We start from the raw sequence: 120,636 nt of genomic DNA, 5'->3' as shown, positions 1-120,636 counted from the left end.
CAGTTCGGGATATACTTCGCCAAACTGGCCTGCCTTGTAACAGTTCGGGATACACCTCGCCGAACTGGCCTGCTTTATAACAGTTCGGGTACACCTCGCCGAACTGACCTGCCCTATAGCAATACAGGACATACCTCCGAACTCAAGACTTCGCCTCGCTCACCACTCCACCACATTGCCCTCAGGGCACCAAAACCAAATAAACCGTACTATGCCTGACACCAAGGAAGTCCGTACCCAAGGGCGGCGCACTTGACTAACTTGGGATCTGACTCTTGATGGCCGCACTCCAAACGACCACTTACTGCCACCGCCATCTCCAGTTAGAGAGACGGTTCCGACAAAAGGCAGTGACGGTTCTATCCCAGCAGAAAGGACGGCACCTGAACTGACAGATGCAAGGGTAATCATCCCGACCTAACAAGGGCTTCGGAGCGAGTGCGCGAAGTGATTATAAAAGGCCCCCTACGCCCAACAACAAGGTATGTGAACTTTGCACCATCTGGTCTATACTTTGCCTTTGAGAGATTACTAACTTGAGCTTCGGAGTTATCTCACCGGGTTCCCCCCGAAGTTCCCTCATCTTTCCCGTTTCAGGTTCCCCGTCGTTCCAGCTTAGAGGCGAAATCATTGACAGCTAAGACCGGCCGGATTGCGCTCCATCAATTGGCATCGTCTGTGAAAACGCTTCTAAAAGCCTCCCTCTAAATCTCTATTACCTACCCTTCTTTCAAAAACCCCAACACCCACTCCAACACCAAAATGGCCTCCTCCAACAGTGCTGGACGTGGAACAGAAACAGACACTACCGGAGAGCAACTCTATGTTCTAGCAGTGTGCATTGGACAGTTCACCATCCCCCTTTCAGTGGATGGGATCCCAAGTTTGAATGTGCCACAGGTAGTGGCACCTCTGAACACTCCTTCATTGAACATTCCTCTTCCACTCCCCATTGAAACGAACTTAGCGGAACCAACTGCTGTCCCACTGGCAGCCCGCCAAAACCAGCTAGATGATCTAATGCGATGCATGTGAGCAATGTAGACCCAAATGCAGCAATTCCAGCAGCACCAACTCCAGCAACACCACGTGTTGCACCACCTCTCCCAACACCATTATCAGCAACAGTTCCCTCAGCTACCCTTGAACCAACCACTGCTCTCCCCTGGCACCCTGTTTCAAAGCCAGTCAAGGCCTCCCCTCAAGGTGGATGACCCACCAAGGAGAAGCTTTCCGACCACAGAACCCCCCTAATAGTCAGGCCTCATCCCCGGGTCGAAAGCAAAGAAAGATCACCCCCGCCTCACAACTCGCGGGTGGGTCAGGAACCTCGCCAACGAAGTCACCCCGGCGCTCCAGGCCCGAGTTCCCACTCATGGAGAACTGGTTCAGCGCCTTAGCAGTAGGCCAGCATTCTAGGCCCATCGAGCTCAACAACATGGAGGCCATCAACGCCAGCACTAGGCCCACTCAAAGAAGGCGCCGACAAAGTCGCCTAACTACTACCCGTGTGCTACTCGAGCTCAGAGGCAAGGAAGAAACAAGCTCAGAGGAGGTAAAAACCGTCCCCATTCTCTCAGTTCCTTCCCCCCTTTCAGCAGAACTTCTGGCAGTCCCCTTGCCTAGAGATTTCAAACTCCCATCTCTGGACAAGTATGATGGGTCCTTTGACCCCAACGACCACGTCGACATGTTCCAGTCGCAAATGCACCTCGCTAGGGCCAGCGAGTCATGCATGTGCGTGGCCTTCGCCACCACCTTCAGAGGGGTGGTCTGCACCTGGTACCCGAACCTTGCTTCCGGGTCAATAAGAAGCTGGGCCCAGTTCGTGCAGATCTTCACCGCGCACTTTGTTACCACCAAGAGGTGCCCTCGAACCAAGGAAAGTATCTTTGGGGTAACCCAAAGAGAGGGAGAACCCATCCGGAGCTACATCAAGTGGTTCAATGAAGCATGCTTGCAGATCCCTCGGTTAAACCCCGCGGTACAGCTCACCGCGGCCAAAAGAGGGGTGACGCACAAACAATTCAAATGGCACATGGTGGCCAGTCAACCCACAACCATAGCCATCTTCCTCAAGCTCGTGGGCAAGTTTATGAGAACAGAGGAAGAGATCAACCAGAGAGCCGAAGGTGGGGTTGAAAAAAGAAAAAGAGAAAGCGAGCCCTCCAACCCCGACGACAGAAGAAGCCAGAACCGAGAGGCGAAGCCAAGCCAGCCGTCCCGAGCTCCCTTAGCAGTTTGGATCGATTACACGCCGTTGAACACAAGGCGGACCGAGATCCTGATGACGATCAAGGACGCCCCTACATAAAGTGGCCACCTCGCCTGAAGCGCAACCCAAACGAGAGGAACAAAAATTTATATTGTAGTTTCCATAAAGATCATGGTCATAGCACCAAGCAATGTAATAATCTCCGCGACGAGATAGAGAGACTCATCCATCGCGGGTACTTGAGAAATTTTGTACATTATGACAATAGTAATAAAGCAGGTCGGCAAGGGAAACACGGGAAAGATGTCCCCGAGCCGAGCAGCAGACCGACCGAAGCCTTGCAGCGACCTCCCCTAGAAGAGAGGCCAGTTCGGGGAACCATCCACATGATAGTGGGTGGTTTGGTGGTGGCAGGATGCACTTCGGTAGCAGCACGGATGTCAGTTCGCGAAGCAGCCCGAGAGGAGCAGAATCCTCCCAAGAGGCCGAAGACAGAAGATCTGATCTTTTTTACAGAAGACGACGCACGAGGAGTTCACTACCCCCACGACGACGCGCTCATCATAAAGCTAAGGATCAGCGACTTCGAAGTCCGGCGCGTACTGCTGGACTCAGGCAGTTCAGCGGACATTCTATTCAAATCGGCGTTCAACCAATTACAGTTGCAGAAAAGCGAGTTGAAACCCGCTCACACTCCTTTAGTAGGCTTCAACGGAGAGGAAGTCAGGCCCCTGGGGAAAATAACAGTACCTGTGGAAGTCGGCACATGGCTGTGCGCGGTAAGACTCAACCACGATTTCCTGGTGGTCGCGACCCCCTCCCCATACAATGCCATAATAGGGCGACCAATTACGCATATTCTGCGTGCAATGGTCTCCACCTATTATCTGGCAATGAAGTTCCCCACGGACTTCGGTGTGGGGGTAGTGCGGGGCGACCAACTTGAGTCCCGCAAATGCTATGTTGCCGCCCTAAAGGGAAAAACCAAGGCAGCCGACGACCTCGAACTAGAACGACCTGCAGAGTAGGGCGAGGAACGAGCTTCGCCTACTAAGGAAACAGTCGCAGTCCCGACCTCGGCTACAAATCCGGCGCGAACACTACAGATCGGTGCTTCCATCAAGGAGTCTTTGCGAACTAAACTGGTGAGTTTCTTACTTCAAAATTTAGATATTTTTGCATGGTCCGTGGCAGATATGCCCGTTATTGACCCCGACCTTATAACTCAGGAACTTAACACTGATCCTGTAGTCAGACCCATTAGACAGAAGAAACGCAACTTAGCCTCGAAGCGCTGGAGGGCGGTCGACGAAGAAGTCGAAAAGCTCCTCGTAGCGGACTTCATAAGAGAAGTTCATTACCCGAGCTGGGTAGCCAACCCAGTGCTGGTGAAAAAAGCAAACGGCAAGTGGCGCATGTGCGTCAACTACACCAACCTGAACCGAGCTTGCCCAAAAGACTATTTCCCCTTGCCCCGAATTGACTGCCTAGTGAACGCGACCTCAGGACATGAGTTGCTAAGCTTTCTGGATGCCTACTTAGGCTACAACTAGATCAAGATGGACTAGTCCGACGAGGAAAAAACCAGCTTCATAACCGAGTTCGGCTTATACTGTTACAAGGTCATGCCCTTCGGACTAAAGAATGCTGGTGCAACCTTCCAAAAACTTGTAAATAAACTTTTTTGGCCTTTAATTGGCACGAAAATCGAATTTTATGTAGACGACATGGTCGTCAAAACACAGCTCTCCTAGGAATTAATAGATGACTTGAATTCTATTTTCCAAATTCTGCGTCAGTATAAAATGAGACTAAACCCAAACAAGTGTGTCTTCGGTGTCACCTCGGGCAAGTTTCTAGGATACATTGTCAGCCGGCACGGTATTGAGGCCAACCCGGACAAAATAAAGGCCATCCTAGATATGAGACCACCTCAGAAAGTAAAAGAAGTTCAAAGGCTAAATGGCCGCATAGCCTTTTTGAGCCGCTTCATGTCCAAGTCGGCAGACCGCTGCCTGCCTTTCTTCAAGGCAATCAAAGGCAAAGGGTTCGAATGGACCTGAGATTTCCAGCTCACGTTCGACAAGCTAAAGACCTACCTCGCCACTAAGCAAATCTTAGCCAGACCCGAGGAGAGCGAGGTCTTAGAACTGTACCTCTCGGCGAGCGACAAGGTAGTCAGTTCGGTACTAGTAAAGGAAGTAGATCGGGTCCGGCGGCCTGTCTATTATGTTAGTAAAATTCTGCAGGGAGCAGAGACGAGGAACCCGCAGATAGAAAAAATAGCGTACGCACTGGTGATATCAGCTCGAAAACTCCGCCCGTACTTCCAAGCTCACACCATCGTCGCCTTAACCGACAAACCCCTAAGACAAGTCTTGCTAAAGTCCGAGGTCTCCGGTAGGCTGACGAAGTGGGCCATCGAACTCAACAAGTACGATCTCCAGTACAAACCACGGACCGCAATTAAAGCCCAAGCTTTGGTAGATTTTATCGTTGAGTGCACTTTTAGCCACGAAGCCCCTCAACAGGTTGAGCCCGATGTCCCCAGTTCGGGTGAACCCGGAGCTCCCAAGCCAATAGAGTTTGAACCCCGTGAAGTAGCAGCCAGTGTGGCATCTCTCTTGGTCAGGTGGAACGCAAACTGGGATGAGGAGCCCTGGATCCTTCACGTAGATGGTTCCTCGAACCAGCAAGGCAACGGGGCTAGAATAGTCTTATGCGGCCCGGGCAGCACAAAATTGGAATACACACTATGCTTTGAGTTTGCGGCATCTAACAACGAAGCAGAATACGAAGCACTGATAGCCGGGCTGAACCTAGCGCAAAAGGTAAGAGTAAAGCACTTGGTCATCTGCAACGATTCCCAGCTCGTGGTCAACCAAGTTACGGGCGAGTACGAAGCACGTGAGCTCTCCATGATCACATACTTGGCGAAAGAAAAAGAGGCCCTGCTCAACTTCCATTCACACTTCATCAGGCAAATCCCGAGGTCAGAGAACACTGAGGCCGACGCTCTGTCCCGGTTAGCCAGCACAAGCCACAACAACATGAGAACCGTGTACATAGAGAACTTACCTCGGCCTAGTATTCACGGTGGGGCAGAGGAGGTCGCTCCCGTCCTCGAAGCAGAGCCGAGCTGGATCGACCCACTCGTAAGCTTCTTGCTAGACGGAACCCTCTCTGTAGAACGCAATGCGGCCAAGAGGGTGCAGTGCCAGGCAACCAAATACGTCATAATTGATGAACGGTTGTACTGACGGTCCTACACGCTCCCCTATTTGCGTTGCCTGCAACCTACCAAAGTCGAGTTCGTACTCCGCGACACTCATGAAGGTCTATGTGGTAGAAAATGCGACAAGTGTCAGAAGGACGCCAATATCCACAATCAGCCTATTTCCGACCTCAAATATCTTGCCAGCCCGTGGCCCTTTGCACAATGGGGCATCGACCTCCTAGGGCCATTCCTGCCAGCAATAGGTGGGAGAAAATTCCTAGTTGTGGTAGTGGATTACTTAACGAAGTGGATAGAAGCCGAACCTCTAGCAACAGTTACGAACCGAAACATACAAAACTTCTTTTGGAAGAACATAGTATGTCATTTTGGGTTACCTCGGGTACTAATCTTCGACAACGGCAAGCAGTTCGAGGATATCAAGTTCCAAGAGCGGTTCCAGAACATGGGGATTCGGCAAAACTTCACATCAATCGTGCACCCGCAGGCAAACGGTCAGACGGAAGTTATGAATAGATCCATCCTGTGCGGACTGAAAGCACGTCTAGATCGAGCTAAGGGATTATGGGCCGAAGAGCTACCAAGAGTTTTATGGGCTCACCGAACTACAGAAAAAACCACCACGAGAGAAACCCCCTTCAACCTCACCTACGACACTGAAGCAGTGATCCCAACGGAAATTGAAGTACCAACATTGCGACTAGAAACATATGACGATCGGACAAACGAAGATGAGTTACGTACCAACCTCGACCTACTGGACGAGGTAAGGGACCTAGCGCACATCCGGACAGTGGCCTACCAGCAGCAGGTAGCTCGCTACTACAATGCCAGAGTAAAGCAGCAAAGCTTCCGGGTCGGTGACTTGGTCCTTCGTAAGATTATGGTGCCCGAACCCGGCGTGGGCAAACTTGGACCAAACTGGGAAGGGCCCTATAAAGTAAAGAGAGCACTCAGGGGGGCATACGAGCTCGAAACCTTAGAAGGCAAACAAGTATCCCGAGTGTGGAACATTGTTAACTTAAGGATACTACCTATAAACCGCCAAGTGAAGTGGACGAAATCGCTACAAGGGCCTAAGGGCCATGATGCAGAGCCAACAAGAGGAACCTCGGCGTAAGCAAGCAAAGAAAAGTCGGGCATATTATTAGCTCGACAAAAAATCAGTTCGCTACAAGAGCCTTAGCGCCGAAACAGTTCACGCAAGTATAATAAACCGGACAAGAAACAGTGGCATATTATTAGTTCGACAAAAAATCAGTTCGGGAAAAAGAACACTTCAACCGAAAAAATTGTCTATTCCGTTGCAAGAAAAAGGAGAGTACATTGGCCATCAGAAGGCACTTCCAAAAAAAAATAACACTTTTACATGCCCGGAGCTACTTCTTCGCCATCAGAAGGCACTTCAACAACACCCGAAGGCCCTGCCTCTCCTTCAGAATCCGGCTCGCCATCGACAACATTGGCCATCTCCTGAGTTATACGCGAAGTGGATATGGCACTAAGTCGAGGTCGGGGTACGTGTTCCGGATCATCCACCGGCTCAGCTTGAATCCCCTTTTGTAAGAATCCACCATCAGGTCGTCAAAACGCGGAGAGGCAATATAGTCTTCAACGACCTTCTTCTTGGTGTCTTCAATACCTTGGGAAAAAATCTGCGTTTTCTCCCTGATGTCCTCTTGAAGATATTCGACTTGATGCTACAGGTCCAACCTCAAGTCCGCCATGTGCTTGACGACTACCCCCATGGCCTCGACATCCTGTTGAGACATCGCCTACCTGGCCATGGCGACGCGAGTAGCCTCTTCGGTAGCATAAGCGGCCGCCTCAGCAGCTCGGGTATTCACCTCGGTGGCACGAAAACCCTCTTCGGCAGCATGAACGACCGCCTCAGCAGCTCGCGCCTGTCGCGAGCTCCTCTCCACCTGGGTTGCTAAGGCGTGAATTGAAGAATTCACCTACCAAAAGAAACAAGTAAGCAACAACAAGGATAGAAAATGAAGAAGGCAGACGAAATTTGACTTACCACCATAGCATGTGTTACGGCACGACAGGCGACCTGATTCAAAGGAAGATCGATCCACGCCGCGATCTCCTCGGGGAAAGTAGCCTCCCTACTCTTCTGAAGAGCGTAGTTCGGCGTCAACACGCTCCTGAACTCCCCTTGATCTCCCGAACCCGAGGGCCTAGCCCGCGTATGAGCGGACCCAGAGTGAGCAAGAGCACTGGAGTATGCAGGAGAACCCGTGTGAGTGGTCTCAGCGTAAGGCGCCCCGGCCGCATCATGCATCGGTGGAGTCACCTAGGTCTCCCTAGGCAGATCCTCCAGCGTGTGGCCTAGAACTTGAGGCTCCTCATCCGGGGGCAACTCGGTATGAGTTCGCTTGGCGACCCGCTTCCTCCTCTTCATGCCTTGGAACAGGCGCCCCCCACGAGTCCTCTCTGCATCCATCACACCTGCAGAAAAGAGTTCGACATCAGAAAAAATGAAGGAACGAAGCAAACAAGAAACCTCTGAGCTAAAAACCTACCCGAACTCAGGGCGGCCGCAATAAGCTTGGCCTCCATTAAGTACTGATGGCACTTTAAACCTTGCCGTGCCCATTGTCGGAGGCCCTTCATCGTCTCTTTGTTGAGAGTGACACCAGAATCAGGAGCGGCCTCACCCCACCCGGTCTGAAAGGGCCATCCTTGTGCACTTTGCACACCGAAGTAGCCTCGCTTCCACGCCGGGATCTTATTGGGAAGTTCGTGCAGGAGCTTAAAGCTAGGGCGAGGAGACAGGTAATATGCCCGTCTTCCCCCAGGAAGAGAACCCGCTTGTTTCTTAAGCATTAAGATGGAGGAGAATATCTCCAAGTCTAAAGGGAAATTCTGCTCGCAAAAAAGGGAGATTGTCCCCACCAGGTTCCGAATAGAGTTCGGATGAAGCTGGCCAATGGTAACACCGAAGTGGTTTATGACTTCAACGAGAAGGGGGTGGAAAGGCAGTCGCAACCCCGTAGAGAGCTGCTCCCGAAAAATCACGATCTCATCAGGACCGTGTTCCCAAGGAAAGCTACCCGAAGGAATGAAATATGTATACCCCCTAGGCAGATTGTAAGACATTAGTATAGATTGGAGCCCCTCGGGCGTCATGGTCGATGGACCAAACCTGTCTAGCATCCGACCTCGGCAAGAGGTAGACGCCAAACTACCCGAAGCAGCTTGGCCTACGGGTTCATAGTCATCCTCAAGTTCCACCTCAGGATCACTAAGGCAATCGGGGGATACGACTCGGTTTGTAGAACCTACATTAGTCCTATTTGAAGAGTCGTCTTAGCTATCAAAGCTAGACATCAAGGAAAAGAGGTGGATTCAGGAAGGTACTCACCGGAAGAAAGTTTTGAAGGCTCCGGAGACAAGAACAAGTCAAAAACCTTGAAGGCTAAGTAACCAGCCTAGACGCGAACTGAAAAACCTGGATGCGAGCTGAAAAGTTGGACGCGAGCTCAAGAGGCAAACCGCAGAAGTGACAAATCAACTGGGGTCCCCTACTATTTATAGCTACAGTAACCAAGAACCGACAGTGCATATCAAAGACAATCCGACGGCCCGCATTTGCGTTGACCGCACGTCCCCTGAGATTGAGACGTGATTGGCGCACGTCTTTCCGAAAAGAGCAAACCGTCAGTGCACGTCTTTTTGAAACTGACGTCGTGCCGGCGCACGTATTTCTGAAACTGACAACGCGCCGCACGTCTCCCTGCAACTGACAACCGCCAGCGCACGTCCCTTCAAAACGGCAGTGGCGTGCTTTTTTCAAAATTGAAAGACCTGTTGTCACGTCCTAATGGCGCGAATTTTTGAAATTTAAAATAAACGTGCGCTTCCACGTCCGTCAACATTTATGAGCAGTAGGCACATCTCCCGTCTTCTCGGACGCTCCACTGGAAGAACATTGGCAAAAGCACCTCGCACAGTCAAGATTTGAAGAACAGGACAAATCCACCTACCACCTCGCAAAACTCCCCGCGCCAGGGCAAGACCCTTGGCGTGAGAAGTGGGGGGCAATTGACGAAGGAAGATTTGGCCCGACCTCACAGTTATGCGACACGTGGCAAAGGCAACAGCTCGACACAAAAGCAAGCCTAAGTCGCGAGCTCCAAGGGGAGAAACCAGCGGTTCGAACTCCCTACTAGGGGCCCGAACTCACCCTTGCCCCAAACCAGACGGTAATCCAAACTCACCCTTGCCCCAAACCAAACAGTAATCCGAACTGGCCTGCATGCAACAGTTCAGGACATACTTCGCCGAACTGGCCTGCTTTGTAACAATTTGGGATATACTTCGCCGAACTGGCCTGCCTTGTAACAGTTCAAGATACACCTCGCCGAACTGGCCTGCTTTATAACAGTTCGGGTACACCTCGCCGAACTGACCTACCCTATAGCAATACAGGACATACCTCCGAACTCAAGACTTCGCCTCGCTCACCACTCCACCACATCGCCCTCAGGGCATCAAAACCAAATAAACCGTACTATGCATGACACCAAGGAAGTCCGTACCCAAGGGCGGCGCACCTGACTGACTTGGGATCTGACGCTTGACGGCCGCACTCCAAACGGCCACTTGCTGCCGCCTCCTGACACCGCCATCTCCAGTTAGAGAGACGATTCCGACAAAAGGCAGTGACGGTTCTGTCCCAGCAGAAAGGACGGCACCCGAACTGACAGATGCAAGGATAATCATACCCAACCTGACAAGGGCTTCGGAGCGAGTGCGCAAAGTGATTATAAAAGGCCCCCTACCCCCAACAACAAGGTATGTGAACTTTGCGCCTCTTGGTCTATACTTTGCCTTTGAGAGATTACTAACTTGAGCTTCGGAGTTATCTCACCGGGTTCCCCCCAGAGTTCCCTCATCTTTCCCGTTTCAGGCTCCCCGTCACTCCAGTTTAGAGGCGAAATCATTGACAGCTAAGACCGGCCAAATTACGCTCCATCAGGAACCAGTCTAAATTAAAACTAATTTGAACAGATTGGACGGTCCAAATATTGAATTGGACTGGTCCAAAATTATCCAAAGTATTCATTGGATTGATTGGACTAGACCTGGTCCATCTATATCGGATGGGATCAGATTGGACCAAATCCGATCAAATTGACACCCCTATCACTATATCAGAAGATTGTTCCTGGACAAATCTTCCATGGCCATTAACAATTGAGTTCACCCCTCTAGGGAATTCATAGGCAGTTAGCATCCAAAGAAGAAAATGTCTTATCTAGGTCTTTATTCTCATGCACCCAAGTCATCTGCGAGCCTCTATGGCCTTTGGGCGCACATACCACTCCCATTGAGAAGGGGTAAAACCTATTTGCAATTTTAGAGTTCAGATTTACGCCCCACAACGTCCCACAGCACATCCCCTCCGTGTATCGGGAATATCTTCTGATAATAACAGAATCGATGATGTTATCATCAGAAAATGTTCCCAATATACAGCGGAGATGCTTGTAGGACGTTGTGGGGCGCCGATCTGAACTCGCAATCTGGCACTGGTGAGGGCTAACATTTGATACAGAGAATTAATTCACGTTCGCGCCCCACAAAGCACACCCCACGAGTGCTCCACAGCACATCCCAGCCATGTATTACACGCAAGATGTGCATGTGGGGCGCCCTGTGTGATCTCTGATATAGAGTAGATTGTACATCTCCAATATGGTCTTTGAAAGTCGAGATAAGCACTTTCGTTTGTGTACTCAAATACTCTACCCATCTTTGCTGGGCTGCTGGTATTGGACTCCCTGAGAAACTTCCAACAAACTATAATCTCAGTCATATCTCCAACCAAAGAAAGATGAACTCTATTTAGCACTTGGGTTCCTCAATGAGCTTTAAGGGACGTTTTATGATTGCCAGCATCTCACCCTGGCTTGGAAGTAGGGGTGGGATTGGATTTGGTCCAATTTAATGAACATTTTGGATTATTTTAGACTGGTCCAATTCAATATTTGGACTATCCGATTTGTCAAATTGGTTTTAATTTAGATTAGATTGATTCCAACCTAAACCAGGTCCATTGACACCTGTATTCTTAATGGATCAGATATTGATTCAATCTGACCCAATCCTATATAAATCCATTACAGATGGATTAGGTCCAGTTCAACCCAATAGAAACTTTGGACCATTAAGTCTGAACTGGTCCAATTAATATGTCCTATTGGTCCGTCCAATCCATTCAAATTGATTTTGATTTAGACGGATCACCTCAAAATTGGTCCACTGACACCCCTACTTGAAAAAACTCAGCCTTGTCAAATTATGGGTCACCACTCAGCTCCTACCATGAATGTGCCTCAGTCAAGTTAATCCCAAGGATATATAATTGGCTTCCGCTCCACCCTTCTTTTTGATCCATAACTCATTTTTACTTGAACCCATCAACTGGTTACCTCAATTTAGCTGGTTGTACAAATGACTAGACAATTTGACACTAGTGCAACTGAAACACAAGCTATGGCATGCTGAATGTCACACTTGGGTAGTAATGTGTTGGTTTATCAGCTTCTGAAGAAGCCATTTAGATTGATTAATCCAAAACATGAGACAGTTTAGGTAGCCTCTCAAGGTGGAGTAGCAAAGACTCTTTAGGCTGCGTTTGGAAGCGATGTAAAAGGTCATTAATGTAAAAATTCATTGATGAGGTTTTACACTGAACCATAAAAAATTTACCACTGAGTTTTGAAAAACGTGGAGTTTTTACATTGATTTTTATCGATGTAGTATTTACATCGATAATTGATGTAAAACTTTAGTTTAGATGAGGTTTTACATCAATTTACGATGTAAAACTACACTCCATCCAAATACCGACAAATCTAAATCAAAATTGTGTTTTACATCGATCTTGATTTACATTTCATTCAAACACCGACAAAACTCAATCAACGTAAACTTTTACATCGCTTCCAAACGCAGCCTTAGTCTTTCCAGCACTTGCTTTGCAAGAGGAAAACCTAATTCTTTGGTCCGACATCTTTCCTTTCGTCTTTGGTAAAACTCTTCAGTTGTAATGCATGTCAACATAGACTAGGGACATGATATTTAGCATTGAATAAGTTTTAATGAAAACTTTTTCCATCATATATAGCTGACAAATAGGGGTGTCAATTGGACCAGATTTGCTTCAATCCGATTCAATATGAGTCCATTAGAAAAGGACCAGGTCCAGCCCAATTCAATGTCTGAACCATTCAATTTGTTCAAGTTGGTTCCAACCCAAACCTGACCCATTGACACCTGTATTCTTATCTTCTTCCAATGGACTAGATATTAATCCAATCCAATATAAATTCATTACAGATTGGATATGGACCAGATCCAATCAAATTCAATAAATACCTTCGACAATGAAGTCTGAACTGGTCCAAATTATTGTTTTATTGATCCATCTAATCTGTCAAAATTGATTTTGATTTGAATGGGGTTCAATCCAAAACCGGTTCCTTGACACCACTACACTCATACCTGATATGTATGGCATTCCAGAACCAATTTTCCTTGATTAGAGTACTGCGAAATGACTTTACAGAACCAATTTTCCTTCACTTCCCTTGAAGGCCCTCTAACATGCATGCCACCACACAAAAGTTGGAACTATCCTGCTCTTCTTATAAATCAACAATGAACTCTTTCATCTACCGTTCTTTCACTTCTTCTCCTACGGCATTAAAACTCTAGCCATTTCCAATATTATAAGGTTCTTAAGTGGACAATGAAACAGATAATTATGACCCTTGCCACTACAATCCATAACAACTGGGGTAATTGCCTTCTTTTACAGTTGCTGACCTTGAAATTCTGATACGCATTTGCAACCTCCAGAATTAGAGGTATCAAGTGGACCGAATTTTGTCCAATCCAATCAATCCGATGAATTCATGAGAACACTAGGGAGGAATATTGGTCTATTTGTTTGGTTTGCTGGCCACTGCTCAATAAGCAGCCAGTCCTGAAAAATGACAATGTTTGGGCAGCCTCACAATCCATACAGAAACTTCATCACACACTCATATTTGTGATAAATCAAAACAATTATCGAATACCTATCGTGTTTCTATTTTAGTGGGCAGTTGGACACATGTAGGGGGTGTCAATTTAACCGGATTTGGTCCAATTGATCCAGTCCAATATGAATCCGTTACATATGTACCCGGCCAATCCAATCCGTTACATATGTATCGGCCTGTATCGAAACTTACCTTTATTTTTTTTTTCTTTAGTTTATTTTTCTCTCAAACTGGTTGAGGGGGGTCGACCTGAAATAGGTGACCCCAAAACACTAAGTATAGGGGCATATCGGAGGGTCCTTGGCCGATACATTGCAATATTTCAGTTCTTGATCTAGACCGTCCAATCTTTTAAAATTGGTTTTAATTTAGATTGGTTCCAACCCAAATCTGACCCATTTCAATACAATCCATCCAAATTAATTTTGAATTGAAGCGGATCGTATCCAAATTAATTTTGACACATGGAAGAGAACTTCTAACTTCATATGATTTCCATTTGGCATTTTCATCAATTAGCAAACACGAGGCACCAACTCAGCAAAGGAAAAACGACAAGGGAGACGAGGTCTGGGTCTGGGGGCAGAAAGAGAAGACCAGATTCGAGAGGCATGGACCGGTGGACCGGTAGCCTAATGTGATGGATATATCTCTGCTGCTGCAGAGCCAAGTGGGGACTAAGATCCCTGTAAACCCAGACTGCCCCGTCTCATGTCATGTGCCATCCCTACCACCCACCCACCTATCCTGATTCCTGACCCTGAACCGTCCACTCAACTACCTACCTACCTTTGCATTGTCACATGGTCCCTACTTGTACGTTTGGTCAAGACTCCAGACTGAACCACTGCTAGCTCTAGTGAAATTGGTAGGACAACTTTAGGATGAATAAAAACTGCCTAAAAGCTGTGCCAAGGTTGGACCAACTCTGAGAAGCCCCCCAGCTCCAATGGGCAATGGCAATAATTTTTCTTTTCTAGTCTAGCTGCTCTAGTCTCTGGCTATGGTGGTAGGGACACCGTCCTCTCACTGAGCCCGTCTCTGGTTCCTCCCTGCATTTGCAACCCGGATGGCCACACTAGTAGGGCTGTCAAATGAATTAAAAATCTGATACCTGACCTACACTTGTAGGGCTGGATTGGATGTGGATTTAACCCAATCGGATCTGATAAAAATCCATAAACCCGAGTCTGATTAAAAATCTGAAACATCGGGATTGGATCGGATTCAGATTTGGAATTTCAACAGGATTTAGTTATTTCTATGCTGGTGTCAGAGTTTCAACAGGAATCAGATTTGGAATCTGATAAAATTGAAAACTTAACCTCACAGTCCCTTCGTGGGTTGGTTTTATTTCAATAGGATTTAATTATTCAAGTACTTCCAGAGTAGTTCAACAACCTACGTCGTATATGGTCAGAGTTTGGACTCCATTTTAAATCCCCAACAATGAGAGACGACTATAAAGAAACCTAACCACTCATTGAATTACCACCATGATCGTGTGGATGGTTTGTTCTGCTCTCATAAAATTGATATTCGGACGAATTATTTAAGCCTCCTCTGTGTTTTCTGATTAATGTTTTAACCTCCCCCATACATCCCTTCCATTATATCATTCTTTTAAAAGCACTTCAAAATTTCTAATCTGCACAGTAGGATCTATTAAGCCCGTTTAAGTAACTGCTAAAAGTAGTTTTTAATCTTTTTCAAGGGTAGGTTAAGGATATTTTAAGGGACATGTATTAAAAAATTTTCTAAGTATTCATTGAACATGTTTAGAACATTATGCCTATTTGATCCGGATGTGAAATGTAGATGACAATATTGCAGCGTTTATTGATTGAAATACCCCCTGGAAGGCCTTTTTAAGGAAAAGAGGCAGGTGATGTCGTGCTGTGACCTACCAGCTAGGTGAGATGGTCATTTGGTGTCCCTCCTATATAAAGACATGGGATCAAATCCGTGTAACTCTAGGTTCTCTCTGGTAAGGTCAGTGGACTTCACATGCTCCCTGCTTTGTTTACCTAATGTTTTGGAAATGGACCCCTTTAAACATTTTAAAATTTTGTGTTTGCCTATAAAAGATGATATCCAAAAGGTTTTGATGATGGGCGAAATCCACACATCGGCCACTTGGCGCCATGTCACTTTGGAGATTTTGGGACTTGCATGAGCGATCTCGGAAAGTGTCTGCCATCAAGATGGGTCCGTGTATCCTCAAGTGACCTTCGTATATCATCCACAGCAATCAAATCAAAGCCGCCCAAGACATTGGTTCCACCTTGGGCTCCTCAAGATATTAGGTGACCCAGGCATAGATTAATGTTCCGGTAGAATGATCCCGACCTGCCACGTCTCCAAGATCCTCGGTAACATGTTGAGCAACCAATGGAAATGGCAAATGACTCATCCGGAGAATGCTCCCATGGGTCCTAAGAATCCGAACAGTAAGATCCATTACTTCCAAGAATCACGGGTGCGCCTTGATCATCCCCCAACTCTATAAAAGGGAGGTGCCTTCACCTTCATGTGGTAGGCTCTCTGATAAGGTATTATAGCTCTCTTTACTCTCTCTGCTTGGAATTATCCTTCAGCCCGTATAGCTCGGCACTAACTTGATCGTCGGAGCATCCTTGCCTAGGCTCACAACCTTGGCTCTCTAACATCCTCTCTTTTGTAGGGTTCGGCCTACTCACCGCTCTCATTCGAAGTTCTTCGAGTAAATCGAGCACTATCACTTGGCGCTGTCTATGGGAACGACTGAAAAACCATCATCATCTGTCACCGCTTTCAGTACCAATCCCCTTATTGATCAACATGACTACACACAACGGAAAGGGCGCTCAAACCAACACCGTTGGGGCTACACCCATTGAACCCTCGACAATCTCAATAGGTGTTGAACCCTAGTAGTTTCAGGAATTGATGAATTACATGTGGGGCATCGACCTTGGGATGTGGACATGGGAACAACGCATGGCTGCTTGCAACAACCCTCCATGTAAGCCCGGACACAGACCCCTTTGTTGAACACCACCAACAGGCAGAACCCCAATAGCAAGGACCAGCCCCAGAACCGAGATAGATAGGTCACCGACGTGAGGGACCGTGGCAAGTAGGTCACCTCGAGCGACAACTACCAACCTTCCTAAGCTCATTCCCTGAGAAGCCTTACCCAGACAGTGACGTCGAGGTAGCACGACCCCACATATGTCCCTAACAATGCGGACAACAAGACTTCCACCTAGCTCGGAATTGTGGCATCTTGCTCTGTGGCTAGTTTATGATGCGACTGACCTAGGAAACTTCCAAGTCGCAACTCGGTACTTGATCGTTCAGGACCTTGCGTTGAACCACATGCAACCGCTATTCAATTGGCAAGCCATGCGGAGACCTCCGGTGTCCCTAAACTTGTCTGCTCCTTTCCTTTGTCTGTCGAGATCATCATAGAGCCACACCTAAAGGACTTCAAGACACCGAACTTTGAAACATATTATGACACGACAGATCCTTTGGGCCACATTGAAAGCTTCCAAGTCCTCATGCTTCTTCAGGGGTCCTTAGAGGCCAATATGTGTTTAGCCTTCCCCACCACGTTCTACCAGACAACTCAGATGTGGTATTCCCGGCTCGCTCTAAGTTCCATCACAAGTTGGAAACAGTTCTCCAACTTGTTCATTTCTCACTTCATCACTAGCCAGAGATACACTAAGACTGCGACAAGCTTGATGTCCATTTGATAGTGTTTCATAGTAACTTAATGAGGTGTCATGTCCGCGTGTATATGCATGCGACCTTCTGGAAGTTTCCGCTCATGAAACATCATTTGAACTAAGGCTCGCTTGACCTCGATTCTGACCTAAAGAAAACAAGTAACCTCAGAAAGCATCTTCCATCAAGACAGGTCCGTGTGTCCTCAAGTGACCTCGGTAGGTCATCCACAATGGTCAAATCAAAGCCGCCCAAGACATTGGTTCCACCTCGGGCTCCTGGGGATATCAGGTGACCCAGGCACTGATTAATGTTCCAGTAGAATGACCCCAACCTACCACATCAGCATGGGGAACACGTTTCCAAGCAGTTAACGTCTCTGATATCCTTGGGAGCATGTCAAGCAACTAACAGAAACGGTAAGTGATTCATCCAAAGAACACCAAGATCCATTACTTTCGAGAATCTTAGGAGCTCATTGATCATTCCCTAACTCTATAAAAGGGGGGTTACTTCACCTTCATGTGGTAGGCTCTCTGATAAGATATTCGAACTCTCTTTGCTATCTTTGCTCAGAACTATCCTTCAGTCTGTTCAACTCGGCACTAACTTGACCATCGGAGCCTCTTGGTCTGGGCTTACAACTTAGGCTCTCTGACATCCTCTTTTTTGCAGGATTTGGGCCGCTCACCGCTCTCACTTGAAGCTCTTTGAGCAGATTGAGCACCATTAGGTTCTTTTACATGTTGAGGACTCCGGATCTCCTACCATGACAACTCTGCCCATGTCTACCCACAAAACACAACCCTCATGCATTGGGAACATCTCTCCATGCATTACACCATGTAAGGGCATGAAATGTTCTCCATGTATGATTGTGATTTCATGTGGGTAGACATGGGTAAGAGATCCGGACTCCAAATCAAGAGGGAGGGGCAGGTGCTGATGACCCCATAGCTGAAATGATCACTTTGGGTCCTCACGGGATCAAATCCATGTAATTGCAGGCTATCTGTGGTATAGTTGATGAACCTCATATGCACCGTGATGTGTCTCCACCTCTTAATTTAATTTCAATATTTCCATCAAGGTCAAGCTAGAGGGGGTTTATTTGGATAATTTCACGGAAATGTAAGGATGAGTTTGGGAGACGTGAAACGGTTAAAGTGGAGGAGAGGTTAAAGCATTTGTGAGAAAACACATGAGTCTTAGGCTGCATTTTGGCATTCCTCATTTTAAGGACTTGTCTCCTTTTTGCAGTTAAAAACTTTGTATTCATAGGGGCATTTTAACTATAAAGAGGAGATAAGTCCTGAATGCCAAATGAAGCCTTAAATAAATTCGCGCCCCTCACATTTTCACTTTATTTCAGTCATACTCTCAAATTTTACCTTACAACGACAATTTGTTAAACATTTTAAACTTCTTGTCATTGCCACTTTGGAACCAGTTATGAGCTTATTGCTGCTAAGGGTCCATTTGGTTCATGGAGAATTGAAATCAAAATCCCCTGAAATCCCTTGTCTGTTTGGTCACCAGAAATCGAAAAAGGATTCTATAAAATATGCACAACTTCCAAAGAGGGCTGTCTTGGCTAAAGGAAATTAGGATTTGAAGGGTTTTTAAGTCATTTACCTTTTTCTTTTGGCTGGATGACTCATTCCAGAGGGCGAAGCCAAAATGGCCATTCCCTCAAATGAGAAAATACCGTTCTGCTAAGAATTGAAATCCCATTCCATATACCAAATGGTTAAAATTTGATTCAGATTTCAGATCTCTATTCCCACAAACCAAACGGACCCTAAATACTATTACTTATTTTTCAAAATCAATAATGATATGCAATACATGGATGAATATACTTAGGGTTTCAAATATGATCTGTTTACTTTATCATGCTTATGCTGACAAAAATCTTTCAATTTGACAAAAATCTAACATCTATATCTATATAAATATATTAAGCTGAAATATGTATAAAGGAAAACCTGACTATCTCATATAAGAAGTCTTCCTATAATTACCTTTATGAAATTTGAAAATTATAAAATTATTACATATAACACAAATTTTATAATTTAATTGACTCTAAGAAAAATTACAGCAATGTCACGTATAAAACAAATTTATTGCCTTTACAACAAGGGGTTATATCATATAAGAGAAACTTTTGGACCCTAATATTAATAAAAATAATATTTTGAATAAAATATCAAAAACAAATTAACTTTTTTAAATTAATATTAAATAAGGACAAAACTACTATTCATCTTCTTCTTTCACGAGCGTTGCCGCCTCTATCAACGCCCAGACCGCTCTTGACCATTCTGACGTAGCCAACACGTGCGTTATGATTGTCGGAGGTTTCGATGAAGATCCAATGACTCATGTGAAGCGGTTCATTTATGTCGTCGATCATCGAATGATGCACGAGAAGGCCTTAGAGCTAGAGCCTAGAGGGGTGGGGGTGTAGAGAATTGTATATCTATGAAAGGGGGAGCTCAGGACTCAGGAGTCAGGAGGAGGAGGAAAAAGACAGAGAGGCCGTCGTGTAACGCATTGGAACGTCACTTTGTTTGTGCGAAAGCTTCGGCTTTTGCCTTCTTGAGCTTGAAAGACCTGTCTGTCTCTGGATGCTAATATTCTCATTTTTTTGTTAATGGGTCCTCGGTTTAAAGGTTGTTCCATCTCTTCTTTTCTGTTTTTTTTTTTTTTTTTTTTTGCACTATTTCTCTTTTCCTGTTTGCTGATTATAGTTCAGAGAAAGCTTGAATTCAAGTTGGTGGGTTTTGAGCGATGAGTTGAATGATCTTTGTTTTTGAAGTATTTTCTCGAAAAGATGGATCTCTTGTTCTCTCTTCTTCTGCGAAAAACTTGGTAGGCTTAAGCTATAAGACATGGAGATTCAAAAGTTTCGGAGATGTGGCTACTGTTTTTGGACAATTGTGGATTAATGGGTGTTCTTTATTCAACGAGATCCGGTTCATTCCTGAAGGATTTCTCATGGGTGTTTCGAGCTTTTTCTAAGCTTTTCCTTTTCCCCACTTATTTTTTCTCGTAAAACTTTTATCTATGCCATTTTCATCCATCTTTATCTCTTGGTGCTTTAGTTCGTGAGCAACGGAAAAAGATCCACGGATCTGAAATCATCTCTCTCTGCCTCTCTCTCCCATTGTTTTCTTACGCTACAGGGAGTGTTTTATTTGGGTATCTGAAATCATCTCTCTCTGCAAACCCAGAGAGAGAACTTCTGGAGGGTCCTAGGTGCTGGGTTTGCAAACCCTGATAGATAACTTCTGGAGCCTCCGACACGTAGAATGGACTGTCGGGACCCGTTGACCCGTTGAAATGGTTGGCATGAATACAAAGGAAGGCAGGAAGGCAGAGGAAGACGATGATCAGTGCCACTACCCTTTTTTTGATATTTTTTTGAAAAAAAGTTATTTCTTTTGATATTTTAGCTATTTTATAAAAATATTAATTTTTATTGATATTCAGCGAAAAAAGTTGCCCTAGTACAACATTGCCTCTATGATACTCGAAATTACAACAATGCCATATATAATTATTTACGATTATATCTTCCTACAAAATAAAATGTCATCCCTCTTCTCTCGCTTAATTCTCTCTCTCCTCCTATTCTTTATCTCAACTTTTATATATTTTTTATTATTATTTAAGCATTTATTTATTTAATAAAATTAAATAAATTATTTTAAATCAATAAAATAAAAGAGATTTGACATTGAGAGAAAGATTTTAATAAACATTTATTTATTTTATTATTATTATCTAAGCATTTATTTAATTAATAAAAGTAAATACATCATTTATAAATCAGTAAAATAAAGGAGATTTGATATTGAGAGAAAGATTTTAATAGCCATTTATTTATTTATTTTACTAAATTATTATTATTTTTATTATTATTTAAGCATTTATTTATTTAATAAGATTAATAAACTATTTATAAATCAATAACATAAAATAGATTTGACATTAAGAAAAAGATTTGAATGGACATTTATTTATTTATTATTATTATTGTTGTTGTTGTTGTTGTTGTTATCATCTAAGCATTTATTTAGTTAATAAAAGTAAATAAATTATTTATAAATTAGTAAAATAAAGGAGGTTTGACATTGTAAGTGGAATGGGGGGCCATGGCTTCCCTGGGTCCCCTTGGCTCCACCCCTAGGGTTGGGATTAAACCTATTCATAGGTCACATTGGGATGTGACCTTTGCCTTTATATGAAACAAACATATTCAACCTCAAGTTTGAGCATGAGCAGACCATCGGGCCTAAATCTTGAGCCCAAGCCCGACCCCATATAAAGCTCGAACCTCGACCAAGAAATTGAGGAAAAAATATTTGTATTCTTTATTTAACAACAAAATTGATTTAATATTTATATTAAATTGACTTCAAAAGTGAAAATTTTAATTATATATTTATTGTTTTATTTTATGAAATTAAATATATTATTATCTTAATTTATATTTATTTAATTCAACATGCACCCAATATTTAGGGTTGTTAATGGGTCGGGTTTGGTTCTAGATAACTTGGATCAGTCATGTCCCAATAATAAATGAATAATTACTTATTTATTTTATTACAATAAATAATTGATTTATTTATTTTACACAATTAAGTAAATTATTATCCATACATTTCTATTTATTTAATTTACTAAATTATTCAATTAGTTAATAATTTAATATTTTACCAACAAATTATTTCTCTTTCTCCTTGAACCTAATAATTTAGGGCTATCAATAAGTTTGGTCTGCATTGGGCAGGGGCGGAGCTAGGAATTTTTTATGAGGGGTCTAAAATCTAAGTGGATTGGGGGGGTGATTTAGGGCTATTAATAGGTTAGGTCTGGGTTGGGTAAGAACAGAGCTAGGAATTTTTTATGAGAAGTGCTGACATCTAAGTGGATTGCGGGGTATGGGGAATAAATATGGACGACTGGGGTGGAGAGTGAGGGAGTGGGAAAATATACATGAAGAGTGGGGATTTGTTGGGCCATAGGGGGGCCATGGCTCCTTGGGGTCCCCCTGTCTCTACCATGCACTTGGGATTAAGCCTATTCACAGGCCACACTAGGCTTTGTCTTTATTCAGGCCCAAGCCTGTGTATGATCGGACCATCAAAACTAGATCTTGAGCCCAAGCTTGATTCCCATATAAAATCCAAAGCCCAGCTAAGAAATTGAGAAAAAAAGATTTATATTCTTTACTTAACAACAACATTGATTTATACTAAATTGACTTCAAAACTGAAAATTTTATTTATTTATTTATGGATTTATTTTATTGAATTAAATATATTATTATCTATAAATTTTTACTTATTTTAAATAAATCATTTTTTTCTAAAAATTATTAATTAAAAAAATATCTTTTACAAATTCATTTTTTCCTTAGCTTTTGCATTTCCCTATATTGCAGGTTCCCTCCACTAGTACAAAATATTAAAATGTAAAATCTAAAAAGCAAGAATGATGTGATTGATTTTTTATTTTTTTTACCCAAATTGCCAATTTGCCGAAACAAGCTCACCAACCAAAATACTGTAACCACCACGTGCAATTCCGCCGAAGCATGAGGATATTCTTATATATATATATATATATATATATATATATATATATATATATATATATATATTCTTCTAATTGCAGATGTTATTATCAATAATTCTATCATCAAATTTCCTACTTTTTGGCTTCCTTTTACCTTTTCCATATCTGGATTTTGCACCCAATTCCATCCATGGCATATTTGTTATCAAATCCTGACATCACGATTCGTTTTAAAAATACTAATAATATATTCCATCAAACTAGACAGATATGGTGGGTCAACATTATTCAAAAATTTGGTTTTGAATTTGAGATTCAATATAATCGAATCTAATTTGGATGTGACATGATTTAATTTGATAAATATCTGAATTCAATTGATTATTTAATTTGTATATAATATATAAAATATTTAAGTGTTTTATATAATTTATATATATAATAATTAAATTATATAAATAATTTATATATTTGTATATTTTATATAAATAAAATATTTATTTTATATATTTATTTATTACCTAAAATAATTAATTGGTCAAATTCAAATTAAATTGAATATTTGAATATTAATTTTCAATATCGATTAGATACATATACACATAGAGAGAGACTTACTCTTTGAGGTGGAAAAACCTATCCTACCTTCAAGGTATCGTATTGATCATTCAAACTTTGTCAAGTAAAATAATTACTTTCTTTTAAAATTGTATTCTCTACTAGAAATTTAGACACATGCTTGCGTTTGGCAATTGGCACTCTTAAGAATTCGGCATTTTTTTCCTTTTACTAGTAAAAAAAAACAAAGGAGAAAATGCTGATTATTTACGTTTTTAAGAAGCAATTTAAAATTTTGGGATAAGATAAAGGAGGCGAGAGCTTCTTTTTCTTTTTTACTTTTCCAATCTCTGTTTTAACTTTAGGACTTTTTACCAACTTATCCCAATTATTTTTCTGAAAGACGAGAATATCCCTCCCCAACCACTAGTGGTAGCCCTCATCTCCGCTTCATTCGCCCTGGCTACTATCACGGTGCGAAGTCTTCTTCCTTACAAGAGAGGACAATGCGACTAAGAGTGTCAATGGACCGGTTTTGGACCATGCCTATCCAGTCCAAAATGAATTTGGACGAATTAATAAGACATATTGGATTGGATCAATTCGATCTAAAATATTTATTAAATTGGATTGGTCCTGACCCGTCCATAATAAATTTATATTGGATTGGATTGGATTAAGTTAATATCTAGTCCATTGAAATAAGATAAGAACATAGGTGTTAATGGATAGGGTTTTAGTTAAAACCAATCTAAATCAAAGTGAATTTGAACACATTAGACAGTTCATACATTGAATTGGACTGATTCAAAATGGTCCAAAGTATTCATTGGATTGGATTGGACCTGGTCAATTTATAATGGACTCACATTGGACTGGATTGGATTGGGCCAAATCCAGTTTAATTGACACCCCTATAAATATGTGACCTCAGGGAGAAAGAAGACCACGATCAACCAAACAAGTGTGCAAAAAATGGTGAACATCAAGGTGAAAATCAAAGGATCAGCCGAGAAAATTGCTGCGTTAAGAGTGTAAACACCATTGTGATTTTGTACCATTGCCATTTCTACACATTACATTAAATAATCACTTCCACTAAAAACAATATAAGCATAAGATCTTTTCTCTTTTTGGGGTATTTGGTGCCGTACACCATTAATAACCCCCTTTCCTCAAATCTGATTGTGGTAATTGATTTCGTGTCAATGTTGGAGTGAATCAGCTAACATACCAACAAGCCACCCCTGGTTGGCAATATAGGCATCAGTTGGGTGTTGGCATTTATAGTAGAAACATCAAATTTAACGTTTCTTCAACAAATTACATTAACGATACCAAATGTTGTATTGATAACTCAAAGCATTTGTAATAGAAAAAAAATACATTCTCATTGTAAGTTGAAGCGGCAATGATACCCAATATAACCGTAGTGTTCGAAAGTTTTATATACACGTTATGTTGTTATCATTCACAGAAATGTATATAATTGTTTGTTGAAATGTCTCAACAAGAAAAACATTCTCGTTCGTCAATATCTTAAATTTAAGAGCCAACCTACTCTTGCATGTTCAAACAAACCCTCCCATATAGGCCAAATGACTAAGAGATATAAATTTCAACCAAAGAAAAAGAAATCAAATGCGAAGCAGAGCATGTGAGCTGGGCAACAATAGACATTCAAAAGAAAATAAGAAGGCTTTTTATTAAGTTTATTGCTACACGCATAGGGTTCCTTAATTACTAGAGATATGGACACCCTTACCCTTAGCCATCTTTTCAAATTGGATATTTTTAAGTGTCCAACAAGTTACTGAATCTGAATTCCAAACGCAGCTAGCCTTAGAAAGAAAAGTTTTCTTAAGAGAATCTTTTGGAGGTTATAACATGAATGGAGTTCAGAGTAATGAAATAATATGTTAAATTGCTTGATTTATTTTTCAGAATTATTGTCTTCTTGGTTACACCACATCTTATTCTTATATACCAAAATTGAAATAATTGGAATAATAAAAATAAATAAAATATAGGCTGTGATCGATGATACATTCATTGGATAATTAATTAAATTGAACATGAAATAGCAACCAATTGCTATGTATAACACCTGCCTTATAAATTCCAGAATTAGATACCCTTTCAATGGACCAGATCCAGAAATGTTCTAGTCCACAGATATTATGTATGACCCCCTCAAGGAGCAAATTTACAATTGATACTTGTACGACACTACATAACATACATGGATTGATGAGAATACAAGGATTCACTAATAAAAGTTTTGCTTATAATAATTCCTTTGGGGTATAAATATATTATTGGAGTGAAGAAATTAGATTTATTATCTGCTTGTATTTTAGCGAATAAGCAATTAAGTAGGGTTTGAGCTCCTTGATTGTTGAATGTGATATGCTAAGCTGACTTCTTATCATCCACCAATAGTCCAATAGTCAAAACAATGAGCAATTAATTATTTTCAGCCAATTCAGTAACTAGCCAAATCCAGTACTGATATAGTTATAGCTGGGTAGGTATTGGATGGGCTCCATGGATCATGAATAGATTTGATGGTGCACGTGTGCCATTCGTGCAATAGGGTTATCCACGAAGAGCGAACGATGAATGATTATTTTTCATGTTTAAGCCATTACAATTGGTATCAGAATTTTATTTAGAGTTCAACTACATGTCTCAACCAATCATGTTAAAAACATCTTATTTTTCGTTGATTCATATTTTATAAAATATATTTTTATATTTAATAAAGTATACTTTAAGTTTAATAAAATGTGAATCAAGAATATCATTACGTTTTGTTGTTGAGTGCTAGGGTTGAAAAGTGAGAAGCATCGGGTCCAACATAAAAAGATTATCTTTAGAATCAAAACAAAATAAACGGAATTGGCCACAGGTCAGGTCAATCTAAGTTTAACATTTATTTGAGAAGGGTCCAACGCTAGACGGACTTGCCAGCTGGCCAGTTCCTAGGTTTACATCTTGGTCCAGCTAATAAGTTGGCGTGACCCTTTCAAGATTGCTTCATTATTCCCAAAGGGGTTTGGATGGAATCACGGTGATGCATATCGTCCCAGCTAAGGAGATTGGAAGTTTGCCTTTTGCCATGAACGCTGGATGCAGACCTTTGCTTTTGGGTCTATTCTATCATCACAATTCACATCAGATCATCGCAGCATCACATGCAACGGCCCATAACTCCCAAGTACGGTGCCCCAAGTTCCTAGTTCTGTTTTTTATCACTGTTTTGAAAATCAGACTGAATTGAATAGTTAGACCGTTTGACCCAAGAACCGATCATCATTTCGGGTTGATCAAATTAAGAACCGATGACTGAATGAGCCAACCTAAAATTTGGAGTGTTCACTAATTTGCTGAGCCATACATGTAAGCTTTCTAGAAGTTGGAAATTGAACTCCATCTGCTCGAGTTAATTTCACTTAAGTTTTCAAGGTTCTACTTCTAAACAATATGTTTTCAATGTCGGTGGTCGGATCGGTGAACTGACCAGCTGACTAGCTACTGCTTTTATTTCTCTCATCGGCAAATTAACCACTAGCTTGATTGAACCATCCGACTCCCAAGCCACCTGACCAACTTTCCTGCTTGAGCATGACCTTTGGGTTGGGCATTTGACTTCATCTCTAGACGACAGCAATTTTCACAAGTTAGGTTTGGTAAGAAATGCAGAACCGAAACGAATTTGCAATAAATGTTTGATATGAAATTTAAAATAGGTTGGTTCCAGCCTTAAAATTCACATTTGCACCTACTACAACCAAACAAGACATCATGAATTTCCCAGTACACAATCGAATCAAATTTGCATATAGTTGCAAACTCGCTAGCTAGAGAGCTAAAAGCCCGTTTGGGAGGATCCTGCGTTGTTTGAGCTGCATTGATCAATTCGTTCCAGAGAAGCTACATGAGATAACCTTACAGGAAAGCGGATTTTGCGACTTCTATAAATATAATTCCGACTCTCAGGACTTTTAACAAACACTTCACCATGATATTTTGGGTTTCTCAGTTCATAACATATGAATCCACCTATACGTTTCAGTGGGCAACAGCGGACCGGTGCTAGGCCCACTGGCCCAGCCCTAGGAAGTGGGAAACTGGGCTCCAAAATATGAAGTTGGGGGATGTTTGTCATGGGATGTGCCCCTCACTCACACATCATACATTCCTGTAATTCCGCAGACTTGTCCCAAACACTCCGTTATGTGTTCGACGAATGTGCAATTCTCGTCAGTGCACGCGTGTGTAGTAAGGCACCCTCAGAGCCCAGACGGCGACCACTCACTCACGACAATCATTGTCGCATCGCGGGGCCCATCAGCCCATCTCCCCAAAATCGTCGCGTTCTCAACTCATTCGCGGAACTTCCAAGCTGGCTTCTCTAGTTCTCGATGCTCCACGCTGGGCCCACAGTCTCCACCTCTTATCGGCGGTCGCGCCAATCACTCCGTGATTACGCTCGCTCATCACTCCATCTCTCCTCCACTTGTCGTCATTTCTTTATTATTCGGAGGCACGTCGCGAGGTGTTCACAGGACTATTGCACTTACAAGTTACAACAACCATTCAAGAGAACAACCTTCATGCCCCTGTTACATCGAATCTTTGACTAATTGGACGGTCTTGATCGATCCGTCTTATCTATGGTACATAGTACTGCGACCATGAAGAAGGTGAAACTTCGAAAACGGGCCATGGGGGCCGCGTTTTTGTCAGCATCGGTCTGAAAAGGAGAGGGTATTTTGGTAAATAAAATAAAAAGCTGATGTTCTTGGAGGAGGGACCCATCATTTATCTTAACTATACGAAACAAGTAAGAGGCAGAGGCCCCACTAATGATTCTGATGGAGACAGGAAAAGTTAATTCTGTCTTGTGATCTCCAATAAAATGCTTTACTTTTCGGTGCTAATCGATAAAACTCAATTTTGTTTTTTCTGATCCCGAAAATAACCCTCGCTTAAGCTGTAGCGAAAAGGAGCCGACCGGATGACCATGACGACGACGAACGATCAGACTTGTGGGGGCCCACATGACAGCTGGGTTTTTTTATCCACCTGTCCTCCAATACCCCTGAAATCAATGCCATGGCGCGCTTTTTCTCCAAAATTTAAAAAATAAATAAATAACAAGATTAATTGTAAAAAAAGAGAATGAAAAAAAAAATCCACTTCAAATCTATCTGTACACTAACTCAGAGGGTATTAATAGAAGTTTCAAATTTCTTCCACTAATCATGTGTCGTTTTTAATATATTAAAATTTATACTAAATTTTAAAATAAATAAAAAAACAGGATTTAAGAGTTTTTTTTTTCATTTTCGTTAAATAAAAAGGGATAATAGTATATAAGAGCAAATTTGGGTATTACTATCGGTAAAAGTAATATTTAAAAAAAAAATTAAAAAATAGTGCAACTTTTGAAAAATAATATTAAAAGTGGTAACATCACTGTTCATCTTTTTCTTCTTGCCGTCTATTCATCAGTGCCGCCGCTCGCTGCAGTCTCGCAACATGAGTAGAATGGAAGAGAAAGATGATGAATATTATTTTTCAAAAGTTATCTTATTTTTTAATTTTTTTTTTAAATAGGAACCAAAAATTACCCATGCTATTATCCCAATAAAAAACGGGTTCGCTCTCAATTAAAAGAATCGATTACGTTCGTCATCTATGGTGAGCCAACTAAGCTGCTAGCACTTCAGGAGTGGCTAACCAACCTTTCCGTTGAACGGAATATCTCTATACGACCAATTATAGCTCACATTTAGTCAATACAAATTCAATCCCATGACTTCCTTAGGGATACTCCCTCCGATCCTGTTATGGGATAAGTCCAAATTTTCTAAGCTCTTTCCAAGCTTCACCCTGCAAAGATCAAAGTCGAACTCATTCCATGATAAGTTTAGTCACGACAACATTTCGTTTGTTTTGAACAACGCTGACGCATCTCCTGTAAACTTGTTATTAGTAAGATAGATTGCTTCTTCCTTGAAATTACTTAGCGATTTGGGAATTTTACCAGAAAGCTGGTTGTGTGAAAGATCGAAATGAAGGAAGCGATTTTATGACATCCAAAGTGAGTCGGGAGTGTTTCTTATCAATTTATTACCTCCTAGGCCCAAAGGTTTCAGTTTGGGCAGATTTGCTATAGAAGCCTAATTGGACGAAAGAAATTGTTGTATGATAGATGAAGAAACCAATGATTTTAGGAATTCTGGAAGTCGGAATTTTTATTCACTGTTTTTCTTCTCACTAATATCATCTCCTTGGAGAGCAAACCTTTTTTTATATGACAAAGAGGTAGAAGAAACCCGCAACCCCTGTTTTTTTATTTGTTTTAAAATTTAGTATTTCACCCCTATTTTTTATTTATTTTAAAATTTAATATAAATTTCAATATATTAAAAATGAGATAGGAGGAGTGAAGATGTTTGAAACGTCTGTTCGTCTCATCCGCACGTATGAGATTCACACACATGAGTCTGATTTGATGTACAGGAAGATCTACTGGGAGGATGTACACGAGATCCGGACTCCCAAAACTCTGCTATATATATAACCGAGTAAAGAGAAAAGACCCACATTTTCCACTTTGGCTTCTATTTCGAATATGCCCAGAAACTGCATTCGCCGGTCTCCGGCGCCACATGTTCCGGTGTTTCTCGGACTAATAATATCGGCTACCATAGTCTATCTGTTCTCCTTTATCAGTCCGGTCGTCGGGTGGCGCCCATGGCCTCATGAACAAATTAGCAACACTACTGCTCTCGAGTTCGGAAGCTCGAAGAAGTACGAAGGCTCGTCCGAGTTCGTCCACCTGAGGTATCACATGGGCCCCGTCCTCACTGCCAATATCACCGTTCACACCGTCTGGTACGGAACGTGGCAGAAATCCCAGAAGCAAATCATCCGGGGTTTCCTCAAATCCATCTCCACCGTCGACGGAAAACACCCATCGGTGGCTGGGTGGTGGAAGACCGTGCAACTCTATACCGACCAAACCGGGGCAAACATCTCCAGAAACGTGGTTCTCGGCGAAGAGAAGAACGATCGTTTTTACTCGCACGGAAAGTCGCTCACCCGCCTCTCCATCCAGTCCGTGATAAAAAGCGCCGTGACGTCCCGTACGCGCCCCCTCCCCATCAACCCCAAGAGCGGGCTCTACCTCCTGCTCACTTCGGACGACGTATACGTACAAGATTTCTGCAGGCAGGTCTGTGGATTCCACTACTTCACCTTCCCTTCCATAGTGGGGTACACGCTACCGTACGCCTGGGTGGGCAACTCGGCCACCCAGTGTCCCGGCATCTGCGCGTACCCTTTCGCCGTACCGGTGTACATGCCGGGGCTGAAACCGGTGAAGTCACCGAACGGTGACGTTGGAGTGGACGGGATGATCAGTGTGATCGCGCACGAGATTGCCGAGCTGGCAACGAATCCATTGGTGAATGCGTGGTACGCGGGGCAGGACCCTTGTTTTCCGACGGAGATTGCCGATCTCTGTGAAGGGATCTACGGTACGGGTGGTGGTGGGTCGTATACGGGCCAACTCCTGGACGGAGAAGATGGAGCTACTTATAACATGAACGGAGTTGGGCGGAGGTTCCTGGTTCAGTGGGTCTGGAATCATGTCTTGAACTACTGCTCTGGTCCGAATGCCCTAGATCAGTAATAATTACACAAAAAAAAAAAGTGAAGAAGAAGAAGCTTAGAAAGATGGTAAAAAAAGATAGTTGTTTTTGTTAATTTCTTCCAGCATGTTTTATCCATTTATCATGGGGTTAGAGAGAGAAAGAAAGAGAGGGATTATCGTTACTTGGTTAGTTAATAGTTAGTCTTGTTAAGTTGTAATAAACGTCTTTTATAAAAACCATGTAGAGGGAGAACGGTGGCTTTTGGAGCGATGTTTGGAACCAATGCGGTTTCTTGAGAGGTGTTTTTCAAGTAAACGGTTCTGCATTAGCAGACCGTTTTCTTCGAAAACGTTTTTTCATTTTTTCCTGTTTGGAATCATTGCTGCAAACAATTGCATTTTAAATGCCATGTCAGCAAAATGTTGCTGGCACTAGTAAAAAGTGTTTTATTATAATACATATTTTCGATCTCTAAGTAGGTGTTTGCCATGGTGTGGAATTGTAAGGACCCTATTTTTTTTTTTTTTTTGGAATTGGTGCTGTAAACGCCCACGAAATAAATCGCATATATTCTGACCCTACCTTATTTAAGGTAGGTTGTAAAACATTTTCTCCTACATTCTAGATAGTGGGGCCACGGACGGGATTTTATTTTGGGTGAATAGGACATAGTTGAATTTGATCCTTAAATCTTTCCCTCTTTTTCTTTTAGGCCAAAGAAGACCAAAATTTATTCGATCAACTGCTCAAAACAGAGTCATTAGTTTTTGCAAACAAATTAAAAGAGCACATGACCAAGTAAAGTGACTAGAGAAAGAGTACTAGAGTGATTCTTCCAACAGAGCGTGAATGATATTAAGCGCATCTCCCTCCATCTAAATGGAGGAAAGCTTAAGACCCACAACAAGATTTAAGGATTCTAGCAGAGAAAAAGCTTCGCATTCACATTCAGTAGCTGAACAAGGCTTCAATCGAACCGCCCCAACTGTGATGAACTACCTCCATGATCTCTAATCACCAGCATTGGGAAGAACCACAGACATGTAGTCAGAATTATTCAAGAGATCCATCCCTAGCCTCTCTTAAAAAATTTATAAATTGGATGCGTTGACGTCTATTTTATTATTATTGTTATTGTTTGATGGTGGAACAGACAGACCAGAGTGACCACAGAGAAGTGAGGCAGCGGCGCACCAGAGACTAGAATAGCTTATTTTTGTACTCGTTTAGACAACTTTTAGCCGCTCAGGGGTTATAATAACAGAGGTTTGTTAAAATTTTGATTGACTTGGAGTTTCTTCGTCTCGTTGCTCGATCGTTGGTCTTCTGTTTCAGACTCACACGTAGTAGAGTATCTATTACTATTGCTACAGTAAAAACAACACATTGCAAAAGGGAAACATCCGACAACTCGTGTAATGGAAACAAACCAATCTCACTAATCTCAAGGAATCTTGCTACCCTACATGTGACACCCACCAACTGTTTGATTTTTGGACTTTCTCGTCTGTTTCTTACTTTCTTCCATCTCTCTGTGACTATGTACAAAATTCACCACCATTCTCGACTCTCGACTAATGGAATGGGAATCCGTTGTTGCACAGCTCCAATACCCTGTTTTAATTGTGCTACATCCGTCACTCAAGCATTTCACAGAGAGAGAGAGAGAGAGGTGTTTAAAACGACACATTCTCTAACATTAACCATTGCGATAAGCTTTGGCCTGTAAACAGAAGACAGGCCATCTGTCCTAAATTAAGATTATCAGGGCCTACCATTCAATGGTCTCACCTTCAAGATTAAATGGAGGGTCAAAATCTGCTTACAGTATTGTACGAAATGGTACACTGAGCATTTTGAAGGATCCGAAGACGATGCATGACCACTCCCAGTCTCAAAGGCATCTCTCCTCTCATCATGCTGCCTTTTTGATGTGGTCCCTCTGTAGTCTGTACAATGGGACCCGTCAAATGATGGTTTCTAATATATCTGCCAGACTGCCATCTGGTAAGTTATGTGGGTCTTGAGGCACTCGGCCCACTCACTTATTAAAAAGAATCAACTAATTAAGACGGTGGGTGTGGGTAGTAGACCGCCCTAAAGAAGTTATTAGAGCTATAAACGGGAGCAACCACCTCCACCAGCCACATACATGCTTGATGCTTCACCCGCTTCCCATTACTCTAAAGAACCGCCATTATTAATAAAGCTATCAATTGGCGGGTTGATTTGGGACACTGTCATAAAAGAATTATTGAATCTAAAAGCTTAAGCTGTTATAATGTTTAATTTTTATTCTATGAATAAGCATAAGATTATATATATCTTGTATTGAATCTTAATTAATTGACCATAATCAGAGCAGCTCATTTGATCAAACAGGTTTTTATATCATCTCAAAGAGATTCAACATGAAATCTTAGACTATTAGGTGAGGACCGTGTGGTTCTTGAATAGGTTTTTATTTTATTACAAAGGATCATTATCCTTATTATTTTTTGTTTTGTAAAATTCAATGTTTTTGAGCCATCGTTGATTTGGACAGACAGACTGTTTGGCTCAAAAATTGTCTAGACAACTAATTCTTTTCCACCCTTAACTCATTCCTGGGTCAAAAACCATTGACTTGGTTAAAGAATTATCGATTCAAGCGATTGAATCGTTGACTCGTTCGACCTAGACAATGGTTCACGGTTTGAGAAAGTTGTAGAGGATAGAGAGGGTAGAAACTGAGACAAACTCTGATACGAGATCTAGAGAGAGAGAGAGAAGAAGAAAAATATTGCAGAGGTTGGAGAGAAATCAATCTCAAATCTAAGATCTCAATTCTTAGGTCTTAGATTTGAGATTTGCGTCCGTTGCCGCCGCCTCACCGTCAGCATCACCATTATCATATCTGATGATCATCTAATCCTCCTCCTCCTCCTTCCTTCCTTCCCTCCTTCATTCCTTTCCTTTCTCTCCTTCCCTTCTTTCCTTTCTTTCATTCTTTCCTTCTTTCTTTATTTTTTATTTCTCAGTTGACAACTCCATAGTCTCTTTTCCTTTCTCATATTAACTTTTATATGAGAAAATATTTGCCCTAATAATGCAAACTGATCGTTTGGCTCAAATAGTCAAACCATTGACCTGAAAACTGGTAGCTAGAGCAGTTCCATTTTTAGGCCGATTTTTAAAACCTTGGTAAAATCAACAACAAACAAACCAATTTTAAATTGTGATATCAATTATACTTAAGTTGTAGAATTACCCATCATATAACAACTTGGAACTTTAAGGGGTCTTCAAGCAACATGGTTGATTTTGTTTTTGTTTTATTTTTGAAAACAAAAATAACTTCCACATCAGCAAAATTGCATTACTTTGCTATAATAGATATTTTTGTTTTCAAATATAAAACCAATTATATTGTCCAAACAACCCTTTAATTATATTGATGATATATCCTTAACAAAAATAAGAGCAAACAGAAAACTGTTTTTATGTTGATAAATAGGTGTTACATAATGCATTTATACAACAAAGTTCAGTCCGGTTCCATCAGTTAGATCAAGGTTTTTAAAACTGGACAGGACAGGAAACTGTTTTGGGACTGATTCCCGGGTCAGTCTAACCATCTGGTTTGAAAGAACAGTCCATTCTAACTTAAAAAATAAAAAGTGGTCAGAAACCATTGTCCAGGTTGATGATTTAATTGCCTGGGTCAGAAACCGATTATCTGGCTGATTCCAGATTTTCCGGTCCAACCATCTGATCCGGTCTGATTTTAAAAACCATGAATAAGATTTAGACCAGAGTCACTGGACCCACAGCTCTGGTTATTAAAAGGGCTGCTAGGTTACATATTAATCGTTAGTATCAACCGGCAAGTGGTAGTTGGACTGGAAGACTATTAACTGTATCGTTACCCACGTGCTCTACTCCATTTATCCATATAACTGCCGTTATGACTGTCATCGTGGTGGTGTGATAATTAAACAGTTAAGGACTTAGAATTCAAGGTCCCACCATTATCTCGTCCTCTGAGACCCTACCCCCCAAAAAGGTGGAAAACAATTATATAAAACGGGAATGAGTACATCCCGTCGCATTCTGGACAGTTTTGTCGTCCGAATTCGATGAAGATGAACACCGTAATTACAAAACTGAAGAACGGGTTTCAAGTTTCTACTCGATGCTTTTCGCTTCAGTAATAAAACGGAACCGGTTTTACACCTCAAATGTGGTATAGGGACGCAACCAGCATCATTAGGGACGATAATTTCTATCCTATTCGGTACGGGTGTTTAAGGGTTGGATTAGGTCGTTTTGAGTCATTTTCATTAATCGATTTATTCTATTTAGTTTACTTATTGACTAATTCGAAATCGACCGATTTAGTCGGTTTTTATATATGTTTTAAACTAAAATATCTATTTCTAAGTATCTATTTATATTTAAGTTTATTTCGATTTAATTTTTATGCAAAATCAAAATATATATTTAAATCGATTAGTTTTTTATGCAAAACTGTTTTTTTTGTCATAATATATTTAAATTTATACAAAACTGAATTAAATATTGTACCATTGTATTATATTTGTATTGGTTTTACATTTTTAGTTTTTATCATAAATAACCACTTTTTTTCAAAGTTCAAACAAAATACAAATAAAATATATCAACATTTAACATATAAGGTAGGGAATAATTAATAATTACTTAAACATATAGGATCGGTTCGATTTCGGTTTTCATACATGAAAACCAAAACATAACCAAGTTGTAGGTTTATTTTCTCATACAAACTGAAACCGGCTAGTGGTTTTAAAAAACCGACTTAACTCAGATTGGGTCGACCTAGTTTGATCGGTTTGACATTCAATATGAACACCCCTACTATTCGGTTAATTAATATGCATCTCCACTAGGCTAATAGAGATGTCATTAGGCTAATAGAAATCATATTGAAACTTAGAATTTTATGTAAAATATAATTAATAGTTTACATGTTTTAAATAAATAATTAAAAAATTTATTGTTTGTTTATATTATTTTACTTATTTATTATATATTTATATATAACAAGAAATAATATATCCACCCTATCTTTTAATGCGAGAAGAATAAGCTGAAAGCTTAAATTCTAAAAATCCGACCCACTATAAATTTTAACACAGATTGAAAGGTTGAGGGAGATGAATAGACTCCAAAATTTACAAAGCCCTTCCCCACCTCCATTGATCCACCCCATTGCCATCAATAAACTGATAAACATTGGTTTCTTCTATAAAACGATTCCAATCCAAAACATAATTGACATGGGTCCTACATAACCTCCCTTTTTTGTATGATATGGACCCTACAAATACGGTACGTGGCATCCAGCGCATTGTCTGTCCGGTCTCACACACATCATGTACATGGTGATGCACATGGACAAGTTAGTACCCTTTTTGCAGACTGATGACTCATGTCCTATTGTCATGTCCCTGACCCTGCATCTGCATGCATGTACCAGCAATACCAAGATAACAACCTACCCGGAGAAAGATATTTCACTTCACTTCAATAATTCAATACAGAAAGAAGAGAAAAAAGGGTACTACTGTTCAATGTCGTCTATGCGATGGAATGGAACTGTGTTTTCACTGGTAAATCACATGCGGGTGTGTAGATCAATGGAGGAGAGAGAGAGTCGGATTCAATTTGTGTAAATCCTTTGCAGGACCCGGCTTTGTCCTCACTATGAATTCTGAACATGCAATCGTGGCCCATCGAACAGGGCATTATAATTATCAATGTTTTAAAAACCGATTCAGAACCGGAACCGTTATGGTTACTGGTTATATATTATTATTAAAAAAATACTGTTGTTTGGATTGAATAAAATTACTGGTATATACTGTTGTTCGAAATGGAAACTATGTTTCAAATGAAAACAAAAAAAAAAATTATGGTTATATACTGTTGTTCGGGTTGAATCGATTGACAATTAAACCACCCAGATCAACGAGAGTCGCTAATCAATTCAATAGTTTTTGGTTAAATAATGAATTAAGAGTGAAGTGGAGCTGGCTGTTTGAACGGTTTTTGGGCCAAATGGTTTGACCGTCTAAGCCAATAATGATTCAAAAACATTGGTAATTACAGTACATGGTAATGGCTGGTTATCTTCTCTACCTTATCTTTATAGCTGAGTGTAATCTTCAAGTCTCTCTTGTAATCATCATCATAGTTTAAGCCATATCCCACCTTTATGGGGCTTGTTACATGAATCGTGTTTTACCTTTTGGTTCTATTGAGTGTCACGATCATTAAAAGACAAATTATATATCAATTACCCATCTCATTGAATCGTCTTTTATTCGGGTTTGGGGACTAGCGTGTAAGACAATCTTAGCAGAGTTAAGTTTTAAGCTCTTTATGGGACTAGTAGGTGTGCATATATTTTGCATGTGACAATTTTTTGATGATGGTGATGATGGTAAATAATATATTTCCAAAATTTTCTGTAATTTTATTCTTATATATCATACTTATTTTTGTTTAATATGATAAATATATGATATTAGAGATGTGCCCAAATATCTTCTACAATTTTTTTTTTGTATTTTCTATACTTTTGTTTGTTTTTCTTCTTTTTAATTTTTATTAATTTTTAATTATGACATCAAAGATTTACACATTTAACCTAAGAGGTTGAAATGTTGACTTGCTACCAAATAGGAAAGCAACTTCGTTTTGCGTTGATTTTAAATTTGTATTTTATTTTTATCATTAATAAAAACAATTATTCTTTGCCACAATTTTTTTAATATGGTCAATTAATATAACAATCAATGAAAAATGGGAATTAATATTCAAAATATGAGACTTAGTGAGAGGGAAGTGAATGAGGAGAAATGTAGTAGTTTAAATTATACTTTATGCCCTCATAATTGGAGAGACCAAATTCAAAATATGAGACTTAGTCAGAGGGAAGTGAATGAGGAGAAATGTAGTAGTTTAAATTATGTTTTATGCCCTCATAATTGGAGAGACCAAATTCAAAATATGAGACTTAGTCAGAGGGAAGTGAATGAGGAGAAATGTAGTAGTTTAAATTATACTTTATGCCCTCATAATTGGAGAGACCAAATTCAAAATATGAGACTTAGTCAGAGGTAAGTGAATGAGGAGAAATGTAGTAGTTTAAATTATGCTTTATGCCCTCATAATTGGAGAGACCAAATTCAAAAATAGGGGTATTCTTCAATGAATGTTACTTGGAGTTAATACCTTAAATATAAGACTTAATGAAAATGATTTGAATGAAGAGAAAAGTGGTTGTTTAAATTAAATTTTTGTTCTTACAATGAGAGAGTGACCAAATTACAAAATTGTGGTATTTTACTTAAATAAAAAATTCTACATACTTGTTCACACTTTTAATGGTAGTATACATGTGGTCTTAAATTTTTCATTCATAAATGTTGTTCATTTGGTTTAATATCTCAATTAAAGCTTTTTTATTAAAATACAAATTTGCCTCATGATAGGTCAAGATCATTATTACTATTATTATCTAGTAAGCATGCACATAGCAATTTTATGATGATAATGATGATGATGATAGTGAAGAATATGTTTCTAAAAATTTCTACAATTTTTTGTATTTTTATTTTTATAAAGTTCTTCTTATTTGTCACACTTTTTTTGTTTAGTATGATGAGTACATGATATTAATGATGTGCCCAAATTTTTTCTTGGACTTTTTTTTATATTTTGTATATGATTATGTATTTTCAAACTTTTAAATTTTTATTATTATTTAACAATGACATCTATAGTTGACACACTTTGACCTAAGAGGTTGAATTGTTGACTGACCACCAAGTAGGAAAACAATTCCATTTTTTGGATGGTATTATGTTGGTATTTTATTTATATCATCAATAAAAATAATTATTATTTGTCACACTTATTTTTCTTTAGTATTGTTAATTAATATAAGCTTTAATAAAAGAAATAGAGTTAATACCTAGATATAGACTTAATGAGAGAGAATTGAATGAGGAAAAATGTAGTAGTTCAAATTACATTTTGTAACCTCACAATTAGTGAGACCAAATTCAAAAATAGGGGCATTCTAGTTAAGAATATGATTTAACGAATGCTAATGAGAGTTATTGCCTTTAATATAAGACTTCATGAGAGGGATTTGAATAAGGAGACAAGTGGTTACTCAAATTACATTTCTATCCTTACAATAAGAGAGGAACCAATTAAAAATTTAGGGTATTGTAGTCAAATAAAAGTTTTACACTTTTATTCACACTTTGAATAGTAGTATCGAAAGATAGAAATGTTGTTCATTCATTTTACTATCTCAATTAGAGCTTTTTCATTTTTAAAAAGGAAAATTCTCGATTAGTACCTTGTACTTGGGGCTTAGTGTCACTTTGGTCTCCGAACTTTAAAATGTGACAATTCAATACACAAATTTTTAAAATGTGTCAATTCAGTACCTACCATTAAGTGGCATTTGAAACTTGACAAAAATTTTCTTTATTAACCATCCAAACATTGACAAAAATTAACAATCACAAATGCTTGCTTCTTTTATTCAAGAAAGTTGGGGTCTTGTCTTAGTGGGCATTCTAGACCCCAACTTTTACATTTCATCTAGATAAGATCGCTAAGGCCCCACTCATTTCCATTTATCTCCTAACGTTGAAGAGAGATACACGTACATAGGGGTGATCATGGGTCGAGTCGAGGCTGGGCTTTGCACTTATGATAAGGGTTATAGCTTAGGCCCGGGTTTCTGGGCCTATAACATAAGCCCTAGCCCAGGTCTACATGGGCCCAAGCCGGGCTGGGTCTGATTTCGGGCCAATGTCTTTATAATATTTTATATTAAATGACATAACATACATATAAACTTTTATTTTATATATTATATAATATAAAAAATTATATATAATATAAATTATACATGTCATGTTATAATATATAATATAATATTATATATAATATAAATATATAATATAATGTAAAGTAATATGTATACATATGTATACATTATACACAAAATGTGTACGTTTAAATATATGTGGGCCGGGTCGGACCCGAGCTGAGCTTGAAGTATTAATCCCAAGCCCGACTCTAAAATTTGCGGGCCTGATGTGGGCCCAAACCAGGATTGAACACAAAACCCAGACCCAAGCTCGGAATTTCTGGGCCGGGCTGAAATGATCACCCCTACACGTACGCTTTGGTTGCTCAAAATCTTCGCACCTATGAAATTGTACCAATACCCCATCAATCAATAGTATTATAAATTTATTTCCTGTTTGTCCCACTTTTTTATGTTCTACAACATATCCACAGTCCACACGAGTCACAAGGGTACCTATTTAGGGTGAGTCATGTAGACTACTTTCATTAACTTAACAAATAACCACAACTAGTGGTGCAATTGAATTGACCCAGGCCGAACTCTTGCATATCTTGGCTTGGTTCAACTAAAATATTATTAGGCTTGAGTTTGATTTGAACTCTATTTATTTGTTCAAACTCGGTTTGATAAAATATTTGATGGGCTCGAGTTTGGATTGAAATCTTGAAAATGAATATATATATATATATATATATATATATATATATATATATATATATATATATATATTATAATATATAGCATATTCTTATATTATCTATAATACATAAAAATATGTTTTACATATAAAAATATATTTACATAATGTATGCATAAAATACATTTTGCAGATACCCAATTTTGCAGCACACTGCCTACTGAATTAGGTGAAGGTTCCTTCAGTTATGAAAAAGCTGTAATGTCCACTGCCATGTCAAAGATGCAGCCAAGTGGCTGTGCTTTTCAAGGACTTCTGCTTAATCATGGGATCAAAGCATTGGAAATTTTGTAAACAAAACAACCTGAACCCTACTATGATTCATATAGATGACATTTACAGAAAATGTTCATCTTGATTTGTTTGTATTCTTGGCACACTATTCATTAGCATTTTTATTCTCCCATGCATGAAATGGTTTTGGTGGTCTGTATGCTTGTTTTGCCTGATAAATTACCCACATCTTCACACCACACTACAGTATTTGCATGGACCATATAATTCCTTGTAATATTACGAAAAAAAAAACGGATGATTATATGGCAAGGACCACTTAATGGGTACAGTTTTTTATTTCTTTTCGTGGGAATGAGGTATAGCGGGTGATCCCAGCAAGTTAGGTCTGAATTCAGTCATCCCAATTCAAGGCTCAATTCCTAACTAGTACTCAGTCAATAGCACCATGGTTCAATCCCAGAGTCCACAGGACGCAAGGTGCACAAACTGAAACTTCTAAGGGTCCCTTTGGTCACAGTCGGAATCGGATTGGCCTATTCTCTTCACCTGTTTCTGTTTGGTTCAGACTGGAATCAGAATTCGCTGGCAAGGGAGGAGGTAATGGTCATTCCCTCAAATGAGAAATGTCATTCCACCAGGAATGGGAATAGGATTCTCATAATACTCAACGAAATACTTAGAATTGAAATAGGCCATTCCAATTCCGACTTTGAACCCCTACTTGCGTAAACCAAATGAACCCTAAATTCTTAACAAGTTACTGATTGATTCGGATTTGGGTTAGGTTAGAGCTTCAAACCAAACGATATGGTTAAGAGAAGGCCCAAGAGTTGATCTCTGGCCCCAAATAGAAGGCCCAGTCTCATTCCCAAAACGTCTAAAATAATGACGTACAAATAGTCTAGAATCTAATTGTGATTGTACAGTTTCCCCACCCCACCTTTTCCTATTTTTTTCTTTCAAACCAAACACAGCGTAAAAGAATGATTTCCCACAATTAAACTTTGAATGTGGGACTTTGGGAGCATCTCAGAGACTAGGGCCTGTTTGGCACATCTTTTTTGGGAAGATCTTCTATTAGCTCTGACATGCAAAAGACGCATTGAGCTTTTGCATGAAAATCTGAGCAGCTCGAAACACGTTTGGCAGATGCATGTCTTCTGTATCTTTCCATGCGAGAATAAAACGTCTTGATAGTAAATCCAATTGAAGATTACAGCTGAAGAGTAGAGAAGAGAAGAGAAGCGAAGCGAAGCGAAGAGAAGAGAAGAGAAGAGAAGAAGAAAGAAAGGAGAAGGATTAGGGGCAATGGAACAGTGCTGGTGGCACCAGCTTCATTATAATATATAGGGCAAAAAAAATAAGAAGGGAAATGACCCTTGTGCCCCTACTAAGTAAAGTTACAATAACAGGTTAAAATAAAAAAGCTTTAATCAGCCAAACTGACCCTAACAAAATAAAAAACAATATATTTCAACACTCCCCCTCAAGTTGGAGCATAGGTGCCAATCATACCCAACTTGTCACACAAATCATTGTGCCGCACATGATGAAGACCTTTGGTGAAGATGACTGCAAGTTGTTCTTCTGAGCTGACATATCGGGTGCACACTTCTCCATTTACAAGTTTCTCTCTAATAAAATGCTTGTTCACTTCAATGTGTTTCGTCCTATCATGGAGGACTGGATTAGTTGCAATGTTGATAGCAGTCTTATTGTCGCAATAGAGTGACATAGTGTTGCTAACTGTAAAACCCAGTTCTCCTAACAAATTTCTTATCCACATGATTTCAGCAACTCCATGAGACATAGCTTTGTATTCTGCTTCAGCATTATATCTAGCCACCACACTTTGCTTCTTACTTTTCCATGTGACTACGTTCCCCCCCCCCCCCACCCCACAAAGAAATAATATCCACTAGTAGACTTTCGGTCATCAATTGCCCCTACCCAATCAGCATCAATATATACTTCCACCTTTAAATGTCCATGTTTCTAGAACAGCAAGCCCCAACTCCAGGAAACTTCTTGAGGTATCTGAGGATCTTCCCTGCAGCCTCAAGATGAGTTGTCCTAGGATTGTGCATGAACTGACTAAGGACACCCACTACGTAAGCAATATCAAGCCTGGTCATAGACAAATACAAGAGTCTCCCTACAAGTCTCCGAAGCTTCTTCACATCTTTCAAGAACTCTCCCTGGCTGTCTCCCAGTTGATGGTTAGATTCAATTGGTGAGTCAATTGGTCTTGCCCCTAGTTTGCCTGTATCTTCTAGTAGATCTAGTATACATTTCCGTTGGGAAATAAAGATGCCCTTGTGAGAGCGGGCAACTTCAATTCCAAGGAAATAACATAATGGGCCTAGATCTTTCACCTCAAATTGAGTGGCTAAGAACTTTTTTAGTCTTTGTATCTTAGCCTCCCAATCTCCTATGATCACAACGTCATCCACATACACAATTAGAGCTATAATTTTCCCTTCACCTTTCTTCACAAATAGTGTGTGATCTGATAGGCATTGTTTGAACCCCATCTGTTGAACTGCTAAGTGAAACTTACTAAACTAGGCTCGAGGAGATTGTTTCAGCCCATATAAAGATTTTTTTTTAACTTGCACACTTTTTGTTCATTGCTTTTGGCACAAAAACCTGGAGGTTGGGTCATGTACACTTCCTCTTCTAAGTCACCATTCAAGAAAGCATTTTTGATGCCCAATTGGTGAAGTTCCCAATCAAGACTTGCCGCCAGTGAAAGGAGAATTCTGATAGAGTTCATCTTGACTATTAGGGCAAAAGTCTGCATAGTCCACTCCATATACTTGTGTAAAACCTTTTGCCATCAGTCTGGCCTTGTACCTTTCAATAGTTCCATCAGCCTTATGTTTTACTGTAAACACCCACTTACACCCCACGGGTTCCTTCCCTTCAAGAAGATCCACCAACTCCCAAGTGCCATTTTTGTGTAATGCATCAATCTCTTCTTTCATTGCATCTGTCCATTCAGGTTTGGATAAAGCTTCTATCACATTCTTAGGAACGGGGATACTGTTAATAGATGAGAGGAATGCACAATATGAATATGAAATATGACTATAGGACACAAAGTGAGAGATAGGATGGTTAGTGGTACAAGATCTAACACCCTTTCTCTTAGCTATAGGAACATCAAGATCATTAATGACAGGGAATCAACATTGAGAGGAGTAGGCATATCAATAGGAGCAAGTGTACCTGGCTGATAGGAAGGATCAACCTCTGGTGAAGCCGATGATGTTGGTTGCATAGTGTCAGGTTATATGGATCTTGAACTCTGTTGGCTTTTGTGGCGGCGAAGAAAGACACGGAATGGAGGAGGGTCAGGTAGAGGTGGTAATTGAGTCTAAGCCTGTTTCTCCTCAACCCTACTCTTTCCCTTAGGAGAAACCGAGAAGAAATGTTGATTTTCAAAGAAGGACACGTCGATTGAGACATAGTACTTACGAGAGGCGGGATCATAACAACGATACCCCTTTTAAGATAAAAGGGTAACCAAGGAAGACACAAGGAATAGCACGAGGATCAAGTTTACCCCGAGTAGGTGACAAGTTATGAACAAAGCAACGACACCCCAAAACATGCATTGGAATGGGAACAACAGAGCTATAGAAAACAAAAGTAGATGTGGGGCCTTATACTCTAGTAACCGAGATGGCATACGGTTGATGATGCACACAGAACAACATCCATCAAAAAATGTTTCGGAACATTCATATGGATTAACAAGCCACGAGCTACTTCAAGAAGATATTTTTTTCTTTCAACAACACCGTTTTGTTGGGGTGTCCTAGCATAAGAGTTTCGTTAAAGTGATCCACTCAAAGCAAAGAATTTCACGAGATCACTGTGGAAGTATTCCTTTGCATTGTTTACCAATCGTCTTCCCTGAGGCCAAATCTTGAAACACACATGAAGATGGATAAAAAGTAACTGAACAATTCAATGTGTGAGTAATAGTACTAATGAAAAGCAAATTTATAGGTAATTTAGGAACATATAGTACATTAGAAAGGGTAAGGCCGAGTGGGAGAGATATGGTTCCTTGGCCAGCTATGGTGGAGAAAGAACCATCAGCTAGTCACCTTATCTCTCATAGAGAGAAGATTGTATGCTTGAAATAAACTTGACTTACCAGTCATGTGGTTTGAGTCTCTGTAGTCAATTACCCAAGAGGAATCAGAGGTATGAGATGACACATAGAAGGCAGTGGAAGTGTTACCTCATGCAGACGCAAAGGAGGTAGAAGGAGTAGGACTTGAATCCATCTAGCGAAGAGTCCTACCATATAACTCCAAATGGTCACAGAAGGAGTTGATGATCTCTTCCTTAGGATCAAAACTGGGATGCCTTTCCTGAGTTACCATGGGACCAATCTCTTGAGATGCTATATTAGTTGAGTTATACTTTTTCTGATTCTAATGACTTGGTTTCTTGCCCTGATCAGTTGTTGACTTCTTACCCAAATCCTGTGCCCATTTAGGTTTTCCATGGAGATCCCAACATGTATCTCTGGTGTATCTTGTCTTCTGGCAGTGAGTGCAACAAAGTTTACTCTTATCATTTGTTCACTTCTGAGAGTCACCCTTCTTAAAACCACCTCTGACATTATCTGAACTTCCCCGGATAGCTAGGGCAACTGGCTCCCCCTCAGTACATTTCATCACATTTTTTCTACTCTCTTCTGACTGAACCAAGGCATAACCTCCTGAACTGATGGCAAGTCCTTACTTCCGAAGATCTGCACCCTGATGAACTCATATGAAGGATTCAGCCCCAAGAGGAAGGCAAATACCTGTTGCTGAGATACAAGTGATTTGTATGCCTTTGCATCTTCATCACAGTTCCAGTTAACATTCTGATAGTGATCAAGTTCTTTCCATATTGATGTCAGATCTGAATAGTACAACGAGAGATTCCTTTCCCCCTATTTGCAAGTGGACAGTTCAACTTGCAGTTTTAGCCCACATAAAAGTTTTTCTGTTTGAATAGGTGGACTTTGCTTGTTCTCGTATTTCACAAGCAGTTTTAGCCCACATAAAAGTTTTTCTCACCTATGGCAACATGGAAACCAAGAGCCATGACATCACCATACTATTTTCTTGGTTTCATTTATCATATTCAGCACTTTCGCTCTTTGGTTCCTTCACTTTCCCATTAATGTATTCTATTTTTTCCCTAGCAGTGATGTAGAGTTTTATTCCCTTAGACCATTCAAGGTAATTCAAACCATCGAAGGAAATAACAACCATGGGGAAACTCATATCCATTCCCCCACTCACTCCATTTTGACTTCCAGAAATCCCTGAAGTAGTAGAATTCTCAGACGACATGGTCAATACAATTTTTTTTTTATCTAAAACCTTAACTTGGGATCCCTCCTTATATCAGTCCAAAAAGCTCCACACACAACAAGTGATCAGTCCACACACACTTCTGTTTTTTGGACTTAATCTATCCACACACAAAATTTTTTCAGACCTGTATGGAATAACAATCCCAGCCTACTAGTTTTCCAGAAGGTCCACAAGCATTAATCACAAGGGGAGATCCTTACACACAAGACATCAAGCCAACAAGTAGAAAAAACAGGACGTACGTGACCTGCAACCACCTTTCACAGGTACAGGATCAAATGATCCAAAACAAACAAAGGTAAAAACCTTACAAGGGTCTACCGACATTCAATGGTTTAGATCCATTTGTTTTCCACTTGGTACACAACCAAGGAAAGAAAGAAAAAATAGGAAAAAATAGGGTGATACCAGTTGCAGATCTGATTCGATCAACCCAGATTTACTCCTCTGTTCCGCCCAGATTCAGCAGCTTGGAGAAGACACTTGATCGCCCAGATTCAATGGCCAGGCTCTGATACCATCTTGACAGTAAATCCAATTGAAGATTACAACAAAAGAGTAGAGAAGATAAGAGAAGAGAAGAAGGATTAGAGGCAATGGAACAGCGTTGGCGGCGCCAGCTTCATTATAATATATAGGGTGAAAAGAAAAGGAAAATGACCCTTGTGCCCCTACTAAGTAAAGTTACAATAATAGATTAAAATTAAAAATCTTTAATCAGCCAAGTAGACCCTAACAAAATAAAAAACAATTTATTTCAACAAAACGCAAAAGGCGCAGAAAGCTTTATTTGAAGCTTCCCGAAATGGGCTTCTCGCGTCTTTTCGGCTCTCCATCTTTTGGGGGCTAGATCTTCCATGAGCCAAACGGGAATAGTCCGAAAATTAGTCTTCTTGGCATGTAAACAACTGAAAGACCGCACAAAAAGATGCGCCAAACAAGTCCAAGTTAGTAAGGTATTACATTGATCGGATGGATGAACCACCTAAAACCTTATCCACTTTAGTTTATCGATGAAATGGAACAATTGACAGCCGTTGAAATGGAATATCACTTTTCTTTTTCTTATATTAGATTGATAGGATAGACCCTACACGTCTCTAATTGCTCATGTCATATTATGTAAATTTTCCTAATTTTTAATGCTTTGTAGGGTTTTTTGAAATCCCACCTTCCAAAATTTTTCCATCCCATTTTTTTTTTTTCTGTTGGGATAAGCAGACTGACAGCACTCCACCTTAGAAATAAGAAATTATAGCTCCCTCCTAATCTACCAGTAGCCCTCCTAATAAATCGCATCCTGCCCGTGGATTTGGCATCGATCCACAATTAGGATTCATCCCACCTGTATGGTGGAGCTAAGATTTGTTCGAGTGGACTGAACAGTAAAAACCCCTTTTCTGTTTTGACGCTCCATCTTCCTTTTTGAGGACACATTTTCTGCGATCCCATAAACCCGAGACCCCAACACACCATTGTTTAGTGATAAAGACAAAATATCAGGTCAAACCCGTGTCAGATTAAAGCACGGACATGTTCAAAACTCACTGGAAGGTCTTGGGCTTGTCTTGAATCGGTGGTTGTAGGAAATGTGTTCTCTTCCTTTCTTAAAAAAAATATAAGAAGAAAGATCATCCCATCCCACAAACCAAATATACCCTAAACCCTAAAGCAATAAATGAAGTTTTTATCGCTTCAAAAAATAAAAAAAAAAATATTTTTTATAAAATTTATATTGATCAACCTCAAATGTTATAAGTAGAAGGGACAATGATACCAAACACAACCTAAAAATTGTGATTTTCAAGACAATGTGCTTATTTCTATTCATTGGTGTCTAAGGTGATTTATATTTAAACTCTAATAGCAAGTCAGTTGATTTGAATTGGATTTTCTTTCCCTGATTAATAAATAAATTATTATTTATGTAGTTTTTTTGGATAAATTACAAACAGCCACTCTTTACTTAAATGGTCGTTACAATTAGCCCCCCAAAACTTTGTTTTGTGATAAAGACGCCTGAACCTCTGGGTTCAAACACTTCGCCTCCGCTGTTAGCATGCCGCCAATTAAGTCAATGGAATGTTCATTTAAACATTTATAAAATTCCAAATATCATTATGTTATTTTATGATTTTTGTCCTTTTAATTTGATTTTTTCTAAAATCCTAGTACTCACATGATTTCCCTCAACCTTCTTTCATTCAAGTTCATCTCCAAATGATTTGTGTTTTTAAAATGGTTATTTTCATAATTTTGATATTTGTCATGTCAGTCCATAAAAATTTTGTATGAATAATTTAGTAACTCTACTTTACTTTTACTATCAACCTTGCCTACACGTTAAGTGCTGAAAATTTAGGGGGTTCTTTGTCGTCAAACAAATTAAGTATAACGTGCCTATCTCTAATTTATCATACCATTTTTCATGGATCATTGTTTAGGGGGTGTTTAACAACATCGTCGTTTTTTTTTTAACAAAAAACAACAGCCATATCAACAATGTTGAAGTTGAACACACCCTTGGTGTATGGCTAACCAAATTTTATCATGGTTTTCGAATCACCATTAACCCGGATGGTCGGTCCATTTGACCTATAAACCATCTAGGCAACCGGTTCTATTTCACCCCAAACCCATTATATAAAAACAGTTTTTTTGACAGTTTTTTTTCATTTCAATTATTATTTGTTTATTCTTTATTTTTTAATTCATTTGAATTGGATGGTCAAACCATTGACCAAAAAATTAGTGACCAAAGCGGTTCTGGTTCTAAATCAGTTTTTAAAACATTGCATTTTATTCACCAGATGCTTATTCTTTTAGGTTTATGCGACTACACGTACGCTTTGGTTGCTCAAAATCTTCGCACCTATGAAATTGTACCAATACCCCATCAATCAATAGTATTATAAATTTATTTCCTGTTTGTCCCACTTTTTTATGTTCTACAACATATCCACAGTCCACACGAGTCACAAGGGTACCTATTTAGGGTGAGTCATGTAGACTACTTTCATTAACTTAACAAATAACCACAACTAGTGGTGCAATTGAATTGACCCAGGCCGAACTCTTGCATATCTTGGCTTGGTTCAACTAAAATATTATTAGGCTTGAGTTTGATTTGAACTCTATTTATTTGTTCAAACTCGGTTTGATAAAATATTTGATGGGCTCGAGTTTGGATTGAAATCTTGAAAATGAATATATATATATATATATATATATATTATAATATATAGCATATTCTTATATTATCTATAATACATAAAAATATGTTTTACATATAAAAATATATTTACATAATGTATGCATAAAATACATTTTTATATTCTATAATGCACGAACGATTGCATCCATACAACAACAAGAACAACAACAACAATAATTAAATTTAACAATTCATTATCTTTTGAAACTAGTTATTTTTAATAATTATAATAATTATTTCAATCATTAATTGTTATTTAACTAATTTAATGAATTACTGATTATTAAAAAATAATATTTAATTACAAAATAATAATTACATAATTAATTATAAACAAAAAATCTTAATTATCTACAATTATTATTTAGTTATTTATTTATTATTAAATAATTAATCAATCACTATTAATTCAGATTAAGGGCAAGTTTCTTAAACTATTCTTATGGTTTAGTTAATTGATTAATTCTATCTTTATTGTTTATATATTGTCATAGAGTACCCCTAAGTTTTCTTGCAATTGTCTAAAACCTCTTTGCAATTAACACCATTTAGGAAAAGACGAAAAAGACTATTTACCCATTACTTTTCTTCAAATTTTTATAATGCTTCATCAGTCTTCTTTGTATATCAGAGAACGACAAAGCTCTCACATCACATCCAAATAGTTGAAACTTCCTTAGAAGTAGGTGGTCGCCGATGGGGATAAGCATGGAACCCTGTGTAGATGGAGAAGGTGATTTTGTGAAAGAGTACTTTGACAACTTGGCTTCTTCTAAAGGGTGTTAACCTAATCTCAGAGCAAGGCCTCACTTGAACCAGGTGTTCATATGGGTTGGTCTGATTTTATCAGAGAGAGAGGGGCCAGAGATGGAGGGGTTTGCTATTGCAACGAGTTGCATAGGTGGTGATGAAACAAGGGAGAGAGAACGAAGGGGAAGGAGAGAGAGAGAGGCCGGAGGTGGAAGGGTCCACTACTGCAACGAGTTACAACAATAATGATGAAACATGGGAGGTGCATGAGAGAGGGGCTGGAGGTGGAGGGCTTCTTCCCTGTGGTCCAGTGATCGATGAGAGCTGGAGCCAGAGAAGAGAGCTTCTTCGTCTAATAAGCTTTGTTAACTTCAGTGAGAGTTAGAGTAGAGAGCTCAATGACGATCCCCGCCCACGATTCAATCTTGTAGCATGGACCACAATTCATCTTCTAAATGGAATTAGGGAGCCGTTGGAGGTCCGGATGTCTACCCTTTCCTATCAAACTCTCTGGTTGACTTGTGAGAGGTGAACTAATCGTTCTTAAATATTTTCTCTAGAACTATGCTGAAGAGAAGAAAACTGATTTAAATTTTTTTTTCCTTTGACCTTTCTCTCTCTTTCTCCTGAACCATGGAAACAAGATCGCACCTCTGAAGGGGTCCCACTTCCTCGCTTTTAATCCCCTCTTGCACTAGTTTCTTTCTATTGGAGGGAGATTCAAAATTGCAAGAATATCTCTCCTCCCTCTCTTATGTTTGAGTTGTTTTTTTCTCTTCCCACTTTTGAGTGCATGGGAAGTTTCCTTATCCCACATTGCTTGGGAAAGGAGTAGTGGGGGTGTTTTTCACACGCATGCGCGCTGAGCTGAGCCGAGCCGAGGGCATGGATGTGTGTACATGCGCACAATTCACCGAATCGGTTTTGTTTTTACCAAATTAATCATTTAACTTTTAAATTTTGAATTTAATTTTTTGAACATTTTTTTCTTTTCTTTTTTGTGTGTCTTCCTTTCTGTGTCTCTTTGAACAGGTGCACTGTTCTGAAGAGGTCCCTGTCTAAAAAGATAACTCTATGTCCATTCGGGTGATTGAGAACACTCTATAAAAGGAGTGTTGGTCAACCTAGTTTTCACACACCAACATTTTCGACGGTCTTCTCTTCTCTGTCTTCTTTATCAATCTAAGCATCAATTCTCTATGGTTCACGGAGGTCTGGTAAGCAAGTGCACGTCTACCAATGGCCTATGCCTATTTTATCTTGGTGGCTGATTTGCCATCACCTAGCTATACTATAGGGGCAAATGCGGTTTTAAGGAGAGTGACCAAGTGGCACGACTCATCCCTTATTCTCTTCGCAACTTCTCAATTTTGTAATTTTGCAACATCACACTCCTACAATTTTCAGTTTGAAAAGCGATTATCAATAAGTTTCATTCCGCATTCTTTATTATTTTCCAACACTTTCTAGCTTGGAAGTCTCCAAATCCATGAGATTCTTCTAGTCATCTTCTGTCCATTCTAGTCCATTCTACGGCTTTACTTCTGTCCTCTTGACCCCTCTGTGTGTCTTTTGTTTCCTCTTGGCTTTCAATACTATCTTCGATGGATTTCTTAGACTATTCTAAAGTGGCACCGAAGGAACGTGAAAGTAACACGATCCTTATTTTGCAACATCACACTCCTGCAATTTTCGGTTTGGAAAGTGATTATTGATAAGTTCCATTCTGCATTCTTTCTTATTTTCTAACACTTTCTAGTTCGGAAGTCTCCAAATCCATGAGATTCTTCTAGTCATCTTCTGTCCATTCTAGTCCATTCTACGACTTTACTTCTATCCTCTTGACCCCTCTGTGTGTCTTTTGTTTCCTCTTGGCTTTCAGTACTATCTTCGATGGATTTCTTAGACTATTCTAAAGTGGCACCGAAGGAACGTGAAAGTAACACGATCCTTATTTTGCAACATCACACTCCTACAATTTTTGGTTTGGAAAGTGATTATTGATAAGTTCCATTCTGCCTTCTTTCTTATTTTCTAACACTTTCTAGTTCGGAAGTCTCCAAATCCATGAGATTCTTCTAGTCATCTTCTGTCCATTCTAGTCCATTCTACGGCTTTACTTCTATCCTCTTGACCCCTCTGTGTCTTTTGTTTCCTCTTGGATTTCAGTACTATCTTCCACGGATTTCGTAGACTATTCTGAAGCGGCATCGAAGGAACGTGAAAGTAACACGATCCTTACCTAGCGGTGTAGAAACCTCCTCTGAAATGTCGAATCTGAAAATCGGGTAATAGTCTTGCTCATGGGTGGAGATCCTTACCTAGCTTACAAAAGAGGGACAAAGAGTAATATTGGATTTAAAAAAAATTATGTCCCCTTGTGTCATGTGTGTATGAATTTTGGTGGAACATTAACAGACGCTAACAGTAGGGGTAGAGTTAGTTAATTGTCATAAACAGTAGGGGTGGTTTAAGACAATAGTTAAATAGTAAGGGTACAATTTGTTAATTAGCTAAACAATGGGAATAGTTTAAGAAAATTTCCCTAAGATTAATTATTAATAAAAAATTACATAGTTACAAGATATGTAATTAAAATAATTAATTAATTACTTAATCATCCAATAATTATGTATAATTCATTTATCATAAATAAAAATTAATTAATGATAAATAATAATTTTTTACTATTATTGTTATTATTTTCATTTATAATTAATTAAATATTAAATGTTTAATTATTTAAAATATTTAATTATTTATATATTTATTAGTTCCACTATTTATGTATTATTTTATAATTGTTAATTAATTTATTAAATAGTTAATCAAACTTTCTTATATTTATGGTTAAAATGCTCAATTGTTATTTTTTAAAACTAAACATTCTAATTTCAAAACAACATTCTCCAGGCTTAATCGTTTACATTCGGAACCAAGAAAAACTCACCGAATCCAATACACCTCTAAAATTAATTATCACAATTTTAGAGACATTCAAATGTCAAATTCAATAAATGTGAATGACCCTAAAATATCCATTTAGGTTTTGATGGGCTTGGAGCAAAAGCTATCAAAATGATGAAAATGGTCATTTTGCACTAGGTTGTTGGGATTGCAAACCCTCACCAAAGAAAAAATCAAATTCATCATCTGAGTTTGAAAACATAAAAAATCCGGTCCAATAGAAAAGAGATATTATGCTTTAGTATGTCTATTTTCATCATTTGGATAGATTATGCTTTCAGCCTATCAAATCTTGGATGGACAATTTAATAATTTCCCATCAATCCCATCAATGGAATGGGGGGCAAAGTTCAGAAGTTCAGGAGACTACGTATCACCGCATCTTAAGTACAGGGTGGCAATATATAATTTACTTTTTTATATTCTTAATACATGGCATCAATGTGCTGTGAGACGTTGTGGGGGCTGATTTGAAATCATTAAACACTCGCCGTTATGAAGGATTGCAATAATAACAAAATTATATAGTTACATGTGATACCTCAAAAGAGTGAGCATTCAGCTAAAAAGAGTGAGCATTCACCATATAATTGTAAAGAATATTCTTTTTTTAAATATTATATATTATAGTATATAATATATAATATATTAATAAAATAAATATTTTTTTTAATTTTTTTAAATAAATAACTTTGGCCTAGTCCACGACCTAGCATGGTCCAAGGCTTGGCCCATGGACCAGCCCGGATCGTGGCCTGGCATGGGCTTGCACAGGTTCAGGCCATGGGCCGTACTGGGCCGACCCCCCAAAATATCCTAGGGGAGGAAGGCACAGCTTAGAACGGTCTGCGGGCTGCACGTGGGCCATGCCATGCCATCCCAACACGACCCATTTTACACCTCTAGTTGTCGATACCCCTATGTTGGATTGTCATATTTGATTGGTCTAATCTTTCTAATGTTGCATGGTTCCGAGAGTGGCCACTTTGTGCAAAACAATGTCAAAAAGTTTATCAAAGGAGAGAGAGAGAGAGAGAGAGAGAGAGAGAGAGAGAGAGAGAGAGAGAGAGAGAGAGAGGTTCAAAGTATTAGAAAAGCAATTTTAAGAGAAATATTGAGATGAGGATACACATTGGATGTACACAGATTGGGCGAAAAATTAAGATACACATGAAAATGCTTTGGACACTCCAATATATATATATATAACACTAAATACAAGGCTTAAATATATAAATAAAAGTCACATACTTCAGTTATTTTTATGAAGAAATATATTATAATCAACATATGGCAACAATACTTTCATGTTTTTGTCTTCTTGAAAATAATTTAAAAAAAGTGCAAAAGTTAAAAAAAATCAAAATAAACTAAGAGCAATATTAAAATGATATTAATTAAAATGCAAATTATAATTTTGAACTAAATATTTTAAAAAACTTATTATCTAAAATTAAAATAGATATTCATAACATATAAAGCACATTCAAAGTGAAAATGCAAACAATAAAATCAAACATATAAAACACATTCAAGTATATCAAACATCCAATATCTTTATTTCTTTCCTAATTGCACATTGCACTATTTCAAGCATATTCAATCCTAATTCTATGAGCCATCTTTGTACCAATCCCATTGAAGCAAGTCCAAATAAATCCATGTTAAGGTCTTAAACTCTTAAACCCTACAAAAAATGATTTTATAATTTTAATTATCTTTTAGAAGATATTTTTTATTAAAGAGAATGAAAAGAACAACATTAACAAATAGGGGGTTCTTGAGAAAGAGCAAGATTAGCAATTCGCAATGTCCACAAAATTGAAATATTGTTTTTTCCAAACTTTTACAGGTTCTAAACAAACAGTAAACAACAGTTCAATGCTCTTTAATGAACAAAGGAGTTGACTACTACTTGCTGAATAGGTACCCTGAAAATCCATTGCCATGGCCAAAGTGAACCTTAGTAGAAGGCTACTCCATGACGAAGTTGCCATTGTTCTTTACCACATGCCTGAAAGTAATTGCTTGCTTGACTCCCCATCATTTCCACTTTGTCCCTAGTTTTGAGTATATTAGGAATGCTTGGTGGCGAGTCCAGATCTGCTCCTCACATAGCATTCCTCTCACACTAACCTCACAACATGTCCCAACATACGTCAGAAATATATACTATAATTATGTGTAAGGGTGTCAATGGTATTCGAAAATCTGACTTTGAATTTAAGATTAAACATATTCGAATATCATAATAGGTCAAATTTGAATATCCTATTCATATCATTTAAGTAATCACGCCGAATTTGGATATGACCTGATTCAGCTTGATAAATATCCAAATTTGACAAATTATATAATTTTTATATATAATATATAAACTATTTAAATATTTTATATAATTTATATATATAATAATGAAATTATATCAATAATTTATATTTTTATATACTTTATATAAATAAAATATTTATTTTGTATATTTATTAATTACTTAAAATAATTAATTGATTGAATTTGAATCACATTAAGTATTTGACTATTTAATTGAATTCAAATTTAGACATTGATTTTCAATATTCGTCAGATATCGAATCAAATTTGGATATTGCCTATACTCCAAAGTCCATTATGCAAGAAAGACGCATTTTCTCTATTTCCCCTTCGCCAAGATAAAACACCCCACAGGCCACTGGTAGACGTGCACTTGCATACCAGACCTTCGTGAACCACTTAGGGATGATGCTTACATAAAAACAGACAAAGAACCATGAACTTGTTGTTGTGTAGCACTGGGTCGACCACCACTCCATTTATAGAGTGTTCTTAAACACTTGAATGGGCACATATGTGTCATTTCAGAGAGATGTGTCTTTCCAGAAAAGTGCAACAAGGCGCTTGTTTGCAGATACATAGAGACACAAAATGAACAAGTAAAAAATGGGTTAAACTAGTCAAAGGCAAAACAATTTGGTGTAGCATGTGTACACTCACTTTGGTTGGTTATTTAGTCTACACTGCACAAACTGTTCTTAACCGATTAAGAGCCTTACACTCACCCTCCTCAAACTGCAATGAGCACTATCTTACTTCGGCATTTATTATGGGGCACAATTTGATAGTTCTTTTCCAAGTCATCCAGTAACTCATTTTTACCCATTCAACCTAATTCCAAGGGTCACTTTTCACGTAGGTAGGGTGTCTATCACTAATGACTTATGTAACGGGCTTTAACCTCATTCCTACTGATGCCTCATAAACCATTTTACAAGTTTGTGGTTTGGTTAACGAATTTATAAGAATCTTTTCAAACCTTACAAAATCTAGTGCGATTGCTCCTTCGTTGAGGAATTGTCTTACCAAGTTGTACCTTCTTTTACCATTATATGTTTTAGTCTTGTCTTTAACTATTGCTGCTTGACTATCACAATGGAGAGAATAGATGGAATCGGCCGTGACCAAAGTGGTATATCTGCTAATAAGTACATTAGCCACTCTGCCTCGGACTTGCCAATTCTAATGCAATGAATTCGACCTCTGTTGTTGAACTTGTATTATAGGAATGTTTTACTAATTTCCAAGAAACTACTCCACCTCCTAAGGTAAAGACATACCCACTAAAGGAAATACTATCATTTGAATCTGAAATCCTTTGCAACAATAAAGGCTTCAAATATAGGAGGAAAAGCTAACTAATGTAGACCATAGTTTTTTATACTCTTCAAATATTTTAGTAACCTTACTAGATCTTCTCAATGTTCATTCCCGAGATTAAGAATATGTTGACTTAATTTTCCAACTGCTATTGTTATATCTAGTCTTGTACAATTCATTAAGTAGGACATAGATTCAATTATACTTGCATATTCCTTTTCTGAAACATGTTCTTCTACATGTTTTCTTAAGTGGATATTATAATCAAGTGGTGTTTTAATTAGTTCATAGTCATAGTCTCCAAACTTCCTAGGTATAGTTTTTACATAGTGTGATTAGGAGAGAATAAATTTTCCTTGTTTATGGATTTTAATCCCCAAGATTACATTAACCCCACCCATGTCCTTAGTGTCAAATTTGGACATTAAAAACTGTTTTGTTTCTTTACCACTTCTAGACTTGTACCCATTATTAACATACAATCAATATATAGGCAGATCATGATTCCTTTATCATCTACAATCTTATTGTAGATACATCTGTCAAAATCATTTCTGCTATATTCATTCATTTTTAACACATTATGAAATTTTTCATGTCATTGTTTGGGAGCTTATTTTAAGTCATACAAGGACTTAATCAGTTTACATACTTTGTTCTCTTGTTCTAGCACTATAAAATCATTAGGTTGCCTAATGTATATTTCTTTCTCCAATTCTCCATTTAAGAAAGTTGTTTTTACATCCATTTAATGAACTAACAATTTGTAAATTGATGCTATAGCAAATAAGACTCTAATGGTAGTTAACTTTACAATAAGTGAATATGTGTCAAAGAAATCACATTTTTCTTTCTTCTAAAGCCTTTTGCAAATACTCTAGCTTTGGATTTATTTATGGTGTCATCTAGTTTTAGATTTTTTCTCTAATATCCACTTAAGCTATATTTGGTTTTAAAAGAAAATGTAAGGAAAAGAAAGAAAAGGTATGGAAATTTATACAAGATTTGTAAATGTTTAATTTCCCTAACTTTCATTTTTTTCCCTACTTTTTCCTTCAAACTAGACATAGCATTACAGCCTGTGCCTTAATTCCAGGTGGGAGATCTACAAGTTCCCAAGTGTTATTAGTGATTAAAGAGTCTATTTCCTTTTTTATGCCTTTTTTTTCAGAATACTGCATTAGTGAAAGTTATGGCTTCCTGATAAGTTACCAGGTCTTTGTCCATAAGAAATGTGAACATTTCTTCACCCAAGTTTGTTTCTTTTCTTTGTCTTTTACTTCTTCTTAAGTTTGGTTCTTAATTATTAGAATCGGTGTTTCCTTTACTAAGTGAAATACTGATTCCTTGAGCATTGAACTCTTGTTCTTAGTTTTTGTTATGGACTTGAGAAAGTTCCCTATTTATTGTTTATTTTCTCCATGGAAAAATATGCTCAAAGAATTCTACATCTCAGGGCTCAATCATTGTGTTGTTCTCCACAACATTATCAATAATTTTAATTACAAGGAACTGATAAGCTACACTATTTTGTGCAGATCCAATAAACATATAGTCACAGGTTTTGGGTCCAAATTTCTTTCTTTTAGGTTCAAATATTTGAACTTTTGCTAAACAACCCAAACCTTTAGCTAGTTTAAACTGGGTTTCCTGTTATTCCAAAGTTCAAATGGTATTTGTCATTTTCTTATTGGGAGGTATTCTATTGTACAGGTGACGAACTATTAGGATTGCTTCCCCCCACAAATTCAAATGTGCACCTAAACTAATTATTATAACATTCATCATTTTTTAATGTTGTATTAAGTCTCTATGCAACTCCATTAGATTTAGGTTGGTAAGGGTTGTGGTTTCATATATAATTCCATTTTCTTCAAAGAATTTCTTGATGATTTTTCCATCACATTCAATCCCTCTATCCGTTCTAAGTCTTTTTATTTTCTTTCATAATTGATTTTCTACTTCAACCTTATATGTTATAAAAGCTTGTTTAGCCTCATATTTTTATTTAAGTAAGACTACTTTTGCATATCTAGAAAAGTCATTTATAAAGGTTATATAGTATCTTTTTCCTCTTCTAGTTTTATGAAACTTAAGATCTCTTAGATCATTGTGTATAAGTTGTAGTAATTCAGTTTCCTTTTCTACACTTTTATGAGGTTTTTTAGTGAACTTTTCTTCTACCAATGTTTTAAAAACCAATCCAGTGGCCAAATCATTTTGCCTCCAGGTCGCGGGTCACTGGTTTGACCGGTCGAGTTGAACGGTTTAGATCATTCCACATCATCATATATATGTATTAAGTATATATATTTATATACATATTTATATATGTGTATAAACATATATTTTATCAATAAATAATGTATAAATATGCTTTAGATATGTTATATGTATTTTTATATTTAATTTATATTTTTAAATAATTTTTAGTTTTTTTATTTATACAAAATATTAGAAATTACAATTTGAGGCTAATTTTTTTTTTTGTGAAAATAGCGGGGCAAGGTGCCTATGGTCCCTTGGATGCATAGATCTCTAAAAGTTACCCAAAATAAAAAATACTCCAATCGGGAATCGAAGTGCAAAGTTATGGCCTCCAAAAGTCCACATACATTGAGTGTGCAAACCGCAACCTGCAACCCTCAACCCTATGACCAGGTTGAACGGGTTAGCGGTTGAATTGGCTAGGTTGAAAAGGTTCTTGACCAAGTTAATGGTCTTTTACCATTTGAAGGGTCTTGATTAAACCAAACCCAGGATCTCGACCGGGTGACAATTCGAATGTTTTGACCAACCGGGTTAACAGTGGGTTGAAAACACTGGCTTCTACACATTCTTGGAATTTTCACTTGTAAAATTAATAGGAATATTCAAAACTCCTAACTTGCATAATTATTTTAAATATGGAGCACTACAAAGTCCTTGTCTAGCATGCCAAATATCAAAAGATTCAACCATATAAGTAGAAGAAGAATCATTCTTATTCATAATAATATTAAAAATGTTTAGTACAAACAGTCCATCAACATTATATCTTTTTCCAATGAATACATTATTTTTAGTAAACACAACTTTGTCTGCTTCAAATGTGAGCTTTAGTCCTATTTTGTTGAGGAGTGCATCTGATACCAAGTTTTTTCCTAATTTCTTATAAATGTAGTACATCATTCAGCATCAGGATATTTCTTGAAGTCAATTTCAAGAGTAGCTTTCTTTGCTAGTCTTATTTTGTTGAAGGATCCGTGGTCTCCACATTTGTGCTTGATAACACCAGTATCAAATACCCACTTCTTTGGTTTATCAACCAACTTTGCCTTGGTAACCATTGTTGTAATGACATCTTTAGTTAAATTGGCCTTTGGTTTCCCAAAATCTTTTTTCTTCTGGTAGTAGCAATCCTTCTTGTATTGCTCAGATTTTCTATATACATAGCATTTTTCTTTCTTTTGTTTCTTCTTGAATTTCTAATCATTTTTCACATTCATATTCTTTTTGAATTTTGTAGTCATTTCCTTTACTAGATTGTTTTTGGAAATCTGATTTTTCTCATCTTCAATTTCTTCCTATTCTTTTCTTTTCTTTTTTTTTTGATCCGGACCACTATTTGATCCAAAGTAGTGTCCTTTCTTTTGTGCTTCATATTTGTTTCGAAATCATTCTACGTATGTAGCAATTTCTCTATGAGAGAATCAGCAATAAACTTATCTAGCAATATCATGCATTCCTTTGCTAGTTCCCTGACAAGCACATGAAACTCATCTATTTGTATACACACATTCATGTCTTTTTTCATGGTAAAATGTAGGAAATTAGCAATGACATATTTTTTGTTTCTAGCATTTTCCAAAGCATGTTTGTTGTCTAGAGCATTCCAAATTTCATAGGCAAAGTTGTAGGATGAGTAAACATTGTGTAGCTTATTGGATAGACAATTCAAGATGTGGTTCTTGCAAAGGTGGTCAGTTGTGTTCCATTGTTTTGCAACAATAGAATGGATTGATTCCTCCATGTTCACTGGGTTTGGTTCAACCAAAGCAAATGCTACCCCTAATTGTTTTAAGGAAAACAGAAGGCATCGTCTCCAACACTTGTAGTTGGTTCCATTGAAATATTCAATTATAGAGAAATCGATTACTGTTGACAGTATTCGGTTCCTCATAACGGGGTTAGCAGAGATAGGTTCAATAAATGTGGTTTTAAAATTGTTGGATAAATAATGTAAATAAGGTAGAATGAAACTTATTGGTAAACGCTTTCCAAACCATATTGTCGGCAATGTTGCTGAACTATGAAGATGAAACAGAGAATTGCAAAGAAGGGAGGGTTGAGTTGTTCCACTTGTTCACTCTCCTTAATACCACATTTTCCCCTACGGTGTAGCCGGGTGATTACAAATTGGTCACCAAGATAAAACAGCACATAGGCCACTGGTAGACGTGCATTCGCTTACCAGACCTCTATGAACCAATCAAAGATGATGCTCAAGAAAGAAACAAATAGAGAACTGTGAACTTATTGTTGTGTAAAACCGGGTTGACCACCATTCTATTTATAGAGTGTTCTCAATCACCCGAGTGAATATAGATGTGTCTTTTCAGAGAGAAGTGTCTCTCGAAGACAATACAAGGCAGTTGTTCATCGAGACACCGCGTATACAAGCACATACACACACACACATGCACCTACGCCTGTGCCTCATCCCGACCCGACCTGGATCGGGGCGTATGCGTGAAAAGCACCCCTACCTAGAGGGAGAGCAATCCTAATGATATACTCAAAGCCAACTCTTTTTCCAAGCAATGTGGGGCAAGAATCTCCTACATGAAATGGGAGGAAAAGAGAAAGAACACAAAACCAAACAAAGGAGGGAGATAGGAGATTCTTGAAATTCTGAATAACCTCCGACAAACAAAACAAGAGAAAACACATCTCACATAGAGGATTGAATGAAGAATTACATAACATACATGAACATCAAACTTTGGAGAGACTTTGACACTCCGATCACCTAAGCCCATCTAATTTGATACAATCACTCGGTGTCCACTAAAGTCGCTCTTCAAGACAAGAAGATTTACGGATTGGGAATTTGCAGTCGGAAAGTTGAAGATAAACCAAGGACTTTACTCGATCTCAAGGTAATCGCATTTAGGGGTGTATGATTGGTCAGTTTGGTTCAAATTGAGGACCTAACCGATTATTTGGTTTTACCATTCCCAATAACCGAACCAACCCTAACAAAATTCAGTTCCGTTTGGGTTAGTTGGACCTTGGTGCCACATAAATGATAAGCATTTATCAAGTGTTATTATTAAAACATAAAATGGCCCCAAAATCCAATGGTTTTAATTAATTAACTATTATTAATTAAAAGTTAGAATGACCCCAAAGCCCAATAGTTTTAATTAATTAACTATTATTAATTAAAAGCTACAATAGGCCCAAATCCCAATGCCAATTGCGAATTAGCCATTTTCAAAAATAATTATTGATTAATGAACAATTAATAATTAATAAACAATTCATAATGAGCCTAGGTTTTAATTAATAGGCATAAAGCCCAATGGGGAATTGGCAAATTGTTCATTGGGAAATATAATAATTAATTAGCAAAAGGTATTAAATAAAACATTAATGTTTAATATATTTAACTAAATTACAACATTAATTCGGTTTTCAGTTTTTGGTTCTGTTAGATTGAAAATTTCAGTCAAACCAAACCAGATCCGAAAACCAATAAAAAAAAAAAAAACCGAACCAAAACCAAAAACTGATTTAAAAAAAAAAATAAAACCGACCAGAACTAAAAACCAATTTCAATCAGCTAAAATATTAGCTTATTCAGTTCAATTCGGTTCGGTTTTCATTTTATCAACCGAATTTGAACACCTCTGCATTTGACCGGACAACATAGAAATCACTCCTTAGAGGAAAGGCCAAAACAAAATCAATGAAATAAATATACCTTCATAACCCCAAACTCAACCAAAACTAGGTTATACTTTCTAATCAACACGGGTCCTTTTTGGCAAGTTTGAATGAATTTCTTTAGCCTGACACACAAATCTAGAAAAAATCAGGGAGAAATAAAACACACAGCTAAGCCACTTATCCTCTGAAGTCAAATTGGATTATTCTTAGTTGAGGAAGGGGAATTGAATGGGACTCTTATGGGTTTTGATAGATCCAATATGTGTTTGGCGTTTATTCACTAAACTTTTGTATTTGATTTGTTTGCAAAACCGAGAAAAGCAATAACTAATCTGTTTATTGACACTTAAGAAGCCATTATGCGCCATTAGGCACCACATCAGCAAAACAATAAATAAATATCTATCCCTTTGGAGAAACGTTAAAATAAAGTTTCCCCCTAGTGGTAGGCACACACTTAAATCAAGGCTTGCTTCTACAAGTCTCTATGCCTACAGATCCACATAATGGGGGAAATGCTGAAGTGGCGCCAATGTCGCAGAGTTTATTTAGTAAACTCTTATGCCTTTTGGTGGGGCTTCTTTAATCCAATTAACTTTATTCATTTTCAATGTTTAATGACAAATTGACAGTGCAACATGTGCTTCTTCCTTCACCATCTTCCTCATTCTAGCGGCAAAGAATAGGGCTCTCCAAACTGCAATGCAGCTCACCCACTCACCTCTCTCTCTCTCTCCCCCCCCCCCTTCTCCTCCTCCTTCTTCACTATTCAAGGGCAGTTTGGTCATGAAAATTGCAAATAACTTTGTCAATGATCACTAATTTTGTCGTGCTTTAACAATGGTACAAAAACTCATTAACATGGGGTTCTTTGCATGTTTTGAAAAGTTATAGTGAGTTTAAGAAAAATGCTAATGTCATATTGAGTTTTAGACAAATTCCCTTCTTTTTAATCCTTATGTCATCATATTAAATATTAGATAGCCTATAATTTGTACAACTAAACAGTAACAATGTTAATTTGTTAGGGAGCAAATAATAAATTTTCCTTTCATCATCATTTATATAGTTTTATTTAGTTTCTCACATGAATTAAGACATGCCTAATGTGAAGATTCTTAGGCCATGTTTGGTTCATTGGAATAGGGGTCTGAAATTGGAAACGGAATGGGTTATTCTGATTCCAACTGTTTAGTTGGGTGGAATCAGAATCCCATTCCCATTCCTGCTGGAATGGCATTCCCCCATTTGAGGGAATGGCCATTCCCTGCTCCTCCTTCCCTTGGGAATGAAATCCTGTTCCTGATGATTTCAATTTCCATTTCCATTCCTGTCTGAACCAAACAAACTATGGGAATAGACAGTTCTGATTACGATTCTTAAGGATTTCGATTTTGATTTCGACTACAAACCAAACAGACCCTTAATTCAACACTTACTAAAAAAATTATTATAATTTTCTGAAAAAAAAAATCTTATAGTCTTATCCTCGACAAGAAATGTTAATGTGTAGTTGCGTTGTCTTTGATAAGAAATGAATCTGACTAATAAAAAAAAAATCTTATAATACTCACAGTATTGTCAGAATTTTTAGGTTCTCAATTAATGTAAATTGATACCAATTCATGGACGAGGGTAAGTGCCAGCTCTGAATTGATGCCAATTCATGAACGAGAATAAATGCATAGAGTTTGGTATCCGTGATTTAAATATTTATAGCCGTGCAGTGTAAATCAGAAATCTGCATTGGTATTTTTCCGAAAATCTTGTCCTTAACAAGAAAGGAATGTGACTAATTAATTATTTTTGGCAGCATACAATGGAAATGACAGATCTAATGACTTTTTACGACAAGCGCAAATGAGAGTGGGGTAGTGAAGAATAGACTCACCCCCCATCATTCACATTGCGCCTCTATTACGGTGTAGGTAAAGCTGATACTTGTTTTAGAGACTCCGGCATCAAAGATCACCTAACCTCTTCACTACCACATCCGTAACACTCTAGTATCATTTCTGTCTTCGAATTTTAAAATGCCATAATTCAGTTCGAACTTTTGAAATAATGTCAATCTAATATTTATTGTTAATTAACTGTTAATCAACTGTTAAGTGATATTTGAAAAAGATACAAATACCCTTTAAGTATTATCTAATTTTTTTATAAATCATTTAAACGTTGAAAAAAATTAATCCTAAATCCTTGTTTCTTCTATTCAACATAATTGGGGTCATGCCTTAGTGGGCATTTTGATGACGTTAACTTTCTTTATGGTTTTTAAAAATGAACCGATTTCCAGTTTGAACAGTCTGACCGTTTGACCCGAATGACAGGCCCATTTTGACGAAAAAAATAAAAAAATTGAAAAACAGTCAAAACTGTTCAAACGGGTCGAATGATTAACCGGTCGATTCAGCGGTTTGCTGACCAAAATAAATGGTTTTGGGGGAAAAAGCGGTTTTGGAGGAAAATAGAACCAGGTGACCGGTTCCCAGTTTTTCTGGTCCGACCATCCAGTTCGATCTGGTTTTGAAAATAGTGACTTTCTTGAATAAAAGAGGCAAAGATTGGAGACTGTTAATTTTTTATCAACGTTTAAATTATTTATACAGAAAATTAAATAAAACTCAAAGGGTATTTGTATCTTTTTCAAATGCCACTTAATGGCTAATTAACAACTAGTTAATAATAGTAAGTAGTGGGTTAACACGTTTTAAAAATTTGCATACTGAATTATGGCATTTTAAAAGTTAAGGACTAAAATGATCCTATACCCGAATTAGAGGGCACAAATTGAAAAATTTCCCTTAATTTAATGGTTGTAATTGAAGTTTGGACCATTTTCAAAGCTTTTGTGCTCTTCAATTCATAAATCAATCACTTTAACGAATCCTTCGAAACAACAATAAATTAGTAATAAAACAATAAAAGACGGGTAGTAAAGTAATATTCTAGTTTCAAATGAATAGCACATATACCTTTCTCGGCATTTTGTATCTATTGTAATTTCAAATGAATCGAATAACAATGAATTGGATTCCGGTTTTGGTCTGAATTAAACATTAAAAGTAGTCGATTTTGACTCAAATTCTAAGAGATTCCGATTTTGATTCCAACGATTCTTACCGCGAACAAAACGGAACCTCTGTGATTGATGGATCAATCAATACTCAGTAGACTCCAATTGTAGATGGGACACACCGATTCATTGGAATCTCCTGCAAAGCGAATGCAATAAAGCTCCTTCGTGATTCCATGTGCACTCCGGCTTTCGAGCCTAATTGAGCGTTAGCGTTCAATCCGTTGCTTGTTGTTAACGCGTTAATCGAGCGGCACCCTGCAAGCTCTTATAGCATGGTTTTGAAAATCGGACCGATTGAACGGTTGGATTGGAAAAATCAAGACCAGTTATGTTTTTCTTCAAAACTGTTGATTTTGGTTGCTAAATCATTAAATCGGTTGGTTAATTGTTCGAACTGTTTTGATCATTTTTCAAAATTTTATTTCTTTTTTAATTTTTTAATTTTTTGTCAAAATGGGCCAATTGTTCGAGTCGAATGGTCGGATCGTTTGAACCAATAACCGGACCCTTGACTGGTTCGGTTTTAAAAACCATGTCCGATAGCAAGTTTAGGTGCCCGTTAGTGCACCACAACGCACTTTGCCATAAAATAACTTCTTTTCTTACCAAAAATAGTTTTTTTAACTTGTCCCACATTGAAAAATTAAAGTTTTGTTTTAGATTTTTTAATAGGAGCTGATTTACACTCCTCAGATAAAGAGATGAGAGTATAGAGGATTGATATCGTGCAACGTGCACACACATGCATGCGGTGCAATGAAGCGCACTTTGCTTGTAAAAGACAACTTTGCCTTTTGGTGTGATACTGACCATTGATGTGATCAACTCATGATTCAATCGGGTATGATCAATAGGTATAATTCAAAGTTAATATTCATTAATTGTTAATTGCTTTTTAAACAATAACAATTTTTGAAATGCTACTTCTTCACTCATTGCTTTTTTATGGAGACATTATTTTTTCCTTTAGAACCTAAATTTCTTACACTTCACACGAAGCTGGGGCCATTTGGTACTAGCAATCAGCCCATGGCCATTTAACAAAGTGTCTTGTGTGGAAAAGCTTTGTGTCCTTCTTTCTCTTCCTTCCTCTCAAGAGAGAGAATAAAGTGCCTGTGTAAAAGCTTTGTGCCCTTCTTCTCTTCCTTCCTCTCTGAGAAAGAGATGCAAACTATTCCATCCTTTCGTTTCTTCTTACTTCTCTTGTTCGGTCTCATCATCCTCTTCCTTGTACTGTATCCTCTAGAAAACTTCGAACTTCTCGACTGCTCTGTTTACAAGCCATGGTGCATCTCTAAGAACCGGATTCGGGCCAAATCAAATCTCTTCTCACAGACACCCAGAACCAAATCCATAGACCACTTAACTGAGAGCCCTCATCATCCACTAGATCCCCTCACCTTCCAAGAAATCAACCTCGTCCGTGTAATTCTCTCATCTTACCCGCCCTTCGCCTCCTCCTCCCCCTCCCCCTCGATCCATTATGTAGCGCTGGACGAGCCAGACAAGTCAATTGTGTTGAGATGGAAGAAAGGAGATCCTCTTCCTCCCAGGAAAGCCACCGTGGTTGCTCTTCTGAACGGCCAGTCTCACATCCTCACTGTCTGTCTGGAGTCCAACCAGGTCGCCGGACATGTGACCAACCCAGCCTCGGGCTACCCTTCACTGACCGTCGATGACATGGCTGGTGTCCTAAACGTAACGCTGGCGAACAGAGAAGTTGGAAGAATTATCACTGCTCGGGGTGTGGACTTATCCAATGTTGCCTGCATACCGCTTTCCACTGGGTGGTATGGAGCCAGTGAAGATGGGAGGAGGGTCCTCAAGGTACAATGCTTCTCGAGCCATGGCACGGCCAATTTCTACATGAGACCAATCGAGGGGCTCACCGTGACGGTGGACGTTGACGCGAGAGAGATCATCCACATCTCCAACACCGGCCAGGGCATCCCAATCCCCCAGGCCGCCGGCACGGACTATCGATACCAGGCACAGAAGAAGAAGCCACTCCACCAGCAGCTCAATCCCATATCCATGGAGCAGCCCAGAGGGCCGAGCTTCGGCGTCGAAGATGGGCATATCATAAAGTGGGCCAACTGGGAGTTCCACCTGAAGGCCGACCAACGAGCCGGAGTCATAGTTTCACGAGCCATGGTTTGGGATTCCGACAGAGAGAGGCTGAGAAGTGTGATGTACAAAGGGTTCTCATCTGAGCTGTTTGTACCATACATGGATCCTAGCGATGGCTGGTACTTCAAGACTTACATGGATGCAGGCGAATACGGCATGGGCTTCACGGCAATGCCGCTGGTGCCGTTGAACGATTGTCCTCGTCAGTCTCACTACATGGACGGCGTGTTCGTTGGGCCTGACGGAAATCCCTATGTTCAATCCAACATGGTCTGTGTATTTGAGCGTTATTCTGGGGACATCGCCTGGCGGCACTCCGAGAGCCCAATCACCGGCATGGAGGTAAGACTTAAAGAGGGGAAGCTTATAGCTGTAGATTATGCTGATGCCTGCGTTGCCACTTGCGTGGTGGCGGCCGGCGTCGGTGCATGGCCCGATGGCCTGATGGGCTAAAAAAAGCTTTCGAGCTTGAGCTTTTCGAAGGTCCTCCCGGGAGCAAAGGAATTCGAATTCCGTCCCCACAGAATCATCAAAATTATTCAACTAAAAACATACGAATAAAAGAATTCATTCTGCGCCCCACAGCCGATCCCAGCCGTGCATTAGGAACATCTCCAAAAGGCCAAGTACGGAAGATATTCTCAGTACACGCTGACATGTATGTTGGGCTTTTTTGAGGCGCAGATGTACACTCGAATAAAAACGAGCTCGATCTGCTCCTCACATAAGGCAATTCACACGCGTTTCGCACGCACATTCTACCATTCATGGGCAACATCACCCGTACTTATAAGTTCTTTTTCACCGGAGATGTTCACAATGCACGGTGGATGTGCATGTGAGGCGCTGAAAAGTGAGGAGCAAATCCCATTCCAATAAAAATATACAAGCTGCAAAAAGTATATGAATATGTTATGATGGTTTTGCCAGGACTAAACCAACAAATCACTTTAAATTAGGGATTAGCTCCTCACAAAATATAGAACATCTCCCGTACTTATTAATGAATATTCACTGGAGATGTTCCCAATGCATGATGGATGTGCATGTGAGGCACCTATTTATGAGGAGCAGATCGTATAACTTCAGTTTTAGGTTGGTGTGAAGAGCATTCTATGAGGAGCAAATCTGTATTCAACATTTACCTGAGTTCGGATTTGCTCTTCACTGAGTGCACTACAAACATACCTCACAGCACCGTTCCATCTATGCATCTAGAAGACTAGAACATTTCCAAAATTGTAAATTTTTATTCATAGGCTAAAACGTGCGGTTGAGATTGGTGTGAGTCACATTTTGTGATAAACAGGCCCAATTTCACTTATACTATGGCAGTGTCAACTGTCAAGAGTAATAATTCTGCTTACTTCATTTTCCAACTTCTCTTCTAACTTGTCATGTGTAGGCTAACTTTTTAAAAATAATATAATAAAGGGCAAAAACACTGTTCATCTCCTTCTTCTTGTTGTTTGTTCACCAGAGCCGTCGTCTGCGCCGCCCGCCACCATCGCCCGCTGCCGCCCACCTCCACCTTTTTTGCTGGAGGTGGCCAGAGGTAGAGGTGGTGGCAGTGGCGCTGGTGATTTCTCTATCTAACGCCACCACCTTCGCTCACCTCTGCCTCCGCCTTTGGCAACGTTGCCAAAGATGGGTGGAGACAGAGGTGGGGGCGGCGGCGGGCAAAGGAATGACCACCAGTGCCACTGCCACCACCTCTGCCTCTGGTCACCACATTGCTAGAGGCGGTGGCGGAGGTGGACAAAGGCACGGAGGGCGGCAATAGCGTACAGCGGTTCTGGTGAACAAATCGCAAGAATAAGAAGATGAATAGTATTTTTATCCTTTATTGATATTATTTTTAAAAGGTTAACCTATTTTTGAAATTCTTTTAAATAGATTACTTTTATTGATATTAAACTCTAAAAAGTGGCCTTTATATGCTAAAATCCATCAAATATGTGATTCCTATTTTTTTATGGTAGATGAGAAGCCTTGAATCTGTCTTTTTCAAAAAAACTGTCATTTTCGAAAAAGCAGAAAAGCAAAAAGAAAAAATTGAATGGTGGATGGGGTGGCTCTAACATCCACCTTGAGAAAGGGCCAATAAGTCCAAATTTGATGCCAATGTAAGAATGTAAACTGGGCTATTTGAACAAAGGTTCGACTATATGCCAAAAAGATATGATCATGGTTTCGAACTGCCCTTGACTCATAGGGTGGGACTATTCAATTCTGAAACCGTTTACACAATTGGTTTCGTTTTATCCCAAATTCGATTCCTGATTAAAAATCCTTGAATTGATCAATGATTCGTTTATTTAGATGGTTGAATCATCGATCCATTAACCCATTCAATGGTTTTTGTATGTATGAGAGCTACATGTTGTATGGGCCCATGTGCATAGAAGATTAACATATTTAATTGTGATTGGTCACATAACCAAGTTTATACACTTATTTGCAACAAAACCCATATTGGTTTGTGTTCGGGTCATGGCTGAGCTAGCCTTGCGAGACACGTGACCGCCCAACTGTCACCCTGCCACGTCGGCCTAGCCCAGCCACATCAGGCTAGCTCGGCAAAGCTATGCTATTACTACGGCACCCCATCTTATCCTTCCAGCTATGTCAACTATACGTCATATGGATGAGCACAACTACGGATAAAGAGGAATAAGGAAGGCGGCTCCGCTGGGGAATGGGACTCTATCCCGAATACCTCGGTGGTTAACCTCATCCCGACAACCCCGAAAGCCCAATCTGACTAGGACACGAATCTTCGATTACAAAAAGGTACTCCATGCTCGAGGTAAGGGATTCAACTTCTGAGATCTACACCACTACTTAGCTCGGACCGATATCCTTATAGCCCGGCCCAACCATCCTACCACCTCCTACTGGCTTGAGTGTTGAAGTTCTTAACCAGGGGGTAATTCCTCGGGCCTTTGATTTCTTCCTTGATCGCAAATCTTGAAGCGCGGCCTCGTCTTTGAAGCTCGGCCCCGACCTGCCAGCGAGGACTATTTGATTGCCCTCCTCGGTTCGTGCACTACCTCAGATTGAGCAACATCAGATTGAAGTCGTTTGTGGGAACGACACTAAAAGACTTTCCTGAAAATCTCATTCCTCGCCACGCAATTAAGGAAGCGATTAAGATGCCTAAAAACCAGTCTGAACGATCAGTTGGCCATTCCCTGTCTCGGGAGAACCAAGACGTCCCACACCCTTCGGCTGTAGTAGATCCAGTGCAATTCCCAGCCATGCATAAAAGGTTGATAAGATCTTCGAATTCATGCAAACACTAGGGTCTGCCGCGCCACCCAACTGGGTTGTCCCCCCTCATGCACTGACGCGCACAAAGGACGATCCTCAGACTAAGGACCCCAAAGCGTGCCAGTCAGACGTAAGGGGAGAGCGGTCCAAGCATATGAGGAAAGACACAACTCGAAAATCCGCTACCATTGCCCATTCCCGAAGGACGGGACTACCATAACCAGACATACTAGTCAGCGTGCATTCCTACCAAAGAAAGGCTCGGCAAAAGGACGCTACCTTTCGTAGTCTCAATCATCGAGTCAAGCTCAGTCAAGGATCACCCCACATGACCCAAAAGGGAGGCCATACACACTACAACCCCAAACAATAGAGATGCCAAAATTAAAGAGCTCCGGCAACGCCTAGAAGAGTTAGAGCACACTTGCACCCATAAGAGTGCAAATCCTGCCGTAAACCAACTTGTGTAGGCCATCGCGCATATCAAAGAGGAGCCACCCTTCATCCAGGACATAGTGGATGAGGTACCCCCTGTTGGATGGTGAGCCCCCCAATTCGACAAGTACGACAAGAACTCTGACCCATTTGACCATGTTGCGGTGCTCAAAGCCCAGATGATGCTACATGGTGCGTCAGAGGGACTGATGTGCAAAGCCCTTGTAACCACACTGCAAGGCCCAACCTTGGCATGATACTCCTCCCTGTTGCCGAGGTCCATAGCGTCATGGGCCCAACTGGAGACCCAAATCCTGGCACAGTTCACAGCTAGTTAGAAGCATTGGAAAACCTCGATCAGCCTTATGCAGGTCCGATAGAGAAGGGCGAAGTCCCTTAGAGACTATTAGGCGAGGTTCAACAAAGAAGCACTTCAAGTTAGGGACTTAAATCAATCAGTCGCGGTGACGGCCATACAACATGGACTCCACCCTTCCCTATTCAACTTCTCCATCTCCAAGAATCCTCCTCAAACGTTTGTTGCGCTAATGAGCCACACGTAGAAGTATATCAACGCTGAAGAGGCCCAGGCATAGATCAGAGACGAGGATGAGAAACCCGACAAAAAAATGAGAGAAAATGATGAGCGAAAGTCCGAGAGGTCAGACAAAGACCAAAAGAGGCAAGATCGCCAGACCGACCATAGACCTCGCACCCCTCCGCCGACCTATCAGAATTTCACGCCACATAATGTTCTGTGGTCTGAAGTTCTGATGCAAATCCGCGACTACAACTATGTCAAGTGGCCGGAGAAGATGAAGACACAAAGTAACAAGAGAAGTTGCTCGACGGGTCGACCCCCATTACCGACCTGTGAAGCAGAAGAAGAGAAACTTCACCATAGAGCGGTGGCAAGTGATCACTGAGGAAGTATAGAAGTCAAATACCTCGGTTGGTTGGCCAACGTAGTGAGGGTGATGAAGGCCAATGGAAAGTGGAGAATCTGCATCGACTTCACTGACCTAAATAAGGCCTGTCCCAAAGACAACTTTCCCCTTCCATGGATCAGCCAACTCGTCGATGCATCAGCAGGACGAGCTCCTAAGCTTCATGGACGCCTTCTCAAGCTACAACCGGATTCGGATGGACACAGACGACCAAGAGCGAACAACCTTTGTCACTAATCGCATCGTACTGCTACAGGGTAATGCCCTTTGGTCTCTAAAATGCTGGCACTACCTATTATCGGCTGGTGAACGAGGTATTCAATGACCAGCTTGGTAGGAACGTGGAGGCATATGTCAACGATGTGCTCGTGAAGAGCAAAAAGGCCAAACACCTCCTGGCCGACCTCTAAGAAGTCTTTAACACACTTAGAAAGTACAAGATGAAGTTAAACCCAACCAAGTGAGTCTTCGTGGTTGGCTCTGTCAAGTTTCTGAGGTTTATGGTAACATCGTGAGGATACAAAGCAAATTCGAAGATGATAAAAGACATTTTTGACATGCCATCCCCTCGGACCCACAAAGAAGTGCAACGGGTCACCAGGAGAATAGCCGTCCTTGGCAGGTTTATGTCCAAGTTCGCAGACCGATGCCTCCCCTTTTTGAAAGCACTCAAACGGCCGAAGAACTTCCATGGGACAGAAAAGTGTGAGCAGTCTTTCCAGGAACTAAAGCAGTACTTGAGCTCGCCACCCCTCTTGACTAAGCCGAGTCTAGGAGATGAACTATTGCTCTACCTTTCGGCCGGGGATGAGGTCGTCAGCTTAGTATTGGTCAAAGAAGAGGACCGAGTACAAAGGCCGATCTACTACACCAGCAAAGTCCTCAATAGCATAGAGTCCCGGTACTCCAATATCGAAAAGTTGGCTCTGGCCCTTGTCACCGTAGCTAGAAAACTCAGACCCTACTTCAAGGCCCACAACATTCGAGTACTCACCAGCCAGCTCCTCAAGCAGGTGCTACAGAGATCGGAAGTGTCGGGCATCCTTGTCAAGTGGAGCGTGGAGCTGAGTGAATTCGACATCAAGTACGCACCCCGACCAGCGATCAAAGCCCACTTCTTGGTAGATTTCATCGCAAAATGCACATTTACAGTGTAGGAACCAGCCCCACTGCCCCCAGCATGGACCCTCCATGTTGATGGCTCGTTGAATCGGTTGGGTAGCGGCGCCGGCCTTATCCTCCTCAGCTCGGACGACATAGTGTTGGAACACGCCCTTAGGTTCGAGTTCAAATAGTCCAACAATGAGGCTGAGTATGATGCCCTAATTGTGGGCTCCACCTTGCTTTAGACCTCGGGGCACAACAAATCGAGGCCTTCAGTGACTCTCGGCTCATGGTCAACCAAATCCATGACCAATTCAGTAGCTCAAGCACTTTGACATCCAGCAGATCCCTCGAGCCGAGAACACTCGAGCCAACACCCTTTTAAAGCTCGCCAGCTTGCCGCAGATCGACCTCGATTCAATTATCTAGATAGACACGCTGGCCATCCAAGCATCGCACCATCAACCATCCTCATCCTTCCAGTGCAACATGGATCATCTTGGATGAACCCCATAATCAAGTATCTTCGAGAGGGCACCTCCCGGAGGATCGGGTAGAAGCAAGAAGACTCCAACACAGAGTAACCAGGTATTGCTTGATACAGGGTCAACTCTATCGTCGTTCCCACATGCTTCCCTACTTGAGGTGTCTCCTCCCAGTCGAGGCAGACTACGTCCTTAGGAAAATACACGAGGGCATTTGCGGAGATCACCTTGGCACGCACACACTTACCCATAAGGCACTCCGACAATCCCGCTAGGGAATGGGACTCTATACCGAATACCTCGGCAGTTAACCTCATCCCGACAACCCCGAAAACCCAATCTGATCAGGACACAGATCTTTGGTTATAAAAAGGTACTCCATGCTCGAGGTAAGGGATCCAACTTCTGAGACCTACACCGCTACTTAGCTCGGACCGGCATCCTTATAGCCCGACCCGACCTTCCTACAACCTCCTACTAGCTTGAGCATCGGAGTTCTTACCCGAGGGTAATTCCTTGGGCCTTTGACTTCTTTCTTAATCATAGATCTTGAAACACGGCCTCATCATTGAAGCTCGGCCTTGACCTGCTAGCAAGGACTATCTGATTGCCCTCCTTAATTCGTGCATTACCTCAGATTGAGTAACATTAGTTTGGATCTATTAACAATAAAATGACAACACATTGAAAACATTAGGCTGAGTTTGGAAGAAATACAAATGCAAGTGCAAAACCGTATAATTTACATTATTTTTTTTGTATTTAGGTTGTACATATTTGCATTTGTACTCTTTTCAAACGGAGCCTTAGTGTCTTCTGGCTGTGGGCCCTTTATGACCAATCATATGTATTCCCAAATTGTTCTGTGTACACGAGAAATATGTATTTTTTTTTGTTTTTATTTTATTTTAAATATTATTACTTCTTCAAATTTTCAAATAAATATAATAATATAATATAAAAAGGTATTCTCGTTTAAAAAACAATGATTCAACAAGTGGCCCTCAAGTCAATTTTTGAACCGACACGTAATAAATCGAAAGCTGACCCAATAATTCAAATGTTTGAGATTTTGCCTTAAAAAAAATGTTCCTAGCAGTAAGAACTAAGAACATTTCATTAGAATAACAAAGAAACAAGCCACACTCAAAACGCAGACTAACAACACAACCCAGAAACCATCAACGCCACTAAATGTTTCGGACTTTGGTTTTGGACAGATTCGAGAATCCAGGCCGAAAGTCACTCTTGTGGTTAGAATGGCAGCATCCGTGGGAAACTACGATTACATTATAGATTGGGAGTTTCAAACTGACGGTCTCATTCGAATTAAGGTTCATCAAAACAATAAACTTTTCTTCCATTTGGTTAAATTAATCAGTTAAAGCTTAATTTGCCTCATTTTCTAGTAATATCCTTTCTTAAGCAATCTACATCAATCTACAAATAGGTTGCACTTACTGGGATGTTGATGGTGAAAGCAACAGCCTACCAGAATCTTAATCAAGTGGCGGAGCAAGAATACATTGCCGGAACTTTGGTGTCAGAGAATTTGATCGGCGTAGTACACGACCACTACGTCACGTTCTACCTGGACATGGACATCGATGGTCCAGACAACTCTTTTGTGAAAATGAATCTCGTCAAGGAAGAGGCTACACCTGGAGAATCACCCAGGAAGAGTTATCTGAAGGTAAAGCGACATGTCTCGAAGACGGAGAAGGATGCTCAGATCAAGCTCAAGCTTTATGACCCATCGGAGTTCCATGTCGTCAATCCTTCCAGGCCATCTAGGGTTGGGAATCCAGTTGGGTACAAGATTGTTCCCGGCGCCACGGCTGCTAGCTTACTCGACCTCGATGATCCTCCCCAAAAACGAAGTGCATTCACAAATAATCAGGTATCTTACAAATCTTAAAATTCTCTGAGTATGTTTTAGTTCGTAGTCGGAGACTCGCAGTCAGAATTGAAATCCATTCGAATTGGAATCAGTTGGAATAGACCATTTGATTTAGGGAAATAGGGTTCCTAATCAGAATCGGATCCCAACTGTTTGGTTAAGTGGAATTGGAATCTGATCATTCTCATTCTTACTGAAATGACATTATGCTTCTCATTTGAGGGAATGGTCATTTTCTAATCCCTCTCCTTCTCTCGTGAATGAAATCTCATTCTAACTTATTTCATTTCTCATTATAATTCTTGTTTAAACCAAATAGACTATAGAAATTGATCATTCCAATTCCAATTCTGGTTCTAACTACAAACTAAAGAGACCCTCATTCCCAAGAGAGGGATAGGGAATGTCATCCCTTAAATGGGAGAATAATGCCAATCCAGTAGAAATGGGAATTGAATTCAAATTCCACCCAATCAAATAGTTAGAATCTAACCATTCTTATTCTAATTCGGATTCAAAATCCTTATTTCCGTGAATCAAACAGATTCAAACTTCATTTGGCGCTCTCTAAATGCTACAGTATTGGTTTGTTATGTTTATCAGATTTGGGTGACTCCATACAACCGGAGTGAGCAGTGGGCCAGCGGACTCCTTGCATATCAGAGCAAAGGGGACGACACACTTGCTGTTTGGTCTGCGAGGTACAAATACACAATTTACAGATCAATAAGCTTGAGTTACAAAGAGTAATGATCTTCAATGTTTTAAAAAATGACTCGAAATTGGAATTGTTCTGGTTATCGGTTTCTGTGTCGATGTTTCGACCATTCAGTCTAAATGGACGGTCCATTTTGAGAAAAAAATAAAAAAAAGTCAAAAACCGTTGAATAAACCAATAAGTTGACATTTAACCATCTGGATCAATGAATCATTGACTGATTCGATGGTTTTTGGCCAAAAGCCGGGCTTGAGGTAATACAAAATTGATTGATTGAACAGTTACCGAACCAAACAGTCTGAATATCAGGATCAACAACGGTTTTAAAACCGTGATGATCTTTGTCAAAATATTTAATTATTAAAAAATAAAAACTAAAATGAGACAATGATAATGCAGGAATCGTCCAATTGAAGACAGAGACATTGTAGTGTGGTACACTCTGGGCTTCCACCACATACCTTGCCAAGAGGACTTCCCCATCATGCCTACAGTTTCATCAAGCTTCGACCTGAAACCCGTCAATTTCTTCGAGAGGAATCCCATCCTCCAAGCCCAACCTAGGTTTCCCAAGGACCTACCAGTTTGTAGGGCTGCTGATTCAGCCTGATCAGCGCTTATTTCTCGAGTTCACATCTCCGCCCCACAAGGGGCAGCCACATAACCCACAGTACATCTCTGTTGTGTATTGGAAATATTATAGTATCAGAATTGATGATATCATCACCGAGAGGTGTTCATGATGCACACGAAGATGTGCTGTAGGATGTTGTGGGGCTGAAATGTGAACTCCTATTTCTCTTCTTTTGTTTTGTTCTGTTTTGTATGTATTTGTAGAAAACCCTATGATTTTATGTTTTTTATATGAACCACTTGATTATTTTTAGTTGTGGAGATTTAATGATGCTTGATCTATCACCATTAACATACGTTTAACACAGTATCCAAATAGGTTTTGTCAATAACACCCAAAAAAAGATTGTGTAGAAAAAAGAGAAGAAGGTAATATAGGTATTTGTCTTGGCAAAAAAGGGGAACAACAAAATTAAGTTTAGGTCAGGTAGAAAATACATTGAAGGTTCATTCGTTATTTTGGATTTTGAAAGGGAGAAGTTATTAATGAGATTTTGGTTACATTTATCATGAAACCATGTTTTTTTAATATTTATATATGGGGTCTACAAAAAATAAAGGAAAATTTATTTTTCTCGATTTAGATATCAGGTGGATAAATAGCTTTTTTCACTTGAGGAGAAAGTTATCAACACTATGATGGGATAAATTTTTTTTTGCTAAAAGATCATTGTCTTATTATCTTAGAAATAAAAGAACATCGGTAAATGTACATATTGAAAAGAACGGAGCCCGAGTATCAATTTAGTGAATTTTCTCATATCTGTGCCATAAATACCCCTAGCCTAAACTTAACTGAATTAAAATGCTGATGACCTTGTGTGTTTGGAAGTGTGGTTGTTTATTTTTATAAATGTAGCACCAAGTAAGCATGCAGTTGATGATTTTTTTTATTTAGTTGGGACATTTACTAAAAAACCATCTACTTTAACCCCCTCAATTTATGTAAATTGATGTTTTTTTTTCAATGGTATCACCATTTTTTTACTTTTTTTTTGTGTGTTGTGTCTAATAGAACCTAAGTGGCTTGAATAAATAATAAAATATGTGCACATAAATCAATACTACTTTAACAATTTATGAGACAAATATTTCTAGAAAAATTGGGTCATGGGTCAACCCAATGATTCGATTGTCAAATCTAATTGAGACTATTTATGTATTGTTAAAAGCTTTTACTCTTTAATATCCAGTATTTAGTTCTTATTCTTTATTGTTTATTCTTTGAATTTTTGAATTTTCAAGTTTTTTCTTTTAAGTTTAGAATTGTAAAGACTAAATTTTGAAATTTTATTTATTTTTAGGGTTGATTTAAATTGTTCCATGGGTCAATTCTAACCAAACATTTAGGGTCCGGATCTATAATTTGCCAACCCTATGCATAACTCGGTTCAACCTGAAATCAACCCAAAAGTGCCATGACTGGACCCGAACCTGACCCACTCAAACCAACTGCCAAGTCTAACCGGTTGTCTTCATGAACTAAATAAAACAAAAATACTACACGATCCTAACACTCCCTAAAATGTGAGAAAAACTATGTAAATATTGGAAACATAAGATGAGAAGAACATAAATCTTCTCTACCCATTTTTTTCTTTTGGGTAAATTACTCCCCTCGGGTGAGCGTTCTTAGTACTGATTGAAAGCCGGGGATGATGATTCAATGCTGGAGAACTCTTCATAAGGAGAGGCCTATGTTGCGAGTTGCGACTTAGGCCCCCCAAACTTGTCCATTATCCAAATTCCACCTAATAATTAAGTTTGATAATGAAATACGTTAAATTACCAAAATACCTATCAAAACTTTCTATATTTTCTTAAAAAAACTTTTTTGTCCTCTTAAATCATCAATCCAATCGAATAATTCTTAAAACTATTTATGGGTGGTGGCCATCCATTACAAAAAGAAACGGCCCCCACCAATGACAAAACACCCAAGTACTTGGTTGATGCAAAAATCAAGAAAGAAATGCCCCAGAAATTACCATAAATCAACAACAAACGACAATTGCGATGTGATGCTAATCAATTCGAGGTGGTGAGCATATTGAGAAGAACAACTAGATAGTCTTTACCAACAGGGCGGAGTTGAAGTGGAAGGACTGAGTCGCACTTCAAGACCTGTGATCAAGAAAGATGTCAGAGGCCTGAGGAGTTATCCCCGAGTAGGTACTCCAATGCTCAAGTCAGTAGGAGTTAGCAGAAGGCCGGGCCGAGCAAGGAGAGTGTTGGGCTGAGCAAAGAGAAAGTACGGGTGTCAAAAGTTAGAATCCATTACCTTGAGCATGGAATACATTTTTATAGTCGACGCTCCGTTTCCTAGTTGGATTGGACTTCCGGGGTTATCGGGATGAAGTCAGCTGCTGAGGTATTCGGATAGAGTCCTAATCCTCGATGGAGTTGTCCCTATTCTTCTTTATCTGTAGTTACGCTTATTTTCATGACGTGTAGCTAACATGGCTGAGAGGATAAGATGGGGGAACACAATAATAGCATAGCTCAGCTTAGGCCGCGGAGTCAATGTATACCGCGGAGTTGGCCAAGCTATGCTGATGTGGCTAGGCTGACCGGGCAATAACTTGTCGGCCACGTGTCTCTTTGGACCAGCTCAGCCATGGCCCGAACACCACTCCCCCAGTTTTGAAGTTGAGGCACAAAGTGTTCGGCCAAGGTTTAGTGCGGCAGGATGCTTTGTTCCTCGGCTGAGGAACTCCAAGTTGAAGTTTAGTTGAAGTCTGGTTGAGCGTTTAGTCCACTTGATGTTCCTCGCTACTTGCTAGAATTTGAGGTCCATGCAACGTGGGATGTGGCCGAGGAATCCTTCAACCGCAAGCTGCATAACTCCAAGAATTGTAACTTCGGAATCCGAACACCACTCCCCCAGTTCTAGAGCCGAGGAGGGGGAGTGCTCGGTCGAGGTGTTGCACGATTACGTAGCTCGATGGGGCACCGAGGTGTTGGGCCGAGCTTCGAGTTCTAGGTGTTCCTGTGGTGCCGAGGAAGGGCTCTTCGTTCCTCAGTTGAAATATTGCATGGTGTTGAGGAAGGGCTTTCTAATGCCCGATGATGCCGCACCGATGAGGGGGGCCGAGCTTCGGTGTCGAGGCCTCTGTGATGCTCGGTGATGATGTGTCGAGGAAGGTGCTGAGCTTCGAAGTCGGGGGCCTCCATGATGCTCAGTAATGACGTGTCGAGGGAGGTGCCGAGCTACGAAGTCGGGGCCTCTGTTCTTTAGTTGAGGAACTTGTTAATGAAATTTCAGAATCCCAACACCACTCCCCCAGTTCCGAAGTCGAAGAGTGGAGTTCCTGGTTGAGGTGCGGCATTGCCTCCTTTGGTTGGCATCTACTACTTGGCGCCTTGAGGAGACCAAAGGAGTTAATTGGACCGGTGGTCCTAGGTGAACCCCGGGCATCTACGGTGTTGGTTGGACCGGTGCTAAAGGGTGAACCAAGGCAATTAATTCCTTGACCGTTGCTTGTCAAGATCATCGCTTCGGTTCCCGAGGCTATGCGCATGCGGTGACAGTCACACCGATTGGTCTTCTTAAGCTTTGCTAGAGTGGCGCTTGATCCCTACCATTGGTCTGGCATCGAGTCGCGTTCCTGGGGGTTATAAGAAGGGGTGGATGGGCCTTTCTCCTTTGTCATTTGCGAAAGGAGTGGCTTGGATTGCTCGGCAAGGTGTTATTGGCGTTACTCGGCCTTGTCTCTTATTCATGGCTTAAAGTTTGGTAAGATATCTTCCTCATCTTCCCATTCTTCTTTTTCTTCTAGTTCTTCTTCGGGTTCTAGTTAATCTGACTATGAGTTGGAGGTTGGGGATTTTGAGGCTGTCGAGGTTGGTCCCTATAGGGTAGAAGTAGAGCTTCCCTTGTGGGCTGGTCGTCGGTTTGGGACCACACCCTGCATCTTGACTCTTGGGGATATGGCTCAGATCTGAGCTATGTATGACATCCTCGAGGAATTCCGGATGAGGTGCCCATAGCTCCGAGAGATGGCAACAGATGCTTGGCCCGGCGAGATATGTGTACGAGAAAATTTTAGAAGTTGGGTTAAGGTTTTCTCTAAAAGAAGGGATCACGGGGTGCTTGGATGGTATCGAGTATTGCCGGTACAGCTGATGTCGAACTCATTTAGGTTTTTGTTCGGCCTTATGTCCTATTGTGCAGTTCGTGACATTGAGTTGACCCTGGTTCCTCCTCCGAGGTCTTCTGAGAGGGCGTCCCGTCGCCAAAAAAGAGTTCAATGGCAATTAAATGATGATGAGGATGTTATTGTCATGGATCTCGAGGAGGTTCGTCGGGCTGCCTTTTCTTCGAAGACTGAGGTAGGGGCAATAGCTTGGACATCCATGTGCTACACTGGTTAGTCCATAGTCAAGACGAGCTAGAAACCCCCGGGGTTCCTGAACAGTTAGTTCGTGGAATGATGACGACCTACATATTTGAGGAGGCCAGGAATATTGGGAGCGATGCCTTGGAATGCTCACTCATTCGGCTCAGGTAAGCTCACTCACTCTTGTTGCTTTTAAGTATATTCCTTCATGCTAAGGGTACTTCTGATGTTCACAGAACGTGTGCTCGACAATAGCTTTGGTTGACCGCCTTTGGCACTTGCGGGGAATGTACGAGATAGAGCACTCCGAGTACTTGTGACAGAAAGCTCAGTTGGCTGATCTTCAGACGATAGGGTAGTGGTCAACCGTGTTGGAGAAGGAGGTGGCTGAGCTGAAGGCCCAGTTGGATGAACAGGCGAACTTAGTGTGTGGCATGAGGTAGGAGATTGCTAAGCTAAAGGAGGAGAGGGAGCGGCTAAGGCAGGAGGCCGCCGAGGAGGGGGTAGATCGGTACAAGGCACCGTTGGAGGTTCGACAAGAGATGGATCAATATGTCTTGGCTTCCTTTGAAGCTGGCTTCAATGTCTTCCATAGGAGGGCTCTACATCACTGCCCGGAGGTAAGCGAGGTTGTGCAGACTTGGGAGGTGTACGACTTGGACACTCCACCTGCTTCAAACAATCTTTTTGATGAGGAGGCCGATGAGGATGGTGAAGACGGTGAGGGCGGTGATGAAGTCGTTGATCCCCCCGCCGTGGATTGTGTAGCCGTAGGGTTCTTTATTTTTCTTGTTCTTGTAATGGCTCGGTATTCTAAGCTTTCATCTACTGTATCGACTATTTAACTTAATGAAAGTTTTTTGTTCTGAACTTGTGTGCATACATACATCATTTTCTTTTGGGTTCCTCGGCCTTGCCTCGGCTGAGGTCTGGGGTTGGTCAAGATTTTCAGTCTTCGACTAGCAGGGCCAGAGTATATTCTGAGCTCTCATCTCTAGGATGGGAGCTTTTGGGGCTCTTCGAGGGCTGGCCATTGCTCAACTTGCTTTGATTAGTTGTTAGTTAGCGGGTGAGTGGATTTTAATGACCGTCCTCAGGTCTTGATGGGTGGGGGTGTTCTTCTCCACCTTAGGGTCGGACCATAGACAATCGAGTCAAGTTGGTTGGCGATACGCTGCTGAGCTACATGTTGTGGGCTCGGGTCGTTCAAAGATTAGCCAAGTCAGTGAGTGTTGTGCAGATGTGTAGTGTGGCTATGTAGCTTGACTTACGCGGTGTGTGTGTGTATGCAGTGTGCAGGACAATCAAACGTTTGGCTCAAATAAAACATTCTACATTAACTATCAAATCATTGGTAGTAGATCCAAAGATTCCCTGTATTTCAACTCCTCAATATTGGTCGATCATCGAGGTCCTCAAGTCTGTAGGTGCTCGGTCCAAGAACTCTGGTGATTTTTCCTTCCCCAAGCGCGGGCACAATGACTTTATGGAGGACGAGGTCAAATGTCTTGAACTTGCGTCTTCTGACTTTGGAGTCGTAGTATTTTTCCATCCTCTGCTATTGTGCTACCATCCTGACATATGCTCGGTCTCGGGCGTCCTCTATCAGGTCTAACTCTACGCTGAGGTCCTCGTCATTTTGGTCTTCATCGAAGAGACCAGCCTAGAGAGTTGGGGAGCCAATCTCTACGGGCACCATGGCTTCGGCTCCGTCGGTTAGGCTGAAGGGCGTCTCTCTGATGGCCGTCCGTAGAGTAGTCATGTATGTAGAGTATGCTCGACAATTCCTTGACACACCTCCCCTTGGCCTGGTCTAGCCAAGTTTCCAGGCCGTGCAATAAGGTTCGATTGGTCTCCTCGATCTACCCATTGCTTTGGGGTCGGTGTACAGCGGTGGTCCGGTGATCAATCTTCAGGTCGGTGCAAAGGGCATCAAACTTTCGATCGGTGAATTGCGTCCTATCGTTCGTGATGAGAACGCATAGAATACCGAACCGGTAGACAATACCTTGCCAGAAGAAGTTTCGGGCATTATGCATGGTAATGCGTGCCAAAGCTTCAGCTTCCACCCATTTGGTGAAGTAATCCATTGCCAATAGGAGGAATTTCTTCTGTACAACCACGGAGGGGAAGGGACCGAGGATGTCCATACCCCACTATGCGAATGGCCACGGGCTGGTGATCAACTTCAAGGGGACTATGGGCTAATGATGGAGATTGGAATGTTGTTGACAATTGTCGCATTTTCGAACTAGCCGGGTTATGTCTTGCTTCATCGTTAGCTAGAAATAACCTTGTCGAAGTGCCTTGTGTGCCTGGGTGCGCACGCCGAGGTGGTTTCTGCAAATACCTTCGTGGATCTCCCTGAGGACGTAATTTGCCTCGATTAGGGAGAGACATTTCAAGTAGGGGGGAGTGTGTGAGTGACGGTAGAGCTAACCTTGGATGAGTCAGTATCGGGCTAATCTATGCTTGAGTCTCTTTGCTTCTGTCCGATCTTCTGGAAGTGTGCCTTCTCGAAGGTACTGTGTGATGGGGTCCATCTAGGATGAACCATACTGCACCAGGAGGATGAGGAGGGCCGTTAGTGTTATGCTTGGCTAAGTCAACGTCTTTAACTGCACTGTTGCATCAAGGTCGACTTTCGGGTCTAGCTAGCTTTGACAACGTATCGGCCTATGTGTTTTCAGCTCAAGGGATCTGTTGGATGTTGAAATGCTCAAGCCAGTGGATGAGCTCTTACACCTTTTGTAGATAGCTCGCCATCATAGGTGTCTGCATCTCGAACTGGCCAAGGATCCGATTGACTACCAACTAGGAGTCACTAAAGGCTTCAATTCTCTAGGCTCCCAAGTTTAAGGCGAGGCGAAGTCCGGCGATTAGGGCCTCACACTCAACCTCATTGTTGGATACTTTAAACTCGAACCTGAGAGCATGCTCTAACACCTTGTCATCTGGGCCAAGGAGAATGAGGCTAGTTCCATTGCTTTACTGATTTGATGAGCCATCCACATACAGAGTTCATACTTGTGGCGGCGGGGCAGGGTCCTCGGCGATGAAAGTGCATTTGACAATGAAGTCAGCCAGGGACTGAGATTTGATCGAGAGTCGGGGTGCATATTCGATATCAAACTCACTTAGCTCTATGCTCCATTTGTTCAAGCATCCAAATGCTTTCGGCATTTGGAGGACTTTCTTGAATGGTTGGTCGGTGAGCACTCAAATGTTGTGGGCTTGGAAGTATGGCCTGAGCTTTTTGGCCGAGGTAACCAATGCCATGGCCATTTTTTCCAAGTTGGAGTATTGGGTTTTCGTGCCGCTGAGAACTTTGCTAGTATAGTAGATCAGCCTCTGTACCCGATCTTCCTCTTTAACAAGCACCAAGATGACGACCTCATCCCCGGATGAGAGGTAGAACAATAGCTCATCCCCTAGGCTTAGCTTGGTGAGGAGGGGCGGCGAGATCAGGTACTGCTTCAGCTCTTGAAAGGACCGTTCGCATTCCTTGGTCCATTGGAAGTCCTTTGGTCACTTGAGGGCTTTGAAGAATGGGAGACATTGGTCCATGGATTTGGACATGAATATGTTGAGAGAGGCTACTCTACCGGTGAGTCGTTGCACTTTTTTGTGAGTTCGAGGCGATTGCATGTCAAGGATGGCTTGTATTTTCTCTAGATTTGCCTCAATCCCCCTCTGTATCACCATGAACCCTAAGAATTTCCCGAGCCAACCCTGAAAGTGCATTTGGTTGGGTTCAGCTTCATCTTATACTTCCTGAGGGTACCAAAGACTTCCTTTAGGTCGGCAAGGTGGTTATCGGCCTTCTAGCTCTTCACGAGCATGTTGTCGATGTACGTTTCCACATTTTGACCGATCTGGTCCTTAAATACTTCATTCACCTACCGTTGGTAGGTGGCACTGGCGTTCTTGAGGCTGAAGGGCATCACCTTGTAGTAGTATAGGCCGCGGTTGGTGATGAAAGCCATTTTCTCCGGATCATTAAGGTGCATTCGAATTTGGTTGTACCCTGAGAAAGCATCCATGAAGCTCAGGAGTTCATGCTCCACTATCGTGTCGACGAGCTGATCGATCCTCGGTAGAGGGAAGCTATCCTTAGGGGAGGCTTTGTTTAGGTCGATGAAGTCGATGCATATCCTCAACTTCTTATTGGCCTTCTTCACTATCCCCACGTTGGCCAGCCAATTGGGGTATTTGACTTCCTGAATGAAGCCAGCATCGAGTAACTTTTGCACTTCCTCAGCGATTACTTGCCACCATGTTATAGCGAAGCTTCTCTTCTTTTGCTTGATAGGTCGGTAGCGAGGGTTAGCGTTCAAGCGGTGTGTGATGATCTTGGCGTCAATCCTCGGCATATCCGCTACCGACTAAGAGAATACATCGGCGTGATCCCTTAGTAGCTGCACAAGCTCTTCCCGAAGGCGGTCATCTAGGAGAGAGCCGACCTGGACCGTCCCCTCGGGGTCTTCTTCACTAAGCGACACTTGGATGAGGTCTTTGATTGGTTGACCACATTGTGTTCTCACCTCGTCCCGCAGATCATGGGCTTCAGCCATCAACATTTCTACAACTGGGCATGGTCCTTGGTAGGAGAGCAAGTAGCATTGTGATGCAGTTCTTTGGTCTCCACGCACTACGCCTATGTCGTATTCGGTGGGGAACTTCATGGCGAGGTGGAATGTGGAGATCGTGGCCTGTAGAGCATTAAGGGTTGGCTTGCTGAGGATGGCGTTGTAGAATGACAGGCAACGAACCACAATGAAGTCCACCATGGTCATCGCAGTGATGTCATCATCTCCAATCAAGAGGGGGAGGGTTATCCTTCCACTGAGCAAGAGGGACTCCCCAGAGAAGCCCATTAGGGGAGTGTTGACACGGGTTAGGCGCTCTTTGTCTATGCCGAGCTTCTCGAATGCGTCCTTGTAGAGCACATCAGCGGAGCTACCCATATCAACCATAATCCACCACATCTCAAAATTGGCAACCTCGGCTGTGATTACCAAGGCGTCATCATGTGGGATTTGAACTCCCCGGAGGTCATCGTCAGTGAAGGTGATAGACTAGTCGTGCTTCTTCTTGTGCCCCCGGTTGTCAATTTCACACAGCCGCGCATACTTGTTGCACCCGAGCTACTCTCTCCTCCTACGACGGTTCCTCCTGATATGACATGGATCACACCAATAGGAGGGGCTCGGGGTAGTGGTCGAGCATTCTCCGCGCACTGTTCTTCCTATGTCGGATTTTCGCTTTTGTCAACCAACCCGCCGAGGTACTCGCACCTAATCAAGTCTTCAATGTGGTTACGCAGGTTAAAGCAGTTCTCTGTGTCGTGGTCATGGTCTCTATGGAACTCGCAATACTTGTCACGATTCCTCTTGTTGCCTTGTGTTTTCATCTTCTTGGGCCAACGAACGTTATTGCGATCATGGATTTGCCTCAGGACTTCAGACCAGAGTGCATTGAGCGGTATTCATGGTCTATGATTGGCTTTTTATGTGTATTCCACAGATGGTGCCAGTTCCATAGAGACCATGACCATGACACAGAGAACTGCTTTAACCTGCGTAACCACATTGAAGACTTGATTAGGTGCGAGTACCTCGGCGGGTTGGTTGACAAAAGCGAAAATCCGACATAGGAAGAACTCGCAATACTTGTCACGATTCCTCTTGTTGCCTTGTGTTTTCATCTTCTTGGGCCAACGAACGTTATTGCGATCATGGATTTGCCTCAGGACTTCAGACCTGAGTGCATTGAGCGGTATTCATGGTCTATGATTGGCTTTTTATGTGTATCCCACAGATGGTGCCAATTTGATGCTGCTCAATCTGAAGTGGTGCGCGAACTGAAGAGAGCTGATAGTCCTCGCCAACAAGGTGGAGTCGAGGTGGAAGGACAGAGCCACGCTTCAAAACCTGTGATCGAGAAATATGTCAGAGGCCCAAGGAGTTATCCCCGGGTAGGTAGTCCGACGTTCAAGTCTGTAGGAGGTAGCAAAAGGTTCGGCCGAGCAAGGAGAGTACTAGGCTGAGCAAAGACAAAGTACGGGTGTGAGAAGTTGGAATCCTTTACCTTGAGCATGGAATACCTTTTTATAGTCGACGCTTTGTTTCCTAGTTGGATGGGGCTTCCGGGATTGTCAGGATGAGGTCAGCTGCTGAGGTATTCGGGATAGAGTCCTAATCCTCAGCGGAATTGTCTTCCATATTCCTCTTTATCAGTAGTTACACTTATCTGCATGACGTGTAGCTGGCGTGGCTGAAAGGATAAGATAGGGAGCTACAGTAATAGTGTTGCCCGGCTTAAGCCACGGAATCAATATATACCGCGGAACTGGCCAAGCTATACTGATGTGGCCGAACTGATCAGGCGATGATTGAACGGCCACGTGTCTTGAACCAGCTCAACCATGGCCCGAACAGGATGATAATAAGATCTCACCATTGTCTGTACAGCAAGTTCAGGGTAAGCACCAACAGTTGTTTCTCTACTAAGCATTACTGGGTCTGTGCTATCAAGTTATCAACAACCGCATTGGCAACATCGGTGGCTTCAGCTCGAGTTATCATAGATTCCAACATATGAGTTGCAGTCACAACAGGATCACCTGGATGTTGCACTTGTAGATCACCACTTTTTGTGCTAGAAATATCTTCTCATCAATTGGAATTTCCATTCCCAGATCGCCACGTGCCACAAATTCATCAGAGTTTGCAAGTATGTCATCAAAATTAGCTACCCCTTCTTGATTTTCAACCTAACAAATTCACAATTCGAAAAGAAATGTCAGGATTCTGAACCAGGTTTTCACTAATCTATCATAACTACAATTCATGAATGGTTCCTCTTTCATGCACCCCTTCTTGTCTCCATGGTATGAGTACGCTGGCTCACCGTTTGCCTTTACAACTGGTTGAGCAAAAAACCGAGAAGTCCCAAAAGGCTTTCCTTAGTCGGGAAAAAAATCGATAAAGAGGCCTATTTAGACACAGAGTTGCACAGATAAAAACGTGAACAGGCGCAGGAACACAGAACGCAGCAGGTTTTTTTTTCATTTGCACGGTAAAACTGTTAACAGAAGTTTGCAGAGAAGCTTAGATTTTTGTTAGCATTCCGTCACCCATCTAGTTCTATGGCGGTTCCAGGATAAGAGAAAGAGAAGCTTAATTATTACATTCATTTTCAGGATAGGAGAAAGATAAACAATTCAATCATTCCGATCAAATGGGTCAATTCATTATTAAATAATAATAATTAAAAAATATATATAATATAATAAATTATAAAAAATACATAAATTTGTAAAAAACATTTGAGTATATCTCTAATATTATATATTCATCATATTAAATAAAAAATAAATATGATAAAAATGAAAATTAAAATTAAAGATATTATTACTATCAACATCATCGTCCAAATTTACTACATGCAATAAAGTATATACACATTCGCTAATACTTCAGGATGGAATTTTGCTTTGATCCCCAACATTAAAGGTGTAAAGAGACTGGGCTGAATGGGCCCTAACAGCTGCTTGTGTGATATCCTTTATTTTCATCTTTTATTTTATGTTGATGGGCCTCACTTAATGGGCCTGTTATTTGTTCTTGTTTTATTTTCTTTATGTAATTGCCAAGTTGGCTGCCCACTTAAGGGCATACTTGTCATCATAAATTTTTAGAGATTAATAAAATAGGGTTAGAGAAGGGTGAATTATTCGATTTCTTCTTCTCTTACCTCTTCTCTTCAACATACATAGCTCTTGCACTATTATTCAGATCTGATTTACACTATTAATTACTAATTTTAAATATGATATTAGAAGACTAATTCACATCTTGGTATTAGAGCGGGTACAGTTCTTCTTTCTTCATTTTTCTTCGTTCCTGTACACTCTAAAATCAAGAGAGTGTATTGAGAGGTAGGTTCTCTATAGTATAGAGAATCACTTGCCTAGTTGATAGAAGGGTTTGGAGATTTAAGTTCTGGCCGAATTTTGCCAAGAAGTGATGTTGTTTTGCTGCTGCCCGAAACCCTAGCCAACTAGAGATTTTCGAGGTTACTAGGAAAGGCGAAGCTTGGGTGTGGCGCTCTGTGCTTGGACTTCAAGTAAGTTTGCATAGTTAAAATTTCAGTTCTTTGATTTAGGTTTTATTAATGGAGACATACGCCAGTAGATTCCGTTTTGACTGGTGTTACCATGATTAAGCTATATGGGACGAACTATCTTGCCTGGGCACAGTCTATAAAAATATGTTTGTAGTAGAGGAAAACTTGGGTATCTCATAGGCAATAAGGTGAAACCCGAAGAGACAGATCTTGAATTTGAGAGATGGATGCAAGAGAACTATACCGTTATAGGATGGTTAATTAACTCTATGCAACCTCATATAAGCCAACACTATCTCTGGATGTCTTCTGCCAAGGAGATATGGGACAAAATTGAAAAGTGATGTGAAGAACCTGATACAGGGGGAGAAGAGTGTAGCAATCTACTACTCTATACTAAAATCCCTATGGCAGGAAATTGATATTATGGAAACTGTGATATGGGAGAGTAAAAAGGATGCTGAAATGTACAGAAAGCTAGTGGAGAGAAATAGGGTGTTCAAATTTCTCACTAGACTCAACTCGGAGTTTGATATTATCAGACAGAATATTTTGGCCAGAGATGATGTTACTCTATCATAGGCATATGCCATGATAAGTAGTGAGGAATACTTTGCACATGCGGGAATGAAATCTAAGGGGCCTACTGAAAAGGGGGAGCAAGTGTGTGAATATTGCAAGAAACCACGGCATACCAAGGACACCAGCTGGAAACTTCACCCTGGACTATTCGCTGAGAGGTTTAAGAACAATCCTAAGAAGGGAAGTCAAGCAGGAAAACTCAAGACTGCTAATGCTGCTATAGTACCTGAAGGGTGAAGTAAGGAGAGTGAGAAAACATCAACCATTGAGCAGTTGGTTACAATGAAGTTAAACTTTGAGAAGTACGGGAGGCTCCTAAATTATCTGGAAGCTACAGTTTCTTCAACCCACCCTTCTAACAGTACATACTCTTCATCGGCTTTTGCTCACTCAGGTACATATGCCTCAGCAAATCATGCTTCAGTTTCAGGTAATCATAAACTCCCTTGGATTGTAGATTCCGGTGCATCAGACCATATGACCAGCCTATCTAACCTATTTTGTTCATATCATCTCCTCTCTGGGAAAGAGAAAATATCCCTTGCCGATGGGTCACTTGCCCCCATTTCTGGTAAAAGAGATATAAAGATCTCTGACACACTGTTCTTATCTTCTGTTCTCCATGTTCCTAAGCTTAACACAAACCTTTTATCTGTTAGTAGCTTAACAAAGTCCATGAACTGCAGCATAACCTTATTTCCCACTCATTGTGTTTTTCAGGACCTGCAATCTCAGAGGATGATTGGGAGTGGCCATGAGGCAAACAGAATATACCTGCTGGACACACTAGATCAAGCCTTGGGACCACCTCATGGAGTTGCTTTAGAGTTAGTTGTGTTAGAGTCTTTTAACAAAACTTTGTTATGTCATTTTCGATTTGGTCATTTGTCTTTTTTTGCTTTAAGTCATCTATTCCCAGATATGTTTAAAGGAGTGTCTTTATCTAGTCTTCATTGTGAGTCATGTGAGCAATTATTATTGATGACTATTCTGATGTGTGGGGGCCATATCACATGCCAACCATGGGGGGCTATAGGTATTTTATCCTTTTTATTGATGATTATTCCTATTATACGGATTTATCTCATGAAATCCCAGGATGAAGTACCAATTATTGTGAAATTTTTTCATGAACTCATCCTCACCCAGTTTAATACTCGTATAAAATATTCTGATCTGACAATGCTAAGGAGTATTTTGAGAAAAACCCTCTCCACCAATCTTGAAACTTTTGGGGTTATTCATCAAAGTTATTGTTCATACACTCCACAACAAAATGGGGTGGCGGAAAGAAAGAATAGACATGTGGTTGAGGTTGCCAGATCCCTTTTATTTGCTTCCCATGTTCTTATAAGGTTTTGGGGAGATGCTGTTCATACTACTACCTACCTAATCAATCATATGCCCTCCAAGGTTCTTGGCTTTAAAACCCCATTTAGTATTCTCTTCCTAGATGAGGATCTCTTTCCTCTCCCTCTCTGTGTCTTTGGGAGTACTTGTTATGTGCTTATTCATGGTCACCAAAGGCATAAATTTGAACATAAGGCTCATAAGTGTGTGTTTCTGGGATATGCCTCTACACAAAAGGGTTATTGTTGTTTTGATCTAGTTCGTGGCACCTGCTTTATATCTTGGGATGTCACCTTTGCAAATATGACTCATTTCTTTAGTATTCCTCCTGAGGGGGAGACATCTGATGAACCCTTTGCTATGTCTCCAGCTGCTCCTCTTCTCATCCCTTGTGATTCTGATCATGGGGTGTCCACCTCTTCCACTGGACCCACCCCTGATCCTCCTCTTGCTTCTGCTCCTACTCTCCAATGGTATTACCAAAGGTGGAGATTCAGACATATGCAGGTTGTTTCCACTCCTTCAGAAAAGCATCTTGCCACTCCCATAGTCTCTGAGGAAACAGGTCAGCCCTCTATCGACCCAGCTTCGATCGTCCCTAACCTTGACCTTCCTATTGCTCTTCACAAGGGCAAGCGGAAGTGTACAACCCATTGCATCTCCAAACATTTATCTTACATCCTTCTTTCTCCTTCCTACTACTTCTTTCTTGCTTCTGTTTCTTCACATGTAATACCTAGGTTTGTACTGGAAGCATTATCTCAACCTGAATGGAGGGATGCTATGATGACTGAACTTGAAGCATTATATAAGAACCATACCTGGGATATTGTGGACTTGTCGGAAGGGAAGGAACCAGTGGGGTGTAAATGGGTGTTTACTATTAAATATCACTCTGATGGCTCGGTTGAGAGGTATAAGGCTAGGTTGGTTGCCAAGGGCTACACCCAAATGTATGGCATTGACTATCTTGAGACCTTTTCTCTTGTAGCTAAGATGACTTCAATTCGGGTCTTGCTTTCTCTAGCAGCTACCTTTGATTGGCCCCTACACCCGTTTGATGTTAAAAATGGTTTCTTGAATGGAGATCTGCATGAAGAAGTCTATATGTCTCTACCTCTAGGGGTGTATGGGAAAGAAATGAAAGGCAAGTGTGTAAACTACACAAATCCATTTATAGTCTCAAACAATCTCCTCGGGCTTGGTTTGAGAGATTTCGGGCTGCTCTTGTCTCCTTTGGCTACATTCAAACACAATCTGATCATACGTTGTTCTTGAAGATAAATAACACTCTGGTGACCTTCTTGATTGTTTATGTTGATGATATTGTGGTCAAGGGTAATGGCATTGAAGAGGCCAGTAAACTAAAAGGATTTCTCAACTCTAAATTTGAAATCAAAGACTTGGGAGATCTTCGGTATTTCTTGGGTATTGAAGTTGCTCGGTCTAAGGATGGTATCTTCATATCTCAATGCAAATATGTCTTTGATCTTCTTGCTGAAACGGGTAAACTTGGAGCTAAGCCTATTTCCACTCCCATTGATCCTAATCATAAGCTTTCTGCCACAGATGGTGAACCTTTGTCTGATAATGGAGTGTTTCAGAAACTGCTTGGGAGGTTGTTATACCTTTGCATGACTCGGCCAGATATTTCCTATGCAATAAGTGTTATTAGTCAGTTTATGCATTCTTCTAGAGATACTCATCTAGCTGCTGCATAAAGGGTCTATACTACTTGAAAGGTACTCCAGGGAAAGGTATTCTATTTGTTAAGCATGGTCACATGAAGTTGGAAGCCTTTACTGATGCAGATTGGGCAGGATGTATTGATGACAGAAGGTCCACCTCTGGTTATTGTGCTCTGGTTGCTGGGAATATTGTTTCTTGGAGAAGTAAGAAACAATTAGTAGTTGCTAGATCCTCAGTTGAAACAGAGTATAGGGCAATGGCTCATGGTGTGTCAGAACTACTATGGCTACGATCCCTTCTAGAGGAATTGGGGGTGGACTACGAGAAACCAATGATGCTCTATTGTGACAACCAAGCTACTATCAACATTGCACATAATCCTGTTCAACATGACAGAACTAAGCACATTGAGGTTGATAGGCATTTCATAAGGGAAAGAGTCTCTTTAGGAGAAGTTTGTTTGCCATTTATCACATCAGAAGAGCAACTGGCTGATATTTTGACCAAAGGGAGTTCCCAAAGGGAAATTGACACACTATATAAGCAAGTTGGGCATGATTGACATCTATTCTCAAATTGAGGGGGAGTGTAAAGAGACTGGGCCGATGGGTCCTAACAGCTAATTGTGTGATATCCTTTATTTTTATTTTTTATTTTATGTTGATGGGCTTCACTTAATGGGCCTGTTATTTATTCTTGTTTTATTTTTTTTATGTAATTGCCAAGTTGGCTGCCCACTTAAGGGCATACTTGTCATCATTAATTTTTAGAGATTAATAAAATAGGGTTAGAGGAGAAAGGTGAACTATTCGACTTCTTCTTCTCTTCGACATACACAGCTCTTGCACTATTATTCAGATCTGATTTGCACTGTTAATTTATGATTTTAAATCTAATATTAGAAGACTAATTCACATCTAAAGGGTTTAGGGTTTGCTAATAATAATAGAAGTGTGATTCACTCTATTTTTGTAAGGTCTCCGACTGGTTCTAGCTGAAACTTGGGATCAAATCTTGCTTTGATCACCAGGGTTGGAGGGTTTTGGATTTGGAGGATGAATTATCCCTGTTGTGTAGCCTCATATAACAAAAAAAAAAAAAAGGTAAATTATATTATTCGACCAAGAAAAAGGTCATTCCCTTATCTTGAATCTGAGACGACCTACAACATACATGTGTGCATGTCAATAACCACCGAGTAAAACATGGATTCTAGTTGTTTTTTCTTTTATCGAAAAGTTAAAGTTATTAACTTATTATTATTATTAATTTATTTTTTTTGTGCACCTTAAGGTCGGATTTGATGGTGTGCATCAGGAATAAGGAAGCCAAACCAGATCTCTCCTCACATCTGGTGCTTCACACGCACATCCTATCGTGCATTAATAACATCTTCCGCACTTATTAATTATTATTCACGGGAAATGTTTCCATTGCACGGTGGATGTGCATATGAGGCGACCATTTGTGAGGAGCGGATCCCGTCTCTAAGGAAGCACGCCCATTGGCATTTACAAAGTCGTGTATGAACTATGAAGTATGTCCTTGGAATCTAATGTGTGGTTTTCGGCTTTAATTCGTGTCACCTCTCATGTCTCAGTACGTCTTGATCAATCAATGGTTTTCTTTGCCACGCTTCCTTTTTCTTTACACTCACGGCAATGGTGACTTTCCACTTGAATTTTTCATCAAAGTTAGTTTCTGTTGAATGTGAATGAGCCGATCTCCGTTTTTTCTTCCCTTGTATTGTATTGGATGAGATTTTAACCCCCCATATACAGGGGCGAAGTGCAATACGCCAGACCCAGGTTGTCTTTACCACTTTTGCCATTTCTACAGAAAACATTACATTTTTGGTCTGATTGCGTTTATTTTTTGTGTAGATGTGAATTAACGTAAACCTTTGCCATTGGTTTGTATTTATATACGTTTATTTCAGTGTAAACATAGACTGATACCAAACTCCACATCGGGTCCTTATCTTTATGTGTTTGTTTCCAATGTAAAATTTACATAAAAATTTGATGTAAACCATTTAATCATTTGGCTTTTTTCATTAATAATTGATGTACATTTCTATCGATTATCACATAAAAAAACTCAACATCCATTACAATTTTAAATCGACCGACTGACTTTTACATTGATGATTTTTTCACGTTGTTTATAGTTGAAGGACTGATCATTGATTGCTAATTGAAATGTCAAAGTTGGTTTCTTCTTCTTGGGGTGAATTTTAATCGTTTTAGATGAATTGATTCATCTCAATTTGTACTGATTAACACAAAATGTTTTACATAAAACCAGCAATGGTATCAAAAGAACCCTACTCATGCACAGTTAATCGGGTTAACAACAGGTACAGGATGCACACGGGCCCATAAAGCATGTTTCACAGAACATCTTCCTTATGTATAGGGAACATCTTCTATACTTGTCATGGGAACACCCATAACATGCATATGGTGTGCCTTATTGGAAGAATCTGAAACTTGTATCATAAAATTAAGGGTAAACATGGGTTGATTCAGTTGTTCCAAGATAAAACCTAAAATCTACCTTGTAAGGGTTGATTCCAATCTTTTGGAATTGAAACCTACCTTATCAAGATTGGTTCAAGGGTTGGTTTTAGGGTCTACTCAGGAGGCAACATGTTAGGACAAACTGGTGATAAACATGATCAGAACGATAATCAGAGCCTACATGTTAAGGACAAACTAGGGAGAGTAAACAACATAATGATAACAACAAAGAATCTTGAATGCGGCCCCTTTCCTATCTCCTTTTATTCAACTCCTTCAGCCAACTCACAACGAAAGTTTATTGGATTACACCCTAGCTAGAACAACTGTACAGTAAGGGTGAGAAACAAATGCAAAATCATCACCAACTCCGCTAAAAGAATGGAATTTGTTCTTCAAGGGCTTGGTTTTCAATAATAATAATAATAATAATAATAATAATAATAATAATAATCTAGTTCAAAATCTACCATTATAATTTAATTTGTTGTAAATATTACTTTTTAAATTACTTATTATACATAAATATTAAATTGAAACAAATAAGGTAAAATCACTATGACTTAGGCCTTGTTTATTTACAACTTTACAAGTTAATGGAGTAAGTGCACTTAGTCAGGTAAATGTTTACTGAGTAAATTCACTTATCCATGTCCTTCGGATTTTCAAGATTCCTAGGTAAGTAACAGAATAACATTTTTACCTACAAAAATTTAGTATTAAAATAGGCAAAATAATCCCATTATGTTTTATAAAAGTTTCTCCTAACTAGGGAAGTTACTTATCCACTTGGAAGATGGGTAAGCTTTACCCAAAAGTAAAAGTGATTTTACCATGAAGCCCACAAAAAAGAACATGAGAAAGTTGGTCAATAGAAAAAAGTTGAAAATCTATTCATATATCCGTTATGATTTCGAAATATAAAAAAAAAATATAGAAATATAATTATAATATATAATTATATATAATTTAATTTCTATATATAATTATATAATTTATATAATTTCGAACTACTCTTTCAGATACTACTCTTTCGGATATAAAATGGGATTGATCCAATAACTGTATCTACATCAATCCACACCCATTCGAATTTCATTTAATTCAATTTTATTCAACTAGGAACGTATCATAAAAAAAAATAGGGTAACTTCTTTTTTCCTGGTCCAGTCAATAAGGTCATGAAAAATTTTGATCCATTGACCAACTTTTCCATGCACATTTACTAATAAACCAGCAGGGCCTTAATAGTTAAGTGAAATCATTATCTTTGTAATTATGAGTGCTTAGATTCAAACCTTCACATCCTTAAAGTATTTTAGGATTTTTTCAATGCAAGTTTAGTTCCAAGGCCAGCTCCACCAAGATCAACTAAGGCAGATTCTCTATGTCAATATTGTATAGGCTTCCCAGTATGCCCTTACAGGGGGTGTTTTAGCCTTAAACCGACCCCTTTGAACCAGGTTTAAAAAAGTGAAATGAGCTTCGATACATGCCATGCGCCCCTACCGGCATATTAGCCGTATCAATTTTTTGAACCTTGCCGTGAATAGGATGAATACAAGTTTGGTTCAAGGAGGCTTCTAATTGATAGCAAGCGAACTCCAAAGGAGATTTCCCTTCCAGCAATTCCAACGCCCTGGCTATGCAATTAGCTCCATCATCAATTCACATTGACCATGGTTACAAAAATTTTATCTACCACAATTGGGGACCCGATCTATAAATATACTTCGTTTCCATCAGAGAGCCTTCTTTCCAAGTCAAGATGATCTTAATATGATCCTAACTTTCGTTTGTCGGTTGGAGCTTTGCAATGGGGCCGTATGAGGTTTTGAGACAACTTTCCGAAATAGATATGGAGCTCAGAATCAAGACTGCAACTTTCCTTCCTCAACTTCTTAGTGGCCCGTGGGAACAAGATAATCACCAGGACACCAACTGCTGTAACCTTGTTTAACTAACAATAATTAAATGAGACCAAAAAAAAAGAGCCCATTTTCCTTTCTTTCCTTCCTCGGTACTTTGGATCTGTACAAGCAAGCAGTAGGAAGAATTAACTTTATGTGACACAAATACAAGCATTATGGCTCACATCTACTTATCTGATCTCCTCTTTAGTTTTCATACTTATCTGATCACATGTACTTATACTAATGTGTTTCATCTTCTTCACCAGCTAAATGTTTGAGGTGCATATATGGCTCACATCTATAGAAAGTACCAAAACCACTTCACAAGATGTAGACTAAACCCAATTGTTGTCTCACCCTGTGCAGTTTTCTCATTTAATGTAGCTCGTATTATCATAGAATATACATCTGCATCAATGCTACAAGTAAAAAACTGCTTAACAAAACATCCAAAACCCTGCCTCGATTAAATAGTTGCTGAACAGAAACTTCGACCATCTTCATGCTTTTGCTTAGCGTTTCGTTTCCTCACTTTGCAGGTACTTCAACACTCCATATGCGACTGTTCCACCAACAAACAAGAAGACTGTTGGGGTGAATGATGGATACAGATACTTCACAAAGAACTTATCCCATTCCTCTGGCAGGAAGCCTGTCCAAGTAGCGAGGGCAAAAAGGATTATCATCTGACAACAAGCTAAATGGTACATTTCATGTTAAAAAGAACGTATATAGGTCACTAGATCAGGTTACTTATCAGGTGTAACTTCAAACTGAACAAATAGTGTAAAGCCTACTAAGAACTGCATTTACTTAAGGCTTTGCTATCATAATCTATCATCCCCAGCTACTTATCATCATTTGTAGGATTAATCAAAATCAAATGTGGCTCACAGCCATAATGGTTTTGAATAGATGTACATTATTGTTTGTTAGTTTGATCAATAGATGATAGGTAGCAATTTAGCAATATGGGCTATCATTTAAGTACAGCTAGAATCATTATAGTTGTGTAATTCGAATGATCCTGAATTTAAACTAATGATCCCTAATTTGAGGCATAACCTTGTCCTGCATAGTCTTAACTCCAGACCAAAGAGGGATGTTACAACAAACAGCTAGCTATTGAGGATTCATGCATTTTCTAGAGCTCTCTAGTTAAACTTAACTTGGTTCTAGAAAGAATATTCTAGAGAGTTGAAACTATAATGCATTGGTAGTTGTATCATTATTAATTGCACAGTCTAGGAGTATGTGATGAGTCAAGTATGTACATTGCTTAACTATTAAGAAATGATCCCCAAGTAATATACACTAGTAAATCAAATAAGATCTAGTAATGACAGTTAAATGGAACAAGCACTGTCAGTAGTCCAGAACAACCTTCAGTCATTACATACACTTAATATGGGAAAGCTTAAACAAATCCATATTCAGAGCATTACAATTTGAATAATGTAGGCTACTAATAATACTCAAAGCGAATACTTGAGATCAAATGCTCCTGCCCAAATCCTACCACCTTAGGATTTTACAAAGCAACTTTACCCCATTAATGGTTCTGACTAGTTCCAGCATTTCGTCGATTGAAATGTCCCTGTCCTTCTCCATATATTACTTTCCTAGCAAAATTTATACTTGTCATGAAATATTTCATTGCTGCTTTATTTTCTTCTTGTCATATTGGTTTGGTTTATGAGCATTAGTCATCCTCATATCCCAGATATAAAAGCACTGGCAGCAGGCAACCAGGTAAGCATGATTCACTGTAACAACTTAGTATGTAGATCAGAGACAAGACACAGTTCAATAAAGTCACGTAACATGCAAGATGGACACTATGAGAAAAGCAAAACTTCTAACACAATAGAAACTTCCACTGTGTCATGTCAAGTTCAATCAACAGTAAACTGCATGTGATTGATCTGTTCTCCAAATTTCCATTTGTAGATCTTCATAAGCAGGAATTTATGAAGTGCCACCTAGATTACATGGTTCTTGCATGCCATCTTTATAAGGCTTTGTATAATCTCAAAAACACTTGATGAATGATAAGAGGAACTTAATTCCAAACTATTGTGTGACTCTTTTACATTCAACTCCACATGTTTACATGCAGAAGCCATTTTGTCAGTAACGAGATAAATGAGATGTCTTAATAATAAATAAATAAATAAAGAGGAAATGCAACTCCATTCTCTTTGAGTAGAAGGAGCCAAGGAACCACAGTTCAATAGCTTATCCAGTTATAGCTCTAGCTAGACTATTTTCCAGTGTACTAGCTGATCTTGGTACAGATTTTTTCATCAAGCAGCTCAGCCTGGATGCCAAAGATTTAGCTTTTCTATGAGCAATGTTTTAAAACATGGAGGTATGATGCAGGGCATTCTACTACCTAGAGAAGTGAAAGCCCCCTGAACACAAGGAGGCGTAAGTCTCCTTAAGAGGAAGGGGGTGAGTAGGAAGGAGGGGGAGGAGGAAGAAGTGGAAGGAGGATCTCATTTTTCTTTCCCCTTCTTTTTCCTTCCCTTTTCTTTCTTTTCTCTTTTTTTTTTCTTTCTCTTTCTTTTTCTTTTCCTTTCCTTTCTTTTCTTTTCTTTCTTTCTTCTTTTTCTGTATTTTTCTTATTTCTTACCCTTCCATTTTCATATCTAGATGATGCCCTAATGTCTGATGACCCTGGATTACCCAAAAGCTTGTCTTAGCCACTCCTCTTTGGGGAAGGGCAGCTGGCTTCCAATGTTGCTTTCTTGGTGCCCTCAGATGGAAAAAGACTTGACACTGATTCACAACCCCTTAACATGGAATTGACAGAAAATCTTTTTTAAATTCTTCCATCTCCATGTGCTTCTCATATGGTAGCTAGATCAACAATGGTGTATGGCTTCAGTTCCTGTCTTGGAAGAACCTTCAATTCTGTTTGAAATACTTCAAATCATTATTTCCCTTGTAAATATCCAGAGAATCTTCACTCTCGCAGTAGATGGGTACAAGAAATGTAACTCAAAAGAGATCCACAATGTTAGAGAGTGCATTCCATGTTGACCCAAATAAAGGAAGGATATGCTTCTATCAAGCCATTTTAGAGCTTCCATATGGATGACGTATACCAATGACAGTGAAATGGGTTATTTTGTTCTACATTACCATAAATGTCTATGCAATTTCTGAAGATGGGAAGTTTTATTGGTTGTTTGGCATTACCCCTAAATGACAGAGTAGCTGTTAAATTGCAGAGAGGTTATTTGCATGACAGATGCTAATATTTATCTTGCATGTGCAAAAGACACACTGACCCTAGTTGACAGTGATATAGAGCTATATCTAAAAGAGAAGACACCTTTTTTGGGCACATCTGGTTGGGTAATTGAGTAAGCAGGTATCCATCTCTCTGTTAATCCTTAAATGCCTAATTCTGCCCTCCGAGGCTCCGACCTACATTTCCCTCTTTCTTCCATTATAATCACCATTCCAACAACTTCTCTATTAGAAATGATATTGGTCCTTAATAAGAAAAGGAAAAGAAAAGAAAAAGATCCTGGTCCTTCAGAACAAAATAACGACCCATAGCTTCCTAAATTTCATGTGACGATTATCTCAAAATTAATTGCAGTGGTACAGCTCCTACAGCTACATGACAATCGACAGATAGCATGCGGGGACTCGGAATTAAACGAATCAGATAAGTAATTATACCTGATGCAGCAAGAACGATACCCTCAATGAGAATTAGAGAGCCGAGACCCAACCAAGTGAGAAGGAAAGCGCTTTCGTTCTTTCTCTGCTCTTGGGACTGTGCTTCTCCCTGCTGGGAAAGAAAAGCGGGATTCTCTAGTGGGGATCGACGAATTATTGACGACGTCCTTTCTCTACCTTTCTTGTTCTTCTTCTTCTTCCTGGCAGTACTGGAAGTATCGTTTGCTCCCTCCTTCTCCTTCGTCTTATCCAAAGTAGACGAACCGAACCCAAGTCCGGTTGTGTTTGCTTTCTTGGAAGCAGCTAAGATGGAGGCCTGCTCAGGAGTTGATTCAGTTAAACTCTTGTTCTGTGATACCTCTGCCCTTACAGTTAGCCTGACTCTGGCGGGAAAGCAAGGAGATGGGTACAGAAGAGAAGGTGAGGGTTTCTTCGCAAAACATGGAGATTGGATCGGTAATGCCATTTTCTTCTTCTTTTCGGTTTGATCGGTTGCAGATTCTGTTTGGCTAATATATAACTGTTTTCCGAGAATGACGAAAACAACCCTGCCAAATGATTTCTACAAAAAAAGTGTTTGGCTAATATTGCTCTTTGGCTAACAATGTTTGGTGAAACAGGGATAGTATAAGTATTTTCAAAATTACATGGCGAGCCAAGACAGGTCGATAGGAAATAATCACTTATTTTCAAAATGCAAATAAGCATTTATTGGTGTGGTCTTGGCATAAAATAAGTGACTATTGGAATAAACACATTTTTTTAAGCATTCTCAAATTTAGCCTTAATCCGTCCAAAGGGTGTGTAGACATTTTGCTTACAGCAAATCTCATCACATCTAGGGCACGTAGAATTCTACAAGCATCGAAAATTCGGAATCCAACCACATATGCGAAACATCTCTCATGAATTTAACATACATATATGGTAGATATTTTCAATGTATGATTGGATGCTACGTGAATAGAGTTTATGCTCATTGGAGATTTGGGCTTTAAATTAAAACGGGATTTTCTAAAGGTAAAAATTTTGCACACCCAAGAAGCATTGGAATTCAGCTGCATACTGGGGACATTTTCTCATGAATTTAACATGTATGTACGAGAGATATTGCTAATGTGCAACTGGATATTATATGTGAGCAAAATTTTTGCTTGTTGGAGATATAGGCTCCTTGGAATTTTGTTATGGAAACGAACCCAGTTGGCCCAAGTTGGATTCTAGAAGTGAGTATAGCCCTACACCTTGCCACCTAGTCTATGTTTAGGGGTACAACTTGGGCAGGCCCAACCCGCCCTACCTAAACCTGATCCAACCCAACTTGAGCTATTATATGGGTTAGGCTTATGTTTTTTTTTTTTTTCTCGTTTTGGGCTAGGCCTAGTCTAAAAAAAAATTATCTTGATCTAAATTTGGGTTAGGCTTGGGTTGAAGGCTCAAGTAGCCCGAGCCTATCTTAGTTCAACCTAAGCCCGATCAAACTCGACCCTGCCTGACCAACCTACCTAAGCCCGGCTTGGTCCAAACAGAGATGAAGCCCTTTCTAGTTGGGACTAGGTGGTAAAGTTGGACTTGACCTTAGTTGGATCGAACCTGAGCCCGAAATTTGCATCTTGGAATTGGGCTTGGGTTTGTTAACTTTTAAGGTCATATTCGTATGTGTTCTGATGATAATAATCACACCTTGTCATATTCGTATGTCAAATCAATTTTTTATAGTAGTTGAGTGCTCAAAGCGGATCAAGTAGTCTTTGCAGGCAATGTATGTTCAAGTGGATCAAGAAAGCTTTTAATCAAATGGACTACAAACGAACATACTCAAAACAATGCTTAGATCACTAAAAGAGCCAAATCTTGAAAAAAGAGCAAATAAAATGCACGGTAGAGTCATTTGCAGTGTTAGAATAGGTCTTATTTAGGGTTTGTTTGGCATACAGTTGAAATCAAAATTGGAGTCCAAATCAGAATGTTCTATTTTCATAATTTATTTGGTTCAGACAGGAATTGGAATCAGTTGGAATGTGATTTAATTCCGAGGGGAGGAAATAACCATTCCCTTAAATGAGGGGTGCCATTCCACCAAAACTAAGAATGGGATTCTATTTCCACCCAACCAAGCAGTTGGAACCAGAATGGTCAATTCCAATTATGGATTTGACTACGAAGTCGGAAATACATGATACACTTTCGACCAATCAAGCAGGATCATAAACGTGGTAATCAATTAGGTGAGTTTTCATCAAAATTCATGGAGATTTATGATTGGTCAAAGCATCAGGTACCATGTCTTCTCAGTGTCATAGATTTCCCCCTAAATATAATACTTAATGAGAGATGGTTGAACAAAAAATGTAGTAATTCAAATTATATTTTATGTCCTCAAAATTGGAGAGATATCAAATTCAAAAATAAGGATATTCTAATAAAGAATAATACCTTAAATATAAGACTTAATAAAAATGTTAATGAGAATTAATACGTTAAATATAAAATTTAATAAAAAGTATCAAATAAAACTAACGTGAATGTCCAAAGGCATCAAATGAAATCCAATACTAGATAGAGCAATAAGGGCCTGAGGTTCACTTTTATTTTCTCTTTAGTATCTTATATATCCATTCTATTTTTAAAAGATTATCTGTTTCATGCTTCCCTAATCCACCACAATGTCATATATTAGCAACTTTCATAAGATATGGCCCTGGGGAACAAGTCTATCTCGAGAATCCACTTGCTAATATGATTAACAATCTGAAGAGAAAACTGATGGTAATCCTCCCTGAGCTTATTCAAGACATTCCAACAAGCTGTAAAGAAGGCATACAAGATCATCTTGCCTCAATTCCCTGAAGGACTTGATTTAAGAAGACCTGCCTTGCATGGATTGGAAAGCAAATCAGGCTTTATGTTCAATGAAGTTAGCCATGAAAGTTATCTTTCTTCTTTCATTTTCTTATAAAGAAAAGTAATTACATTAGGAAGAATATGGCTATAACATCTTAGACCCGGAAACCGCTTACCTTTTTTCGAAGACAATGACTGTGAACATGTTGTCACTGCTTGCCTGTTTTCTCAGTTTGGTGGGGCTGACCCATCAATGAAGCTTATAGACAATCATGTTTTCTTTTTTGTCTGTTTTGTTTTCTTTGGTTAATTTCTATGATAAAACTCCGTATTTAAAACACTTTACAATTATGTGAATTCAAATGAATTGATTGATTGGCTTGATTATCAGTTTGGTACCATACCTTTACATGACTTTTACTTAAAAAATATAGGCATGGCTTATTACATCAACTGTAATTAACCCGAACCCAGCCCAACTATATATACAATTATATACAATTATGTATGATTTTAGAGTGGGTTTGTTCATTAGCTTAAAATACATCAACTGTATTTTATATGTTATCTTATCATCTTAAAGATATTACAAAGATGTGCACAAAATAAGTGGCTTAAACCCTTTTTGTTTCGAAATAGATCATTGTTTCGAACTGAATAGATGGCCCATTCTGACAAAAAAATTAAAAACGGTTAAACCTTTGAACAGTTCAAACAATTCAACTGCCCAGATCAGCGATTTACTGACCAAATCAACGGTTTTTGGTGGAATAATGGTTCTAGGGTAAAACAGAACCAGTCACCTGACCGATTCCCGATTTTTCCAGTCTGACTGTCCGGTCTGGTCCAGTTTTGAAAACCATGGGTGGAGTTGTGTTTAATTAAAGTTGATGTAAATGATGAGATGAGTGGGGTTTCGTTTTAACAATAATCACAGTTGTGCATCAAAAAGACATTTCAGTACCGGTATGTTTTATTTGGCCAAGTGAAGGTGGCTCAGTTGGTAGGTTCTCTAACTTGTTGGAGTAGAGACATGGGATCAAATCCTGCTGCCACTAGGGGTTGGGGAGGGTTAAGGGAAAGGGGATGGGCTACCCCCTGTTGTGTAGCCCATGAAGCGAAAAAAAAAAGGTATATTTTATTTGAGATCATATCAGCGTCCATATGCACTTCTTAGCCTGAATTGGGAATATCTCCCGTATTTGTCATCGGGAGATGTTTCCAATACACGATTGAGATGTGTTGTAGGGCGTGACCCAGATGGAATTTCTTTTATTTATGGGAAGATATTTTATGAAATAAGTATTGTGAGGATGGTGTAAAGATCAATTTTGTGAGGAAGAAATCTCTTACAAGCATGTTAGACACCTTTGTTTTTGAGTTTAAATCAGCCCCTCACGAGATTTCCCCCCACAATGTCCCATAGCACATCTCCACCGTGTAATGAGAACATCTCCTGATGATGACATCATCATTTATGGGATTATCATCGGGAGATGTTCCCAATACATGGCGGGGATGTGCTGTGTGATGTTGTAGGGGGCTGATTTGGTCTCTTTGTTTTTGTTATCATGGGAGTCATGGGATTAACAAGAACTGCTATGCAGTGTAGTTATCAGGGAAACAGGAGTTCGGAGCAACAAAAAGACATTCCAATACCTCCCAAACATAATCTAACACCACATATCTCATACATGGCCATGGTGAGTCCTAGCCTCGTGGTGAGATGTGCGGTGGTGAGTTATGATGGGAGAGTGTTAGAAGGTCTTTTGTTGGTAGGTGAGATCGGCAAATAGTCGATCTAGAGATTGAACTTTCCCCTCGAAAGCTTTCATCACACCATAGTGGTGCATTGGATATATCACATTTTTACAATGTACTATGAGTAACAGTCTTTAGGGGATTGACTTATAGCCATAGGTGGCTCCTCACTTATTTTGGAAGAGAGGGCTTAGAGTGTAAATGGATTGAATTCGAACTGAATCGGGCAATATCTGAATTTGAATCCGACTAAAAAATTTGATATCTAAATTCGATTTAATATTCGATGGATATTGAAAATTAATATTCAAATTCAAATCCAATTAAATATTCAAATATTCAAATTGATTTGAATTTGACTAATTAAAAATAAATATTTTATTTATATAAAGTATATAAATATATGAATTATTTATATAATTTAATTATTGTATATATATGTATATACATTTTATAAAACATTTAAAAATTTTATATATTATATATAAGAATTAAATAATCAGTCAAATTCGAATATTTATCAAATCTGGTGGATGATGATTTGACCCAACCTATGAAGTGATGACATGTGGACCTAACTCAGCGCGGGAAACAGCTCAGCATCATAGCCTAATCACGACTAAGTAGCGAGCCTACAGAGCAGCTCGCTATGTTGTAGCTCGAGCTCCCCCGAGCTACTGAAAGGGAATACTCCACAATTACTTCAGCTCGTGAAGCTGGGTGATTAGCTCACTCCAACAGAAGATATCCCCGAAGACAATCTCGGAGGATGCTTTGGGACGCCCCTGAAAGCTCGCCATAAGATAGCTCGCTAATGAGAGATACGGTGCCCTCAAGAAGCTTCCATCTGACAAGACCGTACCTAGTAGACTGCTTCGCATCCCCCCAGCAGACGCCGCAGTCCCTGTCAATTCGGCAGACTACACCCACGTCTCTCTCAAAGGATGGAGGTGTGCCTGCCCTCGCGAAACGTGTCACTCGCCTAGTGAAGCAGTACTATGCAATGATCACCTGCGTAGCCCTGCCCAGTAACGGTTGCGACAGGCGTCCAGTGGCGGTTACGCCCACCTCAACAAGGAACCCCCATATTTAAGAGCCCCAAGAAGAAGGGAAAAGGTATCTTGAACAAACTTGAGCATTCTAACTTGATCGTTGGAGTATTCCTACCTGGTAATCCCCCGGGAATTCTTCATCATCTTCTTCTCAGGTGTTGTCCGCTGCCAGCTAGGAGCCAACTCTTCACCGGCTAAGAGTGCCTGAATTGCGCTGCATCAATTGGCGTCGTCTGTGGGAAACACTTCAAAAGGCCTTTCTCCAACCTTGTTTTCAAAAAGAAAAACCTCTAGTATCCATGGCTTCTTCCAGCAACACCAGATGTAGCGCAGAAATGAACATCGTCGGAGAGCAACTCCAAGCTCCCGTGGTGTGCATTAGATAGTTCACTATCCCCTTTTCAGCTGACGGAATTCCCAACCTCAACGTCCCTCTTCCCTTCTCAGTTGGGACGACCTTCACTAAACCTTCTATTGTCCCTCCAACAACTAGTCAGAACCAACTTGACAGCCTGGTGCAGTCCATGCGGGCCATGCAAGCCCAAATGCAACAGTTCCAACAACTCTAACTTTACCAGCAGCAAATGCTGATAGCTATAAATATATAACCCTAGCAAGTGCACTAGTTATCAAGTAGTATAAAATATCGTTCCCAAGGGGATTTAAAAAAATAAGTATTGGAACTACAATCTTCCCTAATTATTTGGACAACTGAAATTCAGAATTGAGCAAGGACTATTGAGAATAAAAATTAGCATCAGAAAATAAAAGCGAATGTGATCACTAATCGAATCTGCAAAGGATGGAATCACTAGGGCTTTTGGTCCACCTAACCAATGCAATGAATATTTATGGGTTTGATTTACTAAGATTAGTTGTCATTCTCATAAGCTGAAGTTTTTCCAATTTTATTTAATATTTTCTCTCGAGATATACTAAACCTATGGCCATCAGGTAGCCCTTCGATCTCTCGAGTAGAACTCTCAAGATGGGAGTACATTAAGTCCAAGAAGACCATGAAATTTAGATGAATCATGTATACATATCTCTATATACCACTCAACTCACACTATGAATTATTCAGTCGATTATGTGAATTCCTCTCTCGATTCATTCACATAACTCAAATCAATTAAGAGGTGGCCAAGCTCTTAATTGCATTAAGCACAATAATTCATAGACTATATGAAAATCACAATCTTGGATAAATCATAAAGATAAAAATATATTCATTAACATAATTAGGCTTTCCTCAGCCCTAACAAGAAACAAATCTATTCATGATAAGAGAATTAAAGCAAACAAAGGGAAAGAAAGAACTCTTGAATTCGTCCATGGTGCTGAGATTTCCTCTTCTTGTCGCCACCTTCTTCTTGAGATTTCTTGAATTCTTGATCTCCTTTCCTCTCTTTCTTGACTTCTTTTCTCCTCTCTTGACTGATATAGCTCAATGCAATTCATGATCCCCTCCAGAGATTGAGTGATACCAAAAGCTCCACCCCCTCCTTTATATAGCTTAAAGGGGAGGGGGTGGTTTCCTACTTCCTCTTGAAGTTGATCTTTACAATAATAGAAAGTCCTATCCTAATTCTAATCTTATGTTTTTATCTAATGAATTCAATCCTCTTATCTCTCTAAGATTACATCAAGAATTTATATCTAGAAGGACTCTTCTCAGTTTCTTGTTCTTGGATTCGTATTAGACCTCCTCTGCGAATTGGGCTTCAGCTACGGATTGGGCCTTCTTGTGAAATTGCCTCGACTTTGGGCCCGGATTTGACTTTGATGCAGGCCGAATCAGTGAAAGCCCAAAATATGAAAGTTGTGGCTTTTTCTCTTATCTTTCTAGTGGGTCTTGAATAAGCCCATTCGGAGTTTGGAGACGCGAGTTAGGCCCAGATCATTGAATGATGTCGAAACTGTGAAAAGTCATCTGATTTGTCTTTCTTTGCTTTTGATGCCTTCTTTCATGCCCTGAACAAAAATATGAGTCCAATTAGGTGCTAATTCAATGTAAAAGACAGAGTAATTGGGGATAAAAATATGATAAATTCTCCTCTCATCAAATCCCCGACACTTAAACTCTTGCCCATCATCGGGCAAGACAAAACTCAAGCAAGAAATAAAGCAAGAAAAAACTAACTTTCCTACCGATTTTTAAACTCAACTCTCCTTCCTCTTTCTCCACAAATATTCTAGGTTAACTATTGCAAACCATTAAATCAACACAACCAAGTTATACTCAACTCATCTATCAGCCAATCCAATTCTTGCTACTACAAACTAGGTAGTAAATCAGGGAAAACCTCTCTCTTTCTCTTTCTCTTTCTTTTCTTTTTCTTTTTTTTTTTTGGAGTGAGTGCATTTTATGCTCTGTCTCACTTTTGGATCACTTGGCTAGTAGGTGCATTTTATGCTCCGTCCTACAATTGAATTTGTTGGATAGTAGTGCATTTTTTGCTCCATCCTACTATTGAATTGCTTGGTTGGTAAATGCATTTTATGCTCCATCCTACCATTGAATTACTTGGTTGGTAGGTGCATTTTATGCTCCATCCTACCAATTGTAGCAATGGTAAAACAACTACCCCATTTACTTAAACCTAAATTTAGGACTAGTTAACTAGAAATGGCTTTAGATAAGTCACGTACCCCTTGATTGTACCTCATTACCAGGTTCACAAAAGTTTTCCTAGAACATTGTTTCAATTGATTTCAAAAGAGTTGAGGTTTTGATTTTTTTTTGTATGAATAAAAAAAAAAGACCTAAATCAAAAAAATTCTAACCTAAATCCTAAATCCTAAATCCCCTCCCCCACACTTAAAACTTACATTGTCCCCAATATGAGGTTAAATGTAAAGAAAGGGTAGCAAAACTAAACTAGAAACATAAAAAAGAAAAAGAAAAAAAAAAGAACAAACTTCCCTATCATGAATCGGATCCTCTAACTCTCGTGGTTTCAGCTTTCGGTGTGCTCCCCTTCCATCCATCATGGGTGGGTTTAAATATGGAATAGGGGCCTGCAAAACAGAGGGTAACAGTCTCTTATTTGAAATCGACAATATAATATAATGATCATTACCTTGTCCTTCTTGACTGTCCTCCAAATAGTTCAAAACCTTCTTAACTTCCTCATCCAAGTTATCTTTTAAAACTCTTTTAGGGTAAAGGAGAGGAAGTTTAATAGCATCTAAACTCAGTTTAGGTGTACTCCCTATGATCTCCTTTTGCAGATCGGCTACATCAGCTTCCTTATCATCCTTCTGGGTCTCACCAATTGTCTTTCCGCTTCCTAAAGCTATGGCATTTACTTGCTCTTTTGCATTCTTCTTCGTATTGTTGGGCAGACGTTCCTCTTTTCTTTCCGACAACATATGCACAATCTGCCCCACTTGAACTTCTAAGTTCTTAATCGATGCTTCATGGCTTTGGAACCTTGCTTCAGTGGCATTAATGAACTTATAGATCATTTCCTCCTGATTGTTATTTTTTTCTTATGGAGGCGGTTGTGGTTGGAAACCCATGGGTGCCTTTTGCTGATTGTTACTCCATGAAATGTTTGGGTGATTCCTCCACCCTGGGTTGTATGTATTGGAGTATGGGTTGAAGTTTGACCTGCCAGCATGAGAGATAAAATTAGTATTCTCATGGAAAATAAAAGGACTATTTAATTGACAATCATAATTAGTATGTCCTATTTGACCACATAAATCGCATGAGATGCTAGATGGTGTATTCATGGCTGCAATACTAAAATTATCCAGTCTCTTATTTAGGTTGGCAATTTGTGCAGATAAGGATGCAAAGGAATCAATGTGGTGTACTCCCCTCTAATTGGTTCGATCATTGCTCCACTGGTAGCTATTTGACACCATCTCCTCTATTAGGTCATAGGCTTCCTTTGGTGTTCTTCTCATAGTGCCACTTGCGGCTGCATCAATAATAGATTGATTAGGCGGGGGGGGGTAATGCCATTATAAAAGGTATGATTTTGATACCAAACTGGTATTCCATGGTGAGGAAACTTTCTAAGCATCTCTTTAAATAAAGAAGGGATCTTTCTATTTCAGGATCGAATCTTGCTAGTCCTTCTCTTATAGTGTGTGTCATGCACTAATAAGTCTGAACCAGCAAGAATTCAAACAAATAAACAAAAATAAAAATAATAACAGAAATAAAAACAAAATAAAAACAAAAATAAAAGGTCCAAATTAATCAAGGTTAACAAATTCTAATATTATTTTAGAATTAAATCCCCGCAACGGTGCCAAAAACTTGATAGCTATAAATATATAACCCTAGCAAGTGCACTAGTTATCAAGTAGTATAAAATATCGTTCCCACGGGGATTTAACAAAATAAGTATTAGAACCAAAATCTTCCCTAATTATCTGGACAACCGAAATTCAGAATTGAGTAAGGACTATTGAGAATAAAAATTAGCATCAGAAAATAAAAGCGATGGTGATCACTAATCGAATCCGCAAAGGATGGAACCGCTAGGGCTTTTGGTCCACCTAACCAATGCAATGAATATTTATGGGTTCGATTTACCAAGATTAATTGTCATTCTCATAAGCTGAAGTCTTTCCAATTTTATTTAATATTCTCTCTCGAGATATACTAAATCTACGGCCATCAGGTAGCCATTCGACCTCTTGAGTAGAACTCTCAAGATGGGAGTGCATTAAGTCCAAGTAGACCATGAAATTCAGATGAATCATGTATATATATCTCTATATACCATTCAATTGACACTATGAATTATTCAGTCGATTATGTGAATTCCTCTCTCGATTCATTCACATAACTCAAATCAATTAAGAGGTGGCCAAGCTCTTAATTGCACTAAGCACAATAATTCATAGACTATATGAAAATCACAATCTTGGATAAATCATAAAGATAAAAATATATTCATTAACATAACTAGGCTTTCCTCAGCCCTAGCAAGAAACATATCAGTTCATGATGGAAGAACTAAAGCAAACAAAGGGAAAGAAATAACTCTTGAATTCGTCCATGGTGTTGAGATCTCATCTTCTTGTCACCACCTTCTTCTTGAGATTTCTTGAATTCTTGATTTCCTTTCCTCTCTTTCTTGACTTCTTTTCTCCTCTCTTGACTGATAGCTCAATGCAATTCGTGATCCCCTCCAGAGATTGAGTGATACCAAAAGCTGGTCCGCCCCCTCCTTTATATAGCTTAAAGGGGAGGGGGTGGTCTCCTACTTCCTTTGAAGTTGATCTTTACAAGAATAGAAAGTCTTATCCTAATTCTAATCTTATATTTTTATCTAATGAATTCAATCCTCTTATCTCTCAAAGATTACATCAAGAATTTAGATCTAGAAGGACTCTTCTCAGTTTCTTGTTCTTGGAATCGTATTAGACCTTTTCTGTGAATTGGGCTTCAGCTACGGATTGGGCCTTCTTGTGAAATTGCCTTGACTTCGGGACCGGATTTGACTTCGTTGTAGGCCGAATCAGCGAAAGCCCAAAATATGAAAGTTGTGGCTTTTTCTCTTATCTTTCCAGTTGGTCTTGAATCATCCATTCGGAGTTTGGAAACGTGAGTTAGGCCCAGATCACTGAATGATGTCGAAATGGTAAAAAATCATCTGATTTGTTTTTCTTTGCTCTTGATGCCTTCTTTCATGCCCTGAACAGAAATATGAGTCCAATTAGGTGCTAATTCAGTATAAAAGACAAAGTAATTGGGGATAAAAATATGATAAATTCTCCTCTCATCAAATGTTGCACCAAGTCTCCCAATACCACTACCAGTAGTAGTTTCCCCAACTGCCTCAAACTCAACAGCCCCAGCTCCCTCCTCGGCACCTAGCCTCGAGACAAGCTAGGCCTCACCACCAGGATGAACGCCCTTCTCGCCAAGAAGAGGCTTCTCAGAACCCCCTAAGAGCCAAGCCTCCTCCCGTGGCAGAAAGGAAAGACCAATCGCTCCGGTCTCGCCGCGAGTAGTTAGGTCGGGAGGACCCTAGCTTGTCAGGTTCACATTCCCCCAGCAGTCGTAGTTCGAAGCCCCACTTCTGGAGAACCAGTTCGAGATCTTGGCTAAGGACTCTAGGTAGAACCCCTCTGCCCGCAGCCCTCACCAACAACCCGAGCCGCTTCCTGTGCAAACGATCCCCAATAGCACGGAGGTGAGCATCAGCAATGCGGAACCAGCCAAGAGACAAAGACACCGCCGCCGAGCTCGCCGAACTACCACCTACAGCCTGCCCGAGCTCAAAGGCAGGGAAGAGGTAAGCTCGGGTGAAGTCAAAGTTTCCCTCCTTTCTGTTCCCTCCCCCCTGTCTCCCGAGCTCCTGGTTGTTCTAATGCCCAAAGACTTTAAGCTCCCCCCTCTCGAAAAGTATGACGGGTCGTTCGACCCGAATGATCACGTAGATGTCTTCCAATCGCAGATGCACCTAGCGAGGGCCAGTGAGTCTTGCATGGGCGTGGCCTTCTCCACCACCTTCAGAGGAGTGGCCCGCACGTGGTACTGGAACCTCGCACCTGGTTCAATAAGGAGCTGCGCACAGTTTGCACAAACCTTCACGTCCCACTTCATCACCAGCAAGCAGTGTCCGCGAACTGAGGAAAGCCTCCTCGGTATAGTTCAGAGAGAGGGAGAGTCCATCCAAAGCTACATCAAGCGGTTCAATGATGCATTCATGCAGATACCGCGTCGAGACCCCGCGGTGCGACTTGTCGCGGCTAAGAAGGGCGTGACCCATAAGGAGTTCAAGTGGCACATGGTTGTCAACTAGCCAGAAACCATTACGACCTTCCTCAAGCTCGCACACAAGTTCATTGCCACGGAAGAGGAAATCAACCAGAAGGGTGAAGGTGCGCCCGAAAAGAGAAAGAGAGAAGGGGAACCCCCCAGCCAAGGGGACAACCGAAAGAAGAAGGATTTAGCTCAGGGGGCAAAGCCAAGTTAGCCATTCCGAGCTCCCGTGGTAGATCAAACTGATTACACCCCACTAAATGCCAAACGGGCCGAGATCCTGATGGCGATCAAGGATGCCCTCTACGTGAAGTGGCCACCCCGCCTGAGAGGGAACCCCAACGAAAAAAAAAAAATTTTGTATTATCATGGTCATAGCACCGAAAATTGTAAAAACCTCCGCGATGAGATAGAGGTACTCATCCGTCGTGGGTATCTAAGAAATTTTGTACATAGTGGTAGTAGTAGTAATAATAATTAATAATAATAATAATAATAATAATAATAATAATAATAATAATAAAGTAGGCCGATCAGCAACCCCCCGAGGAACAATCCATGTGATAGCAGGAGGATCGATTGTCGCAGGCTGCACTTCGGCTACAGCTCGGACCTCAGCTTGCGAGGCCGCCAGGGAAGGTCAGAACCCGCCAAAGTGGTCGAAGACAGAGGACCCAATTCTCTTCACGGAGGATGATGCATGCGGGGTCCATTACCCCCATGATGATGCGCTTGTAGTAAAGATAAAGATCAATGATTTCGAAGTCAGGCGCATTCTGGTCGATTCAGGCAGTTTGTCAGACATCCTTTTCAAAGCAGCATTCGATAAACTCCAATTGTAGGAAGGCAACCTGAAGCCCATGAACACTCCTCTGGTAGGCTTCAGTGGAGAAGAAGTCAGGCCCCTGGGAAGAGTAATAGTACCTGTGGAGGTCGGCACATGGCCTAGCATAGTGAGACTCGACCATGACTTCTTAGTGGTTGCAACTCCCTCCCCTTACAACGCCATAATAGGTCGTCTGATCGCCCATGCCCTACGGGCCGTGGTCTCCACCTATTACCTAGCAATGAAGTTCCCTATAGACTTTGCAATGGAGGTGGAGCGAGGTGACCAGCCTGAGTCTCATAGATGTTATGTTGCCGCTCTCAAAGGGAAGACCAAGGTGGCCGACTTCGGCAGAGGACCCAGCTCGAACACTTTATGTCAGTGCTTCAATCCAGAAGCCCCTACAATCACAGCTAGTAAGTTTTCTACTCCAAAACTTGGATGTTTTTGCATGGTCCACAGTAGAAATGCCCGGCATAGATCCTAGCATTATAACTCACAGGCTTAACACTAACCCTATAGTTAGGCCCGTTAGACAGAAGAAATGCAACTTAGCCCCGGAACGCTAGGAGGAGGTTGACGAAGAGGTCAGGAAACTCCTCACAGCCAACTTCATAAGAGAAGTCCACTACCCGAGCTGGGTAGCCAACCCCGTCCTGGTAAAGAAGGCCAATAGAAAGTGGCGCATGTGTGTTGACTACACCGACCTGAACCAACCTTAACCAAATGATTGCTTCCCGCTCCCTAGGATTGACAGGCTGGTGGATGCGACCTCGAACATGAGTTGTTGAGCTTTCTAGACGCCTATTTGGGCTACAACCAAATTAAGATGGACCTAGTGGATGAAGAAAAGACCGCCTTCATAACCGAAATTGGCCTGTACTGCTACAAGGTCATGCCGTTTGGGCTAAAGAATGCCGGAGCGACCTTCCAAAGACTTGTAAATAGACCATTCGAGCCATTGATTGGCCAATTGATAGAGTGTTATGTAGACGACATGGTCATCAAGACCCGTTTTTCGCATAAATTAATACAAGACCTGCATTTTGTTTTTGAAATTTTATGCGAATATAACATGAAGTTAAACCCGAATAAGTGTCTTCGGGGTCATCTCAAGAAAATTCCTAGGGTATATTGTCAACTGGCATGGCATTGAGGCCAATCTGGGCAAGATCAAGGCCATCCTAGACATGAGACCACCCCGAAAGTTGAAGGAGGTTCAGAGACTAAACGGTCGTATAGGCACCCTGAGCCGCTTCATGTCCAGGTCGGCAGGTCACTGCCTACCTTTCTTTAAGGCAGTCAAGAGCAAAGACTTCAAATGGACAGGAGAATGTCAGCTCGCATTTGATGAGCTCAAAAAATACCTCGCCAGCATATCAGTTTTAACCCAACCTGAAGAGGGTGATATTTTAGAATTGTACCTCTCAGCGAGTGATGAGGTTGTCAGTTCGGTACTAATAAAAGAAGTAGATCGGGTCGAAAAACCCATCTACTATGTTAGTAAAGTGTTGCAGGGAGCTGAGATAAGATATCCAAAAATTGAAAAGCTAGCCTAAGCATTAGTCGTCGCAGCCCGGAAGCTTCACCCGTACTTCCAAGCTCATACCATTATTGTCCTCACCAACAAACCTTTGAGGCAAATCCTGCAGAAGCCCGAGGTCTCTGGTTGATTGACGAAGTGGGCCGTTGAGCTCAGCGAGTATGACCACCAGTATAAACCGCGAACCGCAATTAAAGCCCAAGCCTTGGCTGATTTCGTTATAGAATGTACCTTCAGCTCTGAAGCCCATGAGATGGTTGAATGCGAGGCCCCCAGCTCGGGCGAGCTCGAGGTTCCCGGCCTGGTTAAGCTTGAGCGCCATGAAGTAGCAACTAGTGCGGCACCCCTCCCGGTTAGACCAAGCGCGAGCTGGGAGGAGGAGCCCTGGATCCTTCATGTAGATGGCTCGTCAAACCAGTAGGGTAGTGGAGTTGGGATCGTTCTATACAGGCCAAGCAGTGTGAAATTGGAGTATGCACTGTGCTTCGAGTTCACAACGTCCAATAATGAAGCGGAATACGAGGCACTACTAGCCGGACTGGGTCTGGCAAGCGAACTAAAAGCCAAGCACGTTTTCATATGCAGTGATTCTCAGCTCGTGGTCAACTAGGTTAAGGGTGAATACGAAGCTCATGAACCAACCATGATTGCTTACTTGACCAAACTAAGAGAGGCTCTACTCAACTTTCGGTCACACTTCATCCATCCCGGTTAGCCAGCAACAGTGATAATACCATGAGGATCGTGTATATAGAGAGTATGCCTCGGCCCAGCACTCGGGGGGCAGAGGAGGTCGCTCCCATTGCTCAAGTAGAGCCGAGCTGGATTGATTCGCTTGTGAGCTTCCTGCTACATGTAACCCTCCCTACAGATCACAATGCCACCAGAAGGATAGAGCGCCAGGAAACCAAGTACGTCATAATAGACGAGAAGCTGTACTGAAGGTCTTATACGCTCCCTTATCTATGCTCTTGCAACCTTCTGAAGCTGAGCTTGTACTCCGCGATACTCATGAGGGTCTATGCGGCGGACACTTGGGGGGCAGGGCCCTCGCCCAAAAAGCACTATGACAGGGGTATTATTGGCCAACGATGAAGGCAGATGCCATCGAGCTCGTCAGAAAATGTGACAAATGACAGAAACACGCCAACATTCACCATCAGCCGGTCACTGACCTCAAGTATCTCACCAGCCCGTGGCCCTTCGCATAATGGGGCATCGACATACTTGGACCGTTCTCGCCAGCAACAGGCCAGAGGAAATTCTTAGTGGTAGCAGTTGACTATTTCACCAAGTGGGTAGAAGTTGAACTTCTTGGAACAATCACAGCTCGGAACGTCCAAAACTTCTTTTGGAAAAACATTGTGTGCCACTTCGGGCTACCCCGGGTACTAATTTTTGACAATGGCAAGCAGTTCGAGGATATCAAATTTCAAAACTGGTGCCAAGACATGGGGATTCGATAGAATTTCACTTCGATTGCACACCCTCAAGCAAACGGTCAAGCAGAGTTCACAAACAGAGCCATCCTCCGTGGACTGAAGGCATGTCTGGATCGAGCTAAAGGATTATGGGCAGACGAGCTACCCAGTGTTCTATGGGCCTACAGAACTACAGAGAAAACTGGCATGGGAGAGACTCCCTTCAACCTCACTTACGGCACCGAAGCGATAATCCTGGCGGAAATCGAAGTACCTACGCTGTGACTAGAAGCATACAATGATAAGACAAATGAGGATGAGCTACGTACCAACCTCGATCTACTCGATGAAGCAAGGGACCTCGCGTACATCAAAGAGTAGCTCGTCTGGAGGAACATGGCGTGGAGGGCGGTGTTCACCTGTCAACAAGAAGACCAAAGTTAGAGGACTGTGAAGAATGACAAAACTGAGAGAAGGAGAAGGATTACTTACCACCATGTAGTGGGCGGTTGCGAGATGAGCAAGGTCCCCGGGTTCCATCTTCCCCTACTTGGCGACCTCATCGGTGCAGATGGCCCTTCGGCTCCTCCGCCTGGCCACGACGTAATCATTGACACCCTCCTAGATCCCCACCAGGAGTTGCGGGTAGGAAAATGGGTGGGAAGGACTAGAAGGGAACACCCCTTGCGGCGGGAGCCCAGCCCCCTCAGGGTGGCTTCCGCTGGCACCTCCATCAGATGGGGGCAGCGGAACTTCAGACGGTGGAGAAGCAAAGCTTGGCTCGGCGGACTCAGGCTCGGTACCCCCAGAGGTAGGAGTTCGGTCAGGGATGACCTCTTCACCTTGCGCTTTTGGTTGCTCGAGAGAAGGTGGCGCACGTCAACTCCGGACATTGTGTAGACCAAGAAAGAACCACAAGGCATCAGTTCGGTAAGAACTAAATAAATGCAAGCACAATACTACTACAAAGCAATACGCGACCTAAAGACGCAACATACCAGGGCTCAAACCAGCCTGCGTGAGCTTCTCCTCGGCCAAGTAGTCCGAACAGAGGAAGCCAACCGACTCCCAGGACAGCATCGTTTTTCGAGTTTCAGGGTCCAACTCGACCCCGGAGTCCTGGATGGTGCCCCTCCAAGAAGTAGGGAAGGGCCATCCCTCGGGGATGTAGACCAAAAAATAGTCTCGCTTCCAAGCAGGAATTTTATTCGGTAGCTCGTGTAAGAGCTTATAACCACGGCAGGGAGAAATGTAGTAAAAATGCCTCTCCAGAGGAGCCCCGGGAGTAGCATTCTTTATACAAAGGATGGATGCGAAGATGTCAAGGGTTAAAGGAAGACATTATTCATAACACAGGGATATAGTCCCAACCATGTTCTGAATGGTGTTGGGATGGAGCTGATCAATAGTGACATTAAAATGATTTAGCACCTCCACTATTAAGGGGTGCAGGGGGAGACGCAGGCCAGCCTCAAGTTGTTCCTGGAAGATGACTATCTCATTGGGACCATGCTCCCACGGGAAGTTACAGGTGGGAAGGCGGTAGACAAGGTCCCTCGGAAGACAGAAATGGCGGATTAGAGATCTGAGCCTCTACGCTGTCATAGAGGAAGGGCTGAAGGTGTCAAGCTCCCTCCCCTGGGAGGTAAAAGCCCCATCACCGGAGGCCTCCCAAGCTCCCGAGGTCCATTCTTGGGCACCCCTCGAGCTCGAAGGAGCATCACCCTGGTCAACATCTCGAGAGTACGTGTGGTACGGGTACCCATACATGATTGATAGAGACTCATCAGGTAAAGCTGAATCGAAAGAGACGGTGTGGGCGAAAGAGCTCGAGTGAACTAAGTGGATGCACGACCTCAGAATCCAAAGACAACAGGGTTAGCGTGGAAGAAAATGGGGCCTGAGAGCCCCCCGCTATTTATAGCCACCATACCACCGAATCAACGGCTCAAATTGAGATAGATCTGACGGTTCACAGCCAAGCTGACCGCACGACTTCTGAAACCGAAACGTGACTGGTTGCACGTCTCCCATAATTGATGTGATGACGGTTGCACAACATCCGAAGTTAAGAGCCGCTTCAGCGTATGTCTTGATATTTGAAAAGTCAAAAATCCCTGTTTCCCACGTATGCATTTAATATGAGCAGTCAATCAAAGTTTGAATTTCAATCAAATCAATCCGTCACACTTCATGAACTCCTTGCGCTAAGGCAGCACTCTTAGCTCGAGGAGTGGGGGGCAATTGATGGAGGATGATTTGACCCAACTTATGAAATGATGACACATGGACCTGACTCAGCGTGGGAAACAACTCAACATCATAGCCTAATCACGACTAAGTAGCGAGCCTACAGAGCAGTTCACTATGTCGTAGCTCGCCATGGGGAGAGTTCGCTACTATGCGGGCTCGAGCTCCCCCGAGCTACTGAAAGGGAATACTCCACAATTACTTCAGCTCGCGAAGTCGGGTGATTAGCTCGCTCCAATAGAAGAGTTATCCCCGAAGACAATCTTGGAGGATGCTCTGGGACGCCCCTGAAAGAACGCCATAAGATAGCTCACTAATGAGAGATACAGTGCCCTCAAGATGCTTCCATCTAACAAGACCGTACCCGGTAGACTGCTCCTTGTCCCCCCAGCAGACGCTGCAATCCCTGTCAATTCGGCAGACTGCACCCACGTCTCTCTCAATGGATGGAGCCGTGCCTGCCC

The 120,636-nt window shown here is 40.4% G+C and overlaps 2 protein-coding genes and 1 pseudogene across 8 annotated transcripts; 2 read left to right on the top strand and 1 right to left on the bottom strand.

The window, feature by feature from the left end:
- The first annotated feature begins 29,849 nt into the window (after nt 1–29,849).
- On the top strand, nt 29,850–31,522 carry LOC148861950 (protein EXORDIUM-like 3 pseudogene; annotated as a pseudogene). The gene has a single exon (XR_016095021.1). The product of XR_016095021.1 is annotated as a protein EXORDIUM-like 3 pseudogene (transcript).
- A 35,295-nt stretch (nt 31,523–66,817) lies between these two features.
- LOC148861949 (amine oxidase [copper-containing] gamma 2-like) lies at nt 66,818–95,429 on the top strand. 6 transcript variants are annotated; one of them, XM_088984712.1, is made up of 5 exons: nt 66,818–68,364; nt 75,487–75,600; nt 75,717–76,166; nt 76,770–76,867; nt 94,902–95,429. In XM_088984712.1, exons 1-5 carry the CDS (start codon nt 67,057–67,059, stop codon nt 95,014–95,016), a joined length of 2,085 nt encoding a protein of 694 aa, XP_088840838.1. In that variant the 5' UTR covers nt 66,818–67,056; the 3' UTR covers nt 95,017–95,429. The 6 variants fall into 6 exon arrangements, with proteins under 6 accessions (XP_088840838.1, XP_088840840.1, XP_088840837.1 ...); XM_088984714.1 differs by lacking the exon at nt 94,902–95,429 and adding an exon at nt 91,290–91,688; XM_088984711.1 differs by lacking the exon at nt 94,902–95,429 and adding an exon at nt 77,284–77,770.
- A 2,849-nt stretch (nt 95,430–98,278) lies between these two features.
- Nucleotides 98,279–102,298, bottom strand: LPA2 (low psii accumulation2). The gene is made up of 2 exons (XM_088984710.1): nt 101,740–102,298; nt 98,279–98,695 (listed from the first exon to the last, which is right to left on the bottom strand). Exons 1-2 carry the CDS (start codon nt 102,203–102,205, stop codon nt 98,556–98,558), a joined length of 606 nt encoding a protein of 201 aa, XP_088840836.1. The 5' UTR covers nt 102,206–102,298; the 3' UTR covers nt 98,279–98,555.
- Between the last annotated feature and the right edge of the window lie 18,338 nt (nt 102,299–120,636).

Source organism: Nelumbo lutea, chromosome 4, assembly GCF_056320005.1.
Source record: "Nelumbo lutea isolate HS-2025 chromosome 4, American lotus-T2T, whole genome shotgun sequence".
Lineage (NCBI taxonomy): Eukaryota > Viridiplantae > Streptophyta > Magnoliopsida > Proteales > Nelumbonaceae > Nelumbo > Nelumbo lutea.
The sequence above is the reverse complement of the archived record's forward strand: the minus strand, read 5'-3'. Positions and strand labels throughout refer to the sequence as shown.

Coding starts and splice junctions, on each gene's coding strand:
- LOC148861949 (XM_088984711.1), top strand. CDS start 67,057: ATGCAAACTATTCCATCCTTTCGTTTCTTCTTACTTCTCTTGTTCGGT. Junction 68,365..75,486: donor GCCCAATCACCGGCATGGAG/GTAAGACTTAAA, acceptor GGTTTTGGACAG/ATTCGAGAATCCAGGCCGAA. Junction 76,167..76,769: donor GTGCATTCACAAATAATCAG/GTATCTTACAAA, acceptor TATGTTTATCAG/ATTTGGGTGACTCCATACAA.
- LPA2 (XM_088984710.1), bottom strand. CDS start 102,205: ATGGCATTACCGATCCAATCTCCATGTTTTGCGAAGAAACCCTCACCT. Junction 98,696..101,739: donor TATCGTTCTTGCTGCATCAG/GTATAATTACTT, acceptor CTACTTGGACAG/GCTTCCTGCCAGAGGAATGG.